Source organism: Enhydra lutris, unplaced genomic scaffold (assembly GCF_002288905.1).
Source record: "Enhydra lutris kenyoni isolate GAN:26980312 unplaced genomic scaffold, ASM228890v2 scaffoldscaffold27, whole genome shotgun sequence".
In the NCBI taxonomy this organism is placed as follows: Eukaryota; Metazoa; Chordata; class Mammalia; order Carnivora; family Mustelidae; genus Enhydra; species Enhydra lutris.
Window position 1 is genome coordinate 12,662,773 of NW_019154111.1, and position 144,179 is coordinate 12,806,951.

General features: G+C 43.1%; 1 protein-coding gene across 3 annotated transcripts; it reads left to right on the forward strand.

Annotated features, from left to right (window-relative positions):
* The first annotated feature begins 13,757 nt into the window (after positions 1–13,757).
* On the forward strand, positions 13,758–117,008 carry LOC111151868 (ubiquitin conjugating enzyme E2 H). 3 transcript variants are annotated; one of them, XM_022510098.1, is made up of 7 exons: positions 13,758–14,223; positions 77,398–77,474; positions 78,069–78,143; positions 95,050–95,089; positions 96,432–96,484; positions 111,240–111,368; positions 115,925–117,008. In XM_022510098.1, the coding sequence occupies exons 1-7, from the start codon at positions 14,171–14,173 to the stop codon at positions 116,047–116,049; spliced, it is 552 nt and encodes a 183-aa protein (XP_022365806.1). In that variant the 5' UTR covers positions 13,758–14,170; the 3' UTR covers positions 116,050–117,008. The 3 variants fall into 3 exon arrangements, 2 of the variants coding, with proteins under 2 accessions (XP_022365806.1, XP_022365807.1); XR_002640886.1 differs by lacking the exon at positions 13,758–14,223 and adding an exon at positions 14,863–15,271 and having other exon boundaries at positions 115,925–116,987; XM_022510099.1 differs by lacking the exons at positions 95,050–95,089; positions 96,432–96,484 and having other exon boundaries at positions 115,925–116,987.
* Positions 117,009–144,179: the final 27,171 nt, after the last annotated feature.

A 144,179-nucleotide genomic window follows, 5' to 3' on the forward strand; every position in this document is an offset into this window, starting at 1 on the left:
TCCCTCAACTAAGCTAACACAGTCTTCAGCAAAGCAGCTGATAACTACAGGGCAAACACCCCCATCCTTCCTACCAACAACTGATGGCTCACCCAGTGGAGTGCAGGAGTTCAGAAGGATTAACGGTATTTTCCCGGTACCATTCCCTCCCAGAGAAGCACGCAGAACTCTCCACTTCATGGGGCAAGGTAGGACGCAGAGTGATGATAACAGCCTTTATAAACCCTTTACTCACAAGTAAATGCATAGTTTATCTGCCTTGGCTTTCTGGAAAACAGAGCTTGAGGCAAAGCTTTAGGGTTAATGTTTCACTGGGGACGTTGCAAGCCCAAGGCAGCCAGTGTGGGGAAGAAAGATGAAATAAGGAAGGGAAGCAAATAATGAGGTCACGTGTTATCAAGCTGGCTGGGGCCTCCCAAGAAAATACACGTGGTTCGTGGTTGTTGCTTAGTCACTTGGGATATCTCGAAAGATTGGAAGAGTGCGGTGAGGAGAGAGAAGGAGGGCAAGCCACGGGCCTGCAGAGGAAGAAGGAGAAGCAGCTCCCTGCAGAGCTGGGAGCCTGACACAGGGCTCCATCTCCAGACGCAGGGATCATGACCTAAGCCAGAGGCAGACACTTGACCGACTGAGCCACCTAGGCGCTCCAGCACAATACATTTCAGAACATCATTACCCCCAAAAGAAATCCCATTACCCATTAGTAAGTCACTTACCATTTCCCCTACCCCCAGCCCAGGAAACAACAAATCTACTTTTTGTCTCTATAAATTTGCCTGTTCTGGACCTTTTAGGTAAGTGGAATCAGCATGTGGCACATTGTGATTGGCTGCTTTCACTTAGCCTGTGTTCAGGGTTCATGCATGTTGTTGTGTGTGTTAGAATTTCGTTCCTTTTTATGGTTAATATTCCATTGTATGGATATAGCACGTTAATTTTTCCATTCTTCGGTTAATGGACATTTGGGTTGTTTCAACTCTGGCTATTACAAATACTCCTATGAACGTGCGTGTACAAGTTGCATGTTTTCATTTCTCTTGGGGACACATCTGGGAATAGAACTGCTAGGTCATACATTAACTCTATGTTTAACATTTTGAGGAACTGCCAGACCGTTTGTTCCAAAGAGGACACATCATTGACTTTCTCGGCAGCTGTGAATGAGCATTCTAATTTCTACCTATCCTCACCAACCCTATTGTCTGTCTTTTTGATTACAGACAACTTAGTGGGTCCTCAGCGTGATTTGATGTGCATTTCCCTTATGACAAATGACATTGAGCATCTTTTCTTGGGCTTATTGGCCACGGAGAAATTTCCCTTCTAATCCTCTGGCCATTTTTAAAAATTGGGTTATTTCTCTCTATATTTTTATTTATTTTTTTAAAAAGATTTTATTTATTTGACAAACAGAGATCACAAGTAGGCAGAGAGGCAGGCAGAGAGAGAGGAAGAAGCAGGCTCCCTGCTAAGCAGAGAGCCCGATGTGGGGCTTGATCCCAGCACCCTGGGATCATGACCTGAGCAGAAGGCAGAGCCTTTATTTTTAAGGCACCCTTTTATTTTTTAAATTGTAAGAATTGTTTACATATTCCAGGTAGTAGAACCGTGTCAGATATGTGTTTGCAAATACTTTTCTGCATTAGGTGGCTTGTCTTTTTCTTGTTGGGTCCTTTCAAATATAAAACTTCTCAATTAAAAAAAAATATTTTAAACTTTTCAACTTATTTATTTAAAGATTTTATTTATTAGAGAGAGAGAGAGCACAAGCAAGGGGAGCAGCAGGCAGAGGGAGAGGAAGAAGTGGGCTCCCCCACTGAGCAGGGAGCCTGACATGGGGGTGGATCCCCGGACACTGAGATCATGACCTGGCCCGAAGGCAAATGCTTAACCATCTGAGACACCCAGGCGCCCCTCAACTTTTTAAAAGATTAGTTTATTTCAGAGTGAGTACAAGTGGGAGGGGCAGCGGGAGAGGGACAGAGAGAATCTCAAGTAGATTCTAGGCTGAGCGCAGGGCCCGCTTCAGGGCTCTATCTTACCACCATGAGATCCCAAGTTGAACTGAAACCAAGAGTTGGACGTTCAACTGACTGCTCCACTCAGGTGCCCCTAAACTTTCCAATTTTTAAAAAAATATGTATCTGATGCATATCTTTTTATCCTTTTATACATGCGTATATTGATGTGTATCTTTTTGAGATATAATTGATGTATAACATTTTATCAATTTCAGATGTACAACATAGTGATTTGATATACGTACAAACTGCAAAATGGTCACTTTTAACCAAGTAGAGTGAGACTGAATCACACCAATCATGGCATAGTTTTTTTCTTTTTTGAAAGATTTATTTTATTTATCTTAGAGAGAGAGGAAGAGCATGCCTGAATTGGAGGGGAGGGACGGAAGGAGTGGGAGAGAATCTTGAGCAGATTCGCTGCTGAGTGCGGGCCCACCACAGGGCTGACAGGGGGCCAATAAGGGGCTTGATCCCATGACCCTGAGATCGTGACCCGAAATCAAAAGTTGGATGCTTAACTGACTGAGCCACCCAGGCACCCCAGTCATGGTATAGTTTGGTAATAATCCTCTCTCTTTCCCCTTCCTGCCATCATGGGCCAGTCAGCTGAGGGCACATTTCTGGGACCCTTTGCCCTGTGACCACTGGAGGAAGGCCAAGGTAGCCAAAAAGCCCTGAGGGAAACTTCACTGACTCTTGAGACATTGGCAGAAATCCGAGAAGACAAATTTAGGGAGGTAAAGGGACTGGGAATCCCGGTTTCTCGTGTTAGCTTTTTCTTTGGTCAACTGAGCAAATTCATACATCTCACTTTCCCCAATGCAACTGCACCTCTCTAGCAAAATTAGCAGAGGATACCTGGCCAGCACTGAGAGGACTAAGAAGAATTTGGTTAAGTCCCATAACAAAAATGTTTTTTTTTAAGTTCCTGGTTCAATGTAAACTCTCCTTAAGTGTAACCTTCCTGGTATTAGCCAGTGCCTTCCACCCCTCCCCCCATAGTCCCTCAGGGGTAAGCAGATGGATTCCCTGGGCAGCTGGGATTGGAACTCAGAACCCCAGATTTTGAGGCCATTTCCCTCAGGGTCAGTGCTTCCCCATTCCTTCCCAGAGAGCCAGATTGGAGCAGTGGGTGTGGAAACCCTGACTCCACTCATGCTGCCTTTTAAATGCAAACGTCTGTTGTTGGCACAGAAAATACAAAGATGAACAAGACCATGCACAGCGCAGCAGGGAACCTGGACCGGAAACGATAGCCACTCCGACCACATGACACCCACAAAATACAAGTGCTTTGTACACATGGAACCTGGCAACGGTGACCTGGACTCCAATAGATGGTCTCAAATGGGCGGCCATGTTTGCGCTCGACCTCCAGTAGCCCAACAGTCTGGGGAAAAGGGCTGGTCCCTCATCTGGTGGGACCAGACGGGACTTTCTCTCTCTCTCTCATAGCACATTCTTGAAAAGAAAAGTTGAAGTTCTTCTCAGTCAACAGACTAGAAGATAAAGGACCCTTCCATCATAGCAGGTGAAGCTTCCATTTCTCCAATCTGCCACACCTCTGCCATGTTCAAAAGGAAAGAGAGTCCAGAGGAGGCAAGATGGGAGAAGAGGAAGGAGGATGTTTGGTTAACATCCGTTCCTGCGGTGATCTGGAACAACCAGAAAGAACAGGACTGATTTGTTTTGTTTTTGTTTTTAAATAATACCCTTATTTACTTTTTTAGATTTTGTTTATTCGTTTTGAGAGACAGAGAGGGAGCATGAGCAGGGGGTGGGGCAGAGGAAGAGGGAGAGAATCCCCAGTAGACTCCACGCCAAAGGCAGAGCCTGACGCTGGGCTCAATCCCATGACCCTGAGACCATGATCTGAGCTGAAATCAAGAGTAAGATGCTTAACTGACAGAGCCACCCAGATGCCCCGAAGTAATACTTCCATTGAGCTAATTCACATACCATACAATTCACTCGAAGTGTATAATTTAATGGTGGTTTTTATTTTATTTTATTTATTTATTTCTCAGAGATGGAGAGAGAGAGCACAAGCAGGGGAGCGGGAGAAGCAGGGTCCCCACTGAGCAGAGAGTCTGATGCGGGACTTACCCCAGGACCCTGGGATGATGACCTGAGCCAAAGGCAGAGTCTTAACCGACTGAGTCACCCAGGTGTCCCAATTTAATCGTTTTTAATACAGTCACAGAATTGTGCAATTATCACCACAATCAATTTCAGAACGTTCTCACCTCCTCAAAAAGAAACACTTGCACTCCCTGGCAGTCACCTTCCATTCTTTTTATTCTCCCCAGCCCTAGGCAACTATCAGTGTATTTTCTTTCTCTACAGATAGGCCTGTTCTAGACATTTGGTATAAAAGGAATCACACAATATGAGGTCCCTTGTGACTGGCTTCTCTTTGCAAAATATCTTCAAGGCTCGTCCACGCTGGAGTGTGCAGCAGTGTTTCATTTTCATCTCATTCATCGGTTTTAGGGCCGAATAATATTTCATATCCCATTGTATGGACAGACCACGTTTTGTTCATCCATTTATCAGCTGACAGACATTTGGGTTGTTTCCGTTTCTTGGTATTAAGAATAATGCTGCTTATGAACATGTACGTACAAACTTTTGTATGGAGGAGTAGGACTTTTCAGTTAGTCATTATCAGTCATTTATTAACTGCCTATTGTAAACATAGCACAGAGATGGGAGTAAGGATGAGGGAGGGGATGGAGGAGGGCTGAGACCCCGAAGAGCTGTAAATGTAAAATATAATTCCCCAACTATCCTCTGACTAAAGAGATATAAAACCAAAATATATGAATCTTCAAGGATTCCAGCTCAAAAAGAACTGGAATAGAGGGGACAGTGAAGAACATCGGGTTATCAGATGGTCATTACCTTTGCCAATGGTGAGCACTTCGTAGTGGATGTAATTATTGAATCACTATGTTGCATACTTGAAACTAATAGAATACTGTATATCGTGGCTCAGTGGGTTAAGCCTCTGCCTTTGGCTCAGGTCATGATGCCAGGGTCCTGGGATGAGTCCCGCATCAGGCTCTCCGCTCAGCATGGAGCCTGCTTCCCCTTCTCTCTCTCTGCCTGCCTCTCTGCCTACTTGTGATCTCGGTCAAATAAATAAATGAAACATTAAAAAAAAAAAAGGAATACTGTATGTCAACTACACTTCAGTAAAAAAGAGATTTATTAAAAAACTCTGATTATGGACTAGAAACTAGATGGTGTTAGGGAATCATTGCTCATTTTCTTATGTGTGATAATGATATGGTTATCAAGGAAAATGTCTTTATTTGTAGGGTATGCACATTGAAGTATATAGGCCCGAAGTGTCGTAGTGTCTAAAAGTTACTTGCAGAAGGTTTAGGAAAAAAAAAAAGACACATTTTACACACACATGCCTGTAGGCAGATAAAGCAAATATAGCCAATGTGAACAGTTGTTAAATCTGGATGGTGGGTATTTGGGTGATCATTGCATTATTCCCTCAAATCTTCAGCATCTTTGAACATTTCCAAAATGCAAATCTGAAAAGATTACCGAAAAACTAAAGCGAAGGAAGGAAATAAAAGTAAGGGGTATACCTTTTAAGGCAGGGTGGTCAGGAAAGGGCTTTTTGAAGACAGGACGTCTGAATAAAGACCTCAGCGTAGAAAGGAGGGAGTTGGACCTGAGGATGTAGGGGAAGAGGATTTCAGGAAATGTCACAGCAGGTCCGAGGTCCTGAAGTGGAAATGAGCTTGGTGTGTTCAGGAATTCAAGCAACTAGAATGTCTGAGGGTATATGGGGGAGGTAGGAAATGAGGTTGAGAATGGAACCTAAACTGAGATTACACGGCATCTCTGAGACCATAGACTTGAGTTTATTCTGAGTTTCAGGATGACCCCCGGAAGGACATCAGGGAGTGGGGAGTGACTTGGGAGGAATTATATATATATTTTTTAAAGATTTTATTTATTTATTTGAAAGAGACAGAGAAAGAACACAAGCAGTGAGGAGCAGCAGAAGAAGAGGGAGAAGCAGGCTCCCTGAGGATCAAGGAGCCCAATGTGGGGCTCGATCCCAGGACTCCGGGATCGCGACCTAAGCTGAAGGCAGAGGCTTAACCCACTGAGTCACCCAGGCGCCCCGGGAGGAATTATATTTTAAAACACCTGTCTGGGGGTGCCTGGGTGGCTCAGTGGATTAAGCCTCTTCCTTTGGCTCAGGTCATGACCCCAGGGTCCTGGGATGGAGCCCCTCATTGGGCTCTCTGCTCAGTGGGGAGCCTGCTTCCTCCTCCCCCTCTGCCTGCTTCTCTGACTACTTGTGGTCTTTCTTTCTCTCTGTCAAATAAATAAAATATTAAAAAATAAAAACAAAAACCCAGCTGTCTGGCTCCTGGGTGGAGAACAGACAGGGATGTGAGGGTGAGGGTCATGGGGGCTACGAGTGGCCAATAAATTGATTTATTGCAGGGAGGGTGGTATTTCAGATGAGGGGACAGACACAAGGAGAAGGAGTAGGGTTTGGCAGACACGTGGAGGTGAGCTCTTGGGGAGTTTGCTCATGGACTGGGTGTGAGGGTGAGGAACAGGACAGTTGAATATTAGTGCCATCTGCTGAAATGGGGAACACCTGAGACTTTTTCTTTTCAGAGGAACATTCATTTGGTTTAGAATGGCCTGGAAGTTAGTTAGTTAGTTAATTTATTCATTTAGCCTGGAAGTCTTCTGGTCAGAAAGGAGGTGAAATTTGGGTTGGGCCTTCAAAGGAATGAATTCAGTGTCAACAAATTACATTTTTCATTTGAATTCACTAACAGGGTGGCACAGCTGACTGCAAATGGCATGGGCTTTGAAGTTGAGGACCTGGACTTGAATCCTGATGCTGCCATTTACTGGCTAAGTGACCTTAAGCAAATTACATAACTTCCTGGAGCCTGAGGTATTTCATAGGCAAATAACATCAGTCCTGCCAGGTTGTTGGGTCCTAAGTAACATACCTTGGCACCGTGCCTGGCACAGAGGAGGTGCTCAGTATATAGTGTTTCCTGAGACTCTTCAGAGACCATTAGGAAAAACTAACTTTGTGGGGCACCTGGGTGTCTCAGTTGGTCAAGTGCCTACCTTTGGCAAGATCTCAGGGTCTTGGGATCAAGCCCCGCACTGGGCTTGCTGAGAGGGGAACCTGCTACTCCCTCTCCTCTGCCCCTCCCCCTCATCTGTTTTCTCTTTCTCTCAAATCAATAAATAAAATCTAAAAAAAAAAAGGAACTAACTTTGTGAGCTTCCAATGAACTGCTCTAAGCTGTTAAGGTTTTGTTGCCTTCTCAGCTAGAGCCTTCCCTTTTTCCTTTTATTCATTCAGTATTTGAACATTTACTGTGTACCACATGCTCTTGTAGGCGTTGGCCACAGAGCAGTAAGTGCAACAGACAAAATCCTTGTCTTCACAGAGCTTACATTCTGGTGGGGAGAGAAGATACACAGAGAGCTAAGTAAACTACAGTATGTGGCACGTGAGATGTTGTAAGTCCTAGGGAGAAAAGCTAAACAGAGAAGGAGAAATGTACTGGGATGGAGTTGGGACTGCAGTTTGAAATGGGGTGCTCAGGGAATGCTCTGCAGAGAAGGTGACATTTCTGTAGAGACCTAAAGGTGACGAGGCAGTAAGCCATGTATTTATCTAAGTGGAGACTGTTTTTGATTGGAAGAGTGGCAAGTGCAAAGGCTCTGGGGCAGGAACATGTGGGATGTGTTTGAGGAACAGCAAGAACGTCATTGTGGCTAGACAGAAGTGAAGGAAAAGGGTAGGGCCAGCTCATGTAAGGCCTGGGAAGCCTGTGATGGCTTTGTCTTTGACACAGAGTGAAACAGGAGTGAGAAGACAAGAACTGATTTGTGGTTTAAAAGGATCACTGGCTTCTATATGAATGAATTTGGAGGTTGAAGAGAGGAGGTCAGCTGGGAAACGATTATAGTAATGATGATGGCTTGGTAGAGACGGTGGGAAAAAAGATTCTGGATATATTTCATGGTAGAGCCAACAGGATTTTCAGGTAGATTGGATGTAGGGTGTTAGAGAAAGAGAGGGGTCGGGAATGGTAGCCCCAACTCTGACCTGAGCAACTGGCAGGATGCATTAGGTTGAACCAAATGAAGTGGCCAATATTTGACCGTTCTTAACTTCAGAAATGACAGTTTCTTTCTTTTTTTTTTTTTTTAAAGATTTTATTTATTTATTTGACAACAGAGATCACAAGTAGGCAGAGAGGCAGGCAGAGAGAGAGAGAGGAGGAAGCAGGCTCCCTGCAGAGCAGAGAGCCCGATGTGGGGCTCGATCCCAGGACCCTGGGATCATGACCTGAGCCGAAGGCAGAGGCTTTAACCCACTGAGCCACCCAGGCGCCCCCAGAAATGACAGTTTCTTATATTTCAACTTAATGTCTGCCATTCATGGACTGGGGAAAACTATATGAGAAAGAGGTGGGGATGGTGTCAGAAGTTTATTCTGGGACTTGAGCAGATAGCAAAGAGGTAACTGTGTATATGTGTCTGGAGTTCAGGGGCAAGGCTCCAATCAGAAACATACACTGGGGGGCGCCTGGGTGGCTCAGTGAGTTAAGCCTCTGCCTTCGGCTCAGTTCATCATCTCAGGGTCCTGGGATTGAGCCGGCATTAGGGTCTCTGCTCAGCAGGGAGCCTGCTTCCCCCTCTCTCTGCCTGCTTCCCTGCCTACTTGTGATCTCTGTCTGTCAAATAAATAAATAAAATCTTAAAAAAAAAAAGAAAGAAAGAAAAAAACGTACACTGGGGAGTCAGATCATGCTTGGAAATTTAAACTGAGACTGGATGAGGTCCTCCAGGGATTAAATGTGGATAAAGAAGGACAGAGACTAGGACTGAGTCTGGGGCCTCCAGCGTTTCCAGATCAGGGAGTTAAGGAAGGGCAGGAGGCTATAGCTGGCAAAACAAAGGCTCCCCGCAGGGCAGCTGGCCCAGGTGAGCGCTCCCCCACCCCCATGGAGCAGTGGATCATTTCCAATCTTGCTCCCTCCTTGAGCCTTGGCACTGGGGTGTGTGGGTGTTTGTGTGTATGTATGGGGGAGGGGCATGATAATATCTTATATATGACTGGCACTTCGGAGGATGCAACATCTCTTCTATTTGATCTAGGAAAGGTATGAGAGTACTCTACATTTTACAGATGAGTAGACTGAAACACAAAGGTTAGGTTCCTTGCCCAAATGACTGGAAAGGGTTGTCTGTCTCTAAGTTCCATGCTCTCTCTGAATCATGCCGCTTTGGGGGGCTTCCTGTTTGTCCAAGGAGGACAGGTAGCAAGTAAAACAACCTGGGTGGGAGATGAAATCCTTCTGTCCTTGCTGCGTCTGACCTGCATGTTCCTGAGCTCCCCCTACTACCTCTGTGGGGACAGATTGTAACAGGGTTACACAGAGATGGCTTGAAATGATTACATTTCTTTCTTTCCTTCTTCTTAAGTAGTCTCTACACCCAGTATGGGGCTCGAACTCACAATCCCGAGATCAAGAGACTGAGCCAGTCAAGCACCCCTTGAGGTGTTCTTTTCAGCCTTTATTTCCATAGCAGCAAGGAAACTGCTGTTAGTTGGCTACTAGAGGGGTCTGGACTTGTGATCTCAGATGCTGAGAGTGAGAGCTTGAAACGAACTATTTCAGGGCACCTGGGCGGCTCGGTTGTGAAGTGTCTGTCTTTGGCTCTGGTCATGATCCCAGGTTCCTGGGCTTGAGCCCCTCGTTGGGCTCCCTGCTCGGCGGGAAGCCTGCTTCTCCCTCTCCCACTCCTCCTGCTTGTGTTCCCGCTCTCACTGTGTCTCTTTCTGTCAAATAAATAAATAAAAATCTTAAAAAAAAAAAAAAAAAAGAAAGAAAGAAAGAAAGAAAAGGAACCTATTTCCCTGATAGAAAATGGAATCAGGAGGCCTTATTTGAGGGATCTTGGCCTTTGGCGGGGACGGTGATAAATTCATTTTGGCTTTAGAGCTCCTGTGTGAAACAGGTACCTTCAGAGGGAGGGCGACTTTTACGCTATTTAGGCTGTTTGGGTGGGGGTCTTCCACTCACTCCATCACAGGATGGCTTTCCTCTTGCTCCCTCTTAGTGTCTTGCCCAAAGCATTATATTCTTTCCCAACTTGTTTGCTTGCCTTTGGGAAGCAGCTTCTGAGATCGGAGGATCCATTGGTCAAGCCCGGCCTTGCCCTGGGGAGAGATAAACAGGCCCGAATACATTTCCCAGATTGCAACACTGGTGACTCAGGCCGACTGGACAGCTGTTCCCTCACAGCACCCTGGTTGTACCTGATAAGGAAAAACATGGTTCATTCCAGTACATTGCCATGTGTGTGCACACATATAAACAGACACTCCCAGGCTCCAGTGTTGTCTTAGAGTAAATTATTGACCTTCTGAATGGCTAAAACTTTGGATAAAAAAGGTGAGTTAAAAAAAAAAAAAAAGGTGGGCTCAAACTTAACATTGTTCGAGAGGAGCTCCAGGTTTTGTAAGCCAAAAAAAAAAAGAAGTCAAACAAAGACTGTCATTTGGCACCACTTCGAAGTCACCTTTTGAAACTACCTGGTCAAGGGCAGATTCAGGAATCTCCTGAGGCTCTGGGAAGGGGAGGGGAGGGCTTGCAGTGGAGGAGAGGGGACCAAGTCAGATTAGAGGAAATGGATTTACGAAGGAGCAAATGGCAAAGTGCCCAGAGAGAACAGGAGTGTCATAAAAACGTGAACATACTTTAACCACAAAGAGAAAGAATTGACACTATGACATCTTAAAAAAAAATACAAAAACCCCACCTGAAGACCTTTCTCCTTAAATGATAGAGAGTGCATAAGAAGTGGGTAAATGGGAGTTTGAGATTAATAATAAAATAATAATACCACCACCAATAATATATTGCATCTTGTAATCAACACTTCATGTTACCTTTATTAAAAGCAATTTATAGTTTATGAGGGGCTTTCACATTCATCCTTTCCATTTATTCCATCAACCCACTCAAGTGGGTAGGGCATTATGGGTCACATTTTACAGATGAGAACACTGAGGCTCTGGGAGGATATCTGCAATTAGCTGAGGCATAATTAAGGGCTGGGGAAGGGCAGGTTTGTCCTGAGTAACCCAGAGCTAAGATCCTTTCTAGACAATAACTCTTCTCTAGGTGATTGCTTTTCAGTGACGTCTCAGAGGGCTAAATCTCCATTGCATTTCTAGGTATAACAGCCCCACCTTCTCCAGTGTTGTCTGGAACAAGTTTCTCTAAACACCTCTCTGGTTATTTTTGCTTAGAGCTTAGATCACAGCAGCATAGCATCTGTAAAAATTAAAGCCCACCAGGGATCATTTCTAGATCCTCCCTATTCCCTTTTTTCTCGAGACCCATCCTTGAACTGTTCTTTCTGTTCTGGAAACACCTTTGGGTCCTCTGAGCCTGCCACCTTGCTCTCACGTGGGGAGGAAACATCCTTATTTGCACAGGATATTATGAAAACAGAAGACTCACCTGGAGAGGTCAGGCAGGCATTTGGAAAGTGCTGAGGCCTATTGGCATCTTCACACAGTGGTTCTCAAATTTTGACCTACATCAGAATCATCTGGGGAACTTGTTAAAGACGTGGACATCCAAGCCTTGCCCCAGACCTTCTGAATCAAAATCCCCAGTGGCGGGGTCCCTGGACCTTTGTGAACTTAACAAGCTCCCCAGATGATACTGAAGCACACCGAAGGTTGAGCATCATTGTCTTAACACTCGAATGGGGTTACTCAGGTGAAGGAGAGTGAGGAGCAGAGGAGGTAATAGCAACAGGAGCCTGGAGAGCCTAGAGGAGACAGTCAAGAACAATTTTCTGCTCCATCCTGATCTCCCTTGAACAAAGTGGTCACATAAAAGGGTTTAGAAATCTCCTCGGGTCTTCCTTCTAACAGAATTGCTATGTGCAGTAGGAAAGACCAATGTACCCCTTTTAGGAGCAGTTAAAATAGCCTTTTTCATAGGGGCACCTGGGTGGCTCAGTGGGTTAAGCCTCTGCCTTCGGCTTGGGTCATGATCTCAGGGTCCTGGTATCGAGCCCCGCATCAGGCTCTCTGCTCAGCGGGGAGCCTACTTCCCCCTCTCTCTCTCTGCCTGCCGCTCTGCCTACTTGTGATCTCTCTGTCAAATAAATACATAAAATCTTTAAAAAAAAATCGTCTTTTTCATAAAGTGGAGTAGAGGTTATCAGGGGCTTGGGGAGCAGGTGGAGAATGATTGAGGAATTATTGTCTAAAGGGTATGGAGTTTCTGCTTGGGATGATGAAAAAGTTCTTGAAAGGGAGAGTAGTGATGGTTGTACAACATTGTGAATGTATTGAATACACTGAATTGTGCACTTAAAATGGTTGAAATGGCAAATTTTAGTTTATGTATATTAAACACAGGCACAAATGACTAGTCCTTTGGAGGGATGGAATGGTAGGAGTAAAGAATCCTCAATCTTAGTTGATTGCTGCTGCCCCAGGTGTGTGTCGAGGCGGGTGGGGGGTTAATACAAAGGGACCCATCTCACAGCACATGGTCTGACAAAGCACAAGTGTATTCATAGGAAAGAGGAAACAGATAAAAATTTTGACAGCAAAAATGTGATATAAACATCAGGAGATGTCTAGATCACTCTTTCTTGCGCCCTTTGCCTGGTTGACTCTTGGGTCTCATACCACTTCTTATGGAGTGCTTTGTAGAGCAGTGACTCTCAAACTTCACTGCACATAAGAACCACCCCGGGATCTTGTTAAATTGCAGATTCTAATGCAGTAGGTCTGTGGTGAAGCTCTGGCCTGCATTTTTAACCAGTTCCCAGGTGATGCTGACACTTTAGATCCACAGACCATATTGAAAGGACTGTGTAAATTTAAAGTCTTAGTTCACCACGATATCCTCATGTCCAGCAGAGTGATTCACACACAGTAGGTGCTCAATAAATGTTTATGGAATTAATGATGGAGTATATAGCATTGGTACAGGAGTGTGGAGGACAGAACAATCTTTGTCCTTTGAACTACAGCATATTTGGGGTGTTTCTGCTTCTATCAGTCATTCGCTTTGTGAAATTACCTCATACTCTGTGGGGTAAGGATGCTAGTACCAAATTATTTCTGGTCTTGCCAACTTGCTGCTTCAAGTCTAATCCTTGATATAGTGGGCCTCTCTATATATGGAGGGTGATGAATACTGGTTTGCAAGCTCTGAGGAAGCCTTGCTATAGTCTACTATCGCTGCAAACAATTCTCTCCATCCAAGGAGGGGTCAGGGTGCAGGGAACCCGCTCCTGTGGGAATTTTCTGATTTTGGTGCCTATCCTAGTAATTGCCACCTCAAATCAAATAAACAGCATTTTTCACAGTGTATATGAGAAGGTGGTTCATTACCCCAAAACACACAAATGTAATATTGCCATTATTTACTATTATCGTTTATGATGATGATAACGACACTGGCAGTTGAGCGATTAAGTGTGCGGAAGGAGTTGGGGGAGGGGGCACAGGGCTGGGAGGGCAAGAGAAAGAGGAACTACATCTCCCAGAATCACCCGGGAAAGGCCACGCCGCCACTGCGGCGCCCCACCCCCTTCGCCAGCTGGGACCGCCCCGCCGATGACGTCACAGAGGTGACGTCACGGCGCCCAGAGCGAGGCTGGGGTTGAGAGGCCGAGTGAGCAGGAGTCGTCCGCTTGTCGTGGAGGCTGCTAGGGAGTCGGCGAGAGGGTGAGCGGGCGAGCAGACGAGCGAGCTAGAGCAGGCAGGAGGGAGCGACGCGTGGCGCACACTAGCGCCGGGGCCAGGCCGCGGAGGAACCCACAGCCGGAAAGGGGCAGCCCGAGCCGGGCGCCGCGGGGTCCCCACCCCCACTCGGCCGGACAGTGCCCGGTGTTCCCCCGTGCGGGGGGCGGCGGCGGCGGCTGACGGGACCGGACAGGACCGCGGGGGTGTTGCCACCTCCCCCGAGGAGCCGGCGCGGCCGCGGGCTCCTCAGAGCCGGGGCCCGGGGCCCGTGATAGACGGGCCGAGGAAAGGAGAGAGGCGGCGGCGCAGGCGACGGGGAGGCAGCGGCGACACCATGTCATCCCCCAGTCCGGGCAAGAGGCGGATGGACACGGACGTGGTCAAGCTGTATCCTTCGTGGAGGGGGGATTCGGGCTGTGAGTGGGGGCGGTGTGATGATTCCCAGGGCACCCCTGAAACCCAGCCAGGGGCCCTGGGGCACTCCCGGCCACTGTCCGAGGCTCCCTTCCTCGCCTCCCTCCCCCCAGTGCCTACGGCGGCTCCTTGGCACCTCCCAGGAGCCTAGAGCCTTTTCAGCTCCCCCTTTATCTGCAGCACCCCGAAATGTGCGTTGTTCCTCCCTCTTCTGCACCCTTATTGCCTGCGACTTTCCTCCACGACGTTTGGATTCCCAAGACGGCCTTTTTTTTTTTTTTTTTTTTTTTTTTTTTGCAGGACCATCCACCTCTCTTGACCACCGTGCCCACCTCAGGGTCTCTCCTGTTCCCTCGCTCTGAATTTAGGGACTCCTGATAGAAATTCCAGAGAGTGAAGCCTTTCTTCCTTTCTTGAGATGCCTCCATTCCCTCCTTTCACTATGCTTCTTGAACTGGGGTAACTCAAGTGACCTCCTTTATCCCTAATTCCTTTCTATATTAGGAAGAGTAGTCTGCTCCGTGCCCCCTGTTGTAATAAAGAGCTCTGAGTGTTTTAAATCAGAGACTCTTGTTAAGCTTTCTGGTGCCTAAAAGAACCCCACCGGCTTTTTTTGTTTTGTTTTGGTTTTCACTGACAAAGCCTGTCCCACCCATAGTTGGATGCGGTGAGGACCCCCAGGCCCTCTAGCAAGCCACCCTCCATATTGTGGATATGACAGCTGGGGGAGGGAGAGAAAGATCTCTCCTTGACAAAATAGCCCTTATACTGGCCAGTTAAGCAAACTCCCTCTGTGAGGGTAAGGTTCTTGGGGAATAATTGCCCTGATTTTACCAAGTGACATCCTTTATTTCCACCGCCCCCCCGCAACTTTATGTACTCAGGAGGTAGCAGTGGGAAAGCTGTAACTGATAAGGGCCCTTCAGGCCGTGGTTTTGGTTGGAGTCCAGACTGATTATTGCATGACCAGCTCGAGAAATTCGCGAAGGTTCCTGTGACAAATCTAGAAAATTTTTGAGGGGTAATTTAGAGCGTTGGGGGGGCTGGGTGGGAGAGGAAATGAGTCCAGTGTTCTGAACAGCTAATCCCTGGGGAGAAGGGGAACCGGGGATGGGGAGTGGTGGTGTGTGAAACGCAGTTAAAAAGTCCTGTCTCCTGCTTCTCTTTCTCCCTCACCCCCATCCCCCCACCATTTCCCCTGTTGCAGGGTTTTGTTTATATAACTCAAGTTGTTTGGCTAGATTCTTCAGGTGAATTCCTTCTTTCTTCCTTTTATTTGGTACTGTTTTTGATAGGACGTTTTTCTTCTTTTTAGAGGTTGATGATTATTGTTAAATACTCAGTTATGGAATTCTCCGAAGTTTTAAAAAAGTAGTTTTTGTATTTGGTTTGGAAGTGGGGGATGGGAGGGAAGTAGCCTGGGCAAGAGATTTTTTTTTTTTTTCTCTTTTCAGGAATAAGGTGTTTTTCTCCTTAGGAAAACTTAGCTAGAAATTAGGAACAGTAGTAGACTTCTAAGTTTTAGGGTTTGAAGTTTAGAGTTTTTGGGAGGTGGGAGGAGGCATTACAGAGAGGAGCAAATAATAAAAAACATGTTCCAAATATGTCTAGGCACAAGTGAAATTGATTCTTAGGAGCTGTTTGTGACTGTGATTGAGTTTTGTAAATGTGTGAATGATGCCAGTGATGTTGGCTTTTCATAAGGTTGCAGGAAAACTTGTAACTATGGTTGTGTGTACATTTTACACAAAGCAGTTTCGGGTTTTATTTTTGTTTAGAAACTAGGAAATGACATGGTGGCAGAATCTGAGTTATTTTTATCCTGAATTGAGAGTTACTGTCACACCTAATGCAAATTTCTACCTAATGTTTAATTGGGATGGAGGTGGAGAGAGTATTCCAGCTGTTTTTGATCAATGTCAGAGTCTCAAATTATATACATACATATTTTTAGATGATTGAGGATAAAGGGTGAGGCCTAACTTGACCTGATGCCTTTTCCATACACTGCCTTTTGTTCATTTAGTAGTTGTGGCATCTAGAATGATTACCGCATTTAGGAGTCGGGGTGTGGGGGGTGGAGAGGGAGAGGAAAACAGACAAAGAACAGCAGGGTGTCTTTCTCTTTTTTCTTCCCCTAAGTGGCTTATTTCATAGCTTATTTTTAGTAGAATATGAAGAAAGGCAAAGATGCATTGGCCTTCTGTTCTTTCCCCACCTTCCTCCTTTCTGACAAAAGAAAGCAGAGGCCCTTTAAAATCATAGATTTCTGAGATAGAAGGACAACAGTCTCAGGACGTAAAAGCCAGAGGTTATCTTTGTTTCGTATTTGTTATTTTCTGGTCTCACGCAGTTTGGAAGTTAAAATTTTTGTATTTCCTTTTGTGTGTGCCTGTGTGTTGTGGGGATGGGAGATTTTGTGGCCTCTTTTCTCTGTTGAATTCCTATTAGTAGGCCCAAATGGAGCCAATAATTTTTGAGCAAGGTATATTTAACAAAAAATTGAAGGAAAAATTTTGCAGCCCACTATTAAAATTAGTACAATTGTGTGAAAGGGCCGGGGGTTGAAAATGAAAGATGGTGGAGAGGAAGTAGAGAAGGTCTGAAGGAATGTACTTGCTTTTTGCCCCTCAGTGCCCCTTGACGATTTCTTTGGTTTGGAGGCCGATAGCTGGTTTCATTGCAGTCTCCTGTTTCAGCCCATTTTTGGATGTCTCCTGAGTGTAATTATGCGACCACGATTTACAGCTTGGCAGGGAACCTATATAGTAGGAAAGTAGCGGTGTGGGGGTAGGGAAAGAAGGGGATGTGTAACTAACTGGCCGCTGCTTTCCACCAGCTCGCTAGGTTCTTTTGGAGACCCTCTCTGTGGTGGTTGTTGGGAGTCGGTGATATTTCTTTTGTGACGGGTTGGTAGGAGGAGAGCTGACTCTCAAGTTATGCAGGGAGTGAGTGTTTTGCACCGATGCACTTAATAATCTGCTGGGCGATTATGTTCTGAAACTCTGACTCATTCATTGTTTCTGTTCTGATCCTTTGCTGAGGGTTGTGCAAAGCTCTCCAGGAGCCTGGAGACTGATGTACTGACTTTTGGGCCCTGTAGGAATGTGTCCCAGTCAAAAAACTTGGTTTGCCCAAATCCTGTGGAATGGTTGTGAATGGTGGTGTGGCCATTTGTTTTCAAAGTCAGGTTATACTGTGCCATTCCTAGCCTGGCAAGCGTTGAGGTTTCCATCTCTGATTATTTTGATTGTCTGAGAACTGGGACTCTGGTGACCTTAAAGCGTGATTTGCCCTAAAGGAATATCGGTTTGAATTCTCCCTGGGTGGAGGAACAAACAGCTCAGATTACACGGGTTTCCTTGTTGGTGGGGGTTACTCGTCTCACCCTGTTGCACAGCCTGGTGATCCTTTTATCTGCGAACCAGTGGCCCCGCTGAAGGCTGGAGCTGCTTGTTTTGGAAAAGCATATGCAGGCAAAAGGCCTCAGGCACAGCTCCTCACAGCTCATTGGCTGCTCTGTTACTACCCGGAAAAGGAGGAGGGGCGGAGCTACCAAACAGCTGATGGGAGTGTGTGACCGGAGTGTGTTTATATACAAAAGAAGTAGGGGCTGGGAGGCCTTGTGAGTAGTGTTACAGGATCAAGTATATTTTCAAGGGGTAGAAAGAGGAAAACCTGATTTTAGATTACAAGAAATAAATGTTCAAGGTTAAATCAGAAAAGTGAACCTGATAATAATGGGGACTTGGCATATGCTGTATTTGTTATTGGTGAGATTTTGGAATTTCGTAATACTGAGTTTTCAAAGATTTCCCTTTTTCAGAGGGAGTTGCAGTAACTTAAAATAGGGTATGCTGCCACTTTAAATGTACTTCCATGACTCACGCAGGGTTTCAAAAAGTATGGTAGAAATGTAAATTTTCCCTGCAAAAGCTTGAAGAGTGCTAGAAAGGGGCATTTGACCTCTACTAAATTCATTAACTGCGTTAGTGAAGTCTTAGAGAATCCTGGGTGTCTGCCTTAGGGTTTCAGAAGTTTTCAATAAGAAGTTCATCCCCATAAAACATCTGAGCACCCTCTTTATGCCAGGCCTGGTGCTGGGGGTTTAGTAGTGAAAAATTTCAGTGTGGGTGGTCATGATGCTTATGTAACTAGTTAAACAATTAAAAAAAAAATCAAAAGAAGAAGCTGTTTATAGTAGGTCAACTCTCTATGTAGCAGCTTTTTGAATAACTTGTATTTACTTTCAGAATTGACTTTTCAAGGAGTAGAAAGGTTAAAAAGTGAATTTTATGCAATGGGACAGGCGTATGGGGATCTGTATTCCTAGTATTTTAAAGATAGATGTTAAAAAATGGAAACAAAAACATAGCTGTTTGTCTTTCACATCAACTTTGGTATTTTGTTGTTAATCAGTAGTTATTCTATCCCCAAATCAGTAGTCTTTGTTACTCTTTAATTTGTCCTCAAAGTGTAGACAATTCTGTAATCTTTTAACTAGCTCCAGTGTCAATTGAGAGAACCTGTGTTTTGCTTTTATTTCCTGTGGCCTCTGTTTTTGTGAGATGATGAGATAGAAGGTGGAACCGTTTTATGGTCCTCAAGCTAGAAGTTAAAGCTTTGGCAACTCTCAGTGTTCTGAATTTGTCTTTTCTGCCTAGATTTTGGTGACAAATATAACATGCTGATACTTTGTTGAGCAGGAACCTACATGAGTAAGCATTCACAGCTTCAGAACAGGAGAGTCCTGGGGCGCCTGGGTGGCTCAGTGGGTTAAAGCCTCTGCCTTCAGCTCAGGTCATGATCCCAGGATCCTGGGATCGAGTCCCACATCGGGCTCCTTGCTTGGCAGGGAGCCTGCTTCTCCCTCTGCCTCTGCCTGCCACTCTGTCTGCCTGTGCTCGCTCTTGCTTCTCTCTCTATATCAAATAAATAAATAAAATCTTAAAAAAAATTTTGAAAAAAAAAAGAAAAAAAGAAAAACCTGGGTTGTTGGTTTCCTAGTGTTGTGCAATTTCCGTAGCACCTCGACCTGTTTTAGATGTGTGTGTACACATGGATTTGTGTGTGTGTATATATATACACACACACAAATATATATGAAATTAGTATGTTTACCTTTTTTTTTTGTTTTTTTCTTAAGATTTTATTTATTTGAGAGAGAACCAGAGAGCCCAGGCAGGGAGAGTGGGAGAGGGAGAAGCAGGCTACTCCCTGAGCAGGGAGCTGGACAGGAGGCCAATCCCAGGGCCCTGAAATCATGACCTGAGACACCCAGACACCCCTTGTTCACTCTTAATAGATTTGATGATTCCAAGAATCATTGCATTTTTAGGCATGCAGTTCAGACTCATAAAAGTGCTTATGGTATAATAGCTTCTTGACTATAGACCCATAGTATACCTTTTAGTAAAATACTTTAATGAAGAAACTTAATTGGATTATATAAGTAGTAAGATAATTGAGCAAAGTATAGGTTACAAAAAGGGAAAGAAAACAGTCACCCATAATCCTGTCCTTTAAACAGTGGTTCTCAAACTTTAGTGTGATCTTAATTACCTGGAGGGTTTGTTAAAACAAGTTGCTGGGGTACCAGCTCTGGAGTTGTCTTGATTCAGTGGGTCTAGAGAACTTGCATTTCTCGCAGGTTCCCAGATGATACTGATAGTGTTGGTCCAGGGACTGCAGTTCAAGAACCACTGTCCACAAATATTAACATTACAGTGTTTTTTCTTATCAGTCTCCTACACCCCATATATTATTCTCAACCTGTTGATCATACTGTATGTGCCCTGTTTTGCTTACTACTCCTTGCAGCTTGTTTTCCTGATTAAAAGTATGAAACATAACGAAGAGGTCATGTAATAGGTCATTTCATGCCCTTGCCATTGATTTAATTCTTCACCACTATTTCTGTGATAAGATTGAAATTAACATCTTGTGCATACGGCTTTTCTTGTGTTTTTGGGTTATTTTGTTTTCTACTAGATCAAAGAAAATAACCATATGGATTAAAATATTTAATTTCTTTTTTCTGTCTTCTACATCAAAGAAAGTAACCATTGAATTAAAATATTTAATTAAAAATTGTGGGGCCCCACACTCAGTGTGCTCTCATTTTGTTCTGTTGTGTTTTAGTTGGTGTGATTTCAGCAGTGAAGCAATCAGCCTGTCATAGTGATGACAAATGAGTTCTGATCTCTTTGTTTTAAACTGTGTGTGTGTGTGAGAGAGAGAGAGAATGGTGATCCTTAAATTAAGGACGCTTTTGTACTTCTCAGAGTGCCTACTGTGAGTTGGTAGGTTAAATATATCACATTTGTGATGAGCTCTGACTGGCAAGAGCTATAGAACTAGTTTTGGTATCTGGAATTTTTTTTTTTTTTTTTTACTGAGGTATAATTGACATAACTATAAAATGATAAATTAGATAAGTTTTGACATAAATACCATCCATGAAGCCTATCAACACAACCATTGATTTCTGTCACTGTAGATTATTTGCATTTTCTGAAATTTTACATAAATGTAATTATACAATATGTACTTTTATGTGAATCCTTTCATCAGATTTTGAGGTTCACCATGATATTTTTACTGCTGAGTAGTCTGACATTGTATTGGTAAATCACTATGCATTTACTTCTTTATGGGTGTTTGGGTTATTTCTAATTTGGAGCTATTACAAATGAAGCTGCTTGGATGGATGTTTTCATTAGTGTAAATACATAGGAGTGGAATAGCTAAATCGTGGAATAGGTATAAACTTAACTTTTTAACAGGTATCCTGAATTTAATTTGACTGATGATTGTATTTCACACACAATTAAATTGTGACATTAAACTATTTTTATTCTGTATTTTAAAGGAATCCCATTAAATAACATTATAGAGCACTGATTTCTAATCTGTCGAAACTAGTTTTGTAACTGTTTCTCCCTCTCTATTCAAAATTAGTGAATTAAATTTTCATTGTAAAATATTTTTTGCTTTGTGGCCCTTTGACATGGTAGTTCAGGAATTATGGTCACAAATAACTTGCATTTTTTCATTTGTTAGGACTATCCTTTTCTGAAAAGATAAACACACTTTTCGTTGATGGTTCCCTTTTATTGTAAAATATTGATAAGGGTTTTTGTTGTTGTTGGGTTTTTTTTAACATGTTAGTTTTACTTAGCACATCCAGTTACATTTACAGCTGTTTACACATACTGACGTAGGACTCTTTTCAGGTCTTAATAGTATCTTCAGTTTTCATATGGACTAAATTCAGGAACCAATGGCCCCTCTTGCAGAACCAGAAACAGATTATATGTTTCTGTAATGTTTTCCTGAAAATTTTTTAAAGTTAATTTTTTAACAAAACAGGATTTTTTTGATTATTTATTTGTTTGCTTTTTCACTTTCTGGCATTCGGTGTAAGTTATTCGATGGGTTGATAGACATTGCCATAAGAAAAAAAGACATTGTAGTAGTTGGTGTTGTCGAATTCTCATGCACGTACATGACAGACATTTGAATTTATGTGTAGGTGTATGCATGCAGGTTGCTTTAACAGTTCACAAATTACTGGCAGCTGGAACTTCTAACTTGGCTGATAAGAAAAAAGACAACCTCCTGGTTTCAGGAGGGGTTTCAGGTTGTAGTCAGTGACATTTTATTTGGTGGGGAGACTTTGGTTCAATCATCAGACACAAGGATGATGCTTTGAGCATGTTTATTAAGAGTGTTATTTTCAGATTGCCAAAATGTAATTAAAGTGCAATATAGGAAAACACGGAAAAGTCAGTGTGTACTTTGGAGAGACTGTTGTTACATTAGTGATTCTCAGGTGGGGTGGAGGTATCCTGGTGTAGAAGAACTGTTAATATTTTTATGTGCAGGTACTATTGTCATTTCTTCTCTGTACCTCACCAGATGCTTGCAAAGGGTGTCTCATGGTTTGCAGGCTGGTGCTTGTGCAAACTGCTATGCCTGGCAGGACCCAAATCCTGAAGAGCCAGGTGGTGGAAAGCCCCACAGGGCAGCTGTATGCGGATGAAGGATCCTCCTTGCCTTCCCCTGCTTTTTAGGCATCTAGGGTGTTTAAAGGTAGGTGGTTTATATAGGTACCGCTGATCTTTTGTTCTGGCCCTGGAGAGAAGTCAGGGAGGAGTAGGAAACCGGTGTGAAGAGGGGAGGCTTGGCTGGACCTTGTCATCCTCTGAAAGACAGGGCTGGTGGGTCTGTCTCTGGGCCCACCACAGGTACACTTGGAGGGACCATATTTAGGGATTTAGAATATTGCTTAATTGGTTGCGAATGGAATCTTTTTTTGACGGGGGAGATGGAATCTTAGGTCTTACCTTCAACTTTTTGGTCTCTAACTCGTAGACACTTTTAGGGAGGTGTATAAAAGTAAGAGATATTCCCTATGTGTGAAATTGTTACTGATATTTTAAGTTAAAAGTTTTCTGTTTAACATTAAGCAAAACCTTTATTTTTCCATGTATTATGTTTTTATCATGTACACTTTCCAAGGTTTCTTGGATTATAAAATCTTAGTTGAGGTAATATAAATAGAAAAGTAGATACAGTGTGTGCCTGGTTCGTGTTACCTCAGAAGCAGATGGGTTACTACTCAGCTTAGTGAAAATAAATTTAGTTATTTTGTTCTCGTGGTCCCAGTATCACTGGTTCTCTGGGTATTGCTCTTCAATCAGTTGATTTTATGTTGCATAGTTTCAGAAAGGTTGATTAATAATTTAAAAATTCAAAAATTTGGGTAAACCTTTCCATTGTGGTTACCTATAGGAAGGTGATTCAGTTAGAATTGTGTTCATAACAGAGATCACTGGGTGTAATATAGTTGGTTATATTGTTTTATGATCTTACGGACAACTGAATGTTTAGTATGCTTTTGCTAATCCTATTTATGTAAATCTGCATATAAATTAGTAAGTCTCCTTGCAGCACAGCCTGAAACTACATAACCCTTTTTGTTCCACTCCAAAGGAAAGAAATGATTTACTTTTTTTTTTCCCCATTAACAGTCACTTTTATATGGCCTTTATATATATATATATATATGGTCCCACAACTGTGAATTAGTACTTGGTGAGACTGCTAATTTAGACAAAGGCTTTTATAATGAAATCATCCCCCATGATGTAGATCTTGGAGATTTGGGGTTTTTATTACACACTATAGTCACATTGACATATTCAAAGTACATTAAAATGTAGAACATGATACATGTTTGATAACAGAAATCACCAATCTTGGCAACAGAATTTGACATTATTAACATCCGTTAATTTTATCAACTTACTCAATTTGCTACAGCCACCATCTTCATAATGAGTAAAGGGAGAAAAAAATGTTTCTTGCCCCTTTATTCATTTGTATCCTTAGAGATTAGAAACAAAAACAAAAACAAAATACTTTTAAGTCAGATGTGTTTTATGGGTGGAAGAAAGAGAGGAAGTAGACCTTTGAATGTGTTCTTTAGTTTGCTTGTCTGGATTGCTGCCCACTTCTCCTGGCAGTTAAGAAAGGTCTTGAATGCGGTCTTTGATGATCAAATGACATATATTTGAATATACCTGTATTGAATCACTTACATACTTGAGAACACTTACTTGCTTCTGTCTTGTCTTTCTATAGGCTCTTGGGTTAGAATAGTTAGGTGTACCAGAATCATTCTATCTTTGAATAATCAATGTGTTTCCTTTGAAATTTAGTTGAGTTTTATAACTGATAAACCATGATATGTCAGAAGACTGTTGGTAGCTCATCAAGACTATCATTTCCTTTCCTATATTTCCATTTGTATGTCTGTTTCCTTTTTCTGTTGGTATTCCTAATTTACACTTCGACTAATTTGTAGAAATCGAGCATAAGTTAAATACACGGGCAGAAAAGTACACAAATAAACCTTTGAAGAGAAGGTCTTTCCAGATCCTTCATGGTATCTTACCTTCAGTCTTAACCAGAAGTAGCAGTGAAGCCAGATCTTTTTTTTTTTCCCCTAGGAGTTTGGAAATCAGAGTATACTTGGCCTAGTTCCTTTGTGAGGTTCAGCAATTATTTATCAAACTAGAACTTATGCTAAAAATATATAGTAGTTTACAACTTTGCTATGTGTGCTCTAAATAAAAATAGGTTGTGCCTTAGATCTGCCTTAGCTCTGTTTAGTGAAGTCAGACACGATGGAACATGACAATAAATTTTGTGTTCTTACACTTTAAAGGTCCTAGTCTTTTTTTGCATCTGAAGAATTCAGTGTTTCTAAGCTAGTTTTATATAATCTGGCCACTATTTCTGAGATTCAAAAACTGCTGACTCTGCTCTCTTTTTGTAAGTCCTCAAGGTAGAAAGTCTTCAGGTCTTTCTCATCCAGCGTCCTCTTATGTTCTTAAGGCAGGGTCAATGGGAACAGTCCCTTACTCCTATGGGTGCTTATTCCCAGGATTAAGTTCTAGCCCCTTTGCTTCTTGTAATTCAAAGAGTGACTAATGAAATAACATGTTTACTTGTGCTTATTGTCCATTTTGGGGGCTGACTTGGTATGTAGGCACAAGACTTTGTACTGGATTATGGTTTTTCTTTTTTAAATAGATTCTACTTTTTTTTTTTTTTTAAGATTTTATTTATTTATTTGAGAGAGAGAATGAGAGAGAGATAGCATGAGAGGAGAGAAGTCGGGGAAGAAGCAGACTCTCCGCTAAGCAGGGAGCCCGATGTGGGACTCCATCCCAGGACTCCAGGATCGTGACCTGAGCCAAAGGCAGTTGCCCAACCAACTGAGCCACCCAGGCACCCTGTACTGATTATCTTAATTGACATAGATATGTACGTGTCTTACCTTTCCATTTGCTTAATGGGTAATAGAATTAGAAATTGTTTTTTATAGAATCAGAAATTAGTGTAAAATTTGTATGCTTTTAAATTGGGGCTTATTATTCATTTGAATGAATTGGATAAAACATAAGGATTTTAGTCTGTCAGGTCTGGCTGTTTTATTTCTTAAATGTCATTCCTACAGTGTTTTGTCAGCTCTGATGAAGTTCAGGTGACATTTTATTATTTAAAGTTAAATTTTAGTAGATATTATACTTACATAGGTTTTAGCATGTTCTTCTACTTGGAGAAAACCTGGAATGCGAATAATAGTATTAGAAAGCAGTGGTTGCTTTCTGATTATAAGGGCTTTTTGAGTTGAGATTAATTGTATTATTTCATGGCAGTGTTCTTTGTGGCTTTAAAAAATACTTAAGATTTTTTTTTTTTAAAGATTATTTATTTATTTGACAGAGATCACAAGTAGGCAGAGAGGCAGGCAGAGAGAGAGGGGAGAAGCAGGCTCCCTGCTGAGCAGAGAGCCTGATGCGGGGCTTGATCCCAGGACCCTGGGATCATGACCTGAGCTGAAGGCAGAGGCTTTAACCCACTGAGCCACCCAGGCGCACCCAGATCTTATTTATTTGTTTATTAGAGAGCGAGCGCATGTGCTTATGAGCAGGGGGGAGGGGTACAGGGAGAGGGAGAGGCAGACACCCTGCTGAGCAGGGAGCCCAATGTGGAACTCAGTCCCAGGACGCTGGGATCAGGACGTATGCTGAAGGCTGATGCTTAACCAACTGAGCCCCCCCTCCCCTGCCTTTTGTGGCTTTAAGTAATAGTTTGAGAAATACTAATTCTTGGCTGTACTGCTTCAGATTAGGAGAGTAAACTCTAGTAACTTTGTTTTCATTATTGATATCAAAAATAGAAGCCAAAGTTGAAATAAGGAGTCTGTTTTTCATTCCTGACTTACAAAATCAGTTTTATTATTTAGTAGTCAACATTTGTTACATGAAAAATAGAATTAAATAAAACAGTGTAGCCTAGGGACGACTTGGGTGGCTGGCTCAGTCCATTAAGCTGCTGCCTTTGGCTCAGGTCACGATCCCAGAATTCTGGCATCGAGTCCCCCATCAGGCTCCATGCTCAGCGGGGAGCCTGCTTCTCTATCTCCCTCTGCCTACCACTCTGCCTGCTTGTGCTCTCTTTCTCTCTCCCCGTCAAATAAATAAAATATATATAAAAAAAAAATACCCAGTATAGCCTAATACCTTAGTTAATCCTATTTATGAATATAAGAGTCCTGGAGAATGAAGAAAAATACTAGGTTTGTGGGGTTTTTTTGTTTTTGTTTTTTTTTTAAGATTTTATTTATTTGTTAGCACAAGCAGGAGGAGCAGCAGGCAGAGCAGGCAGAGGGAGAAGCAGGCTCCCCACTGAGCAGGGAGCCCGATGTGGGGACTCTATCCCAGAACTGATCATGACCTGAACTGAAGGCAGGCACTTAACGGACTGAGCCACCCAGTCGTCTCTAAGTAGGTTTTAATGTAAATGTTCTGGTGTCTCTTCATAATAGTGGATTAGATGGCATTGCCTTTATATTTTTGAGGTGTCTGAATTGTATGTGACCTATTAATTAATTATAAAGATTTTATTTATTTATTTGACAGCGAGAGAAGGAATACAAGCGGGAGAGTGGGAAAGGGAGAAGCAGGCTTCCTGCTGAGCAGGGAACCCGATGTGGGACTTAATCCTAGGACCCTGGGATCGTGACTTGAGCCGAAGGCAGATGCTTAATGACTGAGCCACCCAAGTGCCCTGTCCTGTCAATAATTTAAAAAAAAAATAACATAAGCCGTGTAATGGTGCCTGACTTACATAATTTTTATCAGCATAGAATGACACCATGCTGTTCCTTTCAGAATTTTGTATTTAATTACCTAAATCATATTTTGGTTTTTAAAAGGTAAGTTTAGGGAATGGAATACATGTGAGTAAAAGGATATGTCCAGAGCCAGGATAGGATCCTATCAGAGTTTAAAACAATTCAGTACTTAATATTTTACTGTTATGTCTTTTAATACACCCTAGGTATTTTGAAGATATTGTAGAAAACTTAGTTGCTAACTTTTTTTTTTTTTTTAAGTAATCTCTACATCTAACATGGGGCTCAAACTTACGACCCTGAGACTCATGCACTACAGACTGAGCCTGCCAGGTATCCCAGTTGCTGACATTTTTATTGATGTTTAAACTCTGGGTGCCTAAAATGGATCAGTTTTGCTCCATGTTACTGTAATTTCAGTTATTAGTCTTAAGACAGCTAAGCATGTTTAAAGACTTAGGATGCTTGCTTTTTAATTTTATTTCATTTATTTAAAAATTTTTTTTATTTTTATTTTTTGTTTATTAAAAAGGTTTTATTTACTTATTTATCTGTCTAGGAGAGGGAGAGAGTAAGCGAGCATAAGCAGGCAGTTGGGGAGAGAGAAGCAGGCCCCTCACTGAGCAAGGAGCCGGATGTGGGACTCAATCCCAGGACCCTGGGATCATGACCTGAGCTAAAGGCAGTGGCTTAACTGAGACATTCAGGGGTCCCGGATTTTTTAATTTTTTTACTATTTTTTTTATTAAAGATTTTTTTTTTTTTTTAATTTGACAGAGATCACAAGTAGGCAGAGATGCAGGCAGAGAGAGAGGAGGAAGCAGGAAGCAGGCTCCCCGTTGAGCAGAAAGCCCGATGTGGGGCTCGATCCCAGAACCCTGGGATCATGACCTGAGCTGAAGGCAGAGGCTTTAACCCTCTGAGCCACCCAGGCGCCCCGTATTTTTTTATTTTTTAAGTAGGCTTCACATCCAGTGTGGGGTCTGAAGTTACGACCCTGAGATCAAGAGTCAAAAGCATGCTCTACCAACTGAGCCAGCCAGGCACCCCTGGATGCTTAATTTTTTAGAAGTTGAGGTGAAGGCCTGGGAAATAAGCAGCCTTTCTCATTTTCTGCTGTTTTTGCCTTTATGTTGGATAGCTTTTTACCTTTCTTTAGATAAGCTTTTAATTTTGGATTTACAGAAAATTTGCAAAGATTGTGTGGAGAGTTCCTGAACCTCACTTCAGGTCCAGTTATGCCTGTGTTGTTAGTACTCTTTTTTTTTTTTTTTTTTTTTTAGATTTTATTTATTTATTTGACAGAGAGACAGTGCAAGAGGGAACACAAGCAGGAGGAGTGGGAGGAGGAGACTCGCAGGCTTCCCGCTGAGCAGGGAGCCAGATGCGAGGTACGATCCAGGGATCCTGGGATCATGACCTGAGCCGAAGGCAGACACGTAACCAACTGAGCTTCCCAGGTGCCCCAGTACTCCTGTGTTATGTTATGTTACATCACAGAGGCACATTGGTAAGAACAACTAACAACGGTTGGTTGGTATGTTACCAGGCTTTCTTCAGAGTTCACCAGTTTTCCCAAGAATGTTCTTTCCAATTCCAGGATTGAATCCTGGATACCACATTACATGTAGTGGCCATGTCTCTCTAGTATCTCTAGTCTGTGACAGTTGCTCACTTCTTTATTGTCTAATAGAACATTGATAGTTTCAGAGTACTGGTCAGGTGTTTTTTTGGCGTATTCTTCAATTTCTGTTTACTGCTTCCCCCCCCCATGATTAGACCTCATAATAGTAAAGGTATTAAAATTGGCCAAACTCATTGTGGGGTTTTGGAAAGAATACCACAGAGGTGAAGTGCTCTTCTCATCACAAATGGGCTGTATGAGGGGCATACCTGTGTTCTTACGACATCACAGGTGATGTTAACTTTGATCCACTGGGCCTTAGTGTTGCTTGACAGGTTTTTCCTGTAAAGTTACTATTTTTTTTCCTTCAGTATTCTATTGTTTGGAAGATAGTCACTAAGTGTAGCTGACACTCAAGAACCCAAGGGGAATTAGGTTCTACTCACGGAAGGAGTTTCTGTTTTTGGGGTGTATGTGTGTGTGTGTTTTTTGTGTTGGTGGTGGTGGTTTTATTTATTTTATTTTACTTTATTTTTTATTAACATGTAATGTATTATTTGCCCTGGGGGTACAGATCTGTGAATAATCATGCTTAGACATACCCTCCCCAGTGTCCATAACCCAGTCACCCTATCCCTGTCCCCTTGTTTTGTTCTTTACTTAAAATTTTTTTTTTAAATTTAGATTCCTCCTTCGATGTTACCTCTTCTCTCCCTTTAGTTGTAGAGTTTGTTCTGTCAGTCTTCAGGTCAGTTTCTGAGGGTATTTAGGTGTTTGTGGGTTGAGGTGAACTTGTGGTCCTCCTACTCTGCTGCTGTCTTCCTGCTCCTTGTTTTTGACTCTTAATTATAATATATCAGTGCATTAATCTGAATTACTAGCTTTTGTTCAGAAGTCACATTTGATTTTGAATGAAGTATAAATTGGTATGGCCTTACGGAAACAAAATGGGATGTAAATATGAGGATGTGGTCTGGGAGCACACAGATTTGTTGGATATGTTTGTTCAGCAATTTGCAAATGGCAAATTTAACTTTCTACATTTGGCTCTTTTCAGTTCTGTAATAACATTTATATGTGAAAATGAAGATAAACTTAAGAGTGGGCTGCAAAGGTATTAAAAGCTTCATAAGGGAAAGAATTCTATAATCTTAGAGTTTTAGGGTGGGGTACTGATAAAATGCTGTTGCATTCTGCATGGCTTCTTGTTATTAACCAGTTATATAATTAACTCATAGGAGAAAAGATATTCTTACTAGCTGCTAACTTGAGCAAAGAATCATTGTTTTGGCCCATAGAAACAATTTATTCTAAAAGGAATTCATTTTTCACCATTTTGATAACTTTTTATTTTTAGCAGTTCTGTTTGTAGTTTCACTGAAGATCTTGACCTAATTGTAGTTGTCAGTTTTAACCAGAAATGCAATTTTTTAAAAGATTTTTATTTATTTGACAAAGTGCGAGCAGGCAGCAAGTAGGGAGAGCAGCAGGCAGAGGGAGGGGGAGAGGCAGGATCCCCACAGATTCCAGGTTGCTGGGACGCAGGGCTTGATCTCACAACTGTGCGAACACAACCTGAGCCAAAACCGAGAGTCGGATGCTTAACTGATTCAGCCACCCAGGGGCCCTAATACATTGTTTTCCTGAACAGAGTATATTTATAGTTGAGGCTGTTAGGTAAGCAACCTCTGGAAAAATAATGGATACTAAAATTTGTCCAAACCCATTTGGTTTCTAGGCTAAAATGTTAATCTAAATTCTCTCCCTTAGGAGCTTCCTTGAAAATAGCAAGGAAGAAATGTAGGAATTGAATATTAGTTGTAAATACCTTGCTAGTTATACATGTAGTATTAACAAATACATTCTTCGAGATTATAGACGACAGTACAGAATTTGTGTATCAACTCATGGGGACACGTGGGCTTTTGTGTGGTCAGAAGTGTTTAAAATGAGCTGTTTATTGGCTTGGCAACCCCAATGGTAACACGTTTAGACCTCTGGCCTTAAATAATACTAACACCTGAATGTCATGTAGTTGCTAAGAGTCAGTAGTGTGACACTTAGAGCCATCTTACTGGCTTGATAACTCTGTGCTGGATGTTGAGCTGGTTCTTTTGTGCTTCTCTTTTCAACAAGACAATTTTTAAAGAGCAGTTTTTAGGCTTATAGCAAAATTGAGAAGGTACAGAGAATTTCCCATATCCTTCTGGCCCCACTCATGCACAGCCTCCCCCATTATCAGCATCACCCACCAGAGTGGGGCATTTGTTACACAACGGATGGATCTGCACTGACACATCGTTAATCACCCAAAGGCTGTAGTTGCATTAGAGTTCATTCTTAGTGTAGTAGATCTGTGTGTCTGGACATATATCCCATCATTATGGTATCCTACACAATATTTTCACTGCCCTAAAAATTCTCAGTACTCAGACCTGTTCATTCCCCTCTTCCCCAACCCCTGGCAACTAGTTATCTTCTTATTGCCTTCCTAGTTTTACCTTTTCCAGAATGTCCTGTAGTTGGAGTCGCATAGGATGTAGCCTCTTCAGATTGGCTTCTTTCACTTAATAATACGGATTTAAGCTTCTATTACGACATTTCATGGTTCGATAGCTCATTTCTTTTTAGTGCCAAGTAATACTGCATTGCTTGGATGGACCACAGTTAGTTTATCCATTTACCGTGGTGAGCTAATATTTTTCTAATGTTTCCTCATATTTCCAGATTCACCTTTGTACTTTAAAAAAAAAAAAAAAAAAAGAAAAACACTCCTTGGTAGCTGGTAGTTAACATTTTATACTGCTGGTCCATTCTATCCTCCGTGCTACCTTTCTTGACCCCTAATACTTACTCTGTAATGTGCCGCTTCTCATTCTGGTGTATTTCAGTTTATTCCTATAGCATCTTTGAGGTATTATGGCCCATTTTTCATGGATTATAAACTTGGGGGGGGGGCGCCTGGGTGGCTCAGTGGGTTAAAGCCTCTGCCTTGGGCTCAGGTCATGATCCCAGAGTCTTGGGATCGAGCCCACATCGGGCTCTCTGCTCAGCGGGGAGCCTGCTCCCCCCCCCCCCTCTGCCTGCCTCTCTGCCTAATTGTGATCTCTGTCTGTCAAATAAATAAGTAACATCTTTAAAAAAAAAAACAAAAACCTTGGGTTGCAGAGGTTGGCTGAATGCTGACGTCATAGGGGAGGTCCTTCTGAGCCCAGTGAGAGTTGGTCAAGCTTTTGTCCCTTAGCATACATTTAACTGGTGCTCAGAAAACCCCGTGAAGTGAATTTCGATACATGATATCCCATAGGTTTTTGCCAAGTCCTGGGTCAGTTTTAGATTAAACTTTGGCACCTGTATGGAAAGTCAAGAAACTTGTATACAGAAGTCGTGCCGGGGAGAGGCAAACCTTCCTCAAATGATGACTTCAGTTCTTTACATACAGATGCCGTTTGCCGTTTCACGTCACTGCTCATTTTCCCATGTGAGATGTGAGCATTTGTATTCTAAAATTGTCCTGAATGCTAATACTTTGTTTTGTTTTGTTTTATTTTATTATTATTTTTTAAAGATTTTGTTTATTTATTGGACAGAGATCACAAATAGGCAGAGAGGCAGGCAGAGAGAGAGAGAGGAAGGGAAGCAGGCTCCCTGCTGAGCAGAGAGCCCGATGTGGGGCTGGATCCCAGGACCCTGAGATGATGATCTGAGCCGAAGGCAGAGGCTTAACCCACTGAGCCACCCAGGCGCCCCTACTTTGTTTTATTTTTAATATTTTATTTATTTGATGGGGAGAGAACATAAGCAGGGTGGGAGGGCAGGCAGAGGGAGAGGGGGAAGCAGACTCCCCACTGAGCAAGGAGCCTGAAAGTAGGGCTCGATCCCAGGACCCCAGGATCATGACTGGAGCAAAAGGCAGACACTTAACAACTGAGCCACCCAGGTGCCCCACTTTATAGTCATAATACTCATTTTCAGATGAGTTCTCTTTTAAGATTCTTTGATTGCTGGTTTTATTTAAGATCAAAAAAGCTATTAGGATTGTGGATTGGGGAAAGAAACAGTTGGAACTTCTGTTACTTTGTAAAAATAGAATACCTTAAACTCATCAAATCATAAAGCTTTTTAATAATCTCTGTACTTCGTAACGTGTCTCAGGTTGCCCTTTACAAATTAGTGGTTCTCAAGGTAGCTTTTACTAACTTTAAGATTTGATACTATCAACTTTTTGCCTGCTCAGGACCTGACGGAGTTTATTTTTTGGGTTTTGTTGTTGTTGTTCTTTTTACCTTTCACCCATACTCTGAGGAAAGAGAAAATTTTATCTAGGAAATGTTGTAAGTGGGGTGCTTGGGTGGCTCAGATATGAAGTGTCTGCTTTTGGCTCGGGTCATGATCTCGAAGTGCTGGAATAGAGCACTGCATTGGGCTCCCAGCTCAGCAGGGAGTCCGTTTCTCCCTCTCCACCATGCCTCTCCTGTTTGTGCTCTGTCTCTCTCAAATAAATAAAATCTTAAAAAAAAAAAAAAAAGATGCTTTAATAGCTCACACCTTTAATTAAAATTACATGTAGCCTTTTTTAAGTTACTCAAAATGGGAAAATAAAATAGCGAGATGTTTAATACGGGCAAAACTTGAGGTTTAGTGATATATATATGTATATACACATAAATACAACTTTTTCTTTGTGTATGCATAAGGTGTTAGGAAAGGATTTTTACTCAGATTATTGATAAGTTCTTTAATCACTTGAATTCTCAACATAGATTCCAAGGTATTGCCTGCAGACTCCTTGGGATCCTGGAGATACTTTCAGGGGGACTGTAAGGTCAAAAGTTATTTCATAGTTATCATAGTTAATTTTTTTTTTTTTTTTTTAGCCTTTTTTGTTACATTGACATTTCCTCTGATGGTGCAAAACCAATGGTGGATAAAACTGTTGATGCCAAAAAAAAACCAAAACAAAACAAAACAAAAAAACTGTTGATGCCTTAGCATATAACCAAACTGGTTATAGTCGACATACGCTTCACCAGCACACACCTACAGTTAAAAAAGGGCAGTTTCATTTGAGCATGTCCTTGATGAGGAGTAAAGATAATTAGTAAATTCTGTGTCTTTTAATATTCTGTGTGATGAAATGGGAAAAACTTGACATTTGCATGTCAAAAGTATGGGGATGTTTTCTAGAAGAAACAGCTTAGCTGATTTTGAGTTGCCATCTGAACCAGCTGTTTTTCTAAGGAATGTCATTTGTACTTGAAAGTATGTACTTGAAACAGTTGTATGTTGGAATAGCAGTTGTCATGTTGTACAAAGTCTAGGACATGCTTTATTTGGATCTAATGCGTAGTGTTCACAAAATAGTAGATCCTTTTTTCCCCCTAATTTTTATTGAAATTCTAGTTAGTTGACCTATAGTGTAATACTGGTTTCAGGAGTAAAATTCAGTGATTCATCACTGGCTCATCATAACAAGTGACCTCTTCTTTAAAAAAATAAATATATATATTTTTTTTAAGATTTATTTATTTGACAGACAGGGAGAGAGAGAACACAAGCATGGGGAGTGTGAGAGGGAGATGTAGGCTTCCCTTCAGAGCAGGGAGCCTGACATGGGGCTTGATCCCAGGACCCTGGGATCATGACCTGAGTCAAAGGCAGACACTTCACTGCTGTGCCACCCAGGTGCTCCACAAGTGCCCTCCTTAATACCCATCCCCCATCTAGCCCATCTCCCTCCCCCTCCCTCCATCAACCCTCAGTTTTCTATGGTTAGGAGTAGATTTATTTTAAAGATCTGTTTATTTTTATTTATTTATTTTTTTTAAGATTTTATTTATTTATTTGTCAGAGAGAGAGAGGGAGAGAGAGCAAGCACAGGCAGAGGGAGAAGCAGGCTCCCTGATGAGCAAGGAGCCCGATGTGGGACTCGATCCCAGGACGCTGGGATCATGACCTGAGCCGAAGGCAGCTGCTTAACCAACTGAGCCACCCAGGCGTCCCAAAGATCTGTTTATTTTTAAAAATGTGTGTGGACGGGGGAAGGGGCAGAGGGAAGGGAGAAAGAATCTTAGGCAGACTCCTTGCTGAGCATGGAGCCCAACTGAGGGCTTATTAGTCCTACAACCCTGAGATGAAGACCAAAGCTGAAGTCAAGATTTGAATGCTGAACTGACTGAGTCACCCAGGTGACCCCAAGAGTAGATTCTTTTTTTTTTTTTTTTTTTTTTAAGATTTTTTAATTTATTTGAGAAAGAGAGCATACATGAGCAGGGGGAAGGGGAGAGAGAGAGAGGTGGACTCCCTACTGAGCAGGGGCCCTGATGTGGGACTCGATCCCAGGACCCTGGGATCATGACCTGAGCCAAAGGCAGATGCTTAATGGACTGAGTCACCCAGGCACCCAAGAGTAGATTCTTTAATAAAATATTCAAATCGGGTTGAATTGAATTCTACAATAAACAGGGTAAATACATACTTAGCCATCGAAGGGAAGTTGGTGTAATGTGAAGATGGGAAGTGTTTTCATGTCACTAAAGAATGTTAGAGTTTATACTAGTCTTTTATAGATTCTAACACGTTTTTTTCCATATCTCAACATCTTTAAAATTGGGATGTCTTAGAGTTGGTAGGGAATCAGTTTGTCAGCTTCTTTGTTTCTTGATGTCACCAAATGTAGATACAATGAAATAAGGTGGCATTTTTCCCCCATGTTTTTGTTTGAGGCTGAGGAGGAAACATTGAATAGCAGTTTACTTCTTGGGCTACAGGATATGTTACGTTAATTTTTATTTTATCAGGCCCTGAGTTGACTCTGGGCAGTTGACAATGGGTCCAGTGTTTGAACATCCCATTCATAAAGCATGTACCCTCATTCCAAGGGAGAAGACTAGATTTTACTGCCAGAATTCATGCTTTTAAAATAAAATATATTTTATTTATAAAAATTTTTTTATATGCAAACTTTTTTTTTGTTTAATCATTACTGTTGAAGGGAACATAATGATGAGTATTGAGTTATTCCCATTTCTGTTATAAAGCAGGCCATAGGAGGTTTTTGCTTTGTAGCTCTGCCTGGGTGGCTCAATTGGTAAGCATCTGCCTTTGCCTCAGGTCATGATCTCAGGGTTCTGTGATTGAGTCACTCCTCCAGCTCCCTGCTCAGTGGGGAGTCTACTTCCCCCTCTCCCCCGTCCCACCCCTTGCTTGTGCACGTGCTTGCTCTCTCTTTCTCAAATAAATCTTTTAAAAAATGAACAGAAGAATTGAAAGACTTAAAAAGTTTCTTTTACAAGATTTTTTTTTTTTCCTTAAGATTTTATTTATTTGAGAGCGAGAGAGCGCACATGTGAGGGGAGAAGGTTAGAGGGAGAAGCAGACTCCCGACAGAGCTGGAAGCCCAATGTAGGACTCGATCCTGGGACTCCAGGATCATGACCTGAGCCGAAGGCAGTTGCCCAGCCACCCTGGCGCCCTAAAGATTTATTTTCAACTGTGTGTGTGCGTGCTTGCACAAGCTGGGGGAGGGGCAGAGGGAGAGGAAGTTTATCCTCAAGCAGCCTCCCCACTGAGCATGGAGCCCACTGCAGGCGCCCTGCATGACTCTGAGATAATGACCTGAGCCACTCAGGTGCTCTTAAAAGAAGTTTTAAGTTTACTTTTGGCTTCTGTTACTCTGAACCTGAGCACTGTTAATATTTATTCTGTGTGGTCTTAGGAGGACCTGGGAGATAACAGATGCTCATTTGTGTATCTTCAGAGCAATTTCTATTCTCTCAGAGAGGTCTATTAAAAGATGAGCTATTGGCTTCTATTATTAACCTTATGCCTCTAATTCTGTATAAAAATAAAAAGGACCATAACATGGGGATATAAAGATACTATACAAGTAAATAACATAAACATCCTTAATAATAAATTTAAAAAGCAGGTAGGACCTTGGAAAAAGTTCAGAGTCAATTAGATTTGAGAGAAGGCTTCCTGGAGGAAGCTGACTGTCCTAGAGATAGGTAAATAAGCAAGAGGCCACATGTGGGGATGTGAGGTGTTTGGTGGCTTAACTCAATTAGAAGATCAGAGGTTGTAAATTAGTCACTGTAAGTATGTATGTGCTAGAGCCATTATGTGTGACCAAGATTATGTGGGTTACATAAGAAATAGGCTGACCTTTTTTGCCTTTTATGATCTAATAGACACTGGAACCAGTAGAACCACACCTTACACTTTGCTGGAGGTATGATTTCTGAGCTGTCAACTAAAGGAGGATGCTTGGTAAAGAATTTACCCATGGGGAGGAGGGCACCTAGGTGGCCCAGTCGTTCAGCGTCTGCCTTCAGCTCAGGTCATGATCCCAGGGTCCTGGGATTGAGCCCTGTATCAGGCCCCCTGCTCAGCAGGAAGCCTGCTTCTCCTTCTCCCACTCCCCCTGCTTGTGTCCCCTCCCCCCACTCAAATAAATAAATAAAATCTTAAAAAAAAAAAAAAAGAATTAACTCCTAGAAATTGAAATCTGATCATGGGTTGTTAGAGTTCTAATGGTGTTCATAGAAGAGAATGCATGGGTTTGTAGCACATTATATGAGAATGATTAACATTTTGAAATGCGTGTACCGGGGCGCCTGGGTGGCTCAGTGGGTTAAATCCTCTGCCTTCGGCTCAGGTCATGATCTCAGGGTCCTGGGATCGAGCCCCACATCGGGCTCTCTGCTCAGCGGGGAGCCTGCTTCCTCCTCTCTCTCTGCCTGCCTCTCTGCCAACTTGTGATCTCTGTCTGTCAAATAAATAAATAAAATCTTTAAAAAAAAAAAAAATGCGTGTACCTTTCACGTGTATATTGCATTAGAAAAGTAAGATAAAGTGGAATGACCATAGGCTTTAGTCATATGTTTGGATTTGCAGCTGCATTTGGTTTCTTCATCCAAAAAATGAAGAAAATACCACATGATAGGATTGTTGGTATATGAAATAATGTATGTGACTGCATTTAGTACATAGTTGCTTGGTGAATAACTGAGGAATTATAGTTGGCTGTTAGTAAAAGATCTGAAATAATGTAGCTGTAATGTGGAGTTAAGCAGGTAAGCAGATAAGGGCAAGATTGAGGTTGTCAAGGACCCAGATTCCTTCTGTTTCTTAATACCCAGCCATATTTACTGTCCTAAAGGGATTGCTCCTACCATCACATTAATGTTACATGCAGGAGGACGAAGAAAGGGGTAATTAAGACAAGCTTACAATAACTAGCTAAGACTGCTTTCCCCCCACCCCCACCCCCGTCTTTTAAGAAGCTTTTTTTGAGTGTCCCTCTCTACAAATGGCACTTAACATGCTGGGCCAGAAATGTCAGCTGACCAACCCTAACTGCAAGAGAGGCTGGGAAACGTCACTTTTTGACTGCCCTTAATAAAATTGCTTTTATTAGTAAGGGGAAGGGTGCCTGGCTGACTTAGTTGGGAGAGCATTTGACTCTTGATCTCAGGGTCACGAGTTTGAGCCCCATGTTGGGTGTTAGAAATTACTAAAAAATTGGAAAAAATTACTAAAAAAATGGAAAAAAAGAAGGGGAGAATATCTAAACTGTGTTGGGTAACCAGTGTTTGCCACAATGAGTATTTTTTTTTCTTTTTTTCATATTTGGGGGTATTATTCAGGTTTGGCTTCCCATGCCTTGAATTTTGGTTTATAAATTTTATTTCTTGCCTTTATCCCATGTCTTCTAGATTCTGCTTTGCTGGAAGACTGGGTTTACATGATAAAATGTTTACTCTGGGGCATCAAGGGAGAGGACAAATCAGTAACTTGCCTCTTTTCACTTCTAGTTTATCTTCAGACTTTAACTCAGGACCTAATTTGGGAGGTTGGCAGAGGAGGGGCAGCATGTCAGTATGAAAGAAGACTGCCTGGCAGACCATCAGCGTTCTTGCCCTTGACTGTCCTCTCAGTGCTGCGAGACCTTGTGCCTTTCACTTCTTGGGCATCCCTTTCCTTATATATCGAATAAGAAGTTGTCTTAAATGATTCTAAGTCTTTGCAACTTGAATACTATGATTTTTATCTGCACACGCTTTGCCTATAACTTACATCGTATGTGTGTATGTATATATATAAAATGTGAAAGATCTTCAGAGCCGGGTGTACACCTGGCATTGCCTTCTAGGGAATAGAGAATTGAAAATAGCTTTATGACATATTTTAAATCTTTGAATCTTCTTTTTCTACATATGTATTGTGGGGGTTTTTTTGTTTGTTTTTTTAAGATTTTATTTATTTGACAGAGATCATAAGTAGGCAGAGAGACAGGCAGAGAGAGAGAGAGAGGAGGAAGCAGGCTCCCCGCTGAGCAGAGAGCCCGATTCGGGGCTCCATCCCAGGACTCTGGGATCATGACCTGAGCCGAAGGCAGAGGCTTTAACCCACTGAGCTACCCAGGTGCCCCTCTAGATACGTATTGTAAAAATAAGTTCTACAACTTAGGACTTTCTTGGTTTGCATTTTTCCCTCAGGCTTTTTAGAAGCCCTTGACATCTTTATTTCTGACTTCCTGAGATAAAATTTTGCTTCATGTTTAGAAACCTGTGTTAATGTTAAGTTTGAGTAGGAAAAGCCTCTGTCTTAGGCCAGTAACAGTTGTTGCACTTTCATTTCTAGAAATCATTTCTAGATTCCTGGAGGGGCACCTAGGTGGCTCAGTTGGTTAGGTGAAACAGACTCTTGGTTTTGGCTCAGGTAAGATCTGTGTCGTGAGATCAAGTCCCATGTCAGGCTCCATGCTTGGTGCTCTCCTTCTGCCCACCGTTCCCCCCTCCCCCGTCCCACTCTGTCTGCCTCTGTCTATCTCTCCCTCTCAAATAAAAATCTTTTTTAAAAAAGTAAAGAAGAGGGGCACCTGGGTGGCTCAGTGGGTTAAAGCCTCTGCCTTCAGCTCAGATCATGATCTCGGGGTCCTGGGATCGAGCCCCGCATTGGGCTCTCCACTCAGTGGGGAGCCTGCTTCCTCCTCTCTCTCTGCCTGCCTCTCTGCCTACTTGAGATCTCTGTCTGTCAAATAAATAAATAAAAAAAAAAGTAAAGAAGAGGGGCACCTGGGTGGCTCAGTGGGTTGAGCCTCTGCCTTCGGCTCGGTTTGTGATCTCAGGGTCCTGGGATCGAGCCCCACATTGGGCTCTCTGCTCAGCGGGGAGCCTGCTTCTCCCTCTCTTACTGCCTGCCTCTCAGTCTACTTGTGATCTCTCTCCCTCTGTCCAATAAATAAATGAAATTAAAAAAAGTGAAGTGTAATTTTAAAAAATGGATCTGTGGGATTAGTTGAAGGATTATGAAAGTACAGTTACTAAAACACTGTTCAGGGGCGCCTGGATGGCTCAGTTGGTTAAACAACTGCCTTCGGCTCAGGTCATGATCCCAGGGTTCCTGGGATCAAGCCACACCTTGGGCTCCCTGCTTGGTGGGAAGCCTGCTTCTCCCTCTCCCAGTCTCTGTGCTTGTGTTCCCTCTCTCGCTGTCTCTCTCTCTCTGTCAAATAATAAATAAAATCTTATAAAAAAAAAAAACAGTATTCAGTGTTAACTGATCACCTGCTCACTTGAGAATTCAAATGCTTTGTTTACCATGTTTAAGTCATACTTTGACTATGAATAAATCAGTTGTTACCATTATTACAGATGGTGGAATTAAAGCAAGATGTTACAGTCCTTGTCTGTTAATGGGGAGCTGCCAAGTTAATGCCTTCTGATTTTGTCTGGTGGGGTGAGTTATCTGTTTCCTGTATATTTTAGGAGAGGGGGACTTGTGGTTCACCCATGTCATGTTTCAGTTCCGTTTTTCCTGTAGAGTATCTTGTGAGGGGGTAGTATGGTTTAGTAAGTGGGACAAGGCCATTGTTAGAATTCTCTGAAATGGGCCCCTGGGTTGGGGCTCAGTCGGGGCTCAGTCACTTGAGCATCTGACTCTTTATTTCAGCTCAGGTTATGATCTCAGGGTCTTGAGGTCAAGCCCCACATGCGATGCCTCCCCACTTAGTGGGGAGTCTGCTGCTTTTCTTCCCCATCTCCTTCTGCCCCTCCCCCTGCTCTCCCTCTCAAAAAATAAATAAATCCTTAGGGGCGCCTGGGTGGCTCAGTGGGTTGGGTCGCTGCCTTCGGCTCAGGTCATGATCTCGGGGTCCTGGGATCAAGTCCCGCATTGGGCTCTCTGCTGGGCGGGGAACCTGCTTCCCTCTCTCTCTCTCTCTCTCTCTGCCTGCCTCTCTGTCTACTTGTGATCTCTCTCTCTGTCAAATAAATAAAATCTTTAAAAAAAAATTAAAAAAAAACAAAACAAAAAAAATAAATTCTTAAAAAACAAAGAATTCTCTGAAAATATATAATTTCAAGATCTGATTTCTCTTTCATCTTTGTTCCCTGATTCCTGGTGTTATGAATGAACAATAGATTTCAGGTTGCTTCCATGTTTTAATTAATTAATTTTTAAGATTTTTAAAAATTTGAGACAGCAGAGCGAGCAAGAGAACAGGAGGGCAGGGAGGGGCAGAGGGAGAGGGAGAAGCAGGGTCCCTATGTGGGATGTGATCCCAGGATGTCCATATGTATGTATTTATATTACTTTTTAAAGATTTTTTCTTTAATTATTTTTGTTATTTTTTTTCTTTATTCACGAGAGACACTGAGCAGGAAGCCCAGGACCCCGGGATCATGACCCAAGCCAAAGGCAGATGCTCAACCATCTGAGCCACAGAGGTGCCCATACTTTTTAAAGATTTTTATTTGAGAGAGAGCACAAGTGAGAAAGAGAGAGCATGGTGGGGAGAGGCAGGAGGAAGCAGACTACCTGCTGAGCAGGGAGCCAAATGCAGGGCTGGATCCCAGGACCTCGGGATCATGACCTGCAGTGAAGGCACATGCTGAACTGACCGAGCCACCCAGGTGCCCCAGTTATAGATCCTTTTACTGAAGTTTGGTTTATTAGTTGGAAATGCTATTATTGAGGAAATAGTAACAGTTTCATGATTTTTCTAAATTACTGCATAACTTCAAATCACATAAAAAGAGTCTTAAGTTTGGCCAAGCTACTTTAAGTTATGATTAATAATGCAGAGCTGATTTTAAGTTGGCAGGTAATATTTACTGGTTAAAATGTAGTGGTAGGCCTTTAACTAGCCCAGATTACAGAACTTTCTCTTTCAGCTGCCACATTATTATGAGTAAAACTACAAAAGCAGAGAAAACTTCATTTTCTGGAAGTTGATTGATGAGGGTAATTTAGATAGAATTGCATAATGTTGGCATTACTAAGTTTTTTGTTCAACAGATAGTGACTGGAAAATTTCCTTTATAGTTTACTATGAAAAAATCTGAGATACATAAAAGTGGAAAGAATAAAATAAACGAATAACTGTCTTCCCACCATGTAGACTCAATAAATAGTTTACTACATTTGCTTTATCATACAGATTTTTTTTTTTAAAGATTTTATCTATTTATCCGACAGAGATCACAAGTAGGCAGAGAGGAAGGCAGAGAGAGAGGGGGAGGCAGGCTCCCTGCTGAGCAGAGAGCCCGATGTGGGGCTCAATCCCAGGACCCTAGGATCATGACCCGAGCCGAAGGCAGAGGCATAACCCACTGAGCCACCCAGGCGCCCCTGTCATACAGATTTTTAGTTGAGCCTTTTCCAAGTAAGTTGCAAATACCATATTTCTGCCTAAACACTTTAGTACACCCCTTCAAAGAGTCAGGACTTTCCCTCTGCAAGCACAGTACCATTATTACATTAGAGGATATTAACAATAATTTTGCTGGTATCATGTGATTTTTTTCCATAGTGGAAATATTCAAGTGATGAAATTGTTAATTTATCCATTTTCAGAGTAAAGCATATATACAATATTAGAAAGACAAAGTTAACGCCGAAACGATTGCTTTAAAACTCATGTTATCCTAGTGGGGAAAATATTTTTCCACACATTCTGGTGATTCATAAACTAAGCTTTTAGAGTTTAAATTAACTGTTACAGCTGCCCATTTTATCTAAAGATTATTAGAATGCGTGTACCTCTACACACAGGCATGCCTGGGGGGGGAGGGGCAGAGGGAGAGAGACACTCAGGCAGACTCCCTACTGAGCAGTGAGCCTGGGAGTGAGGAGGTGGGGCTTGATCTCTCAACCCTGAGATCAGGACCGGAGCTGAAATCGAGTCAGATGCTTAACTGACTGAGCCACCCATGTGCCCCAATAGCATCCCCTTTAAAAAAAAAAAAAAAAAGGATTAGCAATTTATATAGCATATAGCATATATTTAAGGTGGACCCAGTTCATTGATTTTTTTTTTTTTTAAAGCAGAGTGGAGGCTAGATTAGCTTTTGTTGTATATATATAAATTTTACGCAAACTGTGAAGGGTAGGGTACATTAGTAAAATTTCATTTGGGTGAAGCTTTGGAATTGATTCTTTGGATTCACAGAGTTCAACAGAAGAAACCCTGTTGATTTGAATCCACATTACAATCTTTCAGAAATAGATTAATTCATTTTTCTGCCCTCAGAAAATATGGAGTGGTGAGCATAATTGGACCCTCAGGATTAAAGACCCAAGACAGTGATGTAGTTAGCCTGATAGAAAAAAAATAGTACACAGAGGGCATTGTGCCAGTGAAGTGAGATCGGCTTTACAGAAGGTCTGACAAAGGGGTGCCTGGGTGGCTCAGTGGGTTAAGCCACTGCCTTCGGCTCAGGTCATGATCTCAGGGTCCTGGGATCGAGTCCCGCATCGGGCTCTCTGCTCGACAGGGAGCAGCCTTCCCTCTCTCTCTGCCTGCCTCTCTGTCTACTTGTGATCTCTCTCTGTCAAATAAATAATAAATAAAATCTTAAAAAAAAAAGGGATGCCTGGGTGGCTCAGTTGGTTGAGCAGCTGCCTTTGGCTCAGGTCATGATCCCAGCGTCCTGGGATCGAGTCCCACATCGGGCTCCTTGCTCGGCAGGGAGCCTGCTTCTCCCTCTGCCTCTGCCTGCCACTCTGTCTGCCTGTGCTCGCTCTCTATCCCTCTCTCTCTCTGACAAATAAATAAAATCTTAAAAAAAAAAAAAAAAAAAGAAGGTCTGACATGTAAGCACTCAAACGTTAGCTCAAGAAAAAAATAATGTGGACTATGTATTGATTTAGAACAATAGACACCAGGACATTTTCAAGATGGAGTTTTGTTTTATTTATTTTTGATGTGTTCTAGTATTTCCTCATTTAAAGATTTTTTTTTTTTTAAGATTTTATTTACTTGAGAGAGAGAGAAAATGAGAGGGGAGAAGGTAGGATGGAGAAGCAGACTCCCCACTGAGCAGGGAGCCCAATGCAGGACTCGATCCTGGGCTCCAGGATCATGACCTGAGCTAAAGGCAGTTGCTTAACCAACTGAGCCACCCAGGTGCCTCTTAAAAATATTTTTTTTATTTATTATTTTTTTAAGATTTTATTTATTTAATAAATAGAGCGCAGCAGGCAGAGGGAGAGGGAGAAGCAGGCTCGCCCTAAGCAGGGAACCTGACGTGGGACTTGATCTTGGGACCCTGAGATTATGACCTGAAGGCAGACACCTAATGACTGAGCCACCCAGGCATACCTAAAAAATTATTTATTTATTTATTTATTTATTTTCAAAGATTTTATTTATTTATTTGACAGAGAGATCACAAGTAGGCAGAGAGACAGGCAGAGAGAGAGAGAGGGAAAGCAGGCTCCCTGCTGAGCAGAGAGCTTGATGCAGGGCTCAATCCCAGGACCCTGGAATCATGACCTGAGCCGAAGGCAGAGGCTTTAACTCACTGAACCACCCAGGTGCCCCTAAAAATTTTTTTAAATGGTGAAATATTTTGAGTACCACAACAAATATTATGAGGAAATAGGATGAGGATAGTAGAAGAGAATCCATTATTCTCTTTGTCAAATCTTAACATTTTGCCATATCTGCTTCAGAAACATTTTAGAAAGAAGACCTGTAGTTACATTGAAACCCCCTGTGTAGTCTCCTCTGATTCTACTCACCATTTTTTGCTTTCTGGAATTCTCTCTCTCTCTCTCTCTCTCTCTTTTTTTTTTTTAACTTTATGTATATATGTATACTCATAAGTAACATGTATCATTGTTCTGCATGTTTAAATAAATGGTATCCTACACTCTCGGTCACTGGTAGAAATTATCAGTACTGACGGAAGTAGCTCTCCTTTATACTCATTTATAAAAGTCACATGCAGTACCATATTTTACTTATTCATCTTGTTAATGTACATTTAGGTTACTTCCAATTTTTCACCATTATATATAGTACTATAAAGAACATTTATGAATGTCATTTTGAGCACATACGTGTTTCTGTAGGGCAGTGTTTTACAGGCTTTTTTGTTCGTCACATACCGTAAGGAAATGTATTTTATGTTGAGACTCAGCATATATATACACAGACACACGTATATACCTGCATAATGGAAACTACAGTTTTAAAATATTTTATTTATTTATTTAAAAGCTGGGGGAGATAGAGAGGGCACAAACAGGGGAAGCAGCAGGCAGAGGGAGAAGCAGGCTCCTGGCCGAGCAGGGAGCCAGATGTAGGACTCGATCCCTGAACCCCGGAATCATGACCTGAGCCGAAGGCAGATGCTTAATGACTGAGCCCCCCAGGCGTCCAACTACAGTTTTATTAATTTAAAAAGTATTTAGCTGAAAAAATTAGCCATAAAATGTGAGAGATGCATCCTTGAGATATGTATATATCCTCTCATTTTAGTGCTTATTGGGACCCACATTTGAGAAACAATGACCTAATGTGGATACCCTGAAGCAGAATTGCTAGTCTTTTATTTTTTTTTTATTTTTATTTTTTTTAAGATTTTATTTATTTATTTGTCAGAAAGAGAGAGAAAGCACACAAGCAGGCAGAGGCGGAGAGAGAGGCAGGCTCCCTGCTGAGCAAGGAGCCCGATACGGGACTCGATCCCAGGACCCTAGGATGACGACCTGAGCCGAAGGCAGCGGCTTAACCCACTGAGCCACCCAGGCGTCCCAGAATTGCTAGTCTTAATGGTGCACATCTTCAGCTTTGCTAGAGATTTAAGAAAAAAAAAAATTACTCTTTAAAGTGGTTTTACCAAAAAAAATTTTTTTTTTTTTTTCAGAAGATTTTTTTTTTTTTAATTTGACAGAGACAGAGAGGGAACACAAGCAAGGGGAGTGGGAGTGGAAGAGGGAGAAGCAGGCTTCCTACCAAGCATGGAGCTCGAAGTGGGCCTCAGTCCCAGGACCCTGGGGTCATGACCTGAGCCGAAGGCAGACGCTTAACGACTGAGCCACCCAGGCACCCAAAAAACTACATCTCTTTGAGACCTGTTTATTCATATCTACACCAACACTTAATTGTCTGGCTTTCTAATATTTGTTAATCTGATGGATGTGAAATGGTATGCCAACGTTTTTTCAGTCTCTTTTCTAATCAGATTATTTTGAGTGCCTCTTCTCTGTCAGACCTTTGCAAAGCAGTAAAGATAGTACCAAGAAAAGCAAGACCTGGCTCTTGTGTTCTAGGACAGAGAGGTGAACTTTGTCCATTTGTGAGTGGTAGAAGGACACAGAGGAGGGAGTAATGTGCAGCCCACTTGGAAAAGTGGCTCTTGCGAGAGATGAAAGTTGACCTTGGTCCTGAAAGATGAGTAGGCATTTTCAGACAGCACACAAAGTTGAGGGACATTCCTGGTGGAGAGGAAGGAACTAGGCAAAGGCATAGAGCTGTAAAACCACATCATTCAAAGAACTTACTAGTGTTACTGAGTGTGCATAGAGTCCTGGGATTGGAAAGGCCAGGGGAGAAGCAGACGAGATTCTGCAGACGTGTGGGCAGGCTGAGGAAGTTTTGTTCTGCAGGCACGGGGAGTCCTTGGTGAAGCTTTTAAGCAAGGTATTAACAGAAAATTATTTTTTTTAGGTGTAGGTATGGAGTTTGGTATTTTAAAGATTATGTTCAGTCAGGTTTTGGTTTTCATTTCCGTTTCAAGTTCATTAGTTTGGCTCTTACTTAATATGCCCTTTTGAAACAAGTAGATAATAGAAATTGGTATTTTTCTTTTCAACTGGAGTTGGTCATTGCTTTCTAAAGTAGAAATGATTGGAGCCTGTAGCCTGGGATGCATTAGCTCTCATCTACACTCCTTGGTCTAAGGTGGGACAGCAGATGGTCGTCTTGGTATTAGAAAATATTTGTCTATCGTCACATTGGGATAGGTGTGTATAGGTTTGGTAATTTTAAGGATTTGTGGTTTTGGACCTTATCCTTCATAGAGGGTATTTTTGATCTTGGCTATATACATCATAGGAAGTGTGAATATAGTTGTATGAAATTCTTCTAAAAAGCTTGAGTGCCTCTTGTTTATTAGCTGTGTGTGTGTAGTTGATGATACGAACTGTCCTTGCTGCTTTTGGCGTTCCTGAGCTGCCAGTCCTTTTTTTCTTTTTAAAAGTAATCTCTTTGCCCACTGTGGGTCTCGAACTCACTTAATGTTAGATCAAGAGTTGCATGGTCTGCCAACTGAGTCTGCCCGGCATCCTTCTGCCAGTTCTTTTTAATAGAAGCATTTGTCTGTCTTTAAGGCATGAAAGTTGAGGCCAGCAGCACGTAATTTAAATAGAAGCATTAGAAACTAGGTTGGAGGTAGTTGTAGGATTTTGAAACTCTTCAGTGCCTTAAGAGAATAAATGTTACGTGTATAGCACAGAACAGTAAATAGTTTTAGCTCTTGGTAATGAATCTTACACTTAGGTTTGTTTTAAGGAGAGTATTCAAATGGTATGTTCATTGAGATGCTGAGGCAATATTGAGTACTACATAGATGTGTCTATATATATATATATATATATATATATATATATATAAAGATTTTACTTACTAGAGAGTGAGGGAGAGCATGAGCGAGCATGCGTGGGGTGAGGGGAGAGGGAGAAGCAGACTCCCTGATGAGCAGGGAGCCCGATGCAGGGCTTGATCCCAGGACCCCAAGATCATGACCTAAGCTGATGTTTAACCAACTGAGCCACCCAGTTGACCGATGTTATTTTTAATTTAGGAAGATCATATGCAAGTAGATTTTTTAGAAAAAGAGCTCTTCTAAACCTTACCTTTCAGAGTTGAAGTTGTTCCTACTTCCTTGATGTTTTAAAAATACCCACACCCGGGGTGGCTGGGTGGCTCAGTCAGTTAAGCATCTGCCGTCAGCTCAGGGATCGAGCCCCGCATCAGGTGCCCTGCTCAGTGGGGAGCCTGCTTCTCCCTCTTCCGCCCTTCCTCCTGCTTGTACCCTATTTCTCTGTGTCAAATAAATAAATGAAAAAACTTAAAAAAAAAAAAAAAAGGTACCCACATCTCTCCATGGTGTCTCTAAAAGACTTTTTATTAGTTTAGGACTTAATCCAGGGAGAACACTTTCTGAGAGCACCATGCCTGGGATTAAAAGAATTGGACAAATTTGTATTGCCCATTCCTGCCTGTGCCCTTTCCTCTCAGAACCACCCCCCCCACCATGTTGGTTCTCTCAGCCTTGTCCTCTCCTGTAACCCACCCAGCCTCTGACACACACAGTTCAGCAGGTGGGGAAGGAATTAGGGATGTGAAGGGTCTGTCCTCTGTTGTATTTACTTCCTGCCTTTGGCTAATGTAACACATGTTAACATCTTGGCAGCAGAAAGTGGGCCGAATCAGTTGGATACAAGGTGACTGTTTCTAAAATAAACAAAATGAAACAGCATCATCTTGAATTTGTGGGCAACATGTGGGACTGAGCAAATGAGACTTTTGCAGGTGGTTTGGCCATTAGCTGTGAGCATGCAAGCAGTGTGCTAGGCAAGTGGACAGGATGTTCTCTGTGTGCACTGTATAACCTTGGAGCCTATATCTATTTCCATTGCCCCAGGAATGAAAGCTACGTTCCTTCTCCTTAGCTTTCAAAACAAAAGCAAATCTTTGTAACCTAGACTGTTGTACAGTGCTGGAGAAGATGGTTCTTGTCCTGAATTTGATTTTTGGTGGGGCTTTCTTTTTTTAGGGGGAAAAAAAACCCGTTCTGTTAAAACTTGAGGATGGTTTCTAAAAAGTGAGCAGCACAGAACTTATCACTTGTGATTCCGGAGCAAATGACTGGGAAATTTTAAAGCAAATCTGTTAAGATCTATATAAGCTAAGCATGTTAATTTCTGTGCTAGGTAAAGCCAGTGCTGTGTGTCGGAAGACTGTTTTCCTATTTTTCTTGTAACCCCCTTGACCTGGATATGTTTAATGGCAGAGAACTTCTGTGTTAAGCCAGTTATAGTGCCCATTAAAAGTTTGTTTAGAGTCTTAGAGTCCTGGACGAAATAAATGTGATTATCTGCCTCTTATTAAAAAAAAAAAAAAAAAGAAAGAAAAGAAAAGATGAAGTCATTTAAAGAAAAATTAACAGGTGCAGGAATACAAACTGAAAACTTGCACCAGAGGAAACCTTCTGTGAGTCAGAGGGCTCTATGAATTTCTTCTGTCATGATGTTAATAATTGAACTTGGTGTAAAAGGCACATTTTAGCTGGATGGATTTAGGCTGGCAAAGGACAAGGAATTTTTTTTATTATAGATTGTCTTTGCATTGCCTTTGATCTGTTTCTAAATCCAGAACTCATAATTGAAAGAAAACTCTGGAACTCAGTATACTTATGGCTTTGGAGGTGGGGGGCCAGGCTCAAAGGTTACTCTGTTGGGGATTAGGGAGTTCTTTTGAAAGACGGGCAGACTGGGGTTTGGGTCTCTTAGCCTACTGGCTTGGGCTTTGGCCACAGGTGCAGGTAGGCTTTTGCAAAGAGTTAAAATTCTGCTGCTCAGCAGATGCCCTTCCAGTGTTTCTTTCTGGTGCTCTGAAAACCGTACGTGGGGAAAAATAGTCGTCTTCTGTTTGGAGGTTAGGGGCATTGCCTGCCTGAAAGCACCAGTAGTATTATTTAATACTTATTTTAAAGTTTGAGGCAGCAAATGAAGAAAACTTCGTACCGTTTAACAAAATAGAACCAAACCATCCTTTTTTTTTTTTTTTAAATGTGTTTCTCCCACCCCTTTAAAGCTATAAAAGTTACTTTCATAGCCTCAGGGAAAGAGACTGCTTCCACTGAAGGTCAGTTCCAGGAGGGCTGGAAGTGGAATTGTCAGTCGGTCTATAAGATACACTGATGATAAGCCTTTTCAGGTGCTTACTGTGTGTGCCAGGCACTGTGCTTTCAGCACTTCAGAGATCTTCTCAGTCCTCAGTAACCCTGAGCCTTAGATCCTGTTGTCATTCTTCCTCTTTTACAGACGAGAAACCTGAGGCTTAGGCCCCAGTCTCATTGCCAAGTAAGTTGCAGGGCTGGGTGATAAACTTGGGCTGTCCTACTCTAAACCCACTTAGTACACAGCAGTGCTGATACTTCCCCAGACCGCGTGGAAAGGAGGGTGGTCTTATTTCCCCAAGGGAGCGGGCTCCCAGAAGATAGGTTAATGCCATAGGCTGGTGCGGAAACCAGAATTCAAGCCTGGGTCAGGTTGAAGTGAAAGCCTGTATTCTTTCCACTGACTCAGTGTATTGTATTACCTCTTAGAGCACATTACTCTAGTATCTGATTTACTAAGATCTTCTTATTTCTGGTGCTGGCTGCTCTCAGTTTATAGACAGGGTTGTTTAAAAAGTTCATAGGTGCTTTGGAAACCAGAATACATGGTCTGCTGGCAGGAGGTGCTTGTACCTGGTGGTGGTTCTGAGGCCGGAGCCCGCTGGGTGGGACAGCTGATACGCTTCCCCTTCTTGGCACCTGTGATAGCAAAGCCAGTTCAAGACCTCCTCTGAGTTTTGAGGAGGAAGAGAAGCAGATAACCATGTCCCTGGTTGTTTCCAGGGTCCGTGTTGTGTCTGCGGATGTTCTCTGCCTTAGTGCAAGTAACACAGATAAGGTATGGCGTTGAAGGCGAGCACAGAGGCTCTGAGGTCACACTTGGTTCTAACTGTGGCTGGACCAGCTCTGGGTTCTCACATTCACTCAGTGATATGAGATGAGGCTCTTAATTTCTCAAAGGCTCAGTTTCCTCATCTGTAGAAATGTGTGTGTGCCCTCCTTGTAGGGCTTTTAAATGAGACAGACGGGCGTTAGGGGCTCAGCATAGTTACCTGGACCTGGTAGGTGTTAAGAAACAACGGCAGTCGTGGTAGAGATGGGAGTGATTTAACCTGCTTTATGGTCCACCCATCACTCCTATTATCAAAGTTTTTGTCGAGGTGAGTGCTTATTGGAGTAGAGTGTGGTATAACATTCTGAATCGGATTTAAGGTTAAGATTGGGGTTCCCTTTATTTTGTAGTCATGGGAATCAGTAAATTGAGTTGTAATTTAAATACTGTGTCCTCAAAGTATATGTTGTGAATTTTTATATAGTTTAAAATCTTAACTTTAATTAGAAACATGGTTGTATTGCACAACATTTTTTTCTTTAAGATTTTATTTATTTGACAGACGGAGATCACAAGTAGGCAGAGAAGCAGGCAGAGAGAGAGGAGGAAGCAGGCTCCCTGCTGAGCAGAGAGCCCGACACTGTGCTCGATCCCAGGACCCTGGAATCATGACCTGAGCCAAAGGCAGAGGCTTTAAGCCACAGAGTCACCCAGGCGCCCCTCGCACAACATTTTTTAAGGGTTGAACATAAATTTAGATGAATGACTTTGATAATACCAGTCTTCATGAAGCTTCTGAGTTCTCGCTGCATTTATTTATTGAAGATTTTATTAGAGAGAGTGCACATGAGTGGAGGGAAGAGGCAGAGAGGGAGGGAGAGGCAGGCTCCCCTGCTGAGCAGGGAGCTGGCGTACTTTTTGTTTTAAACGAAGAAACTGAGGTAGGAATTAGGGATGGGCTTTGCCCAAGGGTTATTGATTAAAGGAGGGGTGGGCCAAAAATACTATATAAAGGGCCAAATAGTAAATATTTTAGGCTTTGTGGGCCATTATGTTCTTTTTTGCAACTCTGCAACTCCGCTGTTGCAGCACAGAAGCAGCTCTCAGTTAATACATAAATGGATGGGCTTGGCATGGTACAATAAAACTTTATTTACAGGGGCGCCTGGTTGGCTCAGTCATTAAGCATCTGCCTTTGGCTCTGGTCACGATCCCAGGGTCCTACGTCAAGCCCACATCAGGCTCCCTGCTCAGCTGAAGCCTGCTTCTCTGTCTCCTACTCCCCCTGCTTATGTTCCTTCTCTCACTGTGTCTCTCTCTGTCAAATAAATAAAATCTTAAAAAAAAAACACAGGGGTGCCTAGGTGGCTCAATCTTAATCGTCTACCTTCAGCTCAGGTCATGATCCCAGGGTCCTGAGATCGAGCCCCACATCGGGCTTCCTGCTCAGTGGGAAGCCTGCTTCTCCCTCTCCCACTCGCTCTGCATGTGTTCCCTCTCTTGCTGTGTCTCTGTCAAATAAATAAATAAAATCTTAAAAAAAAAAAAAAACCACACACAAAAAGCTTAATTTACAAAAACCCACAGTGCCATAGTTGGTAGACGCATGGCCTAAAGAAACATACTCCATTCTGTTTCGCTGGAAAGTCTTGCCTTGGTCTCAATCTCTGTTCCTCATGAAGATCACCCAAGACTCACCTCTGGGATCCTTTTCTGAGACACATACCTCCTGAGCATTCTTCCTTTTCAGAGCCTTTGTGGATAGACTATCACTATTTGGTTTTTCTCTGAAGCCCATTTCCCTAAAGTCCAGGGTGCATTTCTGACTATGCCTTGCATCCCCGTCACTGTCTTGATTCAGTGAGCAAAACGTCTGAATGCAGTGTCCTATCTGTATGTCGATGTAGATTTATTAAAGGTTGTTTTTCCCAGAGGCTTCATCCTTAGTCTTCTTTTCAGGTAAACTGCTTTATGATAAAATGATTCAGATGAGTTGTTTCCCAAACTCTAGATTGATACAGCTTCCTGTCTTTCAGACTTCTCTCCAGAAGTATCCTAACTGGTCCTGAACACTTTAACATATATGATATTGATTTCTATGTTACATCCTCCAAAGACAGACCTATGGGGTGGGTGTGTGTGTGTGTGTGTGTGTTTGTGTGTGTGTGTATTTTCACTCATTTGTTACCCAAGTGGGAAACCTGAATGACCCCTTAACTCCTCCTCCATACTGTGTGTTCTGCCTCCTTGGGATCTTAACTCTCCCCTCTTCTCTCTACCCCTAGCACCACTGCTTTATTCAGGCCCTTGTGATCTGCCTGGACTGTTATAGATCATCTCAGCTTCAGGGCACCTGTGGCTAGTCTCTGTCTCCTTTCAGCCTACCTTTCATTTTGCTGCTAGACTGATCTGTTTTTAGTACATCCGATCGTGCCACTTCCTGCTTAAAGCCTCTTACTTGCTCTTCAGTGCCTGTGGTTTAAAGCCCAACCTGGGTATAGAGGGTCCTTTTCATAGAGAGGGAGGGGTAGTGCCTTCCTATGGTGAAGGCCCAAGATGGGGAGCTGCACCCTCCCAGCAGGTGACCAGCCTCTCAGAGGACAGTGGCTGGTTGTTTCGCAGGGTCCTGTTTCTTCTGGCTAAGTTGCCTTTATTCTTCAGTATTCACTTCAAGCTTTGCATTGTCCTCAGAGCCATCCTAGAACTCCCACACCCATCTCCATATCTACTGTAGGTCCTCTTCCTGTCTTGTGTGTGCTCCAGTAGCATTCTTGGTTTCGGCCATGAGCAGTTACACTTCATAATCAACAGTGTGTGTGTGTGGCTTCAGCTCCTTCACGCCCCCCTTGTTAAGCTGCTCCTTGGAGGGTAGATCCTGTGTCTTTTATACCTTTGTCCCCAGCTCTTAAACCGTACATTATATATCAGAGCGTGGACATTTTGAAGAATGGTGAGCATTAGTAAAGAAATAGGGCCACAGGTAATGTCTTTCTTTCTTTTGGGGGGCGGTTCTAATTTCTACTCTTCTGGGGCAGTTAAAAAAGCCTGAGGATAGTGGTAAAAGGAAACGATCCTTGGACCGGGGTTTATGGTACCAAAAAATGCTCAGTGGACAGGCCTGGGGCTTGTAACGGATCCTTGAATGCTCTTCCTGGCCTGGCAGCCCCTCCCTAAAGCTGCAGCTCTTCATTTGGAATGCTGGTCAGAACTCCCGGGTGCTTCATCAAAGTGTGTGTGTCTGATGAATGCTTACCACCCTCCCCACACCCCCAGTTCTCTGTGGGGCAGGAGAGGCTAATACCCTTCTGATCCTTATGTATTTCTTCTCACATTTCCAGTCGATGCTCCCCCACACCCCGATATTTCTTCATGCTCCTTATGTTCCGTAATTCTTAGGTCAGTCTTAATTCCCTTCTTCTGAGATAGGGGTTTTAGGTGCAGGGAAGTCCACATGATGAAGATGTTTGCATCTCAGTTTAGAGCCCTGAATGCAGGGACGCCTGGGTGGCTAAGCGGGTTGGGCCTCTCCCTTCAGCTCAGGTCATGATCTTAGGGTCCTGGGATCAAGCCCCACATCAGTCTCTCTGCTCAGTGGGGAGCCTCCCTCTTCCCCTGCTGCTCCCCCTGCTTGTGCTCTCGCGCTTGATCTTGCTCTGTCTCAAATAATTAATTAATAAGATCTTTGGAAAAAAAAAAAAAAAAACGAACCCACCCTGAATGCATTTGTATTTTCTAGTAGAAACTTGGGTAGAGGGGGATTCATGTTCCAAAGTAAAATAGTGTACTTCAGATACAGGTGAGTTAAATTGGCTTTTATTCATAAGGAATTACATTCTGAATTAAGTAACGGGCTTAACTTCTGAAACAAAACTCAAGTCTGCTAACTAAGTAAGGAATCGCAGAATCGGACATGCCTCGGTGGTCAGCGCACTGTACCTCTGGGTGTACCTGCCTACTATACTCTGATTTCTTAACAAGAGCTCTGAGAAGCTGCCTTGAACCCTAGGTTGGCTCCTGGAAGCTGGGGTGGGAAATAGGAAGGAGATGCATGTTTGTATTTCTCTGAAGTTAAATCGCAAATGTTCAAACAGTTATTTGCTGTCATATTGAGACGCATACTTGGCTGGTTTTGAGGTTGAGCCTGTGCAGATAGTTAGCTGGAGCCTCTAAAGAAGAAACCTCTTCATTGTTAAGTGATTGCTTAGTAATCTACATAACAAATGAGCCCTTTTTCTTCAGAGATGTGAAATAGGCATCTATAAGTGAATAGTTCTTGAAACTAAAGTTGTTAAGACAAAAGTTCATCTTTTCACGGCAGGGTTTCTCTAGAAAATGCTCTTTGCTCTATTAAAATGCAACTAGTTTAAACTAGGAAAGCATATTCCAATAATAGGTCCATGCAATTAGTGTTTCCTATAATGGAGTGAATGCTGGAATTTTTTGTGCATTATCATCATCCATTGGTGTTAGTCCCAGGGGTACCACATAATAGCTAGAAAACCCTGATTGAGAGATGGACACAAAGGTTTCGGTCTTAATTCATAGGCATGCTTTAGCTCCTCAGTCTGATAAAATGTTAGGCTCTTAAACCTAATACTTTTTTGGTAAGCATCTGCTTAGGATGAAATTAAGAAACGGTGCTTCAAAACTATGTCATTATTTTGAATTAGAAGAAAATGTTGAGGTACTCTTCGTTCAGTGCCATGTTCATATTAGACCTTGTATTGAAATGGCACGGTGGTGTGCTGGTGGATGTTGCACAACTGCCCGGGGGGGAATAAAGCCCTGATTTGTAGCATTTGCTGATTTCCGAAGTGTAAATACTCCACCATGGCTGGTTTCAGAGAACAGGTGTGATGTCACTGAACTTGGGAAGAAATGCATAGAGTGGGGGCACCTGGGTGGCTCAGTGGGTTGGCCTCTTCCTTGGTCTCAGGTCATGATCTCAGGGTCCTGGGATTGACCTCAGCAGGGAGCCTGCTTCCCCTCTCTCTCTGCCTGCCTCTCTGCCTGTTTGTGATCTCTCTCTGTCAAATAAATAAATAAAATCTTAAAAAAAAAAAAATGCATAGTCAGCTGGCTTCACACTGCTGAATTTACGTCCGCGGTCACACGTTCAGAATTTTAGAGCCCATGTATTTGTATCTGTTGGCGGCTTGTAGTTTTAATACACTCTTACCCTGTTTTTCCCTTTGTTGTTGTTGTTTTCAAACTGGCCTTACTGATGTATGAATTATGTGTAGTAAAATTCAGCAGTTTCAGGTGTGCAGTTTGATGAGTTTTGACATATGTATACCCCCACCGCAGTCATGATATTACCACTTCTACACACAGTTGCCAGATTAATCTTTCCAAAATCTTGGATTTCTAAAATCTTCTACCACCACCTCTGTGTAAAACCATCCCTGACTCTACACTGTCCATAGGATAAAGTATAAAACTTCGTGCCTGGCTCTTTTGCGATCGTCTTCTATGGTCTGGTTCTCTGGCCTTACTATTGCCTGGCTACAAGAATCCCTTATTCCAAAAATACTGATAGCTGGTTCCTGCATTTGTGCCTTCGTTCATATTTCTATCCTGTTTGCAATACTCCTGTTACCTCACTTTGCTGCTTTTGTTTTTCCCCCCCTCACGTTGCTTCTTATCTTGACTGTTTTGCCTTTCTTTAAAAGTCTGGTTCCCACCCCATTTTCTTACACAATCCAGTCTTTTTTTTTTTTTTAAAGATTTTATTTTTATTTATTTGACAGAGAGAAATCAGAAGTAGGCAGAGAGGCAGAGAGAGGAGGAAGCAGGCTCCCCGCTGAGCAGAAAGCTGCTGTGGGGCTTGAACCCAGGACCCGGGATCACGACCTGAGCCGAAGGCAGCAGCCCAACCCACTGAGCCACCCAGGCGCCCCACACAATCCAGTCTTTAGTAATCCTCTTTAGACCTATCTTACCACTGTTTTTATTCATGTATTTATTTTTTAAAGATTTTATTTATTCATTTGTCAGAGAGCGAGCGAGCAAGCACAGGCACAGAATAGCGGGCAGAGGCAGAGGGAGAAGCAGACTCCCTGCTGAGCAAGGAGTCCAATGTGGGACTCGATGACGCTGGGATCATGACTCGAGCCAAAGGCAGCTGCTTAATCAACTGAGCCACCCAGGCGTCCCAATTCATGTATTTATTTAAAACAGAGCGAGTGCACACGGGAACGGGGAAGGGGCAGAAGCAGGCTCCCAGCTGAGCAGGGAGCTAGCTGGTCTCAGTTCCAGGACCCTGAGATCATGACCTGTGCCAAAGGCAGCTGCTTAACCAACTAAGCCACCCAGGCACCTCTGTATCCTCTCACTGTTTGCACTTAACTCTGCAACTTGTATCGAAATCCCAGGTGTTTTTGTGGAGTATTTTGGTCTTCTCCAGCAAAACTGTCAACTATGATAGGTTAGGAAGTGTGGTACAGTTAAATTTTTAGCACTTGGCATTGCTCTCAGTAAATACATAGCTCTTGATGACAGAGTTTTCAGCTCAGTGAGTCACAAACCCAGTGACACTGTTGGGGAGAATACTGTGCCATATCCTAAACCTCTTAGAAGATGAGGGTTTGGCTTGTTCTAGAGTGTAAGTGTGTAGTTAATGTCTCTCAAAACCAGTGTTAGTCATTAAAACACACATTGGAACTTTTATCTCTGCCTTGGAAATTCATCCAAAGTTAGGTAGTTAGCATCATGGACTTTGAACTCTTGGCAAGATTTAAACATGTAAAGTAGGTCCCAAAAGAACATTCTGTGTTCTTTCAACAAGCTTTATTTCACTTCTTGAAGTACTGGTGAGAAGTCAGGAGGGTGTATCTCATTGATTTCCTTCCTGTCCCAGGAAGCCGTATTATGGTATTCTGAAAGAAATTACGTGTCTTTTTCAGTAACTTTAAATTGTTTTTGTTTTAAAACTTGTACTTTCTCTGTCAAAAAATTGCAGATGGAGTTGTTGAAATCTGACATTGAATCACCACCTAACAAGTGTAAAATCATTCTAGATGCCGGTCTTTGTTTCACAAGACTACCCTGCAGGTTCCTTTTCTCTGTCCTTTAAATACTGGGGTTTGCTCAGGTTCCACAGTTGGTCTTCATCCCTTGTTAGTTGATGTACTTTCCTTGGGTGATTTCATCTATTTCCCTAATAAAGGTGTTTCCAAAATTTAAAAATTCCTTCTCTTTTGAGTTCTAGTCTTGGATGGCCAGATGGCTACTGGACTTCTCCACTAAGCTGTCCTTAGGAGACTGCAGATTCAACATGTCCTAAATAGTCTTCGTGTCCCTCTCGTTGTTCTTGCTCTCTTGCTCAATGGTATTGGCATTCCCAAATAATTCAGTTCTAAAATACTAGAATTATCCTTGGCTTGGCCCTCTTCCTTCACCTTCTCCTTCAGATCCACCTCAGATGTTTTTCTTAATTCCTAAGCATTTTTCTTCTGTTTGAAATCAGGCTAACATCTTCCTTTGTTGGGAGAGAGACTCCCAACCTCCAAGTATATAATTGGTGAAATGAGGGCAAAGCCCTGTCCCTGGCCCGAGATGAACCAAGCTCATGAGTCTGAAAGGTAAAATTGGAAAACCTGTACATTATTTACAGCATGCTGGCATGGTGCTATCTTCTTATAGGCGGACATCGCTAGCAGCCCATACCATAACTAGAAGGTTATCTGAGAAGGAATCAGAAAAAAACAATGAGATGAATCAAATGTTTAATGGCTTGTCATAATCTGATGATGCCATCATCTTGTAATGGAGAAATCCCTTGTGACCAGAAAACTGTCTTTGAAAAAAGCTGCTCCTCCTCCCCTGCTCAGTTTCTTCAGTGGCCCCTGACAACCTTTTTCTCTAATTTTCCTTCAGTACTTATAGGGCTGACCCTTTCTGTTGATACCTTTTTCTTTGCATACATAAATACATTCAATTTGGCTCAGGATGGCTTGCACGCTTTTCTTCTTGGTTATTACGCACTGGTACTGAGTTGAGCTTTGGGGGTCATCTTACTTCATGTGTTTGGAGCAAACTTCTGTAGTTGCCATGTAAGAACAAAGGACTAATCTCCCCTTGGGTTCAGCTGGCATCACTCCCTCCTAAAAACACCCTCTCCCTTCCCACTCTCTGAGGTTAGGAACACCTTCATTAAGCCTCCTTAGTTCCACTGGGTAACTTTTTTTCCTATCCATTTTTTTTTTTTTTTTAAGATCCTATCCATTTATTAAGAGTGTGGACAACAGGGAGAAGGAGAAGCAGACTCCCTGCTGAGCAGGTTGCTGGTTGCAGGACGCAGGGCTCAATCCTAGGACCCCATCGTGACCTGAGCCTGAGCGCCAATTGTAATCCAAGCAAAGAACAAATCAGATAAAGGTCCTGTCCTCTTGGAACTTGAATTTTGTTGGAGGTGAAGGAGGATGTAAACAAAATAGTACTTCTCGTAAGACCTTCGCAGAAAAGGCTGCAGATAGAGAATAACGGGGGGTCGGTTGGGCTGTGTACTTCAGGTGATCAGAAAGGTATCTGAGGAAGTGGCATTTGAGACACCGTAAAGGATAAGAGGAAGCAAGCTATGTGTAGAAACAGGGAAGTCAGCTAGCCAGAAGTAGCAACCCATTGCAAAGGCCCTGAGGAGGAGGAGGAGAGCTTGTTGAGTTTCAGGAAATGAAAGAAGACGACCATTGTGACTGGAAAGGCTGAGAGGAAGAATGTGGTACGAATCTGTCTTTGTAATAATAACTTGTCTCCCTGGCTGATGTGGGGGTTCAGAGTTAGTACAAAAGGCTTAGAACAGTACTCAGCCCATTTGAGTGCTAACAGGGGTAGCTTTAGTATTTGTGACTAAGAAGGGTAAGTAGCAATTTAAAAAATTGGAAAGGGACTTCACCAGCATAGAAGTTAGTAAGAATGCCATTTTGGGAACAAGTTATAGGTTAATAATCCCCTCGTTAATAATTTCTAACATCAGTATAATAAGGATCTAAGCAGGGGTGCCTGGGTAGCTCAGTCGTTTAAGCATCCAGCTCTCGATTTCCATTTGGGTCATGATCTCAGGGTTGTGGGATCGAGCCCTGCATTGTGCTCCACGCTGGGGGTGGAGCCTGCTTGAGATTCTCTCTGTCCCTCTTCCTTTGCACACCCCCCTTAAAAAAAACAAAACAAAACTGAGCATATTAAAGTTAAAAGTCACTCATGTATATAACTCTTTAATATTTGAGAGATGTAATTTGTTTCGTATGTTAGTAACCAAGGCAGACTAAAATGATAGCTGTCCCCTGCTAAAGCTGCAGGTACGGTTTTTACTAATAGCAAATACTGAGCCTTTCCTTAATCTTGTATTTACTGTACTTTTTTTACATTGAGATAAACAAGGCATACAGAGATTTAAGTGACCTGCTCAAGACCACATGGCAAGTAAATGATCAAGCTGAGATTCACATTAATGAGTACACTCCTCCAACCACTAGAATCCTGAACTCGTATTCTTACAAAGTCTGCGTTCTTGGAAAAAAGCCCTCTTCTTTCGAGTTCCTAGGGAAACCCTGAAACCAAGTGGCAGAGAGGTGGCTTGGCCTTAGGACTTCGATGGTGTCCTGTCAGTCTCCAACATGTGACTCTACAGTCCTAGATTTCATGATCTCAATAGTGTAGATTTTGAATATTTTCTGTTAAGTGCTGTTAGTGGTTCCTTTTTAACAGAGAAATTAATACTCCTGAGCACATTGTGGTCAGGGATTAATCCCTTTCTGGCTTCCTTCAGCTAGCATATTTTGTGAGTCCCCTTCCTTTGCCTTCCAGCCAGCATGTGCTTAGGTTGTGGCATGCATGCTACCTGCCCAAGCCAAAGAGGGAGAAAGGTAAATTTGTAAGGGAAAACATTCAAATACAAATACTCGTCTTGATGTGTTTAAACATGTTGAGACAGTTCTGAGTTGAGGGACAGATGAATGATAGATACATTGGTTTCTTGTTTGCTTAGTTTAAGGCAGTGATTATTTCCTTGGGGGAAAAATACTGAAAAGAAAAAACTTGGTTATATACTGTATGTCTGTGTCTCAGCAGTGAATAATACTTACATGGTCATTAGGAGTGTGATCTCTGCATAGGAGTTTGACCAGCAGTGGTGCTGCACCTGTGTTCCATGGACAGGGAGAGGGAATGTGGGGGGTGAAAGTTCTGATACTCCATAATGAGAAAGTCAGTTGATAGCATTTGTAATGAGAAAATCAAATAGTATATAAATAAATAGATACAGGGAAGGTAAGTACCATTTTATGTCTGAATTATTTCCTACAGGATCTCTTGTTTTAAGTAGTCGAGTAAACTGCAGCTTTTAGTAAATTTGGAGACCAGAATTATTTCATAAAATGTTAAATAGCTGTTGCTAAGATACTCTCTGTAAATCTGTATAAATCTTCATGAGTATTATTTTGTATCCTCTCATATAGCAAAAGTAGTTTGGCATAAGGAGCTATTTAGAATATTAGGACTACCCAAGAAACAAATTAATTTCACATCCTCTTGGGGCATAGATATAAAAGTGCAAATACTTTACGTATTTAGAGAGGTAAAATACAGTGCCTGTCGTTTAATCAGATGATGTCATGTCAGACTAAACTCCTCCCTTTTTTTCACCGTTCTCTGCCCAGGTTCTGGAGTAAACCTGTCTTATAGGTTAAGTGAGATTTAATTGGCTAGTCTTGTCTTTGAAATGGCTAATGAAAGGTACTTCATCTCTTAGTGCATTTTTGTTTATGAATCCTAAAGGGCTACCTTCACATGCAGGTGCTGTGTTAGAGAGGCAAGGAGGAAGGTCAGTGGAGTGGATCATTTTCCCTTGGGGCACCCAGCCAGGGCTGCAGTTGAATTGGTGAACAGCAATTGGCGGTATAGATGCCAATTGTAGTACTCTTTAAAGATGAACTTTGTTGGGGCACCTGGGTGGCTCAGTGGGTTAAGCCTCTACCTTCGGCTCAGGTCATGATCCCAGGGTCCTGGGATGGAGCCCCGAATCGGACTCTCTGCTCAGCAGGGAGCCTGCTTCCTCCTCTCTCTCTGCCTGCCTCTCTGCCTACCTGTGATCTCTGACAAATAAATAAATAAAATCTTTAAAAAAAAAAAAAAAAGATGAACTTTGTTTCAGCATGAAAGCTTTAATACCAGTATTGGTGAGGGTATGATGAAAACAGGTTGGCTTTTAAGATGGTGATTAGAAAGTAACTGAATGCAATCTTTTTGAAGGACATTTATCAGAATTAGGTATATATCCCTTTGACTTAGAAGTTCCACTTCTGGAAATTGCAAACAGAAACTTGAAAAAGTAGAGCAATAGGCATGTACCGGGGTGGTCATTGTGAAGTTGCAATAGTGTGAAAAACCAAACAAATGGGTGCCTGGGTGGCTCAGTGGGTTCAGCCTCTGCCTTTGGCTCAGGTCCTGATCTCAGGGTCCTGGGTTCGAGCCCTGCAATGGGCTCTCTGCTCTTCGGGGAGCCTGCTTCCTCCTCTCTCTCTGCTTCTCTGCCTACTTGTGATCTCTGTCAAATAAATAAAGAAAATCTTTAAAACAAACAAACAAAAAAAACGGACAGTGAACTACTAGTTCACTAATGGCTGCTTAAGTTTATGACTCTTTGATTAAGGGGCGGGGGGGCGGTGCTTAGGTCTGTATGTACTGCTAAAGATGTCCTCCATGTGTTACTTGGAGAAAGGTGTTTACAGAACGCTTTATGCTTGTGTGTGTTGTGATGTGAATGAGTGTGTGTGTGAGCACTTGTGTGCGTGGTAAGCTGGTGGCATCTGGGTGGTGAGACTGTAGAGTAAAGGGGTGGGAAGGCTGCTTTAGGCCCCACTCAACATTTTAAAAGACAGTTGAGGAAGAAAACCTAAAAGTCTGTATTCACCAGCGGAGGTTATTAAGTCGTATCGAAAGGTGTTCTCCAAACAGCACTCTGCCCTGTGGTCGTGGCACCAGCCAACTGTCTCACTTGGTGGCATCTGAACCTGTCAGTCCTATTTGACCCTGTGGTACAAACATGAGAGAAGGAAACCTAATAGTTTTGTCACCTTTTCAGTGCCAAATTTTCTTACTATATATACACCCACTGTTCTGTGTATCTAGGTTTGTTTTCTCTGGTTTTGCTAAAAAACAAAAACAAAAACAAAAACACCTTTTTTCTTTTCCACATTGTTTAATTATTCAGGAAGCACTCCTTGTGAGAAACGTGATTTTTCATTTCCTTCCTGTACCTCTTAACAATACAGTCTTTATTTCTTACAGCTTATGTGTATTTAAACCTCAGACTTTCTACTTGAAATTATTAGGCTAGCTTCCCTAACAACTGTGTATCACTTGCATACTTCCTAATTGTACCTGATAGCCTGTTTCTTACTGCGTGTTAATCGTTTTTAAGGGTCTTGAGCGAGCAGTCTTGCTGGCATGGCGAGAAAGTGTCCTCTTTCGGCGCTGTCACCTGTCACTTTTATGAAGCTTAGAACAGCTCCAGCCGTGCTCGCTGTATCGCACTGCACACCTAGTGTGCAGTCCCCTTTTCACCCCTCAGCTCTTGGCTTTCCAGGATTTTCTGCTTATCTAATCATTTTGGGGTTATTTTCTTATGGTAGGGTGTTTAAAAGGTACTTTAAAAAAGTACTCCCCCTTCCCCCATTTTAACATTTCTTTTGCTTATTTTCACTATGGACTTTTCTGGAAAAAAAAAAATTCCAGTTTCTTCTGAAAGTTGTCATCCAAGTTCCATACTAATTACTCATGAAGATGATAAATATAGCTTGTAATAGCTACTTGAACATATCAAAAGGGATATTTGCCTACTAACTACCTTTCATAAAGTTGTTAGCAGAATTTCAATCAAGAAGACATTGCTATTTTCCCTATTACATTAGATTACATTTTAATCTGCCCCCCCTTATTTTTTTGGCCTTTATTAAACTTCCAACATGGGGCAAATGGGTGACTCAGTCAGTTAAGCATCTGCCTTCAGCTCAGGTCATGATTCCAGGGTCCTGGGATCAAGTCCCTCATTGGGCTCCCTGCTCGCCGGGGCCTGCTTCTCCCCCGCCCCCCAACTCTGGCAAATAAATCAATAAGATCTTCATAAAATAAGGGACACCTGGATGGCTCAATCGGTTAAGCTGCTGCCTTCAGCTCAGGTCATGATCCCAGGGTCCTGGGATTGAGTCCTGCATTAGGCTCCTTGCTCAGTGGGTAGCCTACTTCTCTCTCTGCTTCTGCCTGCCACTCTGCTTGCTTGTGTGCGCTCTCTCTCTGTCTCTGTCCCTGACAAATAAATAAATAAAATCTTTAAAAAAAAAATAAATAAAAATACAAAATAGGGCACCTGGGTGGCTCAGACACTTGATGTCTGCTTTCGGCTTAGGTCATGATCCCGGGGTCCTGGGATCAAGTGCTGCATTGAGTTCCCTGCTCAGCAGGGGAGCCTGCTTCTCCCTCTCCCGCTGCTGTTTCCCCTGCTTGTGTGCTCGCTCTCTCTCTGTGTCTGTTTATTTAAAAAAAAAAAAAAAAATCAGTAAAAAAAAAATAAACTCCCAACACATAATTATTGCTGCTACCTCTATGACTCTTCCAAATGGGTAATAGAAACTAGGCTCAGTTGAATACAGACATAATCCATTTGTTTTGGAATGCAGCATTCTCGGCACTGGTAGACAGTGCTTTAACTTAGCATTCTGTCCCCTTTGTAGTTCTGCTTTATTCACTATAAAATCATGACCGTGAATTTGAACCAGTTACTTAGTCCTTTGCACATGTATTGCTTTAAAAAGCCCGAGTCTGTGCTGCTCTCTTCCCCTTGCTTACTTTTTCTGAAATCAAGGTTAAGGTGTTAATATTTGGCATCTGCTATGCTTAATGAACATGAAGTAGTAAAGGAAACAGCAGGTGTTGGTCCTTCATGTTCTGGAAAAAACTAGGGAATGAGGAGGTACTTAGGACTGGAGCTTTAGAGCAGTGATTTGTAAGGGCACACTAATGGTTTGCATGTGCATGTGAGTTCTTTTTCTCCTTTCCTCTGCGTTAACAGGCATTTATATTTGAATTTTAAAGAATTTGCTTTAAGAAATTCTTGAGTTTATTGATGTTACAAAATTACTGTGGGGAATTCTTAGTGTCTGGGGACACAAACTCATAATTAAGACAGTATGGACAAGGAAAAGGAAAGAGAATCATCCAGGTTATGAACCAGGATCTCTCTGTAAGTAGCTCCATGACTTTTGAGATGACTATAAAAAGAAACGGATAACCACATATCTAAGATCTCCTCTTGCTCATCTTTTGTGATCCATTGCTTTTCACTTTACCATAATCTTCATCTGTAGAATGGGTATCACTGCTTGTATTTATTAATTTTTACACAACACTTCGCAGTTGTAATATAATTATATTATTTGGAGAGTGGCAAAGAAAATGCTTCCTTTAAAAATGTTACTGCTGGGGTGCATGGCTGGCTCAGTCAGCAAAGCATGAGACTGCTGATCCCAGGGTAATGAGCTCAAGCCCCATGTTGGGCATACAGCTTACTTTAAAAAAAAAAAAAAAAACCCACTGCTTACTGTAAATGATTCACATATGCCTTGATTAGAATGTCTGTGGGTAGGGATTATTAAACTCTTTAACTTAACTATATTCATTGAGTGATACTGCAATCTACATCTCAAGTGTTAGGGTGAAAACTGGTCTACTGTGTTTAAAACAAAGGAAGTAAAGTTTTCAAAGATGATTAGAGAAGAACACTGGAAGCATGGATACCAGATACACTGATAGATATTCCATAAAGCTGTATTAAATTTAGCTTACTGAGAAGCTGCTTCCTGATGCAGCTTGTCCTGAAACTGTGGATGGCACAGTAGAGAAGCATGCAGCCCAGAAGGGGAGATAGGATGTATTTTAAGTTTGTTTCCATTAGGATTTTGCAGAGGGCCACCAGACTGTTTGCATGTTTCTGTATCATTTATGGGGAAATTATATGTTTCAAAGTTCTCAAGTTCAGGTGCTGTTGTCATTCTTAAGGTTGTGATTCATTTGTTTTTCTTCTCCAGCCTACTGTGATTAGGTAGTCTGCCTCTGGAATGACAGGGTTCTTTCTGTTTACTTCTCTGACATGTGGACAGTGGCTTCATCTGCCTCCATACTGAGAATAGGGGACCTGGAAGTTGTAATTAGGTACCACTATCTTTTAATATGTCCTACTTTAAAAAATTTTTCCCTTAAAGAAATTTTTTTTTTTTTTTTAGAGAGTTGGGGAGGAGCAGAGGGAGAGGAATAGGCAGACTCTTAAGTGGCTCCACAACCAGCACGGAGCCTAGTGCAGGACTCAGTCTCATGACTGAGATCATGACCTGAGCTGAAATCAAGAGTTGGATGCTTAATGGGTGCCTGGGTGGCTCAGTGGGTTAAGCCTCTGCCTTTGGCTCAGGTCGTGATCTCAGGGTCCTGGGATCGAGTCCCGCATTGGGCTCTCTACTTGGCAGGGAGCCTGCTTCCTCTCTCTCTCTCTCTTCCTGCCTCTCTGCCTACTTGTGATCTCTCTATGTCAAATAAATAAAACCTTTTTAAAAAAAAAAGTGGATGCTTAACCTACTGAGCCATCCACATCCACATCCACAAGTTTTTCCAGATCATTTGTTTAGGTTTTCATTGTGAACTTGATGTTTCTGGGGTGTCTTTGGTCTTGGGAATCTTTTAAGTAGTTTTTCTCTGCAGTTCAAAGCTATACTTTAAATCTGTAGATTTTAAACTAGTTCCTTGACAGTGAGTATCACCTTCCATAGAAGCAGTGTAGTTGGATATATACAGCCTTCTGATTAAAAAAAAAAAAGACAACACGATAGGTATTAGAAATTAAAGTGAATTTTATTACGAAATTTTTCAACTGTACACAAAGATAGTTTTTTTTTTTTTTAAGATTTTATTTATTTATTTGACAGAGATCACAAGTAGGCAGAGAGGCAGGCAGCTGGGGGGGGGGCAGGCTCCCTGCTGAGCAGAGAGCCCAATGCGGGGCTCGATCCCAGGACCCCGGGATCATGACCTGAGCTGAAGGCAGAGGCTCAACCCATTGAGCCACCCAGGCACCCCTGGAAAGATAGTTTAATGAATCTTTGTCACTTAAAACTTTGTAGTTATCAGGACTTTGCCACACATCTTTTCTTCTCTGAAGTACTTTAGGGCAAATCCCAGATGTCATTAGTTAACAACTACATACATCAGTTGACCCCTCTTAAAAATAATGATGGTTAGGTAAATAGCCATAACGTCATTATCATCCATAGGATTATAAGGGGTTCTTTGGGTAGATGGTTTGTTTTTAACGTAGTGTTTTTTTAACTTTGAATCAAGCTATAACATCATGGAAAGCTTTTTATTTTTCTTAAGGTTTTTTTCTTTAAAAAATCTTAACTTACTTGACAGAACACAAGCAGGGGGAGGGGCAGAGGGAGAGTATCCCCAGGCAGACTCCCGACTGAGTGGACCGAGCAGGACTCGACCTCACAACCTGCGAGATCATGACCTGAGCCAAAACCAAGAGTTGGATGCGTAACCAAGTGAGCCCCCCGGGTGTCCCCACAGATAACATTTTAAAGGATGGTAGCCCAGTGACAGCTCTTAAATCTAGCTAAATAACAACAACTGTGCAGGGGGGCACCTGGCACCTGGCTGGCTAAGTCGATGGAGCATGGGACTCTTAATCTTGGCATCATGAGTTCGAGCCCCATGTTAGGTGTAGAGATGATTTAAAAAAATAATAAACTTAAAGAAAAGGAAAAGAAACTGCCAATGCCCTCAGCATACAGTATGGGAAGTTTCTATTTCAGAAAATAAACATATGCCCTGTTAGTTCCTCATGGTATCATTGTATTTTGTGATGCTATACCGTAACCATTATTCATAATAACAACATAAAGAAAGGTAGGGGTGTGTGTGTGTGTGTGTGTGTGTGTGTGTGTGTGTGTGTGTGTGTGTCGGGGGTGGAGGGGAGTCTCAAATACGTAGAAGAAAACAGTTTTGTTTTTTTTTTTTCCTAAAGATTTTATTTATTTATTTGACAGAGATCACAAGTAGGCAGAGAGGCAGGCAGAGAGAGAGGGGAGGAAGCAGACTCCCCGCTGAGCAGAGAGCCCAATGTGGGATCATGACCCGAGCCGAAGGTCATGAGAAGACCCACTGAGCCATCCAGGCGCCCCAAGAAAACAGATATTAAAAGAGATATTAAATAATTGTTGCTTAAGTAAATTTTAGTCCTGTGGAAACTAATTTTAGTCAGTTTTGTGTATTTTTTACATTTAAAAATTTTTTGAAATTTTTTTTGTGTCAGATGCTGGGCCAGGTACCTTTCTTTGTAGGTGTTTGAGCTTCAGCATCCCTGTGAATGAGGTAGTCATCTCTCCCCAGCCCCCTCCCCTTGCCTAGAGATTGGGAAACAAGCTGAGAGTTAAGTGATTTGCGAGGTGACTCCTTTTAAATCACCAGTTTTCCAGCTGCTTATAGTATATGGCCACTTGGCTTATCCATTTATACTTTAAATGGCTTCTGTGTTCAGAACCGAACTTAGCATCTTCCATAAAAAACTTGTTCCTTCTGTCCTGTGCTCCACTTCGCTGTTAATAGTATCACCTTCCCTGTCTGACAAAGCTAAAACTATACTTAGATCTCAGACTGGCAGTTCCAGGCTGTGCCTGTCTGGCAACTTCATTCATGTGTTCATTTAATGTAGTTAATTGAGTGCCTACTGTGTGTTGAGTACTCTTCTGAGCTCCAGGAACACAGCAATGAACAATCCTTGCCTTTAGAAGCTTGCATTTTAGTAGTGGGAGACCAGTGATAAAGTAAAATACATAGTATATTAGTTGGTGACAATGTAGCAGTATGTGGTTGTAAGTAGGATGGTCCCAGAAGGCTTTGCTGAGAGAGACCTTGGAGCACGTGCTCTGTTTGCATTTAGAAATTAAGATACTGGCTTAGAAATCTAGTTCTTTGGTTTCTCATGAAAATGAGATATTCTAGCAACACTGGAGATGTCTTTTTAAATTTTTTTAAGATTTTTTATTTGTCAGGGTGCATGAAAGAAAAGAGTACAGCAGAGGAAGCGACAGAGGGAGAAGCAGGCTTTCTGCTGAGCAGGGAGCCTCATGTCAAACTTGATCCTGGGGCCTTGGGATCATGACCTGAGCCAAAGGCAGACGCTTTAACCGACTGAGCCACCCAGGCATCCCTAGCAACACTGGAGCTTTCTACTAGCTGTGCTGTATCTAGTCAGTTGTAAGCCTCTGAAGTCTCTGATCTCTCCCATCATTCCAAGGCACTAGTTGAGGCCTTGAATGTTTGCTTTCTTTCTTTCTTTTTTTTTTTTTTTAAGATTTTATTTATTTTATTTGACAGATAGAGATCACAAGTAGGCAGAGAGAGGGGAAGGGAAGCAGGCTCCCCGCCAAGTAGAGAGCCCGATGTGGGGCTCAATCCCAGGACCCTGGGATCATGACCTGAGCCGAAGGCAGAGGCTTTAACCCACTGAGCCACCCAGGTGCCTTTTTTTTTTTTTTTTTTTCTTTTTAAGATTTTATTCATTTATTTGACAGAGAACACAAGCAGGGGGAACAGCATGCAAAGGGAGAAACAGACTCCGTGCCCAGCTGAGAGCCCAGTGCAGGAGTCAGTTTCAGGACCCTGGGATCATGACCTGAGCTGAAGGCATATGCTTTACCAACTGAGCCACCGAGGCACCTCTGGCCTTGAAGGTTTCTTTTCTGCTCTATTTGCTTCAACTGTTTAATCACACCTTCAGCTGTTCTGCACACCATGGCTCAGTTACCTTTGTGTAAAGGTTTTGTTTTGTTTTTTTCTTTTTTTTCTTTGTGCTGTCACATTTCACTAAAGAGTTAACTATAAAAATTCTCCAAAAAGCTCACTCTAACCTCAGGTAAGAGTAGACCTTTTTCTACCCACACTTTAATGCATTTTATAAAATATTTGGTATCTCTATAAGCTGTTTATAAAAATAGATTAATTCAGGCTTGGGGTGAGTTTGTTCTGAGTCACAATGTTATATTCCTTCAACTAAAGTCACAACTTAGCATAGAGGACTTGTTCTTTTAGGACCAATGCTGGGTCAGAAGTAGAAACTTTGTTGGGTGCCGTTAACTTTTTACAAAATTGGCAATCAAAGCCACACTTTACAGATCAAATGGGTGAGCAGGGGCCACACATAAGAGCATGTGTGTGCTGAACCCCTAGTAAAGTGACCCTTGGGGCATGAGCACAAAAAGAGCCCCAAGGAAGCCCACAGGTGACAGGCAGGTGTTTCCCTGGAGCATGTGGCCCCAACACCAATCAGAAATGAGGGGCTATACCTCTGCTTTGCTGCGCTATACTTCCCACTGCTTGGAGAGCCCCTGCCCTTACAGGGAAGAAGGTTTACACTCTGTTGACTGAACACACGGGCAACTCCTGCTCTGAGTGGGGACACCAAAGAGCACTAAAAGTTTTATGCTAAGTTGTGCGGTGCCTACTGTAAGTTGATGTGTGCTGTGTGTGCTGTGCCTAGAAATAACCAGCTAGTTCACCAGATAAAATCCATGCTTTGGGGTGGTTGGTAATCTGGTCTTTGGCCTATTTTCTAACACTCCCCAGGGTCCACTTTTCAAAATAAAAATGTAGTTCTCCTTATTTTGTGGACATAACCCTGTGTTTTTCTGGTTTTGTTTTAAATGTGTCTCCCATCTCTACAAATCCAAATCCCATATCCTATGCTGGTTTTTTGTTTGTTTTTTGTTTTTTAAGATTTTATTTATTTATTTGAGAGGGAGAGCATGAATGGAGAGAGGGAGAAGGAGACTTGCTGCTAAGTAGGGAAGCCAGTGTGGGGCTCAGTCTCGGGAACCTGAGATCCTGACCTGAGCCAGAGGCAGACATTTAACCCACTAAGCCACCCAGGCAGCCCTCCTGTGCTGTTCCGAGGCCTGTGTAAATCCACCTCTCTCTCTATACCCACAAACTGAAAGAAATCTATTCCCTAGTAGCAAACTGCTTTTGCATTTACTCTTTAATGTACGGATCTCATGTTCTCTTGCTAAACGTTAAGATTCTTGGAGGCCGGCTCATTTAAGAGTAGTTTTTCTTTGGGCACCTGGGTGGCTCAGTTGGTTAAGCGACTGCCTTCGGCACAGGTCACGGTCCTGGAGTCTCAGGATTGAGTCCCACATCAGGCTCTGTGCTGGGTCGGGGGGGGATGAGGAGGTGGGGGCGAGTCTGCTTCTCCCTCTGACCCTCCCCCTTCTCATGCTCTCTCTCAAATAAATAAATAAAAGTCTTTTTAAAAAGAGTAGTTTTTGTTTGCCTTATGGATCTTGTGTGTGGGTGTTTATAGAATATTTAGTAAACCAACTTTTAATAGAATAAAGACTGATCCTTTGTGGACTTAAGAAATGCTAACACTGTATCTCTGTAGCTCAATTTAACAGATTTCCATCACTTCATGTGGAAAGCTTAAAATATTTTGTCGGGGATTAGGTAATAAAATTACTTGACTTTAGGAGATGCTGACACGTGTATGTTGTTGTGCTGATTGCTCTCGACACTATTACTGCTGCCCAGAGTGAGATGAATGATAAAAATATGCTTTTATTTTTTATTTCATCACTGGTAGAAGAATTTTTCCTTCCCTCTTACTGTCTTGCATCCTTTTCCCCATGATTATTTTCTCGATGGCTTTTATTTCTGCTGCTTTCATTATTTGTCTTTGGTATAAAAGTCTTCCCTTCAACTAATGTAAAGAATACAAACCTTTCAAAACCTTTTTTTTTTTAATTTAAACTTTAATGTCACCCAGGAGCTTCTGTTACTGTACATGACTGTTTTTTTGTGTGTTTTTTGTTGTTTTTTTTTAACAGATGTACTTTTGTTTAAATTATAATTATTGGGGTGCCTGGATGGCTCAGTTGGGTGTCCAAGTCTTGGGTTTGGCTCAGGTCATGATCTCCTGGGTTGTGGGTCAAGCCTTTCATGGGGCTCCACACTCAGTGGGAGTGTGCTTGAGATTCTCTCCCTCTGCTCCCCCCATGTGTATGCCTACTTTCTCTCTCTCAATCTATAAAAAAGAGCTACATCATCTTATTTCTACACTGTTAGGCTTGTTAAATGTTGAAGTTCCAATAACTGACTACATTCTTAATTTTTTTTTTTTTTTAGAACTTCAGTGGAAAATTTCAAACATAAAAGAACAGTGTGATAAATCCCCAGGCACCCATCATTCACATTCAGTTAATTCCCACCTCAGGGCTTACACCATTTCTTCAGTACCTTTCTTCTAACTCTTGAGGCAAATTGTAGACATCATATAGTTTAATTAGTAAGTATTTCAGTGTATGTCTTCAAAGGAGAAGTATTCCTTGTAAACATAACCCCAGGGGCCCCTGGGTGGCTCAGTCATTAATCATCCACCTTCAGCTCAGGCCATGATCCCGGAGTCCTGGGATCGAGCCCCACACTTCGGGCTCCCTCCTTGACGGGAAGCCTGCTTCTCCCTCTCCCACTCCCCTTGCTTGTGTTCCTGCTCTTGCTGCATCTCTTTCTGTCAAATCTTTAGGATTTGATTTGATAAGATTTGATAAAATCTTTAGAAAAAAAAACAACAACATAACCCCAAAAGTATTATTTTCATGATATTTTGCACATCCATGGGTTTATAGACATGCCACGTTCTTATCAAGAATGCTAGGTAGTGAGTAAAGGTTTGCAAATTTCTTCAATGTTTGTAGTATGATTCATCTCAAGGAGGGTTGGAAACAGACTGGTCTGAACATAGAGAAAGCCATAGAGATTGCGTCTACCTTCTGCACAGAAGCGCATTCTTCTCCCCATTCCCTTACTTCCATGGATACAGCTCAGGGAGGCCACCCTCATTTATTTTATAAGCTCATTATCAGTCAACTTAGGACTAACAATGCTGTCTGATTCATAGGTCTTTGACCTGTTAACATCAATCCTGTGGCACAGGCTTTTAGCCCTTGGCGCTCTTTCTGGAAAATTCCAGAACTATATAAAAGCCATTTCTAAAATCCCGATAGACACGTTTTGCCAAGAATGTCAGTTATCTCTTGACAGTTTGGCATTAACCTTTAAATATTAGATTGTGTAATCATAATGCCATTCAGGGAAAATAAGGTGGTGGGTGGCTGGCATTTTAAAAGTGAAACGAGCTTGGGTTCCCATGAATGTTAATCATTATTATACTGAAAATGCTGAGAGTTCTGAAGAGTGAAATGCTAAGTAAGTAAAAAGCAGTATTTTGCGAATAACTTAGATCATAGGTGAGTAAAACATGACTTTATGGGTTTATTTAACATATGTTTACCGGAACAGTATCTGAGGGATATTTTCTGTGTTCAAGCTTTGTAACTGAGAGAGTAATCAAGAAACCTTCTAGTGCGTTCCCGCCAGTCTACTAGCCTGACCAGCACGTCTCAGAAATAGATAATTATTTTTGTCATTGTAACCTGCCTTCTCATTTGCCTTCTTTGCCCTTGACTTTGCAGTGGAGAGGAGGGAGAAACCCGTGGCCTCTCCCATAAATACACAGGGTAACAGCAGTCAGGTAATTCCATATTTTTTGTGGGCAAGTCATTCATTCGTGGTGATGAAATGGCTTATTTTTAATGCAGTTTTCTTTCAACTAAGCTAAAATTCTGTTTCCATTTGACTCAGTGGTCTGTACCATTCTAAGGCAGTATAAATTTAGCACAGCTTCTTCATTTTACCAACTTGGTAGGAGTTTAAAGGTTTCATTCAGTTTTAGTTTTTCAAACAAAATGGACTATAAGAACTCTTCAGTTTACAGTATAATGTGTAATTAAAGACAGACCCAGTATATCTGACAGGAGGGTTGTACCAGGGATCGTGGGAAAGGAGAGGTTTGGAGCATTACTTCTAATCTCATTTTGACATGACTGTTGGGAAAGGAGAATTTCTTTGGGAAGTAGATAAAAGCATGGACTGACTCTCAGATCACAAAATGGAAGAAGCCCAGATTTATTGCATACATGTCAAGGATAGAAATATCTTAAGTTTTCTGGAAAAGACATCCATGTGAATAACTCATAACTTTAAATGATTAATTAAGAGTAATTACTGTCCACCAATGCTATTCATAGCAGATTGGTTCTGACTAATGAGGAATATTGCTTCTATAGATTTTTAGGTTATAGAATTAGTTTATGACTTCTTTTGTTAAACTCTCTGAATCCTCTACCTTACTCTGTTCTTTTCATTTTCCTTGTGAATTTATTTGGTTTTGTTTAATGACGGGGTTATCTTTACCTGTATTACTTTATTCAGTTGCCTATTTCTGGATATCTCAAGTTGAGCAGAAACATACATTAGAGGAGCTCTGGGTGTGGAGAGGGCACCAGTAAACACTAGTGGATATAGTGGCAGCCTGTTGTATAAAATCGCTTAATGACCCATTTAATCAGTTCCTTTTGATAAATATTTAATTTCCATTTTTTTTTTTTTTTTTTTTTTTTTTTTTTTTTAAAGATTTTATTTATTTGACAGAGAGAAATCACAAGTAGGCAGAGAGGCAGGCAGAGAGAGGAGGAAGCAGGCTTCCCGCTGAGCAGAGAGCCCGATGCGGGGCTCGATCCCAGGACCCTGAGATCATGACCCGAGCCGAAGGCAGAGGCTTTAACCCACTGAGCCACCCAGGCGCCCCTTAATTTCCATTTTTAAATTTCACATATTCCAGTAAACATATTTGCACATTTCAGATACACTTTGTCTTTTTAGTGAACTTTTTGTTAAACAGTAGCATATACATGAAAAGTCCACAAATCTTTGTAGCTCAGTGATAAGTGGAACAATAAATGTTTAATCAGCACCTGAGAAGTCCCCCTCAAACCACTCAAAATGATGGCTGTCCCCACTAGGGTGACTACTATCCTAATTCCTAACACCATTGATTCATTTAGCCTGTTCGAAATGTGTAGTGAAGGAATCACATCGCACGTGCTCTTTGGTATCTGGTTTCTTTCACTGTAATATCTGGGAGACTCATACACTTGGATGTTTGCAATTCATTTTTTATTGCTGTGCAGTATTCTGCTGGGTGACAACCATAGTTTATCCTTTTTATTGACAAGCCTTTGGGTTGTAACCTAAATTTTGGATATTATAAATAGTGCTGTGAGCATTCTGAAACCTCTGTGTTGGTGGTCATCGCTATAAGGCTCTCTAGTGGGAGTAGTGTTCTTGGGCGTAGGGTACATGTATGTGTACTTTCCACGCCCACAGTTTTCCAAAGTGGTTGAAACTGTATCACGCTCCCACCAGCAGTGTCTGGTTATTTTTTTTTTAAATAAACTTCATAAAAGTGAAATTTGAATAAAAGAATTTATTTTGAGTTTTGGAACACAGTGCTAAATTTATCCTCAGGAATGTGAATTTATACTCCACTGAACACTAGGTTTTCATCAGCCCTTTCATTTTCTTTCTTTTTTCTTTATTTCTTCTTCTTTTTTTTTTTTTTTTAGCCCTTTCATTTTCATAGTGAAAAATGTCTTATTTTTAAACTAATGAGTTGAACTTTTTTAAAACTTAATTTTGTTCATTCAGTTTTCTTGGCTGTCGTGGTCTTTTCTCTGTCAAGGTGTTTGTAATTTTTCTTTTTTTCTTTTCCTTCTTTTTCTTCCCCCAAGGGGGCGGGGGGAGGAGCAGAGCAGGGAGAGAAAGAGAACCAGGGAGAAGGGGAATAGAGAGATCAAGAGAGAGAGAGTCTTAAACAGGTTCCATGCCCAGACTCTGAGCCCGTGGGCTTCCATCTCACAATCCTGAGATCATGACCTGCGCTGAGATCAGGAGTCAGACACTTAACTGACTGAACCACCCAGGTGCCCCTTTAATTTTTCTTACTGCTTTGTAATAACCTTTTATATTGTAATCTACTTTTTTTGGTCATATGCTATAATTTTTTCTTCCTAGTTTTCATCTTGTCGTTTACAGTATAAAAGTTTTAAATGTTCGTGTGCGCTTGTATCTGCGAATCTTTTCCTCTCTGGTTTCTGACTTTGGTGTTATTCTTAGGGAAGCCTTTTCACCCCAAGATGATTTTCTAAAAAGTCTGTTTTCTTCAAGGGTTTTATTGTTTATATTTAATTTTGTTTATTGTAACTAGATTTAACTTGTAACTCGGGGTGCTTTTTTGTTTTAAAACAAATTTTAACCTATTAATACTTTGGAATATCTTGCCGTGTCAGAGGGTGACTGGTCAAGAAGAGTTTTGTACACCAAAGCATTCATGTTTGTGTCATTTGACCAAGTGAGAAATGAAGTGTATTTTCCAGGGCGGATACTATTTGAGTCCTTTCAGTGTGCATGCTGTTAAAACAGTTTTCATTTAGAAAAGAATGAGATCAAATTAGTATAGACTAAATTGTCCTGTTAAATATCTCTAGTGGGGATTGTTCAAGACTTTTGAGGAAGGACTTTGCCAAAAGTACACCCAGCCCCTCTGTTCTTTGGCCTGTAGGACAGAGGATAGGAGAGCCAAATATGTAATTTCATATCTTTAAAAATACTGTTTTTCTCTGTGTAAGAGAACATTTTAAAATTTCTTTGGGTTCTTTGTCTTTGGTATAATAGTTCTTGTAATTAAAATGTGATTTGCGCGGCTGTGGAGAACGATGAGGCCAGCTTATCTTTATTGGGTTGTTTGGGGTTTTCTTGTTCGGTTACATTGTGACATTCGAGGTCCCCTTTTTCATATATGGTCGTTTGGGGTTTTCTTGTTTAATTTCATTGTGAGGGTCCCCCCAAAGAAAGTTCAGTACCTAAAATCTCCGAGTTATTATTTGTTTAGACCACAAAGAAGAAATAGAAAACAACAGGTCAATATTAGACCAGTAGCCACCTTCTCTACTGATGCGGGTTGGTTTGGTTTTTACAGTTGAATCTTAGTACTTTAAACATCTAAGAGTCTCAGGGGCAGATAAGTTTCTGAGGAAGAGAACACACAAGTACTCCTGTGATTGGAGCCCCAGAACATCCCAGAAGCTAGAGGCCGACCTAAGCTGGAGAGAGGTTTGGAAGGGGAGGGAAAAGGTAGGTGAAATAAATACTAGAGATAAGATTTATTGATTGATTTTGCTGCTGTTTTGCATTTAATAGTACCCGTAGGAAGGTGACATCACAATTATTTGATTATTCTCTAAGCCAGTGGGAAAATGGGTGGGGACTTTGCTTAAGTAAATCCATAACTTCAGGAGCATAGCATTTCGAGTTTAGGAGAATTGGTAATTTGCTAAGTTTTTGAATTTGACCAAAGGGAATAATGGAGTTTATGTTAAAGGTTCACTAGGGGTAGATTAGCAAGGAGAGACTACAGAGGGGAGGAAAAACTAAAACTAAGTGCCTATTTTTCATTTATATTATCTACAAAATGCAGTTTCCATGTTTTACATACTTAACCCATTTGATCCTCACAGAAATCCTATGAAGTGGTTTTTCCTGATTGACAAAGATAGCAAAGGCTTGGGGAGTGAGCTTACATTATGTTGTGCAGGCCCACAGACTCAGTACGTGGCTCTCCTGGGATTTGAACACCTGTCTCTGAATCTGAAGTTTATTCGCATTCTTTTCATAAGAGTATATATTGCCTTCTAAATGACCAGAACGACTATGTATATTTCATATTTTATCAGTTTCAAATCAAATGTTGGTAACACTTTTACATAGCATATCTTGGGGATATCATCTTTAGTTCTTCCAGGTACTACAAAGCCTGTGTACTTTCCTTTACTTTTCACCTTAGCATTGAGAGTAAGCATGAGGTTACGATCCTGGGAGGACTCAATGAATTTGTAGTGAAGTTTTATGGACCACAAGGAAGTAAGTACATGTGTTCATATATGTGTTGTTCTTTTTCCGTTTCTCTTTTTCTCTACTTCTTAGTAGGTAATGAGAATATCAGTGGAGGTATGTGTAGTATTTGAACAGTAAATTTAATGAAACTCTAGAACCAGTCAGGAAATTTTGCTTTTACCATAATTACTTTATATGACAGTTTAGAACAGAAATTGTGAATACTGTTTTTTGTTTTTTTCATGGATGGTTTTGGGGAAATGTTTTTCCCCCCCTTTTCTGTTTTTTGTTTTTGATGGGGGGTGGGTCAACAGGGCAGATTGAAATAGGAAGCTGTTACTTACGAACTAAGTGTTTAATACTTTAAAAATCAGGTAAATGTAGGAGAGAAACGAATCTTATTTTCTAACTCTACATCTTTTAAAGAAAAGTTATTTTAATCTGAACATAGAATACCATCTGATTAATTAATGTGGAATTAATTAATCTGCAAGATTTTCAAAAGGAATTAATCTATAAGATTTTCAAAAGATGCTAGGATTTAATGTTTCACTTAAACTTGGGTTTATTTTTTAATGTGGAGACACAGTTCTAATTTCAACATTTTTACTTTTATTTCAGCACCATATGAAGGCGGAGTATGGAAAGTTAGAGTGGATCTTCCTGATAAATACCCTTTCAAATCTCCATCTATAGGTATGTAACTACTCAGTTTTTCTCATTAGAGAGTTTTGAAAGCACAGAGAAAAGGAAAAAAAAAAATCGGCATTTTGTGAGAGATAATTCCAGAAATGGTTACTTTACCAAAGCCCAAAAAGGAAAAATTCCGTTAATCAGGGACTTTTTGTGGGACTTCACAGTGTGATAGATGATTAAATATACCTTTGCCTGATTGTAATGATTATAACTAAATTTTTCTGTCAGGGTCAGATGAAACCGTCTTAAGGCCCAGTGTCTATTCAGGCTAAGCAGTAAAATAATAAACATACCTTAAATCTCATTTTAATTGCTCAGTGGTTGGAATTAATATTAGTGTTTATTCTAATTCTGTCATCAAGAATCCTCTCTAGAGCCGCCTCTGCTTTTGTTCACTGCAGCTGTGGGCACCTAGCACTGAACTCCCCCTTTCCTGCTCTCTCTGCTCCTCATCTTTTTAGCCCCCTGAACAGCCGAAGAATACGTAGAGTAGGAGCCTCAGTGGGATTGTATAAAGAGGTACTTTTTTTTCCTCCTTCATCTTCTCTCTGCCCTAATTGGCGATACTACTGTAACCCGTCCCCCCAACCCCATTAAGGCACTTAGTGACAATGTAGGTCTGTTAGCATCAGACGCTATAGAGGTACAGCTGATTGAAGGTTGACCCCCCCCCTTTTTTTTTTTAAGGTTTTGAGATTGTGGAATGGTAGTAACTCAGCGAACTTTGAAGTCAGCTTTTAAAATTTTTACTTAAAGATGAGTTTGAAATACTATAAAATACTGACCAATTTTAAGAAAGAAGAAAAAATAAAATTGGAATATATTCATTCTTAGTCACACTGGACCTCATGTTCAGAATTGCCAGGGTTGGTATGTCTTGCTACTGCCGTGGGCTTATCTTTGGAACTCATGCCAGGCCTCTTGGACTTTAGACACCACACACCCCACTCACCTTCCAACAAAAAGACTTTCTGTTTTGTTTGTTTTGGTTTGGTTTTTTAAGGAGGTGGACCAAAGTCACCCTCAGCTTTACATTTTGATTCTAGGCCTCCACATTTCTGTCTAAGATAAGTAATGTGGAAAAGGTAGGATCATCGTAGACTAATTCTTAGTCAAAATGTAGCAGCTTCTGAGAACTCCACTATCCAGCTACCCTACTGCTTTCAAGCTTTGTGCTATAAAAGTAATACAGAGTGCCTGTAATTCCTTCTTATGCTGGGAACTCTTAGTGTTCATTTTAAGAATAAATTGGTGATTTCCTTTTAAGGTCCCTTGGATGATTTTTCTAAGCTCAGGAATGGAGAAGATACTTTATGAATGATTGAATTGGAAATTTCCCCCTTGCTGCAAGGGTCTCTGAGGTGAAGGGTTATCAGATGATGAAATAGGAAGGGAGCTTGAGATAATCCCCAAATATATCTGACTAAATGCCTGTAGGGGTGGGACAGCAGTCATTCCCAGTCCATTCTAGGGTGATGGAATGGTGTTACTCAGCTTGGGTTGGGCTGGGGAGGGAGAGGGGGTGCTTTTCTGTCACGTTGTGGTCGCCTGTCCCCTGATGACCCATTCTTTCTGTACAGGCATTTGAACTTGGAGTAGTATGATTTTTAAATCTTTACAAATGGAATGTATAAACCATATAAATTCAGATATATTTCATATATGTCCATTTGCTTAAAGACTAAAAATTGGCATGCTGATAGTTTTGAGCCCTAAATTCCTAGTCAGAAAGAAATCAATATAACTGTTTAACAGTGAACTATACAGAAAAGCAATTATATATCCTGCAGAAATGTAGTTATTTCTCAAACCTTATCTTAACATATTTTTCCAGATAATGTAATTATTTCATCATAACTTTCAAAGTAAACATGTCTAAACTTCAGACATTGTTTATTTATTTACCAGTGACACAGCAGATGCCCATGTACTTTTAATGATGTAATATGAAATTGCTTGGGACAAATGACTAGGCTGATTTAACTTCTTCATAATTTTTCTTTTGCCTTTGTATGTGCTTTCAGAACTTAGAAATACCTACAGATGTGTACCATCTTCTCTTAGGGAAGTAGAAGTAGTTGAAATATTTGTACAAGCTGTGCTTGTTTCCTTCAAAGGAACATTGCATAAGAGAGTTATAATCAGTTGGGGGGGTGACCTATTTTCAGGTCATCAACAATATAATTACTGTTGAATTTGCTTTAAACATTTTGAAAGCTAGTGGCTCATTTAGAATAGGGAAGGTTTCCTTTTTGAGTTGTATAGGTAGTTGTAGAATTATATAGAAGGGCAAGGAGATTAGATAATCCCAACCTTAGATTCTTTTTAAATTCTGCCTCTACAGTATCTAGGCATACCCTTCTTCCTGAGCCAGATTGAGCTCTTAAATATTAAGATGTGCAAATTTAGATTAAGCTTCCTTACTGCTTGGATCTTGGAATGTTAATATGTGTATATATATATGTTTGATTGCTACTTATTTATTTTATTAAACGCCTCATAGTCTTAGTAGGAATGTAAGCAGGTCCAGGTGACCAAAAATAAAGAAAAAAATGTCTCATAATTCTGTCCCTCAATGGGTATTATCATTTACATTCTGATGTATTTACTTTAAAACAATTTTCTAGGCATTTTTCAGTATATATCCAATGTTATTTGACATGCTCACCTTTTGGGGTATCCTCTAAATAAGTTTTAGAGAATTTTCAGTAGGTACACGATTGCCTAACTAAAAATACCCTTTAAGAACAATTTATATCATTATACAAGTTTGGGTTTTTTTCCCCTCAAAATGGCAATAAAGCTATCTCTTTGGGAAGAGAAGGAATATAAAGAGGTTATGAAGTTTTCAATGCCATCATTATTTCTGACATCTTAAGCTGATCTTCTAGAATGTTATATTCTCTTGGAGAATCATTAGTGATAATGTTTAGGAAGTCATCTTGATGCTTTGAAGCTGGATATCAGTTTTTGAAATGGCTAAAGTTCGTTTAATTTCGCAGAATAAGATAAATGGAAAAACTGAGTGACATCAGTTGGGGTGTAAAATGATACATGATTCTGAAATTTCCTTAAGTTTAAGAATTATGATTTTCTTATGAACTGGCCCTAAAGGCACTTTCAAAAGAGAAATTACAAAGCTCCTCTGACCAGTTGTAACATCATTGAGATATTTGCATGGCTTTCCAGAGAGACCACTTTGAAATAAATCCTATCTGAATCTTTAAGTTCTGATTTATTTGAAAGTGCAGACTTTCGGGGCACCTGGGTGGCTCAGTGGATAAAGCCTCTGCCTTCGGGTTGGGTCAGGATCTCAGGGTCCTGGGATCGAGCCCTGCATCAGGCTCTCTGTTTGGCAGGGAGCCTGCTTCCCTCTCTTTATGCCTCCACTCTGCCTGCTTCTGCCCTCTTTCTCTCTCTCTGACAAATAAATACATAAAATCTTTTAAAAAAAAAAAAGTAGTTCAGATTTTTATCTTTTTCATCCAGAAAGGTTCCTAGCATGCTAGTGCTGCTGGCATCCCCAGCTACGTAGAGTTGGGAGAATGCACTTGATTCGTGGACTGGTGATCGGGAAAGAGTGCTTCTGGCCCTGGTTTTCCTTGACCAAGAGAATGATACTCATCTAGACGGTTGTGTCCTTTTCTAGAAAATGAGATTCTAGAATTAAGTGAACTCTGCATGTTTGATAGTGACCAATGTATTAGACACTCGGGATAGATGGCAGTCTTCTAATAATTAGGAAGGTCACAGAAGGCTCTCACTAGTTAGGAGAGAAGACCCACATAAATAAAATACTGCATGGGCTTTAGTGACAACATTTCATTGCTTTTTAGGAGAGGTGTGAGTTAGTACCTTAGTCGGGGAAGAGAGTGTACGGAAGGAGATAGGCCTTTACAAGAAAGATTTTGTTTGGTGTGTTGAGAATATAGTTTTAGAAAAAAGCTTCAGAGTTGTGAAGGTGTGCATAAGGACTTCAGAAATAATACTCTCTCAGAACTCCCAGTCATCCCCCATCAGTGAAGATTTTGTTTCATGCAGAGAAGCTGCTCCAGAGACTGCCGTATGCCATCCTTCCCCAGATGGCTTCCAGCAGGTGCTCGTCTATTAAGAGAATGCTTTTTCCAGAGAAAACACAGACTCGCAATTGCTGTGGGGGTGAAATAAAGATGAGTGATCCCATCTACGAAGAGGGGGAATGGAGCAGTTTTGAATAAAAATGGAAAAGTAACCAATAAGCATAGGATACAAAACAGTTTTATGTCTCTTCCAAAGAATGCGTATTTTTAAAAGTGAGAGATACAAATCTTGTCAGATTGGCAAGTGTCATGTAGCTGACTTAGCAATATATGTTGATTGACGAAGATTTTATATCCTTTTAGTGATTTTTGCATAAATTATCTTACGATTCAGAGATGTGCATTAAGATTATCAGAGTATGCAATTTGCAGTATTGTTCTTAAAACTTGTTTTTAAAACTTTGAAGCAACCTAAGTGGCCCAGTAGATAATAAAGTAGTTAAATTATGGCATATATTAATGGGCAAAATGCCTTAAAGTCATTCCTAATGTTTTAACCCCATCTTTAAAGGAACACATAGGGACGCCTGGGTGGTTTAGTCCATTAAACCTCTGCCTTCAGGTCAGGTCATCAGGGATCGAGTCCCACATTGGACTCCTTGCTCAGCGGGGAGCCTGCTTCTCCCCCTGCCTGCTGCTCCCCCTGTTTGTGCTCGCTATCTTTCTCTCTCTCTGACAAGTAAATGTAATCTTTTAAAAATAAATAAACAAAGGAATACACAGAAAAATGGTAATCTTCTATAGTGTAACTTGTAATTTTTCCATGAAATTCCAAGTATGAATGCCAAAACATTGATACAGTTATCCATGGGTGTTAAAGGGATTAAAAACATTTTTTGTGTGATTTCTAAATACAATAAGGTCCTTTATATTACAGAAGGATGTAGTTTTAAACATATGGCAGATGTGTAACTTTTGAATGTCCCTCTCCATCTTTGTCTGGGTCTACACTTTTCCTGTCCTTTGTTCTGGAAGGCCATTAAGCTTATCCTTGGCCAGAATTCTCACCTGGTAGCTTGCTAAGAGCCTGCTGGCCCTCATGTTTCCCCACCAGTTTCCTTTTTCCTTTTAGTTTTAATGATGTGTGTGTGTAAGGGTACAGACTGTTCTCTTTCCTTTGTTTTTCTGCTTGCAGTTTCGCTTATTGTATCTTGGGCACTGTCTTTACACCTTTACATGTAACTTCATTTTTTTTTTCTTTCTTGTCCTCTTGTCCCTTCTCTTGGGTTGCTGCTGCAGGCAGTCCTCTTTTCTGTCTGACTCTTCCACTTGTGTTCCCCGCCTTGCTCCATTTTTCTCTTCAGATGAACCAGAAAAGGCCCTTGTTCGTAGCTAATAAATAATAATAATATTTTTGATAAACCTAAGCCCGGGGGGGGGATTATGTCTTCCAATAAAATACAGACATAAGATACTAGATTAAGGCTTTCAGCCTCTAAAAGTCTTGAAAATACCTTGAAGTCTTCCTTCAGGATCTGTAGCGGTCTCCATCACACCATAGCTACTTAAACAGAAGCATTCAAGAGAAAATTAAGAATTTGTCATTTTATGTTATTTTATGTCCTCTTTCAGAAGTACAGAGTATTTTAGAATCTTTTATTATAACTATAACCTTCCCTTAGTGTGGGAACTCTGTCACCACTTAACACTTACTTTTATTTTTTTCATTTATACTTTTTTTTTTTAAAAGATTTTATTTATTTATTTAACAGACAGATCACAAGTAGGCAGAGAGGCAGGCGGGGGAGGGTGGGATGCAGGCTCTCTGATGAGCAGAAAGCCCGATGTGGGGCTCGATCCCAGGACCCTGAGATCATGACCTGAGCCAAAGGCAGAGGCTTTAATCCACTGAGCCACCCAGGCACCCCTCATTTATACTTCCCAAAATAGAAAACTATGTTGTAAGATCCAGGTAACAAGCCTGGAAACAAACTTTTGAAATACTGCCTGTGTACATCTCCACATTAGCAGTGAGGAGGACTCTCTCCTAGGAGCAGGCTGCAGGCATTGTGTGTCTGGATTGAAATTTGGTGATACCAGAGCAGAGTAAGAGGAATGGTTAGTTGAGAACAAGGTACTGGAGGGACTGCTTAATGGTTTGCTTAATGTCGATAAAATGGCCGGGGCGGGGGCTACCATGCTCATTCTGCAGTGGAATTTGATGCCAATGGCATATAGCAAGAGCTAGCCAAACCGTATGAGTAAATGGTGACCAAATGGAAAGGTCATGGGCAGTGACAATAGCTGGAAAACGATGCTGAGCTCTCCCAGTGGCCTTTATGGTTAAGTCAGCTCTTCCTAAATAGAACGGTTTAGATCTTCCTGTTTCAAGGAAACTAGATTAGATAACCTGTCACAGTCCCTTCTAAGTCTCCCAGTCTGCCAGAGGTTCTTAATTAGAAGATATTCTGATAATCAGTGCATCTTATTAGTTGTATTTGTGCCAGCAGTTAAGGAAAGTGATTGAACCTTTTTCATTGTCAGAATAGCAGACACTTCTAGCATTATACGTTTTTGTTTCACTGTGGCCAGAAATTACCTCACAATATTTTTGGAATGGAATTTTATGGTATGACCAAACTATAGAGTTTAGAATGTTTACCATTATACTTTGTGTCTTCCTAGATGGAAACATTGTACAGTTACCTCCTCAGTGTGTTGTCAGGGGTGGATCAGGATTTGGAGTAGGGTATCTTGTTTCTGAAAGGGTTTGGGCTTAGTCATTTAGCAGAGGCTTGTTTGGACCATTATATTTCCACAAGTAGAATGAGTTCTAAGACTGAGGAAGCAAAATTCCATTCAGATCACCTCTATACTTCTCTACTTTCATGACCTTGGTTTTGAATTTAGTTTCTGTCTCAGTTATATAATTGCTACTTTGTAGTGATCTATATCTTTGGAATTCCAGTAGAGAGAAACAAGGTTCTAGTGGGAAGGTTTCATTAAAATTTTTTTGTTTTGCTTTTTCATTTTTTTTAGATGATGCTATGAGAATGTAAGCCATTGTTAAAAGCTCCCTTTTTACTGCTGTTCGGAAAGTGAAATTTTGCAGTTAGTTGTTTGTTTTAGAGTATATCTGGCAGCTGAAGCAGAACCTACTTTGTCAGAATATGGATACACTTTACGCTATTTCTTCTAATCAGCTCCACAAATTTATTAGCTACCAGCTGTATACGGGGGATTACTCTTGGTGCTGGAGATACAGAGGTGAACAAATTGTTCTCTTGACCCTTACATTCTTTGAGGGGTAAAAAGATAAAGCAAAAATTTAAAATGTCTAATAGCTTTATAGAGAATTGATGTGATGAAATTGACATAATAGCTACCTTAGATTAGGTGTTGAGTAAGGGCTTCTCTGACAAAGTAAATTTAAGCTTGAGGTTTAAATGAAAAGGGAAAAATAAGCCAGCCCTGATCCTCAAATATCAGTGAGGAGAGCATTCCAAGCAGAAGAAATTGTGAGGGCAAAGGCCCTAAGGCAGATGGGAGCTTAGCATGCACAAGAAAGGTGGAAGGATGGGTGAACAGTGAAGTAGAAGAGAGGGTCCAAGTGGCAAGTAGGGGGAGGTCCTGTAGGGCTTTGTGGGCCAGGTTAAATGCTTGAGTTTAATTTTAATGCAGTGGAAAAATCATTGAAAGGTTCTAAGCAGGTTTTAATGATCACTCTCTTATTGTGGGAGAAGAGTAGAAATCCTGGTGGTTTGGATCAGGGTGCCAACATTGAGAAACTCTGATGTCTATAATACATTGTCTTGAAGAAGTTTGGCTGTATGGAGGAAAGCACACAAACGGGGGGAGATAAAAGGAAGGTTTGTGTTTTACTACTGAAATGGGAGATTCTGAAGGACGCCTATGTGCTTACTCTAGGGAGTTGTCCAGAAAAAGAGGGAAATCTTGGTGATGCTGGGGATCAGGAGGGGGCTTGAAGGTACAGTGCCTCTGAGATGTTAGAAGGGACAAGATCAGAACACAAATGGAGGACTTGTGTTTTGGAAGACCTTAAACATTTGAGTGAACAATTGAGGCAGGAAAAATGAGCATGTGTGCTTGGAGGATTTTGATGGGAAAAATGAAGAATCCTGCCCATTGGTCCACAATTTCTCAAAGAAAACGGGCAGGGCTTTGAAGTCAGAGTGAAAATGGAGGAGCAAAGGGAACAGAAGATTTGCAGAATAACGGTAAAATCCCTGAGTCATTAGAGAATGGGGAACAGGCCATTAGTGAAAGGAGAAAGGAAGATTACTGGTGATGCTGAACCCACAGAAGGTTACTGAGTATACTTTTAAAAGTTGGTGCATACGCTGTGTGTCTCCTGCCTGCCAGCCCAGTAGATACAAACTCCATGAAGGCAGGCCCTGGTTCTTTTGTACTAACATTCTTTCTTCCCATCTCGAGGTTTGAGACACTGCCTGCTCTGTATTGAGGTGAGCGCATGAACAAGTGAATGAATGAGTGTTTAATGGCACCTTCAAGTCCAAGTATAGCAGATGTGAATGATGGGTTTCCTCATTATAGATGGGTGTTTTGGAGGGACGAGGGCACAGGATTTGCAGAGGGTTGTTACAAAGCAATAATGGTGATGGCTCTTAAATCTTAAACTAAGCAAGGATGGGTGAAGATAGGAGGGCTGGTAGGTGGGAAGAAAAGGGAGGGTCAGTGGATTCTCATTCATAGGAGACTGTGGTGGCCAGAGGTGTCTGTGATTTTGGAGGTGAAGCTGTCTGTGAGATGACGAAGTTCGGGTATGTCCTGGCAGTGTGAATGAGATGTGATAGAGGAAGGGGACACTGAGGGGAAGCTTCAGGGACTGAGACGACAGGGGGTGAGGAGTGTGGTCTGTATGGGTGATAGGTAATATCTCTATAAATGATAGATAGAGACAGACAGACAGATTTGGGGGCCAGGTGCTGAAGTTCTAAGTGATAGAAGAACCTAGTGGTCAGATTGGCCCTATTAATGGAAAAACCCCTGTTAACAGTCTGTAATATCTAAATTCATTCACCTTCATCTGGCTCTTACCAGAATAAAAATAGTAGTGAGCTTTTCCTCCCCCTTGCCCCAGGAGGGCCTTGCCTCAGTACAAGCTTGCTTCTGTCAGATTTGTCCATTTCCTCCTTGAAGCTGGCTTTATATCAGTTTTAATTCTGCCTTTGGCGATTCGTTATTATATAATCTTCCCATTTGCTATATAAAAATTCTGCCTAACTTGCTCTTTAGATTAGTTCCTACTTAATTATAGTAGGTGACCTCTAGCTTTTGAGCTGGTTATTAATTTTGACATCTTTTTGGCATTAACTCCGTTCTTTTTTGGATTGTTACCATAATGAAAACATGTATTCTTCTTGGCTTCCTCTATCTTTAGTTAAACTGTGAGTCTTCTAAAAACAAATAAGAGTAATGTCTTAGTTCCGTTTGAAAAACTTGTTCACTGTAATTTAAGATTTGTTTCATATTTCTGGTGGTGTGAAAACCTTATTGCTAGAAGGAATGTCACATATATCACCCAGTTGTCTCATTTTAGGGATAGTAAAAACGAGGCTCAGGAAGGTGGAGATAAATCACTACTAACTAGTTGCAGAATCTGACTTCTGGTTTCCAGTTTAGTATTTCACCCCATCCCAAATGCGATTAGAATGGTCTTTTTAGTAGTAAATGTTGGAGTAACTACATTTGCTATTTCCTGCGTGATGGGGTTATGGGAAACCCAAAATCCAGTAATCAGCACAGCCTCTAATGCTCTGGACAGTTGCTAAAGGATTCAGAGACGAGGAGATAGGGGCAGATATTTTCATTCTTAGGACAAGGAAAGTGAGATGAAGTTACTTGCCCGAGCTCATGAAGCTGATAGTAACCTTGAGTGCTTACTGTGGGCCGATTGCTGGTCAGGTGCCGTATGTAGATTCATTGACTCTTCATAACAGCCCTGTGATGTGTAGATAACCAATATTTAACCTAGCTTTATGAAGAAAGAAAGAAAGAAAGGCAAAGGGATTCAGTAACTCTTGGCCGAGGTTCACAGGGTAGAACCTAAGCAGTCTGACTGGAGCCTCATCTTTTAACCACGACTTTGTTGACTCAGAGTGGCCGTGTGTTCTCTACTGCTCTGACCATGAGAATTAATACTGCCTGATTTCAGACACTGTGGTTATAAGAATATTAGGAGAGTGAAAGATAAATTGTGGAGAAAGGAAAGAGATTATAATCTTCCAAAGATGAAACTACAGGAGAGTAGATTTAAGGCTGCAGGTCTTAATCTGCTAGGTTGGTAGCAGGGTTTGGCTGTGGAAGGATAACACTTCTCCTGTTCTTAGTTATAAATGAACTTTTCTTATCCGTCCAGCCCATTCCTCAGATTCCATATTGTCAGAGAGAAAGGAAGAAACAGAAAAGAGGACCCCTTGTTGAGTTTAGATCTCCTGAACACACACAGGATCAGTCAGAAGTTCCCATGACACAGGGCATTGACAGTGAGCTCCTTGCTTGGTTCCTCACCTAAGAAGAGACCGGCCCAGGTCCATCTCTCCTGAGTCAGAAAGGCTCAGCTCTCTGAAGAGACTTCTGCCCGGGTGCAGGCTGCCACGGGCTGGGTCTGGCTGTCTGAGGTAAGATGAAACTCTCTCTGAGCGTGTGCTCGTGCGCAGAGCTGGCAGGATGGCTGTCGCTGCTGAAGCTGGCGGCATCCCCACCCCCCGGAACATCCCAACCCTGGTTGGTCACCTCCTGCATGCTAGGAACGGAGACTCAAGTTGTTACCCTTAAAAAAGGTGTAGTCTGAGACACTGCTGTAGTGTAGGGACGATAAGATTCAATCTTTAATAAATATATTTTGAACAGTTGTATCTACTTTAAAAAATAGAATTAATCAACTTGCTTTTGAATTGTCTACTTTATGTGGGCATCTATCATGAAGATGGAATATCAGAATAATTGAATATATTCACTTACTGTTTTCTCACAGGAATTCGTAAACTTTAAATTGCATCAGCCACAACTGCCTCAACCATCTGCAGTCCAAGCGCATTTTACCCCTGGGATAGAGCTACCATTTTTGCCCTTGGTGCTGCTGTTTGCCTACTTACCTTAGGGTGGATTTACCTTGTTTCATGAGTCACTTGTTTGACTTCTCATCTCACAAGATTATTCCGAAGGAAATTTCTGTATTAATAACTGGCCCTAGGTATTTCATTCTGTCCATAAATTTGATCATTAAAAATATCCTCACAAGTGAGAGGTGGTGAATTTTTCCCACTCTTATTTACATACTGACCCCAGTATCAGAAGTTACTTGAAAGTGTGTACAACTCTGTACAGATCCCCTCCTGGGATTAGACAACAGAAACAGGCTAAAATAAAAACCAGTTTTCAGCATGACTCGGTGTGATGTCATTTACTTTCTCTGCCTATTAGCCTGTGGGTCAAAAGATTTGTTATTCCAGAACAGTTGAGATTGGAGTATAACAAGCAAAAGCATGGCATATTTTTCTGTTTTAATAGTCTGTTCTTTTCCTTTTTAAGATATGTAGTTTTTTGGTTTTTTTTTTTTTTTTAACCTCAACTAAGCATGATTTGGATTCCTCCTCCAGAGTTATAAATGACCTGATTCCCTTCTGCCGAAAGACTGAGGATGAGGTGGTGAGCTGTTTCGCTAAACCTTTGTTCCTAACGTCCTCCCTTCTACAAGTGCCTAAAGTCATGCCAGAGAATAATTGTCTAAAAGATTTGAAGGCGTTCTGAATTGTATCTGGTCAAATCACTGAAATATATATATGATTAGAAAATGTCTGGTGAATAAAATCTTAAATCAAGTAGATTAAAAATGACTTGCTACTTCCACTTATCGTGTTTTCATAAAAGCAGTTTTCAAAATATATTTTCTTAAAATATCTTCAAAATAGTTCCTGGTTGAATAGAAACAAGTGTTGGGAAAATTCTCTTACTGCAGACGTATTCATTAGTGTGGTGATAGCATTGCCAAAAGGAAGGAAAACGTGCCAGGGCAAACACGCTCAGTCCTGAGAATGTTCCTTCTCTGAATTCCGAATTCCTAGCCTGTTCTTTCTCTGTCTCCTCCCCTTCTCGTCCAGAAGGGCCATTGTTGCCATCGTTATCTAAAATGTGAGTGGCTTTGCCAGCAACGCTCTCCACAGCTTGTCTGAGAGCAGATATAAAGGAGATACACTCCTTTCTGTTTATTTGCTTTGGGTGTTTTTCTAACAGTTGAAAAAGCCTGGTATAGGAAGAGATCATTGTAGTCTGGAGATTGTTTCTTGGGTAGGATCGGTCTGGCTGAATGTGTTCCTCCGAGGCAAGGTTATAAACTGTTTCTGCCTACTTTGGAGTAGTCCGTGGATTTTGTATCTCTTTATGGTATTTTAGCATGTTGTTAGCCTTGTATTACATGCTCCAGAATATTTCTGTACCTAAAAATGTGCCTTGCAGAATTAATTTCCTTTATGGACTTAACTATTGGACATTTCCTCTAAACTCCTCTGTTGCCAGAGCTCTGGCCATTGTACTGAATCCTGGATTGTTAGAGCTGATAGTCCCTTTATTAACGGAATGAAGAGTGGAGATTTTGGAGATCATACAGTCTGGCTATTTCATGGGAAGACCTAGACCCACAGAAGTGAAGCGATCTAGCCAGGGCTTGCAGTTAATAGCAGGGTTGGGACCAGAACTGAAGTCCTTGTGAATCCTTTCCTATTTCCCGTCTGAGTTTGCCCTCTGTCTCAGAGCGCAGATGATGTTTTATACTTAGCAGGGGCACTGGGGATTAGGCTCCAACCCATTTATTACTAAGAGTATGTTTACTAAGTCCTTTTTGGCACTATTATGTACTCTTGGATTCAGCCAAGCCAGAATCTTGACTTAATTGAAAACAGTGTGGAAACTCTATTGATTCCAAATGTAATCTCCAGACCTTGTACCAGGAGGGAGGCACCTTAATCTTTCAGAGACTGTTTTGGTAAACATTTAAAGCTCTTTTGACCCAAGCTGTTTTCTTAACACCTTTGGGGTTCCCTGTGCCATCAGATTGTTTAAACCTCATTTTTACTGTGGGAGAGACCGCCCACTCCATTTTGCTCGAGACCTTTGTTCTGTCCCCAGCACTAAGGTGCAGTGACCTGATTGAGCTGTTTCCTTATTCACCTGTTTTGTTTTGTTTTTTCTTAGAGATAAGGCTTTTGTTAGAAACAAAAATTTTACAGAGGGATTGTATGTATCACTGTTTTAGCTAAGTCTCTGGCTTCCCACCTCAGAATGATTTAAAATCCGTACCCTTAAAAGGGCCCACAAATGCTCATCACCTCTCTGACCTCGCTTCTTGGCTTCTCCTTACTCACTGCTTCAGCCTCACTGGTCTCTCTGCTGGTCTTCAGACACAGCAAGCAAAGTACTGATGCATTTTGCGCTTGGCTGTTTGTGTTGTATAGATGCTCTTCCCCTAGATACTAAAGGATTCCTCCCTTACCTCCTTGGAATTGACACCTCCCCGAGGCCCTCCCTGACCATCCCATTTACAACTGCAGCCCCCACCCCAGCATTCCTGTCTGGCACCTTCTAGCAGAGTACTTCTGTTCATAAAGAGCTATCCAGGGGCTTCTTAGATTGTAGCACTGGGGACCTCTGCCGTAGATGTTGCTTTCCTAGGTGTTACTCATGAACCATGTAGCAGAAGCAGGATTTAAGCATCAAGAATGAATTTTAAGTTTTTAATTGTGTCCTCAAGCCAAAGTACTTTTCACAGAATAGAATGAGTCTCTTGAATTAAACCATCTAGTGGCTAAACATCAGTGTTTCCCACTCATCCGGAAGTTTCTTGGCAGTTGTGATAGCAGTAGATTCCCGTTTGTAACTGATCTGGAGGATCACATGCCTTATAACCTGAAGATCTTTTTTGATTTTGGGGGGGGGGGGGTAATGAATTTATAATACTTAAACAAGAACGTGTTTATTATTTTATTTTATTTTTTATTATTTTATTTGATCTGAGATCAAATAAAATAGTTGATTTTCCTTAAAATGGTTCAGTATTAGATAACCTATGTATAATTGGGTCTGCTTTAGTATGTTTGCTACTGTTTATAATTTTTTTTAACTTGAAAGGGTTTTTTTTTTCCAACTATTCAAATGACACAATGTAGAAATTTTGGAAAGTCAGGAGAGTAATACTAATGCGGGAGTCTCTCAAAGTTGACTACTGTTGATACTTGGTTGTTTCCTTCTAGCTTGACATTGCTGTGATCCTACTTTGGGTATGGGATTGAGGAGCGGGGTGGTGATTCGATTTGAAAACTATAATGGAGACAGTATTCCCACCATGAAGAATTAACCACTGTTAACAGTTGTATATGTTTGCTTCTAGTGTCCTACCTATGTGCACACTTAAAAAAAAAAAAAGGAGCAAATAATATACAAGCCCATTACCTCTTTTTAAAAGAAATAGTGTTATAGATAGATTCATCTTTAATCACCATTCCCATTCTATTCCCTGTTCCCACATGATCTTGACCCTGTGTCCTCACTGAAATAGTTGATTACTTCAGTAAGTTCGTTTTATGTTGGTCCAGTACAGTTTTCTGTACTTTTGTTATCATAGAGATAGGTAGCATTGCCTTGTTTTAGTGTATCTAAATGGTATCATGCTACAAATACTATTCTACAACTTTTTTTTTTTTTCCCTCCCCTCAGCTATGGGTCTATCCAAATTGATACTTAGCTAGTTCATTACCATAGGACTCCCAGCATATGGATGTACTACAGTCTCGCCAGTCCCTTTGATAGGATTGCATTTGGTTCTTGGCCTTTAAAATAATGCTGGGACAGATACCCTCATGGTTCTTCATGCATACATTTATTAGTGTTTTTCCAAGCTCATATAGAATTGTTATCCTCTTAACATTAAGACATGAACATTTATATTGGCTTAGTTTAATCTCTTCAATAAACACGTACTTAAATCTAGACTTGGAAGCAACTTATTTCCTTAATGAAAAATTAATATGAAATAGTAATTGGATACAAGTCATTTCTTTTTACATCGGAGTAATCTAAACATTGTATGGGCTTTCGAGAGAATTAGAGAAGACAAGCTATTTCAACATGAAAGAGGAAAAAACAAAATTTAGAAGCATAGTTAGTATTGGAGTGACTAGAGCAAGGAAAGAGTGAAATACATAACCAGGATTTTGTATATCTATTTCCTGAGTCTAGAGAAATTTTTTAGATTTTTCCAAGATGACCTTTGTTGAAACTCGTCCTTGAGGATCCTTCTCCAATACCCCTTCTCAGCACTTTCCTGGTACCTTCCTCTTTCCCTCTCATGCCCTCAACTATGTCAGTTCTTTGTGCGCTCTGCCCTTACTGACTTGTTTCCCGTCTCGCCACTGCGGTGACCTCCTAGGGAAAGTGTGCTGCCTCGCTACCTTTATGCCCTGAACCAGCACAGTGCCAGACAAACAGGTGTTAACCAAGTATATTTTGAATGAAGGAAAGAGAAATGGGAGGTGGGGCGGGGGGAGGGGTGAAAGAGGGTGGGATTGGGAGGGACATAGTGACTGTCACTGTAGTAGGGAACTTCAATTTATTGAAATTGTGAAATGGCATAAAGAAGTCTCGAGATGAGGATGATAAAATGACAGCTTTGACAGTGGTCCTCTTCTTTAGCATATTGTCATTTGCATATATATAAACTGATTAAATCACTGATTCTTTTTTTTTTAAGGTAATTCTTTTTTTTTTAAGATTTTATTTATTTATTAGAGATCACAAGTAGGCAGAGAGAGAAGGAAGCAGGCTCCCCACAGAGCAGAGAGCCCGATGTGGGGCTCAATTCCAGAACCCTGGGATCATGACCTGAGCCAAAGGCAGAGGCTTTAACCCACTGACCCACCCAGGCACCCCAAATCACTGATTCTTAATTAGAGAAAAAATTAGTTTTTCCTTGGAACTTAAACATCAATATTTTGTTAAAGTCTAGTCGATAGTAGAGCATGTGACCCTTGATCTCAGGGTTGTGAGTTTGAGTACTGCATTGGGTGTGGAGATTACTTAAAAATAAAATCTTTTAAAAAAATTATAAATACATAATTTGTTAAAGTCTCTCCTTGTTTTTCTAGAATAAATCAAAAAGCTTGAATCCCTGACAGATACAGCCATCTGACAGATTTTTTTTTTTAACTCCTTGCCTCATTTCTTGGTTGCCCCAATTTTAATAAAAAAACTGGGTTTCCTGGAATGAGTAGACTGAAGGTAAAGGAAATATTTTGGTCACCGTTCTTATGAAATCCTTTGTGGATTGGAAGCGATGCTTCTTTAGTGTTTTCAACAGCTTCATTCATGTTCCGCACACAGTGTAGCCCAGCAGTATACCAGTAACTGAGCCACAGAAGGAGAAGTTCAAATGCAGAACCTCTAAATTTAGAGATTGAACAACAAAAGCTTTGGGAGGGAAGTCAGAGTAGCTTTCTTAACTTTCTGATAAAAGGAATCGGCACCAGTTACAACCCATTTAGGACTACACATTTTCTTGGCAGGTACCCTTCATAGCTCAGAAAAGTCTCTCAATGATTATTCTGTATATAAGAAGCTGCATTGCTCTCAAAGTTTGCTCATTTTTTTAATAGAACTCTGATGTGCTTTAAGTAATTGACACTGTCAGGAGAATATATCGTCTTATCAGTAACCAAGCATATAAGATTAAAAGTAATCAGTTATGGGTATCATCAACTTTTTCCAATACTGAAATTGTTTCCAGTACTGAAATACTTAAAAACGAATTGTTCTCTGGACACTTTTTTGCTGCTAATTAACATCTCTTTTTACAGGATTCATGAATAAAATTTTCCATCCCAACATTGATGAAGCGTAAGTAACTGTTTAAAAATGTTTAAATCTTAGCAGCAACTGCTCTTTTTAGCATTCATCTCTCTCTCTCCATTATTAAAAATTATCTTTTTCTCAATTATCTTTTTGGATTTTATCAGCGGAGAGGACTGTGTGGCCACTTACACTATGGAGTCCAGGGTTCTGATACTCGAAACCACCTAGTGCAGGTCCTGCTGTTGGGCTGCTTAGTTTTTACATTGTGTGTGGGTCCTTCATTCCCTGTGAGACCTAGCTAGCATTTGCCCTGCTCCACGGCTCTGTTCTCTTTGTGTGGACACAATTCACAGATCAGTTTTCTGTATACAATGTACTGTTTCCAGCCCCTAAGTGTTTCTGGGTTCTTGAGAGTAAAGCAAATGTGAATGGCTGTAGTTTCATTTAGTTAATGACTCTTACTTACCCTTTCTTTTCTTCTAATATTTTATTAGTGATGCTTTAAAATGTGCCTCCTGTTGTGTACTTCCGATGCTGTTTGCAGTACATTTTTTTGTTCCGCAGTTTTTCCTCGTCACAGCACTAAATTCTGCTGTTACACACATAACACAGGAGGTATTCTGAGCTCTGAGTGGGTCATGCACACACATCATGCCCCATTGTCCCCACACACTCTGTCCATCACCGGGGCATGATCCACAAGGATGCTTTGTTGGTCACCACAGCACAGTCAGATGCAGGAATTGAATACAGCCCAGTACTACTAAATCTACTGCCACATTCAGCCGCACGTACCTTTTTGGCACTACCCGCCCCCACCCCCCATCCCCCCCCACCCCCCCACCCCCGGTCAGTGAAGGATCATCAGCCCAGGACCATGTATTGCATTACTTGTCATGTTTCTTTAAACTACTTTAATCTGGAGTAGTTCCTCAGCTTTTTTAAAGTTGACATTTTAAAAGAATATAGATCAGTTATTTTAAAGACCGCCCCCCAGTTTGGGGTTGTGTGGGGTTTCCTCCTCATTAGAGCCAGAGGATGCATGTTAGGCCTGAAGTGCCACATCCTGGGCAGGCGCACAGGGTTGTCTGCCCCACCTTCTGCCGGGTCCTCCCTGTGAATCCTCAGCACCTGTTTAAGGTGTTGTCTGGTTTCTCCATTGTGTAGTTGCGGGTTTTCCCTTTCAGTCTGTAAGGAAACACTTAAGATTTCGTATATATTCTGCTCCTCATCATACTTTCCCTAATTGGAATTCTTTCTTTTTCTTTTTTTTTTTTTTTTGATGGTCTATTAAAGGTACTTTTCTTGATAAGTAAAATTAGTTGCCAGATACATGCGACTAGCTTTCTAATTTTTTAAAAAATGCCATTCTTTCCATCTGTTTCAGGTCAGGAACTGTGTGTCTAGATGTAATTAATCAAACTTGGACAGCTCTCTATGGTGAGTTTGGCCATGGAATATTTTTTAGAGATGTTGAGACACTGCCTAAAAAATGTTGTTTGGCTTTTCTTCTCTGGTTTAAGATGTTTTGTTGGGTATGGGAAGGGATGATGAGGGCCTGGATGGGAAACTTTTATCAGTGAAAAAAAATTTTTCTCTGAAATACGAACTTCAATTTAGCAGGGGAAGTTTAAAATAATCTTGTGGGATTCTGCACTTAAGGTGTAGTGATGTGCGAATGCAGACCTACAAATACACACATATAAACATTTGTGTGTGTGTGTGTGTGTGTGTGTGTGTTCAGAAGCACACTGTCTACCTGTTCACTTGTAATACCTTTGAATTTTGGAAAAACTCCTAGGAATGTCCCTGTGAAGTGAGATGGTGTATTAAGAGGTTTGGGAGTCTTCTGTTTTGAAGCTCAAAATCTCGTTATGAAACAAAGAATAATTTAACCTTGCCTCAGTGCTGAAATCAACATCTCTTCTTAAAATGAATCATGATACATCGCGATACAATGCTAAGTATCACAGAGAGATACAAGGAGTATCACGCCTTCTCTCCCTGAGCTTGTAACTTGGAGAGTTAAGAATGTTTTGAAATATACTTAATTAGGAATACAACAAACGGATCTGTATACCCACTCATGTCCAAGTTCTCAGGTGTCACAGACTCTGCTCTCGTGCCCCTCCCCATGAGGCTTCCCTGATGCCCCAGCTGCAGGCAATCTCTGCACACTCCTGCATTGTATATCCCTTTTTTCGTGGCCCACTTTGCTTTGTACCTGTGTGTGTTGTTCATGCCTTTTTGTGCCACTAGATGATTTCCTGCCACAGGGGTCACTGGGGCGCATGTGTGATTGGTCTGTATGTCCCGACACTTCCTTATACAACACCTTGTGCCCATGTGTGGTGAAAGAATGGGAGGTGCACATAATGAACAGCTGCTTAGAGGTCCAAGGAGATCACTGTAGGCAGGGCTTAACCAGAGGTGACTTTTCTTACCGAACAGTGGGGAGACATCTTACTCCAGCCGTAATCTGCAAGCTACCTTGCCTGACATGCCTGTACTAGGTGCATCAGACTCATGGCAGAAGGCTGGTCACTGGCAGCACGCGGTTAATCTTTTTTTTTTTTTTTTTTTTTTTTTTTGCTTTGTTTTGCTTTTTTCTCCTGTTCTCCCATTCAAAAATTATTTCCTCTGCCTGCAGTTGTCGTCCCTGGGCTGGGCTCCTTCTTTTCTCCCCTCAGACATCTCTCAGAGAAGCCTCCTTTCCTAGATACCCCATGTAAAACAGCATTTCTCCATAGCATAGCACTCTGTTTTAAAAATCTGTCTTTAAAACCAGCATTTATTGTTTATCTTGTTTTACTAGATTGTAAGCTCCACAAGAGCAGGGACTGTGTGTGTGTGTGTGTATGTGTACACACTGGTATACCAAACAGTGCATGGTGTACATAAGGGTTCAGATATTTGTTGAGCTAGTGACTGAATTAATCATGCCTCATATTGTTAAACATGAGAATTTTAGGGATATGATGGCTTATAAGGAGATGAGGCAACAAGAAAGAACATATACTCGAGGTTAGTTAAATGGGTTCCTTTTAAGATTTTTTTTTTTTTTTTTTTTTTTTTGGGTAAAAATGTCTCATGGCAGGCTGCCTGGAATAGCTGATGTAATGATGTATTTTCTTAAACTGCATTCACATTTTAGAAATGTACATAACAATACTGCGAGCTGGTTCCAATTACAGTAGAATAAATTGGACTCAACTCTTTTACTGTTGACTAGAAAAGCTTTGTGGAAGAGATCTGCTGATTCTCAAGTACTTCACATCTTAGAAACAGATTTTTTAAAATAACAGCTTATTGAATTATAACTCATACACGTGAAACTCACCCATTTAAAGCATGTAATTTGATAGCTTTTAAGCAAACTCAGTTGTATACAAATATTAGCACATTTTCATCATAGATTTTCTTCACCTTAAAAAAAAAAATCCCTTAGGGGCTCCTGGGTGGCTCAGTTGGTGAAGCAGCTCAGGTCATGATCCCGGAATTCCGGGATTGGGTCCCACATCGGGCTCCCAGCTCCATGGGGAGTCTGCTTCTCCCTCTGACCTTCTCCCCTCTTGTGCTCTCTCTCAAATAAATAAAATCTTAAAAAAAAAAAAAAAATCCCTTAGCTGTCACCCCCGAAGCCCCCAACCCTAGGCGATGACTGATCTACTTTTTGTCCTTATAGATTTGCCTATTCTGGAATTTTTAATGGTGGAATATATAATACGTGGTCTCTTGTGACTGTTTTTTTTTTGTTTGTTTTGTTTTTCAGTTCACATCATGTTTTCAAGATTGATCACATTGTAGTGTGAATCAGTACTTCATACCTTGTATGACCAGATAATACTGCATTTTACAGCTATCACATTTTTATCCATTTGTCAGATGATGGACAATTGTGCCGTTTCTACCTTCTGGCTTTTTTGAATAGTTTGTATGTGGACATAATGTTTTCATTTCTCTTGGGTGTCTGCCTAGGGGCAGAATTGTTGGGTGACATGGTAACTCTCTGGTCAGCCGTTTGAGGAATTGACAGACTATTTTCCAAAGTGGTTATACCATTTTACTTTACTTCCGTTGGCTGTATGAGATTCAGAACAGAACTTGAAAGCAGAAGCCCAACATGACTTAAGATTTCATCACATCTGTAGAATGTTAGGAAAGCTTTCCTTTGTGAAGCACTTAGTAACAAGGATTAAATCACGTTGGTCGAAGTGAACTTCTGTTTCCCTACTACATGTGTATGAGTTACCATTCAGTGTTCCATAATATGTAAACGTGGACAAGACTAAAACGTAGGTAAGTGCAGGAACCCAAGAAGGAGTATTATTAGAGTGTAGTCAGAAATACACTCATGGGCCACCTGGGTGACTCAGTCAGTTAAGCGACTAACTCTTGACCCCAGGGTCTTGAATTCAAGCCCTATATTACTCAGCATGGGAGAACTGTTCTGACACTTTGCTCAAACCCAAACTTCTACTCAAGAAAATTCATTTTTGTTCATGGAAAGTTTTAGAACAGGTAATTATAATTGATATAAAAGTACACAGAAATGGTTGGTACAGATGACCTTGAAGTTCTTTTAGACTTCCCTGATCCTGAGATGGAAACTGAATTTTTACTGCGAACTGCTAAAGCCTCTGGCATTGAAAGTTAATCTATAATTGGTGAATTTATTGGAGTCATTCAGTTTCCTGCTGTGATTCTTCAGAGAATCTTAGTTCTGAGGACAAAAAAAAAAAAAACGAATTTAATATAAAACAACTAATAGGAGAAAGTTGGCGTGTTAACACATATACTCAACTGAAAACCAAAAGGCTTAGCCTGGCAGCCGAAACTTGTTTCAACACCTCTACTATATAATATGTTAAGGAGCAGGGAATTACTTGTGAAATTTCCTGCAATTAACTTTGCCCCAAGGCATATACTCCGCAATGGAAGTACATAGTTTTCGGGTAGCAGCAATTCCCAGTTGAAACTTCAGATGTATACTTATCATAACCTGCTATTAATCAGGGTCCCTGTTTATGGCAGCTTTAGTCCTCTAGTCCCCCGACTCATTGCTTCTGTTCTCATTTTGTTTTCCTTTGCCAAGTGTCCATGTAGTTTGTTATTCAGAAGCTTAGAATTGGTATGATTGTAGTGTAATCACCCAGTAATTTTCAGTTTTATATTATTTAACCTTGCAAGAGAGCTAATTATAGTGGGTAATATGGTTAATTTTGTAAAGATGCTTGTCATCATATGAAATTATTGAATAAAAAGTTAATATTGTTACTGTTGTGACCTTAAAAGGAAAGTAGCAGATGCCACCCCAAAATTGATTTATTTTCATTTCCTGTATGATAGCATCTTTTTCTTTCTTTGTTTTCTTTTTTCTTTTCTTTCTTTTTATCGCATCCCTTCCTCCTCTTCCAGACAGCAATGATAAAAGCTCTGGAAAACTTAAAATTCATCCAAGGGGATCTGGATGTTAGTTTCAGAAACAACTGTAATTTTAAAGCTTGATGGAAGGAAAGTTCATGAAGCCGCAGGTAGCTTTTTAAGTGTCCCTACTGTTTTCCAGTTTCCCTTTTTACTTCCAAATATATTTTATCCGTAGTTGGCTTTTCTACTTACACTCCTGGAAGCTCTCATACTTCCACTGCAGTACACCTTTCATTTCTCTCCCACCCTTCTGGGCCATGCATCCTTCACCCTGTAAATTGTGTTTCTCTCCTATTTAATTTTACTCGTTTTCCAACTGACTTGGTAGATGACTTATTTTGTGGATTAAGTTGTGGACAAGTAAGGTCAAAAACAATTTTCTCATAAAATTGGGCAGTTTACAGTTTTTTTCTTTCTCACCGTTAGGGTTGCTAGCCAATGGACTGGATACTCCTCTTACTTTGCTGGTGAGAAAAATCAACATTTGGGAAATTACTTCCCCTAGAGTCATCTGGGGAGTCAGTCACAGACAAAATGAAATTGACTACAACAAAGGGAATGGTTCAGGGACTTTGAGATTAAAATTAGACGAGAAATAAAAATTTCTTTTACTAGGCATTAGAAAATTTTAAACCATAAATTTATTTAATAGTACTATACTGTGGGCCTAGTGAATTTAAGCTTTCTCACATTGGAAATATTTACTTTATTCCTCTTTTCAGTCAGGTAGCCTGTGAATCTTTCCAAACAATTAAAACTCTGGCTGAAGGTAACTGTGTCTTCATATAGTGCTTTATGTTGCACTAGGGATTGCTAACTGTGTTCCTAGCCATTTTAGTGCAGTTACACAGACAGGAGATACATGGGTTTGTCTACATGGGTGGTTGATTGGCCAACAACTACCGTCTGAGAACAGGCTAGAGAATCAGTATTGATCTGTGCGTGTTGGAATCATAAACATCATCCTGCCTTCGGAACAGCTGGATGTCCTTGTAGCTCTGCTAGACAGAGGCCAGGTGGAGCAGATTCTCCTCAGCACTATGAGGGAAATGTCAGCTGTAGGAAGTAAAGGTAACTTGCTCAGTCTGGGATTTGATGGCCTCCATAGTACTTAGCTAGCTCCGTAGTCTACCAGCTCTTAGTCTGCTTGGAGATACTCAGATGTGGTGTTTGGCCTAAGAGTTTAATTAGCTGTACGCAGAAAAACAGGGTCGTCCTAGGTTAAACAACTACATTCACGTTCACTGGTGGTCAGCATGAGGCTCACGGAGCGGTCCGGGTTTCGTGATGGTGGTGTAGATGAGCCAGGCTGTGGCCTTGAAAGACAGCCACAGCGCTGTTCTACCTTCTTGGGGGCCGTAGTTCGAGGGCTCAGTTGTGAGGGTGTGCATTTGTTTTGTTTCCATTTGTTGTGATCACTGTGTACAGGTGAAGTCTTTGCCATGTGTGGCCACTTACCTTGTAATTGCATGAAGTATCTTTTTTGATGTTAAAGACAAACTAAATTATTGTCTAGTAAGTAAAAACTTTAAGAGGAGTTTTAGTATGACTATAAGAGTACCAACTGGCTCTTCGTACATTAACTGCCCTTATTTCTGGAAAGTTAATAACAAATCCCATTACTGTGTTTCAGCTGGCAGTCTTCTGAGGTGAGCAGGGTCATACCAGGTCTGAATTAGGACGAACGGCCTTTAAAGAGCATCCAAGGGGGGCGGAGGTGTGTGAGACCAACAAGATGGCAAGGGAAATGGCTTTGGGAAACAGGAGCCTGTGTGCTTCATTCTCATCTCTGTGCAGCAGTCATTTTGCTCTGTGGACCTCCCCAGGTTACGCGCCTCAGGGGAGGGAGCTGTAGTGGATGGGAGATGATTTAAGTCTGGCGGAGTGCTTTAAAATGTTCCGTGTTCTGTAACGACAGCACCTCTGGTTGGTGGCCTGGTGATCTGGCCCTTAGCGGAACAGATCTGGTATTCCTCCAGGTTTTAGTGCCCTATGTCTTTGACCTTGCCCTTTCCAACATACAACAAAAATGCCTGTGTTTACCTTGAAATTCTTAAAAATCGTAATGCTACCCCTAGTGAGATTAAATCTTATCAATTATATTGCAAAAATTCTTTGTTTACTAATTCCTACTAATTGCTCTCCCCCCCCCCACTTTTTTTTTTTGGTGCGAGGAGGGAGGTGTGTTTTGTTTTTTTGCTTGCATGACCCTCTTCATAAGATCTTATTCTGTCTTCAGAAGGTCCTCATGGGGGCTGCTTGGGTGTCTCTGCTGATTAAGCATTTGACTGTTGATCTTGGCTCAAGTCTTGATCTGAGGGTTGTGAGTTCAGGCCCCACATTGGGCTCCACACTGGGCACGGAGCCTCCTTATAAAAAATAAAAGATCCCCTTGGACTAACCTGAGAACACTTAAAAATCTGATGAATTCAGACCTCATATATTTTATCCACACAGAAACACAGAAGACCCTCTCAGTTAAGTAATTGGATACATTCTTGAATTTATCTCCCAGCAGATTGGTGGATTGATACATTATTCATTAGCGACATGTCAGCCTTCAGTAAACGAAATATGGCGTGGCAAGCCTTGTGGCCAGCTGGCTCTGTGCCACAGGACCACAGGAAGTCTTTGTGGTGGTCTGCTTCTGCTCACCACGTGTGTGCCCTCAAAGCAGCTATAGGATTAGGCTGTCCTCATTGAACAGTGGGTTCAGGTTAGTTATTTTAGAGAATGTGATTTTTGTTTTCAAAGCCATTTCTTTTTGCAAGTCCACCTACCTATCTGTGGGCGTTCCTCCTGAACGATGTTTTGAAGATTTCCTCATGATGTCTCTCACCTTTTAGAGCCCCTGCTTACCAAGTCCTTCTTGGCCGCACGAAATGCCATTCTTCAGGTTGAAGAAATACAGGTTTCTGACTCCTTGTTTGTGAGGGTAGAATTTCACTTTTTTTTAGTGTTCACAGACTGTAAACAAGAGAAATTTTAAAAGCCATTATTAATATTCCAGCTTCTTAGGAGCTAGTAAAAGAGTGGAAAAGTAAACATCAAAATTTATATTAAATTTTATATTATAAAATCTAATTTATATTTTATATTATATTTATATACCAAAATTATATTAAATAACTAAAGGAAATCTGGGCTGTTTCAGTCTTATAAAAATTTGACTAATGTGTATTCATATGGGTTTTTTTACGTCTAATAGGTAGCTCCTCCCCCTCCCAAAAAGAAAAAAAGCTGAATGAATGAAGTAGAATTTTATGGTTCATTTTATTTTGAATACATATTGTAAATTTATGACTTGCTTAGCATTTCATGACGGATTAATTAAGTTGCTTATAAGATGAACAAAAGTGGAGTTTTGAAAGGTCAGCTGCTTATTTTTCTCTAATAAATGAAGGATATGGATAACATGGTTAATTCTCAAGTGATCTCAACTATTTAGCTAGTAGCTTTAACCATAATGGCCCAAAGTCCCTGGATAGAGATGATCTGTGTAAGTCCTAGAGAATCATTAGCTCTAGACCACTAGACTTAACAATTTGTGATTTTCCCTAATTATGAGTAGGACTTTTATTTATTTTTTAAAAAGAATTTATTTATTTGAAGATTTTATTTATTTATTTGACCGAGAGACAATGAGAGAGGGAACACAAGCAAGGGGAGTGGGAAAGAGAGAAGCAGGCTTCCCGCTGAGCAGAGAACCTTAGGACCCCCGGGATTGTGACCCAAGCGGAAGGCAGGCGCTTAATGACTGAGCCACCCAAGCACCCCTGAGTAGGACTTGAATTTCTTTCTCTCAGCCCTGCTCCCTGTTCAATTACGGAACACATAATACCTTGAGTTGTGGCTGGCGCAGTGAATCTCGACTTGAGAAGCCAGGGGTTCTCCATCAGACAGGAGGGGACCAGTGAACTATAAGTTTGTTTGGATAGCATGCTTCTGGAATATGAAGAGTTTTGAAGGAAAACAAGAGGAACTTGCTCTTGATGGCAAATGACCTGAGTCATTGTTTTAAGGAAGCTTCCTCTGATTACAGAGGCAAGAGTGTGGAGCCTGGAAGGCCAGACCCTGATCTGAGGTAGAATGGTACATTGGGCCCTATACATGCCAGGGAAGACAGAAGAGGAACTAGAGGCATTTTGTTAGGACAGGTAGTGAGTCTGGAAAACCAACTGAGTAATGGAATAAAGGAGAAAGCCTAATCAAAGTCCTTCCAGAGGTTGGGAGCCTGCAACAAGGGTGTTGGAGTCTATCTAGATATCAGGAGAAAAGTGTGTCAAATTTGACAAGACCAGAAATAAAAAGGACCAGTTAGAAAGATTTGGTAGTTATCAGCATTGACTTCTTTAAAATTGTAAGACGATGAGCTTCCCAGAGTAAGAGTATATGACGGGACACCTGGGTGGCTCAGTTGGTTGGGCAGCTGCCTTCGGCTCAGGTTATGATCCCAGCGTCTTGGGATCGAGTCCCACATCGGGCTCCTTGCTCATCAGGGAGCCTGCTTCTCCCTCTGCCTGCCATTCTGTCTGCCTGCCATTCTGTCTGCCTGTGCTTGCTCTCTCCCCCTCTCTCTCTCTGACAAATAAATAAATAAAATCTTTAAAAAAAAAAAAAGAGTATATGAAACTCCTGCTTACATTACCAACACCACAGAATCCACACTGCTGTGCAAGTGTATGTTATTTGTTTGGCTTTTAAAGGCAGGAACCCAGGGCATTGGGGCATCTGGGGGAGTGGGATAGGTGGCCTCTGAGGAGAGAGAGGGAGTGGCTTTGATGACTCGGCCTCTAGCCAGGACTACTGTGTGATGGTGGTGGTTTCTAAGTTACAGCATTTGGGGTGTTAAGTCTGCAAAACAGATGAATGTTATGCAAGTTAAAGTCTCTGGGGTGAGTGCTGGCTTGGTAATGACAGGTCCTGGTAGGGCGGGCCACGTCAAGCTCGGGGCACCCGTAGGGCTTTAACCTGAAAGGTAGCAGCATGCTCTACCAAAACTCCCACTTTAACGCTCACAGGAAATAGAGGAAGAAGAAATAATATGGTCAGTGGCTTATAAACAGCCCAGAATAAAACATGATCTGTGATTCATCCCCTCCTATGTTTTTTCCTTTAAGCCATGTACCATCTTTTTGTGAGTCACCTGGAGTAGGGGAATTGGCGCATTTTTCCCCATTGTGACGCATTTTAATTAACATATATCCTTTGAGGGATACAGGTAGCTGAAATTTCTACTCTAAGAAAGTGGCTTTTTTTTTTTTTTTGAATATTTGAGCCTAGTCCATTAATGACATATGAAGCCTACTTTATAGTCCTTTTTAGTAATGTGTTAATTCTCCCGTGTAAGGAACTGCAGTATTATACTTCTGTTTTTTGCAGATGAAGAAATGGAGATGCAGGGAGAAGAGACCTGTGCAAGGTCAAAGAGCAAGTCAATGGAAGGCCTGAGATTAGACTTGCGGTCTTCTAGGTTTCCCATCTGTTGTTTACCACTTTTGCTGGAAACAGTTCAGTCTAATGGAATTTGCTCTGCCCAAAGTCTGTAGTGTGTTAGATGATCTCGCTCGCTGCCTCTTTTACTCCAGAGCAGCCCGTTAAAGCCCCTTGCAATGGATCCACTTTCTTCTACCTTCCATTTGGAGTACCTCCACGTGGAGGAAGTGAGGGTGACAGCAGAGTACAGGAAGGAGCTGAAAGGCTCGGGGCGTGGCCCCCCTACAGCTGCCTGAGCAGCTTAGTTCAGAGCCCCGAACCTTTTCAGAGAATCCGCAGGCCAATAGCTGTCTTCCCGTTTGTTCCGGGTAGGGGTGTGCAGGGTAGGTAGCATTTCCTGGCTCTGCAGCTGCGCACACACACGTATGCCAGTCTGTCCTGAGCCAGAGGCCATGGTGTAGGTAATGAGGCCTCAGTGTGCAGGGTTTGGAAAAACTCCACAGGTAATTTTGATGGACAAACATTGAGGATCTAGACTAACTAGGAACCACTGCTCTGGGCTGAAGGGGGTAAATAGTGCTGCTTTTGATGAGAGAGCAGTATGATTTGGTGTATTTAAAAATTAAATATGAATACAAATTATTAGTTTAAGTGCCTGAACTGAGGAATGAGTGTTGTAATATTGTTAATATTAATACTGTAAGGTCAGGCTGAAGAACCACATCTTAATGGACTGCATTTTTGTAAGTGCTGATTTAGTCCAAAGCAAAAGTAAGAGCTGTTTGCTTGTCATAAACCATACTTTCAGGGATCTTTGGACTTCCTTTAAAAATTAAGGCAGCCAGTAATGGAACTATCTGACTGTAATCTTGAGATTGGGGTGTTCTGTGTGTCTGGTTCTCTCCCTTTCAAAAAGTGGACGATTAATATTTTTTTTTAAAGATTTTATTTATTTGACAGAAATCACAAGTAGGCAGAGAAGCAGGCAGAGAGAGGGGGAAGCAGACTCCCCTCCCCACTGAGCAGAGAGCCCTATGCGGGGCTCGATCCCAGGACCCCGGGATCATGACCTGAGCCGAAGGCAGAGGCTTTAACCCACTGAGCCACCCAGGCACCCCCGATTAATATTTTTTTAAAAGACTTTTAAAGTGAGAGATGTTCATATTTTATTACCATTATTAAAAATTGTAGGGGGAAAACCCCCTCATTTTATAATGTATTTTTCCAAAGGAAGGTTTCTTCATTTCACTTTCAGTTTACAGTCTAGGTTTCTTCTTCTCTGTCTTGTTTTTAACATTTTTATTTATTTATTAGAGAAAGCACAAGCAGGGGAAGGAGCACAGTGAGAGGGAAAAGCAGACTCCCCACTGAGGTTAGGGAGCCTAACGTGGGACTCGATCCCAGGACCCCAAGATCATGACCTGAGCTAAAGGCAGATGCTTAACTGAGTGAGCCACCCAGGCACCCCAGTTTAGATTTCTTCTGTCAACACTTAACTTGAAAGAAGATTTTTATCTGTAACTTTGGAGAGATGTTTCCTTGGAGAGGACCCTCTCAGTAGTAATCACTCTGTTAACCACTCCCAGGGCTGTGTTACTTGTTTTAAAAATGGCCGTGGCAGGGCACCTGCCTGGCTGGCTTAGTTAAGGGTCAGCCTTTGGCTCGGGTCATGTTCTCAGGGTCCTGGGATTGAGTCCCATGTTGGGCTCCCTGTTCAGCATGAAGTCTGCCTCTCTCTTTGCCGCCCACTCCCATTCTGTCTCTCTTTCAAATAAATAAATAAAATCTAAAAATAAAAAATAAAATGGCCATAGCCACAACACGCTGGTCTTCAAATGCTGTCCTCTTCACCCAGAACCTGGGCTGTGTACATTTTCTGCTCTTCTGTTTTACAGGCGTGACTCAGCACATCTGTAAAATGGATCAGAAGTGTGTTAATGCAGGAAGACAAACATAGGAAGGTAGAACAAATAATTGAGGGTTCTTTACTTTTGGGGAACAAATACCTAGGCAGGGTCACTTCTGGTAGCTTAAAAAACTTAAAAATAGTGGGGAAAAGGTATAAGAATCCCTTCTTGGAACACAGAAAACACCTAGTTATAAAGCATGTCATCTGCTCTATTTCTCAAGTCCTCAAGCACTTCTGAACATTACTTAAAGAGAATAAAACCTACACTTTGGGTGGGTGGGTGGGTGTGTGTGTGTGTGTGTGTGTGTGTGTGTGTGTGTGTGTGTGTGTGTGTGTTTTAAAGGTTTTTGTTGTTTGATAGGAATATTCATCAGCTAATGTTTCTGAGTAGCCCCTGATATGACAGGAGAATGCCCAGATCACCATGTGTGGGTGTCTCTGAGGCCGTGGGCTACTTTCTGTGGTTTAGCTCCTTGAGAGTAAGCACATGTCCTCTGCGAAGTATCCAACAGAGCCACAGAAATCCCTTAACATTCTCTGCTTAGAGAACATTCTATGGGCCTTGAACTTGAGAGTAGGGAAGACTGTGCACGGGGTGGGGGTTGGGGTGGCCATCTGTGAGGATATGCAGTTTTAATGCCAAGATGTGGGTAGCTTGTGCCTTCATGAAAGTTTCGACACTGCTCATTTCATCTATTGACAGAGGCAGCATGGTGGATAAGCCCCGGATTGAAACGCAGTTATCCAACCTCTCTGTGCCTCAGTTTCCACCATATGCAAAATGGAGATAGTAATGGTACCGAGGTCGTTGGCTGTAGTGAAACTGAGTGTGCACATAAAGTACTCAGAGAGGCCTGGCTTGGAGTGAGGGCTTTGTAAGTGCAGGCTGTTGCTGCTCCCGTTCTGGTTAGTGTTGTTAGTGCTGGTGTCAGTCTTGTTAACTCTTCCCTGCTCCCAGATCATACTGAGTTTGTAAAACTTCCATACCCTTGTTTTTTTCCTTCTGAATGTATTTACCTTGATTTTTTTTAGACTTATGTTTTACTGAAATATTTCAAACACATGCAAAAGTAGAAAGGACGTATTCATAGGAAAATGCTATTGTTAAAGGGTAAAAAAAAGCAGTGTCACTTGATGTGTGAAAAGGAGAAGTCGCAAGCATATTGCCTTGAGATAACTTTTTAAATATCCTTATGCACATGTATTGTACATAGTTATAATTCTAGAGAACATACCATTTTAAGGACTTCATCCCCCAACATCAGAGTTATGTGTTTTTTTCCGACTCTTTAGCCTTTTGAGTAGTTTTCATTGGTTTTGTACCATGAATAATTACTGGTTTGTTGAATATGTTGCTTCCTTTTTAAAAAAAATTTTTAAGCATAACGTCAGTGAAAATCTTACTACAGGTGACGGGGGGTTATCTTGGAGGATTATTTTTGTTTTGCTTTTTTGATGAGGAATCTCTCCATTTATCTCCTGACACGTGGGAATCTTACCATGACATGGTTATTTGGGAAGTTAGCCTTAGGAAGCTGAAATAGCTCCAGTCCATGGAATAATACCAAGTCTCTGTTACTTGATGCCTAAGGTAAACCTCTATGTCTGCATGGTGCGTGGGAACAGGTGACGTTACTGTCTAGACCTGTGCTGTCCCATATGGGATCTACTAGCCATGTGTACTAACTTAAATGTAAGTTAGAATTAAATAAAATGAAAATTTTAGTCACACAGTCACACCAGCCATAGCGCGTCCATAGCCACATGTGGCCAGCAGCTGCCATATTGGACGGTGCCGATGCAGAACATTCTCATCATGCGGAAAGTTGCATTAAACGGTGCAGCTCCAGCTTATTCTCCAGCTGCGCACCCTGACCGTTAGGGAAGCCTTACACTGACGAGGAAGAGCTGTTACTCATGGGGTTTTCTAAAGCAGAGAGTGGCACATGTTTGCCTGGTTTTGTATATAAAGTTTGATTGGAACACAGTCACACCCGTTTTGTTTTCCCATTATCTATGAGTGCTGCTGTGCTACGGTGGCAAATTAGGTGTTGAGTTGTTAAAAGAGAGTCCAAACCTGGCCCATAAGGTCTAACGTATTTATTCTGGCCCTCTATGAAAAAGTTTATCAACCCCTTTTACCTAGACCAGGATTTCTTAACCTCAGCACTGTTGAATTTTGGCCCAGATAATTATTTGTTATAAAGGGCTGTCCTGTGCATTGTGGGGTGTTTAGCCGCGTCCCTGCTTCTCACTGGGAGGGCTGCTAGCACCACTGGTTTCCCCTCCGCCCTCCAGGTGTGACAACCAAAAATCTCTCCAGACATCACAGGATGTCTGCCAGGGAGCAAAACCATGCCTCCCTGAGAACCACAGTGATGTGACATGAGCAGACATTCACTTAGAAGACTGCATCAGAGTGCTCGTTGTAAAGGGGAAAAAATATCATAAAAGAGCAGAATAAATGTTAGGAGTGGTTCTTATGCTGCTGTGCTTTAGCCTTCCCCCCAGAAACAGAAATTTTTCCACAAAACATGATAGAGTAACTGAAGGAGGGCAGAGAGCTGGAGGCACTAAGATTCCCCAGTTGACTGCTGAGGGCCAAACGGAACGGACGTTACCGCATCTCTGAAGTGATGGAAATGTGTAGTTTATTTTACAGGTTTGCAAGGCCCATTTCCTTTACAAAGCACTATGTGGCTGCAAAGTTCTTGCTGACTTTGCCGTGTGTGAAATGTCATCGCTGTACACCCAGCACCTTGTGCTGCATCTGGCAAGAAGGGAGCTAATATGTGTCTATTAAAATGATTATTAATAAATTCAGTAAATTGGTACTTCTCTATCTCATGATTATCTGTGATTTTAAGTGGCCTATGTAGGTTCCTACCTTCATTAGCCAGAAGAATGAAAAAACTGGTTCTGTTTACCTCCATTAAAGGTGATGAGAATTGAATTAAACATCAAGGCCTATAAAACTTCTTTTGAGATCTGGCGTTTGAATACTTTCCAGAGTGGGAATTTTCAAAGCTGTAGTAAAAGGCAATATTAAGAGATAACTACTCATTTTGTAAGACTGTAGAGTGCTGTGGAGTTTCGGGGCATGCATTTTAATTAATGTCTGTAGTATTTCTGAATTCTTGGTTTAGAACATGGAATGAATTAGAATTGGGACAACTGCCTTTGGAAGTGAATATCAGACACACCTTCATCTGATTCTTCAAAGCAAAATTAAATTTTAAGTTTTAAAATTGATACCGAAAAGCCTGTGTGCTAGAGCTCACATGTAACAGAGCACACTGTTACGGAAAACGTCCATGTGGCTGATTATTTCGGAAGATAAGCAGTGTTGACTACTGAACTCAAGTGAATTTTAGGTGAACTTGTTTTATTCCATGCATGATATATTTCTGTTTGTTTTTTCAGATCTTACCAATATATTTGAGTCCTTCCTGCCCCAGTTGTTGGCCTATCCCAACCCCATAGATCCTCTGAACGGTGATGCTGCAGCGATGTACCTCCACCGACCAGAAGAATACAAGCAGAAAATTAAAGGTGAGCGAGCAAATAGTTTAACCTAGAGACAGAAAAACTTAACATGTATTGGGCTTTAAGTGCCTTTTAAGATCATTAAATGCCTTTCTTAGTTAATAATAATTTTTCTCAGGCCTTAAAAGAGACCACTGTCTGTGGGCTGGAGCAGAACTCACTAGCCCCTGGAGTTCCAAGGGGTCATCCACACCTTGGGAAGGCTGAAGGTCCCAGCAAGGAAGACGAGAAGGAGTGAGAAAGAGCAAAAGGAAAGATGAGAAAGTTGGGGAGGGCACTTACCAGGTGTGGTGGAAATCCCCACGGACCCCTGTCCAGCAGAACCACGGCCTTCATTTGCTTCCTCTTGTCTTGTAGAATTAGAAAATTGGGACTCAAGAATGAAGTAGTAAAGGATAAGGCATAATCTCCCATTTGTTTACAGACCTCATCATCCTGGCCCGTCAGGAAAGCTGTTAACTTTAGACGTTGGGAAATGCCAAATTTATCCTTACACTTTTTTTTTATTGTATCATTTTACCTGTTGAGTTAAGAATATCCAGCTAGTTTCTTTCCCTGGCCCCATACTGATTTTCTTTCACTTTGGCAAGTTTACACCTGGGCGCATTTCTTGTCTGGTGCAGATAGCTGGCCCCAGGGCCCAGTTTTCTATTAAAACTTGAAATGTGCTGTGCTAGGTAGAAATGTGCTCGTGGTAGGAGCGCTCATTTGCTCATCCTTTACGATCTGGAATCCTCCTTTCTCACTCTGAAAGTTACCTGCTAATGGGACATGAAGTTCATTAAAATGAACTTGTGGTTTTGAAAGAACATCTGTAACTTCACACCAGTTTACTGGTATTCATTTTTACCTCTCCGTGTGCTTGAGTACCTTCATAGTGAAAAGTCTTGATAAGTTCCACCAGAAAGGAAAGGAATTCAAAGTCCATGAAAGTAGGCCTGCTCTCCTTACCAGATGGCGGCCATTGTTACCTAATTGTTAGCATGACTTGCCTGAAGATTGTCAGCTTCTGCCGGTTGTGTGGCCCCTCTGAGGTCCGTTTGCAAGAGGTGGCAGTAGAAGTAATTTACAAGAGCCTGGAATATGTATGTCTTCACTCTTAACTGTGCAGGCATGAGATAGGCGCATCTGAGGCTTCCCTTTGGTTTTCTCGCTCTTCTCTGATTCCTGTAGGGTACTGTTTGGTACTTCTCTTGAGATAAATAAATCGACTTCAGTTAATATACTTGGGTTTCAGGTGTCCTTGGAAATTAATATCTAATTTATGTAGCAGAATATCTGTATAGCCAAACATGTATTTCAAGAGGAAAGAAAGCAGTCCGTTTCCACCAGATGAAATTCTGTTATGAGACTGTATTAAACTTGGGACACAGGAATCCCTTAACAGTGTCTGCAGCCCACAGACATCTCGCTGTGGAGATATTTCTATAGTTCTTACATTCGTTATGCCTCAGCAATTTAGCACTATTCCTGTTTTAGTACATATCTGCTATAGTACCAGTTACAGAAGGAATCCAATGTACATTTTTATTTTAGAATGGCAAGCTCTAGCTTAGGGAATTTTTGCTTTCTGAAATGTCAGTGTTGGCTATCATTTTTGTCTTCCTGAGTAATGAAAATCAGGACTGTAAGAACTATCCTGATGGCTTAGACGTGCCCCCTCCCCCAGCCAGGGGGCTTGTTCTCCCCTGCCTCCCACCACTGGTTTCTCCTCTGCACCCAGCCTGTCGGAGGCATCCCCCACTCAGAAGCTTTTGTCTGCTCCTGTGGACCTCTTTAGGAGTCCTGCTCTTGATTTCCTGTCATTTTCAAACTTCTTACTTCCTCGCCCTAAACCCCTGCTAGTTCGTTTTCCCTCCTCTTCTGATAATCTATGACTCCCTTGTCTCCCTAATCATGTGCACTCTGCTCAAGACCTGTTTTCCCGACTTCTCTGCAGCTTTTGTGTTCTGCCCTTTCCCTTCCTGAAAACCTTTCTCATTCCATTCCCAGACATGGTCATTGTCTTAAGCCTCTCGGGTCATTCAGCCCTCCCTCACCCCCCTCACCACTTGGGGAGCTGATTCACCCCTCACTGCTTTAGGTGATTCCCTCCAGGTAGGTGATTTCCAAAAACATGTCTAGATGGGACCTCTCTCCCAGGCTGCTACCAGGAGACATTTCTCTGCCTAGCCTCACAGGTCAGCGTGTGTAACTTTTCTTACCATGGATTTTGTTAGCATTCACATTAAGTTGACGTTTTTTATCATGTAGATAGGAGCTGCATGTAGGAGGAGCACCAGGGGACTGTCTAAAGATACACACACTCCGCATCTTAGCCTGCCATTCATGGCTCTCTCTCACTGTGTGTGATCTCCATCTTCACCTTCATTCCTAAATGTAGCAATATGTGACCATCACACTGAATGAGTTTCAGATACTCAGCTACATTCCCTTCCATAGGGTAAGTGTCAACCTAAAAAAAAAACCCAGAAAATAACCATATACTCACCATCCAACTACAGTAGGACCTACTGTACATTTTGCCTTATTTGCTTCAAAGAACAAATGTAGTTCTTGGCCTTGTGTTTTCACATCCTTGTGTTTCTCCCTTGTGCTTTTTTTTTTTTTTTTTTTTAAGATTTTTTGAGAGCACACAAGCAGGGGAAGCAGCAGGCAGAGGGAGAGGGAGAAGCAGACTCCCCTCTGATGGAGGAGCTGGACGCAGGGCTCCATCCCAGGACCCTGGGATCGTGACCTGAACTGAAGGCAGATGCTTAACCCACTGAGCCACCCAGGCACCCCCTCCCCTCTGCTTTTGGTGAGGCTGTGCCTTTCACCTGGAATGGCATGTCCTGTGCTACAGCTGAGAATTCCTTCAAGGGTCAGTGCAGATGTGCCTGCCTTCCTCGCTTTAAGAGGCCAGAGGCCTTGCCTTCACGCTTCCCCCAGTCGCACTTGGCAGCTGACTCCTTTCATCGGCATCTGGCCTCCCGCTCAGGAATGACCTTGCTCTTAATTTTTCTGTCTCCTGAAAGGCCATGTCCTAGTATGCTAAGCACTTAAAACATATTTATTTCCTCGAATATACTAAAGAAGACTAATAATATCACCTTACAGTGTCCGTGAGAAATGTCAAAGTGCAGCAGCTTCTTTCTACAAATGCAGTGAAGTAGCTGACCGATTAGAGGGTAAAAATAACCTTTCTGAGACTATAATAAACATTTCTAAGAGGTAAATTCAGGTGAGTTCTTACCTAATCAGGAGCTTTTGAAGTCTCTTCTCTGCCTAAAACTTCATGTAATGAATTTGTAGGGTTTTAAGTCAGAAGTCTGCAAACTTTTCTGTAAAGGGCCAGATGTGACCACGTGTAGTCTCTGTCACGCATTCTTTCTTTTTTTTTCCTTTTTTTTTTTTTAAACAACCTTTTAGGGGCGCTTGGGTGGCTCAGTCATTTGAGCATATGCCTTCAGCTCAGGTCATGATCTCAGGGTTCTGGGATCGAGCCCTGCATCTGGCTTTAAATATATCAGAAATACTCTTAGCTAGGCCCCTGTGTTACATTATTCAAACTTGGCCAGCTCCTTTGGCCATTTTCCTTCTCTTACTCTTGTGCTCAGTGCCTGTGACTCCGTAGGAGAGAAACACGGCGTAAGGACATGAGGGCGTGTTTCTCTCCTGCTGACTCTCTCAGTAGGTCCTGTCTTGTCTCTTCATACTGTGTGTAGGCCATTTACTGAAAATCAGTGTGCGCTTAGAGTTTTTAGGAACAAGTTGTTTGTTCAGCAGTTCTTAAAACTTTGTTTCGGCCAGATCTTCAGGTGAGTAGTAGATGATCGAGTTGCTCAGGCTCGCTGTGTCTCCAGATAGCAGCTCGCTCCCGAGCGGATGGAGAGACCGTTTTCACCAGCTGCTTCAGAAACCTGACAGGCAGGATCTGTTTAGACTAAAATCTGTTCCTAAAATAATGGATTTGGGCTGACTGTAATTATATAAGTGCAAGTCTGAAAATGATGGGGGATTTCCTTATAAATTACTGTGGAATCATAACTAGTCCTGCTCTGCCTGGGAGGTGAATAGTTTTTTTAACACAGAGATAAGGAGAAAGTAGGGGGTCCACATGTCCCCAGTCCTGCAAGTTTGGAGGAGCGTGGCCATATGGATAAGCCAACGAGGCAAGAGCGAGGGCAGCCTGGCGGCCGAACTGGAGGCCAGTTCACACCAGACACCATCCTGGACATCTGCCGGCTCTCTCCTGATTCGCAGCCAAGGCCTGGGGCGGTGGGCTGCCTCGGACACATGCACCTGGGAGGTGATGGCACTGGGGAGTTTGGGGCTGGAGGTGCAGTCTGTGTCTCTTCCCTACACGTCAGATGCTCTGCTTCGCCTCTCTTACAAAGGGGGTAGAATGCACGAATGCCAAAGACATCCTCCGTGGGGTCTCCCCTTAGCTATAGTGACCATAGCCTGGCAGGTAAGGAAGGCCTGAACTTCCCCAGCCCCGCGCCAACTTTGGGGTCACTGAACCACAGACCTGCCTGCTCACTGCCCCTGTGTTTTCTTCCTCCCCACCCCCTGTGCAGAGTACATCCAGAAATACGCAACAGAGGAGGCACTGAAAGAGCAGGAGGAGGGCACCGGTGACAGCTCGTCGGAGAGTTCTATGTCTGACTTTTCGGAAGATGAGGCCCAGGATATGGAGTTGTAGTAGAAAAAGCACCTGCTTTTCAGAAAGACTATTATTTCCTAACCATGAGAAGCAGACTATAATATTCATATTTAAACAAAGCAATTTTTTTTATTACTAAACAAGGTTTTTATGAATAATAGCATTGATATATATATATTATATATCACCCTTTAGATCTTGATTTCTTGGTCATTTCTCAATCTGAGGTGCATAGCATATTCCCACATTCCATTTTGGTAGCAATATGCGGTCTGAATGCATGCATTCACAAGTCCACTCGGCCAGGTCAGCCTGTGCGCTGCTCAGCTGTCAAATAGCCACTCCGATAGATAGACGTGAGTAAGGATAACAGGAAAAGAGTTGCTTCTTTTATTGATGGTTCCAAAGAAACAAACCAAACCATCCAGCTCTTGGACGTGAAGATAGAATAGTGCTTTTTCAAAATGGACGGGAGGAACTGGGGGAGGACCAGGCCTGCTGTGGGAGCACGAGGAGCCGGCCGCATCAGAGCCGGAGCCGCTCCTTCCTGGGACTCCCAGGTGGCCCCGTTTCTGTGGAGTAATAGTAGAAAACAGGGAGCTAATTGGAGTATTGAAGCGTAAAACAATTTCTGACTCTGGACTTTAAGTACATTTTTATATGTAGATTCCTGCCCGACTCACTAGCAGGCCCTGCAGCCACAAGTGTTTTTGCTTTGGAGAACCTCTTGGAAGTGTTTTCTGAACCGGATTCTTTTTCTTGGGGTAGCGCTTATAATCCGTAGCTTTCTGAGGGGACAGGACAGGAGAAGTAGAGTGACCGGGAAGGTGCTTTGTCTCATGCAGCACCTGCAGAGTCGCCTCCTTGTCCTCTAGGCCACTTTGAGACCGCTGCCCTGGACTGAGAGCTTTAAATTTGAGGGTGGTTGTGGGTGTTTTTGTTTGGGTTGGAGCTTTTTTTTTTTTTTCTTTCCCTTCCTTTCCTCCCCCCAGCTCCCCTGCCTTTATTTTTAAAATGGTGTGTGTGTGTGAATTGTGCTTAGGTTGCAAATTTAATCTTCACCTACCAAGAGATGGCCTCCTCCTTGGACAGCCGCTCAGTGGACCATTAGACTCGGCAAGAAGACCCGTCTGGTGGCTGTGACTCCCGAGTACTCTCCTCCCCTTCATGTTTTTGGTTTTGTTTTCCCTTCTGCTGCCGCTCTTGGTGGCAACCTGGTCATCATCTGCTTGTGGGAGTGGGAAATGGGTATTTTAGACCCAACACATATTCTAAATTGAAAATGAGTAATAATTGGAACAAATAAAGGTCCTTGTACCCAAAGTGACTATACACGGGAAAAACAAACTGCTTTTTTTCGGAGTGTGACTGAATTAAGAGGAAAGCGTTCGGAAATACGATGCAGTAGAACAGGTTTTGAAGGAAGAACATATTCTCTCCTGTATGTGTTAAAAGGAAATCAGACAGTTTAAAATGCCTGCTAATCAAATGTTTACTCAGCTCACCATATGTCCAGGTTGCCGGCAGAGTTTCTTTCGAATCTGAGTGTTGCCTGCTGAGTTTGGAGAACCTTAGACAGCAAGTCTGTATCCCTTTTTTGCCACAACCAATAGGACATTAGCAGAATTAGCCAATCCTAAAACCTTCTAAAGACCATTTTTTAATGTCCCACTGGGATAATTGAGTTTTTCTTTCTGGTGTGTGTTTTTAGTTTAGAAGTGCTATCTGTGTTCTACAAGATTGGAGTCAGTGAGGTTGGAAGATACCCTATCTTTTTTTATTCAAAAAGCACAATCAATCTTTTCTTTGAAAATCTATATAAAGTACAACTTGCTTTTAGCATGATTATTTTCCTAAAAGACAAAGAATTTTCTTAATTTATGTTAATTACGGGCATGAAGCAAAAGGTTTTCTTTAAAAAAAAAAAAAAATTTAAAGTGCAGTTACGTAGGGCTGTGGTTAGTTAACCGTACCGAGTTTATCTATCTAGCATTTGTGGCTTGTTGGAGGGGTAGTGTTAACTATTTAACATGGAATGGTGTGCTTTAACTTCTCTAGCGCGTTGTCTTCTCTTACTTTGGGGGAGGGAGGGTCTCTGCTGGCGCTAACATGCTTACCTGCTGAATTAGCAGTTTGCTTGTGCTATAACCGTTTAAATTGTAGGTGCGACTTAGGGTAGGCTTTAAAAGTGCTGGGTGGTGATTTGAGTTCAAACAATAAAAATTGTATTTTTTCAATATTGTATAAACAATAGTGTTCTAATTACCTTTCAAAAAAAATAATGTCCAGATAATAATTGCTTTTAATCTTGTCAAAAACAAGACAAAACAAAACAAGTAGAGCCAAGTTTGGGGGAATGTATGTGAGCCACAGCTCTGCTCCCCGACTAAATACCTTTTTCTCAAAAAAGACATTGGCTCGCCGTGGATTGAACGCTCTGGCACTGGGAGTCTGGTGGTGCAGAATATCCAAATGAAGACGTGTCGCGGGAGGTCGCAGGGGTTAAGAAGCAGATCCCAAGTATGGCTGCAGCATGTGTGCGTGTGTGTCTGTCCATCCAAGTCTGTCTGATGAAGGTGTACTGAGGCTTCCCTGTTAGTGCAGGAAGCTCCTGGAATGGCTGTGGCTACCCAGATCACGCTGTACCTGCTGGTTCCGTGCAGATCTGTCCTTTCTGGGCACTAACCTTGGTCCCATGCATGCTTTTGGCTCCATGTGGGGCTTTCCCTCTCATCTGAGAAACTGGCTTTTGATGAGTTGAACAGAATCCTCCTTACGCTAGCTTTTTGTCCCTTCCTGTACCTGGGGGAGGTAGCCAGGAGAAGACGACCGTGCTTCTAGGTACAGAGGGAGCTGGAAGAAAGCCTGGCTGGGAATCAGAGGACTCTGGCCTCCAGTGGTTGATGATACAGTAAGGCTAGAAGAGGGGGTGTGACAGCTCCGGAAACTTTTCCAGATTTCCCGTCATAACACTCAGAAAAGCATCCAGAGCCCCTCAGTGGGGCTGAACATGATTGCTTTTAAAGGTGGTGGTGGTAGGTCAGAGTTGCTTCTGGCAGTTTCCCTCCCTTTCTTAGCATACCCATAGTTTCCAAGTTTCACCTTGTGGTTGACCAGCGCAAGCCATCCTTTGCCCCTGTTCAAATACCGAGCTCCAGCTCGCCAAAACCGACAAGTGAGGTGGCTGCAGCCGCAGCCCGGAGCCCGCTGCTCTCGGGCAGCCCCGGGGTCTGGCAGGTTGCATTTCGTGGTAGCCAAGCTAGATGCTGGCATTGTGCTCTTTTGTCTTTGATCTTGTCACCCTCCTTGAGGTGACTGTGCAGTTTCAACCAGCATTTTCTACTAGTAAGGTAGTTTTCAGAAGTTGCCATATGTCTCTCCAGTACCTAAAGTCCTTCCACTTCAGAAGCTGTTCTCATTGCCAACTGGCTGATCTAAGCTCCTGAGGAGTGTCTCCCCTCGAAGGAATTTTTTCCTCCTCAAAATGCTCTCTGAAGTTGATTAGCCTTGGCCTGACACTTGCTTTTCATTAGGCCTCCTGTTACGGCTAGAATAATGAAAGACAGATCCTCTGCTAGCCTTCATGGGGGAAGTTTCTAGACACCCAAGTTTCTGGGAACTGGTGTTTGATTTTTAAATGGCTCGTGGCCCTTCTACGTTCTAGGGACTCAATCAGAAAAAATGAAAGCCGTTAGTAAGAGTTCTTTTACCAACTTCTAACCGGGTTCACGGCCTTCTTGACTTAAATCAAATTATTCCTGATTGGGCACAAAGACCTGTGTTTTCTTTGGACTTCTGAATCCATGTTCATAATTTCTCTGGCCACTGAACACCTTGGCGGTTCCATCAAGGATTGGGGTGGAGGCCCCTGGGGGAAGGGGGAGCTCACCCTGATCGGGCAGGCGGGGTCTCCACCCACCTGAGGAAGGGCCAGGACTCTCACTTCGGCAAATACTCGTCTTGGCTGTGGGCTTGGGAAGAAATGGCCATTATTTACTGATTGTATTTGGTACATATTGTGTGATACTTGAAGAGAGAAAAGGGACTTACCAGCCCTTAATTGAAATCTAAGCTTTTTATCACTTATTTTCTCCTTGCCCTCTCCTCCCTCCCACCTTTCTCCTTGCATTGTGATGATCTAGCGGGCACTTCTGTCAACAGGACAAATGCCTCCTCTGACTATAACCTCTTAATAGTTGTGTATAATGAAAACTGTAAACTTTTTTAAATAAAATGTGTATATACCTTGGCAAATGGCTGGACCTTGATCAATAAGATGATAGCCTCAATGATTACTCAGCCCTTTCTTAAAAGCAACAACAAACACCCTCCTTGTTCATCTGACTCCTCTCAGCAGCAGACTCTGGCTTGTTTTTGTGTCTGAGAAGCCCTTACAGAGGAAGATGACTGGGTGGGTGTGGGAAGGGAGTGTCACCCTAAGACAGTGGTAACTAAGAAGCCCCACCTCCAGAGGCCTGTCTCTGCACTTGGAGTGGCAGGTGACTGCTGACTGTAAATGAGGCTGGCTGGGAGGCTTGTCCACACCTTGAAGGCCTGTGAAGTCCTGTAGCCTGAAGGTCCCCACCTGCCTTCCTGTGGGGCAGCAGGTTCAGCTTCCATGTTGCATGTCAGCCCAGATCTCCTAGACCCTGTCGGCTAATGCCGAGAGAAGGATACTCACTTGGCCCGGAGTTCACAGGCGGCGGGGGCAGTCTGCCTAAATAGGTTCCCCCCTGCGCCAAATGCCAGCCTCACCCGGGAGGGTGGGGGCAGGGTGGGTTTTGCATCAGAAGGCTAGCGCCGGGTTGATGAGCTCAGCGCTTCCATTCTTTTCCTAAGCATGTGCCCTTGATGGCCACCAGGTGGCGATGTTGCCCGTCTACGGGACGTGTTGGGGTTTGTTGAAGGCCCTTCGGACAAAGGGAAAACTTAGTCACATGCTTTCATTCCCCCAAACTCTCTTCCACTGTTTTCTTCTCCTTACTCACTTTCCCAACCTTCCTTTATTCCACACTGCCTCCTAATGGATTCTCTGGTAGGCCCAGCTGTGTGTCTACCAGGGAGAGGGAGAGTAGGGCCACCTAGGGAGTGGCGCTCTGCTAGGAATGAGCACCTCTCCTGGGGCAGGCAAGCCACGGCTCCCCGGGCTGCCCCCAGTGCTCAGGAGCAGAACATGCAGCAGATTCTGTGCAGGTGGTGGTCCCTGACCAGACCTCTCAAGGTCCAAAACCTTGACCTTGGATTCATCTTTGAAATGTGGTCCCTCAGATGGTAGGTTCTCACTCCGAGGCTCTGTGACTCCGAACTCCAGTCTCTGAAACAGGAACCGCATCACGGGATACAGTGACCCAAGAGGTTATTCCAGCAGCCTGTGAGACTGAGGTTTTAAGAGCAGATGTTGATAGAGTTTTGGGGCCCAAACAGCTTCCGGACTTAAGAGCATCCGTTTTCCAGCTGAAAGAACTAAGAGATGTGTGGGTCCTAGGAGTCTAACCTACTGATCTCGCATGAGGCAGCTGCTTTTAAAAACCATGAGGAGGGGGCGCCTGGGTGGCTCAGTGGATGAAGCCCTGCATCAGGCTCCCTACTCAGCGGGGAGCCTGCTTCCCTTCCTCTCTCTCTGCCTGCCTCTCTGCCTACTTGCGATCTCTGCCTGTCAAATAAATAAATAAATCTTAAAACCATGAGGAGCCTCAGGGCACACGTTGGAGCTTGGACCTCCCCCTCCCCACCCCATCCCCGAAATCTAACCAAGTGTCGCTCTTGCCTCAGCCTCAGTCCAGCTGCTGTCCAGGTGGCAGAGGGCTTTCCACTGCCTGCCTGAGGCAGGAGGTACCCCTTTCCCGGGAAGGGACCCCAGGGTTCTGAGCTACATTGTCCTGGAAAAGACTTGACCCCAGAACTTTTAGCACCTTAAATTCTCTTGCCATCTCTGAAGCCTGCTCTCTATTCCGGGGGATGAGCACCTGTGACGACACTAGACCCTGGTGTTTCCTGCTCCCCACCTGGAACCAGGGGCAAAGAGGGTATTACGGCTCCCCACGATCCCTGGTTCTGCAGAGGCCCTGGAGCTGCCTGATAGACCGAGCAGCCTCATTTATGAGAAAGCCAGAGGCTTCTCAAGAGACCCAAATCCCTGGATGAACCCAGGACAATCCACCTTGGGTCAGCCCTGCTGCCCCACACCTCATGCTATAGGGTTTGTGCACCCAGAACTTCTTGGAACAGGAGAGTTACTCTGACAAGGGAGTGAATATTCGGTTAAAAATACGGGGATATTTCCTTTCTGGCTCTGTGTGTGGGGTGTGAGTGTATGTGTGTATGCCTGTATGTATGTATGTATGTATGTATGTATGTATATATATATATATATTTAAGGCTGGACACTTCTGTGGACCTGGGTTCTTCCGAACTCTTTAGGCCTCAGACTTGGCTCCTAGGATCTGGTGTCAGCAGTCAGGGTTGGCAGGGACAGACTTGGGCTTCCTAAGAGAGAAAAGGGCCCTCCTGGGTGTCCTGTCATTGATGATTAACCGGGAGAGGGGCTGCGCTGAGCGGTGGGGTTTGACCTTTGGGTCTCAGCTTCACTTCCTGTGACCTGCCAAGAGCCGAACAAGAAGCTTCAGCCTTCCGTCGTATAAACAGTGAACCAGGGGCTGCTCCGGTCCACTAATACACATTGAAAATGTGTGGAACGAAGCTTTTAAAAGATGCACCTCTAAATATTTCAAAAGAAATAGGTACTGGTAACAAACCATTCCAAACACACGTGAAAGGCTTCCAGAAAGCCTTCCTCTAGAGAGAATTCAGACAATGGTGACAGCAGTGGCTGAAGAGGGCTTTCTCTTAACGATCCTCACTCCCACTGGCCCTGGGAGCTCCTCCGGAAGGAAAATTGGACTTGACCCCATTTCACATTAACTACCTTGTGAGGCACCAAGAGACGAGCAGAGGTAGCAAGTGGCACAGCCAACACTGGCCAAGGCTTCAGGCTGTGGGTGAGGGTTCTTTCTGTGAGTTCAGCTGTGCCAAGCCTTGTGCCCATCTCCAACACGTGGGGAGTGTGGGCACCAGTGTTTGTGTGAGCCTTATCCTGACATTTGGGGGCACCTAGGAGATGCCTCTGGGTTGACCTGTGAGCCTGACTCTGTGATGTCTGTCAAGGGGTCACTCCCATGGCCTTGGTCCCTGAGGGTCAGTCTTTGTCCACACACATCCCCATGTTCACTGATAAAACCATGTCACCAACTTCTGGGGCCTACAGTGGAGCCAAACTATAGGACTCCGACTTAGCCCGCCCCACTCCATAGAGCAAACCCAGAAACAGAATGCCATCTACACAAGTAATTTATACAACTTTCTAGTAGCCATGTTTTTAAAACAAGGTAAAATGTGTTTTTCTTTCCCTGAACAGACCCAAAGTATTTCAGTGTATGATTGCTATTTAAAAAATGAATCTTTAGCAGTCTATTCCTGTCCTAACTCCGAAGTCCAGTATGGATTTTATCCAACACATCTCAATTTGGATACTACATTTTCAACGTTAAAAGTGGCATGCCATCCTACCAGGACAAAAGTTGTGTTACAGAAAAATTCTCCACTGCTTGTTTTTAAATTTAATTACAATTAAATAAGAAAAAAATTCGGTTCCTCGGTTGCCACCATTCAAGGGCTCGATGGCCACGGGTGGTGGCTCTTGGCTACCCGCAGGAGGCCCCCAGGTACAGCAGGAATCTTGGAGAAGCAAAGAAACCACCAGAGCGACAGTTACTGGGAATGTGGACAGAACCCAGAAGCTCACACGCGACAGAGGCTGTCCCGGGCCCGTGCGGGCGTGGAGCGGAGGGAAGCGGCCCCAGGGCGTCGGATGCATCGCGGCTGCGGGGCTGGGGGACGGTCGGGGCTAGGGGACACCAGCCCCAGCCGCCGGCACTCCGGGGATCCCGGCCGTCGGGGGCGGAAACGGAAGTGGCCCACCCACGAGCCGGAGCGGCTCGTCCCCGAGCGGGCTGGGCGGAGGACGCGCGGAGAGGCGGGCGCGGAGAGGCGCGGCCCACCCCGGCCATCTTGCGCGGCGGAGCAGCCCGGGTCCCGCCCTGCCGCGGACACCAGGGGGCGCCCGGGCCTCGCGCGGCGGCCCGCGGGCTCCCGCCCCAGCCCTCCCCGCCCCTGCGCCCCTGCGCCCCTGCGCCCTTGGAGCCCGGTGGGGCTGGACCCGAGGGCCCGGGTTGGGGTGGGGGTGTCCCTCCCGCCGGAGACCCTCCGCCCCGCCCGCGGAGCCCGGCAGCTGCCGGAAAGAAAACAGCGAGGCCACCGAACCCCGAGCCCGGGGAAGCGATACCACCCGCAGTCACCCGGCCTTGACCCTCCGCGCCCATCTCTCCACGAGCCAGGGCCTCTCGGCCTGACTTGCTTCTCCGGCCGGGCTCCTGGTGGCCAGCGGCACATGTGGTTGCTTAAGGCAGCAGGGGCGGGTTGGAAGGTCAGGGCGGGGCCCCAGAACTCCGGGGAGGCTGTACGACAAGATTTGGGGAACGTGAGGAGCTGAGAGACTCCGGAGACCCGGCATCGGGAGCAACCCGGCCAGAGCAAGGTCACCCCGCGAGCATCTCACCCTCCCTTCCTCTCCTTATTACCCCAGCGGGAGCCAGGGCCCCCCTACAGGGGCCGGGGAACCAGAGAAGAGGGCGGTAGACCTCTTCCGTGGGATCACGCAGGGGAAGAGCCCCGGGAGCAGGAAGGGAGTTAAGCCCAGAGGTGCCAGAGCCTACGCGCTCACTCCCTCGGTGCCAGCCGCCCTTCCGAGCCCACCGCAAAGTCCCAAGGGCAGCTCATCCCGCCTCCCCCTGCTTCCCAACCCACCTTTCAGGCAAGGAGCACTACGTGTCACGAAAGCATCACAGACCTCAAGGAGGGACTTCCTGCAAGAAGGGGCTTCACCTGGGCCCGGCTGGATGGGAAGGAATTGGATCAAGGCAGAAGGGAGTAGGGCAGCCCAGGTAGGGAAGTGGCGGGGGTGCGCCGGGCCGGGGAGGAGGGGATGGAGGAGCAGCTCTAAGAGGCCCTAATGAGAAGGGAGGGAGGTTGAATGGTGGCTTGGGGCCAAGTGAAGCGTCAGAGGCATGGAGCCCGGGTTCGGAGAAGGAGAGCGAGGCAGAGAAGTGGACAGGGACCTGACATTTTCTAGAGGCACGAGAGCTGGGCAAGGAGGGACAATGGGACAGCCTGCAGGGGCAGCCCCGAGAGCAGGCGGGCAAGAGGGATGAGGGAGGGTGCTGGAGCACAGGGGCAGAAAGGGTTAGGAGAAGGGGTGCAGTTCTGACACGGATGGAAGCCTGTAGCTCCCGCTTCGTGCGCGCTTTCTTGCTCCCTCCGCGGTCTCGGACCCCTCTCTAGGGGAAGCCAGCTGGTTTGTTTGGAGCTCGCAGATTCCCGCTAAACAAGCTTCTCCTCCAGACGCCAGTCAAGCTAGCAGTGCCTGCAGCCCCGGCCCCGGGAATCCCGGATTCCTGATCCTCAGAGATGAAAAGAGATAATCAATTGTATTAAGCTTCTAAGTTTGGGGTGTAATTAGTGACAAGGTGTAACTATCTAATAGTCTGTGATTTTGTGGAACTTCTACGTCACTCCTGGACTACTTGTCACTAGACTTCTATAGGAGAGAAAAATAATTTCTATCATGTTTAAGCCACTGCTTTAAAAAGTTTGTTTTGGGGGTGCCTGAGTGGCTCAGTCCTTAAGCATCTGACTCTTAAATTTGGCGCTGGTCATGATCTTGAGTCATGAGATCCAGCCCCACGTGGGACTCTGCGCTCAGTGGGGAGTCTGCTTGAGGTTCTCACGCTCTCTCTCTGCTCCCCCCAACATGTGTGTGTGCACTTTCTCTCTCAAATAAATAAATAAATAAATAAATAAATAAATGTTTTGTTTTGTCTTCTATTTATTACAAGGACCTAATCTTAAGTGATTCAATAATAAAGGCTGGAAATAACAGTGGGGTGGGAAATTCAGTTCCTACTCTCCATCCTAGCTTGAGCTTCCCCTTGCAAGGTCACCTCATGGTCCAAGATAGCTGCTAGAGCTCTGGAAATCATATCCCAAGTTCAGGCAGCCAGAAGAACAGAGGAGGGGAAAATAAAAGGTGTTCGTCTCCCAGGTGACAGCTCCTTCTCGGGAGTCTTCTTGGAGTCCTCTATACTTCCAGCTCCTTGGCCATGGCTACACATTGGTTCAAAAAGTAGGGAAATGAAATGTACTGAAGGCATTGCTCCCTTGAATAAAATTGGGGTTCTACCCATGCAATATGTGAATCTTATATTTTTAGAAGGTGTTGGAATAAGTCAGCTCTTAAGAAATTAGGGGACAACGGGAGAAATTTGAACAATGAATGGATATATGATGATAATAAGAAATTGATAATTTCTTATTGCTTTTTATGGGTTATAAAGGTTGTGTTTTATTTTGTAGTGTGTGTGTGTGCGTGCACACATGTTCAAAGACTATGTTAACATACTGAATTTATGGATGAAATTACATGAAGTCTGTACTTGTTTCAAAATAATCCAAGGGGAAAAAAATAATCCAAGGGTGGGAGGAGTGGTGATCGGTGAAAGGAGGTTAGCCATGTGTTCATGCTGAAGCCGAGTGATGGGCGCATGGGAGTTCATGATGCCATTGTCTCTACTTTTGAATAGGTTATAAAACTTTCTTCAAAGTCCTGCTATTAAGAAAAAGCACTGATATTTATATTTTAAAAATTTGTGTTCTTTAGAATTTTGGAATTTTTAACACTGGAGTTCTATTGTTAAGGGACGTGGCGATTGGCTTTGGGGAAGCCCAGAGTAGTCTCTGCCAGTCGCTAACAGCTGAGCTCAATTCCTAAGGGCCAGAGATTGTCCTCCAACAGGCCTGGGCCCTGTCCTCCTGGCCATGGTACCAGCTAGATTTCTCAGTGGCCTGACACTTCCTGGATCCTGCTGTGTGTTCGAATCGGCAACATAAGCCTGAAAAAAAGGGGGGGGGGATATAAATGAAAGACATTGAGACCCAGGCCCAGGTCCCAAGCAGTTTATGGTTTCTTTGAGCACAGTGTGAATTCAAGGACACCCACACTCCTGCACGCAGTCATGCCAAAAGAGGAGACAAACAGGTGGCAGATTGCTTCAGGTGTGTTCCTTCAGCATGAAGGGTGAGGCCAAGGTGTGCAGGAAGCTGGCTTGCAGGAGACAAAGATGAACAGGACCTGAACTTGACCTGGTATGGAGACTGGGCGCCCATCTGGCTAGGGGAGCGGGATTGGGCAGCTGTACTGAAGGGCGTGTCTCAGGGCAGGGGCGAATCTACAGCTCTGAGCCTGTTTCTGGCCCTGGCCAAGGAATACATTTTTCAGGATAAGAAGGCAAGCCACAGGGTTTCCCTGCTGATAACGACAATCATAACAGCAGCAGCAACAGCTAATGTTTTAGGGTTCCGGGCCTCGAGCTGCGGGCATCATTTATGGCAAGGCTGGGAGGCTGGTGCGATCTCCCTGCCGTGCTCACCTATTCCTGGTGCCTGCCCAGCATTTGTTCCTTCTTCTTCTGGGATCAGTCCCACCATGCTGTTTGGGGGAACCGATCCCTCCTCGCTCACTCTCCTCCATGTGGGTTTTGGAGGCTAACTCCCTCTTCCCCCTTGCGGCAATGTGGGCCCCTTCGACCCTGCCAGCCCATCAGGTGTCCTGCTCTGAGTTCAGAGCTTCTGCTGAGACCACTGATAAAGAGATCCTTTTCTCTCTGGGGTTGCCAAGCTGCTGGAGGGGAGCCCGAGCTAGGCTGGACAGCCTGCCTGAGACCCTCCTCCCTGGACTTTTCCTTCAGATGAGAACATGATACCCCTTTATTGCTGAAGCCAAATCATGCTGGCTTTCTGTCACTGGCGATCAAGAATCCCTGGGCACATGGGTGGCTCAGTCAGTCAAGCGTCTGCTTTCAGCTCAGGTCAGGATCCTATGGTCCTGGGATCCAGTCCTGCCTTGGGCTCCCTGTTGCACAGGGAGTCTGCGTCTTCCTCTGCCCCTCCTCACACTTGTTCTCTCAATCTCTCAGTGTCTCTCTCTCTCTCTCCCTCTCTCCTCAAATAACAAGCAAATAAAGTCTTTTTAAAAATAAAATAAATTTAAAATAAGGAGTCCCAACTAATATGCACCTCCATCATTCAGGAGAGGAAACTAGAAGGTGTAGTTACAGCCTGAAGTTATCAGATCTGCTGAGAATCTGTAATAGCCGTATCCTGAGCCTTAGAAGACAGAATTCCAAAAATGCAGAAAAAAAGGATAGGTTTAAGCCAAACCCTTATATAGAAGATGATGGCCTCCAATGAAGGTGACCAAGTGGCTCTACACATGAACCCTACTTCCTACCCAAACCCCTAAAATGACAGTAAAGGGTCACAGAGGAGGCAGGAGCCATAACCACCAGAACAAAGGGAAAGAAGAGTAGAACAACAAACAAGAACACATAGCATTCCTGGAGACTGGGAAACAGGTGCAATACCCGATGTGATAGATTAAACGCAAAACAAAACAACAAAATGAAACTCTTCTCAGCAAAACCCCATTCCTAAGCCAAAAGAGGGAAATGAAAAAGCGACCCAATTTCGACTACAGAACCATACCCCCACCATGGCTGGTGGCCCCAGGTTCCTTTGATCCTGGGGGTGATTCAAGGCTGTAAAGGAGGAAGGGTTGCAAGTTTAGGAAGTGTTGGACACCGAGATCTCGTCCCCAGTTCTGTTGCCTGTGTCCCCTCCAGGGCTCTGGCCCTTTCAACTGGACAGATCAGAAGAGTGCGTGACGGGAAAGAGCAAGCCAGGGGGTCACAAGCACAGCTCAGGGAAAACCAGGGCCTAAGTGAAAGTTAACAGACCTAACTGAACGTGGTGACCTCAACTCCCTCCTCTCTTCCCAGAAATCCAACAGCCAGGCTTATTGGATCCAAGCAGGAAGTTGGGGCATTCCTCCATGAGCACTCAAACCAACTCAAGAAGAAGGGCCTAAAGAAAGACACTAACACTGAAAGCTTCCCAGTGAAACGGCCCAATTAGATCACAAGTGGGGAAGGCCATGGGTTGTCAAGCTCACCCACGTACACGGAGCTTCTGAGCAGCTTCAGTGTCTCTCTTTTAAACGTGAACTGAACAAAGTCTAGCTATATGCTAGCCACAGGAGACACACTTACGATTCAAAGATACAAATAGGTTGAAAATAAAGGCAACAGATAGATCAGGCAAACAGCAACTATAAGAAAACTAGAGTGGCTATATCAACATCAAACAAAATAGACTTTAGTTTTTAAGTTCTTTTTAAAATTCTAGTTAGTTGGGCGCCTGGGTGGCTCAGTTGGTTAAGCCACTGCCTTTCGCTCAGGTCATGATCCTGGAGTCCTGGGATCGAATCCCACATCGGGTTCTTGGCTCCACGGGGAGTCTGCTTCTCCCTCTGACCTTCTCCCCTCTTATGCTCTCTCTCACTGTCTCTCTCTCAAATAAATAAAAATAAAATCTTTTAAAAAAAAATTCCAGTTAGTTAACATACAGTGTTATATGAGTGTCAGGTGTACAATGGAGTGACTCGCCAACCCATGTTTCACCCAGTGCTCCTCACAGGTGCCCTCCTTGATCCCCAGCACCTGTTCCACCCCGCCCCCAACCATCAGTTTGTTCTCTGTAGTTAAGAGTCTGATTCTTGGTTTGTTTCTCTCTCTCATATTTTTTTCCCTTTGCTTATTTTTTTTTAAGATTTTGTTATTTATTCATGAGAGACACAGAGGCAGAGGCAGAGGCAGAAGGAGAAGCAGGCTCCACAAAGAGCAGGGAGCCTGATGCGGAATTCGATCCCAGGACCCTGGGATGATGACCTGAGCTGAAAGCTGCTTCTTAACCATCTGAGCCACCCAGGGGCCCTGCTTATTTTTAAACAAAATACACTTTAAAACAAAATACGTTGCTAGAGATAATGGGGGACATTTTGTAATGATAAAAGGGTCAAGCCTTCAGAAGTCACGAAGGGGAAAAAAAGACAGAATCAAAGTCAGAGAATAGATGATTCAACAGTGACAGTTGGTGACTTCAAGACCCCGCTTTCAATAGTGGATAGAACCACTAGGCAGAAAATCCACAAGGAAGCAGAAGACTAGAAGAACCCTATAAATGAACTAGAGCCATCAGGCGTCAGCAGAGCCCTCAGCCGACAACAGTGGAATACATACTCTTCTCAAATGTACCGGGAACATTCTTAAGGATAGCCCACAGATAAGGCCGTAAAGCAGCCTTAATAAATTTAAAAGGATTGAGATTGTACAAAGTATGCCCTCCGATCACAATATAGTGAATTTTAAAATTAATGACAGAAATGGGAAGTTGACAAATATGTGAATATTAAGCAATTCTGTGCTAAATAACTCAAGGATCAAAGAGTATATCACAAAGGAAATTCATAAATTCTTTAAGATGAATGAACATGAAGGTATAACATGCCAGAACTCATGGACTGCTGTAGAGCAGTACTCAGAGGAAAAATTATAGCTGTAAATATCTATATTAAAAAGGAAGAAAGATCTCAAACCAGTATTCTAAGCTTCCACCATAAGACACTGAAAAAGGGAGAACAAGCTAAACTCTAAGGAAACAGAAGGAAGGAAATCATAAAGATTCAAGCAGAAATTAATGAAATAAAGAATAGAAAAATACTAGAGGGAGCCTGGGTGGCTCAGTTGGTTAAGCCACTGCTTTTGGCTCGGGTCATGATCCGGGAGTCCTGGGATGGAGTCCCATATCCGACTTCCCTTGCTCTACTGGGAGCCTGCTTCTCCCTCTCCTTCTGCCCCTCCCCCTGCTTGTGCACTCACTCTCTCTCTCTCTGTTAAATAAATAAATAAAATCTTAAAAAAAAAAAAAAGATAAATAGTGGAGAAAATCACCCACACCAAAAGTTGGTTCTTTGAAAAGATCAACAAACTTGACACACTTTTAGCTAGATTAACTAAGCAAAATTGAGAGAAGAATCAAATTACTAAAATCAGGAATGAAAGAGGGGCATTACTATTGACTTGAGAGAAATAAAAATGATGCAAAGGGAATACTGTGAACACTAATTAAATAACTGGATAAAGCAGAGAAATTCCTGAAAAGACATGGACCATTGGCCCAGGAAGAAATATAAAATCTGGATAGACCTTTAACAAAGTGCTTCAACTGGTAATTTTTTTTTTAAGATTTTATTTATTTATTTGACAGAGAGATCACAAGTAGGCAGAGAGGCAGGCAGAGAGAGAGGGGGAAGCAGTGTCCCCACCCAGCAGAGAGCCTAATGTGGGGCTTAATCCCAGGACCCTGAGACCAGGACCCAAGCTGAAGGCAGAGGCTCAACACACTGAGCCACCCAGGTGCCCCTCAACTGGTAATTTTAAAACCACCCACAAAGTAAAGCTCAGGTCCAACCAGCTTCACTCGTGTATTATATGAAGCATTTAAAGGGAAGTTAATACCAATTTTTAAAATTCCTGCCAAAAACTACTAAAGAAGGGAACATTTCTCATTCAATGAAGCCAATATTATCACGATACCAAAACCAGACAAAGATATCACAAGAAAAGAAAATGATACCTTACACAATTTTACATGTCAATTATAACTCAATAAAACTTTTCTTCTTTTTTTACAAAAGTGAAAAGAATGGGGTGCCTGGGTAGCTCAGTCATTAAGCGTCGCCTTCAGCTCAAGTCATGATCCCAGGGTCCTGGGATTGAGCCTTGCATTGGGCTCCTTGCTCAGCAGGGAGCCTGCTTCTCTCTCTGACTCTGCCTGCCACTCTGCCTGCGTTTACTCTCTCTCTCTCTCTCTCTCTGATAAATAAATAAATAAATAAAATCTTTAAAAAAAAATCGGGAGATACCACTTCTTGCTACTAGAAGGAGAACGGCCAAGGGAGGCTCTAATAGAAAAGGTGGGCAATAACCAGTGTTGTCCAGCTTGTGGAGAAGAAGGAGCCCTCAGGCTGGTGGGAACGCAAAATGTTGAAACCAATTTGGAAAACAGGCTCACAGTTCCTCAAAATGTTAAGCACAGAGTTACCATACCTTCCAGTAAGTCCACGCCTAGGTGTATACCCAGGAGAATGGAAAGCATGTAAACATGAGTTCAAATAAAAACTTATAAGGAGGGGCGCCTGGGTGGCCCAGTGGGTTAAAGCCTCTTGCCTTCGGCTCAGGTTATGATCCCGGAGTCCTGGGATGGAGCCCCGCACTAGGATCTCTGCTCTGCGGGGAGCCTGCTTCCCTCTCTCTCTGCCTGCCTCTCTGCCTATTTGTGATCTCTCTGTCAAATAAATAAATAAATATTAAAAAAAAAACTTGTAGTGTGCACAGCAGCATTATAAACAGAAATAACTCAAATGTCCATCAGCTGATGAAAGGAAGAACAGAATGTGATATATATTTATATATATAAAATATATACCACATATATCATAAGGTATATAGATAGATATATATCTATATATTATATTAAATATATATTCTTATATATCATGTATCAATATATTATATATTATATAATCAGTTATATATTAAATATATATTAAATTATTAATATAATTAACTATATTAACTATATTCTATATTAATATATTATCATATATATTTAATAATATAAAATATTATATATTACATATAATGTATATATAGATATCTACCTGTAATATATCTATATATCTCTCTACCTATCTATATCTGTATATAGAACTCCATGTAATGGCATGTTATGCAGACCTGAGAGAAATGAACTACTAACATGCTATAGCATGGATGAAGCTTGCACACACTGTGCTGTGTGAGAGAAGACAGACACAGAGGCCACATATTGGAGTGGAATGTCCAGAATAAGCAAATCCATAGAGACTTTAGCAGATTGGTGGCTGCTGGGGCCAGGTTGAGGGGGCAGTGGGAAATGACTACCTATGGTAACAGGTGTTATTTTGGGAGGATTGATGAAAATGTTCCAATACTAGATACTGTTCATAATTGCAGGACCTCGTGAATATACTGAAAATCACTGAATTGTTTGCTTTAAAAGGGTGAAGTTTTTAGGATGGGAATTATATCGCCAAAAAAAAGTTGTTATAAAATGTAAGTAAAAATAGCTCTCAGGATGAGATGAGTGGCTGGTTTTTTACAATTATTTTTTATAGCTATGCTGTTAGGACAGAAGTCAGGAATAATTTTAATCCTGTTTTTCATTTTTTTTTTTTTTAAAGATTTTATTTATTTATTTGATAGATTGCAAGTAGGCAGAGAGGCAGGCAGAGAGAGAGGGGGAAGCAGGCTCCCTGCTGAGCAGAGAGCCCAATGTGGGGCTCGATCCCAGGACCCTGAGATCATGACCTGAGCCAAAGGCAGAGGTTTAACCCACTGAGCCACCCAGGCGCCCCAAGACTCAGTGAATATAAGTTATCAAATATATCAAAGACTTAGCAAATATGTCAATTACAACTGTTTTTCACTTTTAGGAACATGCTTAACTGATCATATTCAGGAGGTTTGGGAAAGTAAAAACATTTTAATGATTTTATTAACACAATTTTTTATAAAATGCCTTTATCTGGGGCGCCTAGTTCAGTGGGTTAAGCCTCTGCCTTTGGCTCAGGTCATGATCTGAGGGTCCTGGGATCGAGTTCTGAATCAGTCTCTCTGCTCAGTGGGGAGCCTGCTTCTCCCTCTGCCCCCTGCTCCTCCTGCTTGTGCTCTGTCTCTTTCTCTCTGTCCCTCCCTCTCTCTTTCTAACAACAACAAAAAAAGCCTCTGCCTTCAGCTCAGTTCATGATCCCAGGGTCCTAGGATTGAGCCCGAGTCAGGCTCCACTCCCAGTCTGTTTCTCTCCCTCTCCCCCTGCTTATACTCTGTCTCGAATAAATAAATACAATCTTTTTTTTAAAAGATCATGTAAAATTAATATAATTACCAACAGTTGCGCTCCTTGCTATTTACCCAAAGAAGCTGAAAATTTATGTCCACAAAAAACCCTGCACATTGATGTTTATAGCAGTTTTATTTGTAACTGCCAAATCCCCGAAGCCACCAAGAGGTCCTTCAGGAGGCAGATGGGTAAACGCATTGTGGTATATCCAGGCAGTGGGATATGGTTCAGCCCTGAAAAGAAATGAGCTATCAAGCCGTAGAAAGATGGGGGAACCTTAAATGCATTATTGCTAAGTGAAAGGAGTGAATGTGAAAGTCTCTGCAGTGTCTGATTCCAACTATATGACATTCTGGAAAAGACAAAACTATGAAGACAGTACAAAGATCAGGGCTTGCAGGAGGTTGAACTGGGCGGTGGAGGGGAGGGGTGAATAGGTGGTACCAGGATTGTGGCAGAGAAAACACTGTGTATGCTGCTGTATGATGAATGCCCTGACAAATAAATATTTGCCCAGACCCATAGGATGCACGCCACCAAGAGTGAACCCTAATGTAAACTATGCATTTGGGCAATAATGACAGACAACATAGGCTCAACCATTGTAACAAATGCATCGCTCTAAGGAGGGCCGCCTGGGTGGCTCAGTCAGTGAAGCATCTGACTCTTCATTGGGGTTCTTGGTAATAAGGGGGGCTGTGCATGTGGGGCAGAGGCCTTATAGGAAATCTCTGTACCAACCCCTCAGCTTTAGGGTTTTTTTTAAAGATTTTGTTTATTTGACAGAGAGAGACACAGCTAGAGAGGCAACACAAGTAGGGGGCGTGGGAGAGGGAGAAGCAGGCTTCCCACAGAGCAGGGAGCCCAATGCGGAGCTCAATCTCAGGATCCCGGGATCATGACCTAAGCTGAAGGCAGACGCTTAACGACTGAGCCACCCAGGCACCCTCAAACCCCTCAGTTTTGCTGTGAACCTAAAACTGTTCTAAAAAAATTCATAAATTAAAAAAAATAGTCATAGGGGCACCTGGGTGGCTTAGTGGGTTAAAGCCTCTGCCTTCGGCTCAGGTCATGATCCCAGGGTCCTAGGATTGAGCCCCGCATCGCATCCGGCTCTCTGCTCAGCAGGGAACCTGCTTCCTCCTCTCTCTCTCTCTCTGCCTGCCTCTCTGCCTACTTGTGATCTCTGTCAAATAAATAAATAAAATCTTAAAAAAAAATAAAAATAAAAATTGAAATTAAAAAATAGTCATAATTTTTTTAATTAATGCAATTTAAAATTTTAAGGTAAATCCTTTTGTCCTTCCTACTTTTCCCTTCTCAGTTTCCTTTCCCAGAGGTCAGCCATTATTTATAACCTCATGAGTGTCCTCCTAGAGATGGGTCTGTGTATATAAGCATAAAGTAGCATGTTCTTTGTACACAAATAGAAACAAATTATACACGCTGCTCTACATCTTGCTTTGTTTTTCCTAGTAATAATTCTCATCAGTATATAGAGAGCTGCTTTGTTCTTTTTAAGAGCTCTATCATATTGCATAGTACTGAGCTATATTTAACCAATTCTTTATTGTATCAAAGTTCTAGAAGTTCCAGTCTTTTTCATATCTACTATGTCTATATATGTCTATGGAACACCTGATAAATGCATAATAAAAAAGAAGAAGAAGAAGGAGGAGGAGGAGGACAAGGGAAGAAGAAAGCGCGTCATTCCCCATCCTGCAGGGTGAGAGGGGCGGGTGGGGTCAGGGACTCGATCCTGAGACACGGTGACCACGAGTGGGCCTGAAGCCGGGGACGATATGCCCTGTGCAGAGCCAATGGGGTTACCGTGCGAGCAGGGAGCTGGCCAGGGGCTGCCCCGTCATCTGGGAGAGGGGGTTTAGCTTGGACCAGGTCAGAGGTGGGGCAGATGGATTCAAGGAGTCTCCGCACCAGGTGGGATGGGAAAGCCTTGGTGATGGGGAAAGTCGGGGGTCTGGCTCTGGCAGGGGCACAGCTGGAGGGAAAGCAAGAGTTGGGGGCACATTGTGAGAAGCTCTGGGGTGTGAAGAAGCCTGGGGTTCCTAGGTAATCGGCCTGCCTGCCCAGGTGGAGGGCTCCGGGACCAGCAGTTGGCCTCCCAGTAGGAGTCAAGATACCAGCTCTGCTGAATTATTCAGCCATTGCCTCTCAGCTGCGACTGCGACTGCGACTGCGTTAGCAAGGCCAGGATGCTGGAAACCCTGACTGCCTGGGGACAAGGGGCTGGGGAGCCCTGAGCCTCCAGGGAGAGAGCCCTCCCTCACTTGCCTCCAGGCTGGGCTGGGTGGAGTCATGCTCTCCCTGACATCCTCCGTCCTGCCAGCTTCCAGGAGGCCTGAGGCCTGGCCGGCAGCTCTGCTTGGGGGGCCCGGCCCCCTGGGAGGGCTGATGAGACCGCAGCTTCAGAGGCAGCTTGTGCCCTGGCCCCAGTCCAGAGTCTCAGTCCCACCATCTTCTGCTTGTCACCCTGGATACCAGTTCCCCCACCAGACCCAGGGTGGTGGTGCTGGGCAGGCCTGGGGCAAGGTGAGCAGTGGGGGGCAGGCCAGCCAGGTGCAGGAGCCTCTGGTCCTGACCCCCGGGGCCCGGAATTTGGGCAACTGGTGGAAACTCTACACCCCAGTGAAAACCTTAGCCTGGGAAGACCGCTCTGGTCATCCAGCCCCTGAGACCCCATCTCTGCTCCCATCGTGGCCTAAATCCATTGTGAGCCCAGGTGTCAGGAGTCTGTTCAGAGCAATCTGGGGACATGCTCAAGACCATGGAGGTGAGGGGGAGCAGGAAGTGGACTGAGCTATCCTCCTTCCTGAAGGTAGTGGTTTCTTTGAGGTCACAGGGCTGGTCACAAACAGAGCATGGCCTGACACCTCTTCCCTTTAGTCCCACGTTTCCTCAATGTCTTGGACTCCTCAAAATCCAATGTGCCCTACCTGAGGGGTGCTCACCCACAAAGGCCAATCCTTCTCCTGCTGACGGCCTGATCGCTGGAGGGCTTTTTTCTCTCGTGTGAGGTGTGTTGGGGTAACAATGCCTTCCCTCTTGCAGGGAGAATGACAAGGTTCCTAGGAGAGGCAACTGGGGACAGCCAGGATCTTCCCATTCAAGGGCAGCTGCAGGAGACAGGTCACAGGCCCCAGGACAGAGCCTGAGTTCCTCGGGGACATCCCAGAGCTGCCTTGGGAGTGAAGGGACTCGGGCAGCCCAGGAGGGAGGCAGGGCCCGAACCTTTGTCCTTGAAAATGGAAGAGCCTCTGGCCGCCTCGAGTCCCAGGGTGAGGTGAGCTGCCCGTGGCCTCTCTCCCTGCACCTGGGCCTGAGGAGAATAGTTGGGGTGTGAACAGTGCTCTCTGCCTCCCTCCCCCACCTGTCCTCTGCCCTGTTCTCCCCAAATATGACAGTCATTTGGGCCTGCTTGGTCCAGAACATGCACTCAGGAGGCTACAAGCTGGGTCACCGATGCTCTTCAACACCCTGAGCCTCTGACTGTGGCCCTGCTGTGTCCCTCCTCACCCCCCACAGGCCCCATCAGGGTAGAGGCCAAGCCCTGGAGCCCCAGAAAGCCAGGGCCAGAGGGAGCCTCAGAGCAGACCTGCTCCTTGCAAATGAGGAAACAGGCCCAGTCCAGGAAGACTGTGTCCCCGAGTGAACTGGTCCTTAGAAGCTCCCTAACACTCCCCTGCTGGGGGATCCTCTGACAGAAGAGACAACGTGAACAACGAACCCTGGGGATGTCGGGAGAGAACGTGTTTGCATTTCTCTTCAATTTGAGGCAGAGACTAAGGACCAGGAAGAGGGGAGGTATCCAACGGCCACACCCCATGGGGGAGTCTGGAGGGCAGCGCCCCCACCCCCCCCGGCTCGGGTTACGGCCCCACTCTGGAAACAGGGCGCAGGGCCAGTGGGATCAGTGGCCATTACTAATGCATGTGCTGGCTGTGGCCATGTCAGCCTCCCCAGCTGGGTCCCAGTGGGGCCAGGCAGGGCGGGGGGAGGGTGCTGGGGCCCGCATTCACCCTGGCCCTGGCCCCAGCAACCCGCCTGGTCTCAGCGACCTCCCTGGGGAGAGGCCAAGACTGGCCTGAGAGGACCACCAGCCCCCACTGGTCTGAGAGCTCTGACCAGCAGGAACCAGGGTCTAGGGCTCTGGCGTCATGCCGCACCCTGCCCCTCAGAGCTTCTGTGCCCAGCTGCCCGCCCGAGCACTGATACCTTCTCACATTTGAATTTCGTGTTTGCAAGGAAAATGACCTGTGCTCCTGCCAGGGCCCCCACCCTGGCCCGGCTGCTCGCTCACCCAGAGGGGTCCCTCTAGGGCCAGGGCCGGGATGCTGCCTGGATCCTGAGCACGTGCCTTTCCTGGGCTGGGCTGGACACGAAGGTGTCCTCACCGGGACCCTGAGGCCTTTGGTGCAATTGGTTCATCTGTCTCTCTGTTTGTACCCTGCCCTGGGGCAGGAAGAGTTTCGGGCGCTCTAGGTTTGCCCCTTGTAACCCACTCCTGTGAGGGGCAGAGGGCGGGGTACGGCACCGTCCCAGGGTTTAGGTCACTAGTTCAAGCTGAATAGAACTCATCCATGGTCACATGCCAACCCCCTTATCTCCGGCCCAGGGTTCTTTCCACTGGACTCCTCTATTTTCCATGAATAATTTGCACCGGCCTGGCAAGGCAGTCCCTGACCACGTCCCTCTTCTCACTTTTCTGGAACATCGACGCCAGCTTCTCTGCTCTCCTTCGGGCAGCTCTCCCGCCCGCTCTGGCAAGCTGGAGGACCCGTGTGTTCAAAATCCTTGGTCAGTTCATTCCCCTCCTGGAAGGAAGACAACCAGAGAATGTCCCTGTCCTTGTCAGGTGGGTGTCTCCTCCTCACGCTACCTCTTGTCACCCTGCTCAGAGTCACATTCAAATAGTCATTCATTTGGGTCTGGCCAGGACATAAACATGAGGCATTCACTCACACACACACACACACACACACACACTCATTCACTTTGCACGAGCCCTAATGATAAAACATCTTTAATTCAGAATTTGACATTTGTGATGTAACTAAATAAATAGCATGACTGAGAAAAGAAACCTTAATTTATATCCTACAAAAGTCACGTTCAAGGTTGCTTCAGACCTTATGTCAGGGAGACCTGATGAGGGACAGTTGCCTCCCCGTCAGCTGATCTCCAGGTCCCAAGACTCCTCTGAGGGAACTGATCTAGGAGCCATTTGGGTACAGTCAGAGCCCTTGGGACCTGCCTCCCTTTACGCTAAAGGAAATCATAACTCCTAAAACAGAGGTTCCGATCGGATCCTCTGTCTCCTTCCAACAGGAAGAGCCCCAGCCCGTGGTTTGTCGCGAAACCTCCTCACACACCACTGGCCTCCCTGAGCTTCAGTCTGTGGTGCAGTGTCCAGCTCAAGCTTCAGTCCTTGGTGCGGCTGGCCGCTGACAGACTGGCGGCCAGGATTTTCTGAAATCAGGGCATGTCCTGAAAGGAGCATCTGGTGGCTTATATAGGACAGGGCTGTGGGTACACAGTCTCTAAAATGCCAGACTAGGTCGTTTCCAAGTGCTTCAGAAATATGCCTGACATCTATTGGAAATAGCAAAACATTAGAAGCAACCAGATGGCCCCTGAATAAACTGTGATATATTTACAGCACGCGATCCTCTGCAGCTGTTAAAAACAATAGAAGAAATGAAGACTTTCTTGACCTCCTTCTGTGGAATGACCTTCCAGATATATTAAATACAATTTAAAACAAAGAATTGTAAGGTGGAGCTCTCTCTCTCTTTCTTTTCCCTTCCCCTCCCAGAACGGCCCATGAAGTGGGCCGAGCAAGGTGGGCGTGCAGGCTGTGGCGAGGTGGGGAGCCTGCGTCAGGTAAGGAGGGCACCAGGGCAGGAGGGGCGTGGCCTGGGGTGTCAGAGCAGGAAATGGGGAAGGAGGGCATCCACAGAATGGGTCCTTTCACCGGCTTGGGTGTCAGAGCCCAAAAGGGGTGAGGTGGGCATCGCCAAGGGAGGCTCGCCTATTATGGCGTGTTGGAGGCCAGGCATGGTAGGAGGGCACTCACATGGGAGGGTGGACTTGAATGGGATGTGGGAGCCCAGGAAAGGGGGGAGAACCTCTGTGCCATTTAGGCAGCCCTTGGGGGAGGAGGGGCTGCCATATGAGATTGGTAGTGTATAGGGATTCATCAAATAAGTCAATATTTTCAGACTAACGGGGCTGGACTTCTCACTGTTGGTAAGGAAGGTACAAATATGTAAAGAGGGGGAACTAGAAAAAACTCTGTGAAGTCGGAACGCTTGTGGGTTTCTGTCATGTATACATAAATACAGAAATACATGTGGTTCAGGGCACCTGGGTGGCTCAGTCAGTTAAGCATTTCACTCTTTTTTTTCCCCCCAAAGATTTTATTTATTTATTTGTCAGAGAGAGAGAGAGAGCGCACAAGCAGGGAGAGCAGCAGGCAGAGGAAGAAGCAGACTCCCCGCTGAGCCAAGAGTCCCCATGTAGGGCTCGATCCCAGGACCCTGGGCTCATGACCTGAGCCAAAAGCAAATGCTTAACCCACTGAGCCACTCAGGAGACCCAGGTACCTGGCTTCTGTTTTCAGCTCAGATCATGATTTCAGAGTCATGAGTTCAAGTCTTGTGATGGGCTCCAGGTTGGCGGGGGAGCCTACTTAAAATAATAATAATATTAACCAATTAATTAATGTAGTTCTACATATAGAGGTGTTTCATCTGCTGACTCCTGCCTGCTATGCTCCATCCCACTAAGGCCAGTTGTACAGGGGATGATAAGAGTCTGGTCCACAGCGGGTCACTGTCCCATGTCGCATGGGACATCTGGCCATTCTCACAGAACCTTCAGACAGCATGGCAAGAGTTTCTGGGGGCATGCTGACAATTGTGCTGAGGATCCCAACCTTCAGGACAAGTGACGAGGCGTTTTCAGAATGATATTAAATAACGATGCTGGAGTGACACATGAGGGGACTAGAGACTTTACAGATCCCCTGTAGAACCTCATTTGGGATGGGCTGACCACTGTGGCCCCCAACGGGAACATGTTCCCCCAGAGCCAGGGAGGGGCCCTGGAGGAGCCCTATCTCTCCAGCAGAAATCGTCTGGCATCTTCCCACTGGACACAGTAACTTGCATGAGAAAGAAGTGTCTGGGCGGTGATGTTTTCACAAACCCTCAGTACCACTGGGCTCACTGGAAAGGGCGGGTGTAAAGGGAGAGGCCACTGGGTGGTTTTTCCCAAGAGAACCGAGAGCGCCCCACACAAGGGTGTAGTCCCAGACAGGCAGGTGGGGTTGGGGGAGGTCTCGACTGACTGAGCGGGGGACAAGGAGGCCTCCCAGGTGAGGGTGAGGTGTCTCATTCAGGAAGAAGGGGACGATGGGAGAAGGAGCAGCTTAGGGCTTTTTTAGCATGGTGGCTTTAGGGCGCCCGTGGGACAGGCAAGTGAAGGTCTCCACGAGGCCATGGGGGGGGCCAGGGATCTGAACCTCCAGGTGGGGGTCTGCCTGGAGCAACAGTTAACTGTCCACAGTCTATGGTGTTAGCAGAAGTCAGGTCTGTAGGCAACACCTCAAAACACCAACTCTATTTGTTTCCCGGAGTTGCCGTAATGGATGACCAGAAGCGGACCATTTAAAACAATTCTCTCAGAGGACCCTGGGTGGCTCAGTCGGTTGAGCGTCCGACTCTTGATTTCACCTTAGGTCCTGATCTCAGGGTCGTGGGATCGAGCCCCACATCAGGCTCCACACTCAGTGTGGAGTCTGATTCTCTCCCTCTCCCTCGGTCCCTACCCGGTCCCCCCAGCTCACGTGCACTCTCTCTCTCAAATAAATAAATCTTAAAAATATATGTAAAACCATCCTGTCAGCTGTGGGGCAAGAAGCCCTAAATCAGACTGTGGGCTGGGTGCTCGCTCCTGAGTTCTGGGGAGACACTCTTCCATGCTTCTCTCCTGGCTCTCAGTGGCTGCCGGCCACCCTTGGTGCTCCTCGGCTTGTACAAAGTCGCTCCAATCCCTGCCTGCCCTGTCACACTGCCTTGTCCTCCGCTGGGTCTGTCTCCTCTGTGTGTCTCTTGTAAGGACACTTGTCACTGGATTTAGGACCCAACCGGATAATCCAGGATGATCTTCTTGTCTCAAAATCCTTAACTTGATTGCATCTGCAAAGACCCCTTTTCCAAATAAGGTAACATTCACAGGTTCTGGGGATCAGGACGAGCACATATCTTTTGGAGGGGGGGCACCATTCAAACCACTCCCCCAGCCTTTAAGGAGAAGAAGCAAGAAAGAACCCTGATAATAGGAGTTAGGCACCCTGTGGGGCTGGGCGGTTGATGCCAAGGGACTGCAGACCGACCAGCTCAGGGAGGAGAGAAGGTGGGAGCAGATATTTCTACTTTGGTTGGTTGCTACTTCAACTCCTCAGGTTTTCTTCCTCTGTGATTTAACGAAGCCCGTTCTGAAAGTTCTAGACGGCGTTGGTTGTGCTTCGGAGAACCTGATCCGCCTCTGAAAGCTGGTGGTGCTAGTGCAGACATGGAGAAGGCAGAGGAGATGGCAGTGGGGTAGGGTTGGGGTGGGGTGGGCAGAGCAGAGAGATGGAGTCCAGACCCTGCAAATTCTGGGTGCCCCCTTTGCCTTCTAGACCCTGAGTCCCTGAACGTTGGAAGCAGTCCTCCCCTCCGCCCACCTCCTCATCCCTGGGAGCTCATGGGGCAACAGACAGATGCGTGCTGGTGCAGTGAAAGAATGGGTCCAGGGGCACCTGGCGGGCTCAGTCGGTAGAGCATGTGACTCTTAGTCTCAGGGTTGTGAGTTCAAGGCCCATGTTGGATGTGGAGCCTACTTAAAATTTAAAGAACGAAAGGAAGGAAGGAAGGAAGGAAGGAAAAGAAAGAAAGAGAAAGAAAAAAAAGAAGAAAGAAAGAGAGAGAGAAAGAGAGAAGAAAGAAAGAAAGAAAGAAAGAAAGAAAGAAAGAAAGAAAGAAAGAAAGAAAAGGGAAGACAGAGAGAAAGAAAAGGGAAGACAGAGAGAAAGAACTGGTCCAAGATGGTGCTGAGGGAGGAGAGGCCCAGGGCCAGATTGAACTGAGCCAAGGCTCTCACTCAGCTGGAGGCTGCAGGCAGGGAAAAGCCAGTATTTGGAGAACCTGGACAGAGAGGCCCTTCCAGAATGACCCCCAGAATTGCAGCTCCCTATTAAAAGGAGATAATAAGAGTGAACACCTCAAGGACAATTGTGTGGGGAAAGCACATTGAGATTGGAGGTCCCTGTCAGGCTGGTGACAACCACGAGCCCTTGATTTTGGGAGGCAGGCGGCAGGGGAGGGACCCCGCAGCCACCTGGAGAAGACAGGGCCCGGCTTAGAGCTCCGTTCTCAGCCTCTGTCAACACCGAAAGCCATTTCGGTTATTGCCGGCACCAGGGGCCATTCATGGAACCCTGGAGGAGCAAACTAACGTTGGAAGCAGGTGGGCAGTTAATACCAGAGAATGGCGTTGTGTCCTCTCGGTGGAGAACAGAGATAACCTGAACTCCAAACAGTCAGCCCCCACTGCTGCCCGCATGTCCCGGCCCCCCAGCTCCTCTCATCCAGCAGGTGACACGGTGACCGATGACCGAGGGGCCTGCTGCTTCCAAGTCCTAGCCACAGTCTGGTAAGTTGTGCACTACTGTCCCTGGGTACCTCGGGTAAGGAAACAGGGTCATAGGAGAACTGGGGTGAGCTTACAGGCACTGAGGGGTCCCCTGCACTTCTTCCCCCTTGCTCCATCCGGCCTCTTAAACTCGTGTCCTCCCCCAGGCATAGGTCAGGAAATAGGGCGCTGTGCAGGAGACCAGCTGGCAAGGACACAGGCTGGTTGGAACTGGAGTAGTCTGAGCCACCGCTGGCTCTTGTCCTGTAGTGTCCTGCTGCCTGGCCCTCGGACCCACGGCCAGTCACGGAAGAGCCACACTGTGTCCAGCCTGGGACACATGGACACAGAACCTGTATGGTCAGTCCCGGAAGCCTCCTTCCACAAAGCCCTGGGTGCTCCCTCCGCCCCGCCCACAGGCAGCATCCTCTGGGGCCTTCCAGGGATTTCCAGCAGGCTCCTCCCCTCCTGCTCTCTCCGCTCCAGTCCATCCCCCACCTTCTGCCACAGCAGTTGCTCTCTTT

Coding starts and splice junctions, on each gene's coding strand:
- LOC111151868 (XM_022510098.1), top strand. CDS start 14,171: ATGTCATCCCCCAGTCCGGGCAAGAGGCGGATGGACACGGACGTGGTC. Junction 14,224..77,397: donor GACACGGACGTGGTCAAGCT/GTATCCTTCGTG, acceptor TTTTCACCTTAG/CATTGAGAGTAAGCATGAGG. Junction 96,485..111,239: donor AACTTGGACAGCTCTCTATG/GTGAGTTTGGCC, acceptor TTGTTTTTTCAG/ATCTTACCAATATATTTGAG.